Source organism: Mustela lutreola, chromosome 8 (assembly GCF_030435805.1).
Source record: "Mustela lutreola isolate mMusLut2 chromosome 8, mMusLut2.pri, whole genome shotgun sequence".
In the NCBI taxonomy this organism is placed as follows: Eukaryota; Metazoa; Chordata; class Mammalia; order Carnivora; family Mustelidae; genus Mustela; species Mustela lutreola.
The window spans coordinates 100,029,779-100,131,525 of NC_081297.1; the positions used below are offsets into that span (position 1 = coordinate 100,029,779).

Consider the following 101,747-nt stretch of genomic DNA (forward strand, 5'->3'; position numbering starts at 1 on the left):
ATGACATTGTAGGGAGAGAGGCCTGTTCCATTTCTGCCTAACCCCCATCTTCCTCCTCTCTTTACCAAAGGGAAATTCCCTCCCCCTTCACTATTCCCTTCCCAATACCATCCATGGGTGTTGGTGCTAAACCCCAGAGACACTGAGATTTAAGTTAAGTCTGACCAAGTAAATTTCTTTTTTCCTTTTTGTGAAATATACTCCAAAATCAAAACATTTTCCAAATCCAACCACTTCTCTTTCCCTCCACTGTTCCCACCCTGGTCTAAATAATGTCAACTCTTACTGAATTATTACAAGAACCTGATTTGTCTCCATGCTTCCACCCTTGCTCCACACCCAATACCCTACTCTCAGTATAACTTGTAGGACGTTGCCTCAAAAGTATGTGAGACACAGTCATTCCTCCACGGCTCACTGAGGCACTGGTCAAAGTCTTCACAGTCACCTAAAAGGCTGTACACATTCTGTCATATAATAAGCACTTGATAACTTTTTGCTAAGTGAATGAGTAAATTTAAAGAAATTTAGTTCTTCTTCTTTTTTTTTAGTTCTTCTTACTTTCAAATTAATACCCTAGTTCCTCAGACGCTCCTCTGAGAAAATGGCTTCCAGACTTCCATTCTAGTCATCATCCTCCTACATGAACTTTAGGTTTTGTTGTCCTTCTTAAAATGTGGCACCAAGATGCGAACATAGTGATTCCAGTTTGCTTAACCAGCGAAGTTTACTCCATACATCCTTCTATCCCTGTGGCTTAGAATCGCATTAACTTTTTTGGCAGCCATGTTGTAACATTGGATCACATTCTGTTTGCAGTGAATGAAAATTCCCACGTCTTCACCCAGAAACTGATGTTAATTCAAATCTACTCATCCTTGCACTTGTGCAGTTGGTATTTTGAAGCTATGTAAGGACTGCCCAAAATTATCTTCTTTCATAGAATTTGATTCTTTTTTGTTCAAAGAAATTTACATCAAAGCCTCTAATTGCTCAGTTTTGCTACTATGGCAACACTGTTAGATGTTACTATTTTTTTCAGCCATTACATTTCCCATCATCAGCTTGTCCCCCTTGTCTTCCAACTGGTGTACAACACAAAAGTGGTTTTTTTTTTTTCCTTTTCTAAGATTATTTTGCTAGATCATTTAAATATTTCTCCTGACATGACTAATTGTAGAAAGAAGAGTTACACAGACTTTGGAAGATCTGGGTACTGTCTTGTCTGCTACCTCTGTGATCTTAGAGGTGTGAATGAAGCTTAATTTCATCACCTATGTAAAATGAGAATGATGATAATAACATCTGCTACTTAATAGGATTATTTCAAAGGTCAGTGGGATCATGGGAGTGTGAAGGGAGTACTGATATAAAACAAGAAAAATGCCTAGAGACCCTAAATCAAGTTAGAATCAAATAATCTTCTCTTCTTTTGCTACTTTTTTCCCTTTAAAATATAGCTCTATAATATGGAGAGCTGGTCCGAAGTTAAGATACATTGGTTCTCACCCAAATTTCCACACTAACTAGTTTGGGTATCTCAGAAAAATAATAGAACCTGATAGGTTTTATTTTCCTAACCAAAAAACAAACAAACAAACAAACCCCATAAAAAGCAATAGGATTTGCCCACGTACTTTCTAAGATCTCTCTCACCTTTTGGATTTTTAAAAACCTATCGTGTTGGCCCACCCTGAAGAATAACACAAGTCTTATTTGTACATTTGTCTTCGTTAAGGTACATGTCTAGTGGTTTCTATAACAACTAAGATACATATGCTGCATTTCAAATAGACACAGAGATGTAGTGCCTGTAAGAGCTAAAGGCTTTCAAAGGAGTCCTGGAATACCAAGCTGAAACCAGCGAGGTTTATTTCAAGTAATTAAAGAACCACTTGAGCAAAACTAGAAAGAATTTTCCCTCTACTGAATGTGAGTTTCATAACAGAGACCCCACCCAAAACCCGTGGGTGCTGAGGACTTTAATAACTATAATGCATCTTGTTTAAATAAAAAACAGTTAATCTTTTCGTATGAAGTTTAAAAGATGCAGACATTAGCAATCAGTTATTTAGAAAACATGCACCACTCCTGTGCAAAAATATCAAACTGCTGAGAAGAGAAGCTAAGTTAATATGAGCATACAAGAGAGTGACAAGTGGAGACATTACTTCCAATTCTTTTCATGAAGCTTATTTTATTGAAAACATGATTAAAAATTTAAAATAATTCAATAACACTAATATTATATTATCCATGATCCTGCTACTGTAATTGAACTTTAAAAATTACTATTTTAAATTTATAGACATATATTTCAATTCCCTAAATTCATGGGAATAATCGGCCTTAGGCCTTCATGGGAAGAGTACTTAATCTGTAGGGAGAATCTATGAGGAGAATCTTCTGAAATTTGGCTTGGTAGCTTCCAAGACACCACTCTTTCTGTTCTCCAGTTTTCCACCACCAGCTTGTTTTCAGTTATCTTTGCCGGTTCCTCGTTATCTTCTCTTTCCCTAAATTTGAGTACTTCGGGGCTCAGTTCTTATATTTTTTCTCTTTTCTATCCTGCTAATTGCCATGGCTTTAAATTTCGCCTATCTGCTGCTGACATTCACGTTTATAAATTTAGCTCAGAGCTTTCTTTCCCCCTTGAACTCCAGACTTGTGTGTACATCTGCTTACAAGACTCATTTACTTGGAAGTCCCAAACATAACAAAACCAAATGAATCTCTTGAATGTATCCCAAAACTTACTGTATTTCCAGACTTCTACCACTCAGTAAATACCAACTTCTTTCTTCTGGATAGTCAAATCCCAAATCTTGGAGTCCTTCCTGACTTCTTTCTCTCATACCCAACATCCATTAATTTTACAGAGAGAGAGGCCATGTGTGAGCGGGGGGTGGGGGGGCGGACAGAAGGTGAGAGTGACAGAGAGAGTGAGAGAGAGAATCCCAAGTAGGCTCCACACTCAGTGAGGAGCCTGACACAGGGCTTGATCTCATGACCCTTACATCATGACCTGAGTTGAAATAAAGAGTCAGAGGCTCAACTGACTGAGCTACCCAGGCACCCCATTATGCTATCTTTTAAATATATTCAGAATCCAAGTGCTTCACACTTCTTCCCACTACCACCCAGTTGCAAACTGTAATCTTTTTCACCAGGATTTTGTAATAGCCTCCTAATTTGTCTCTTCCCTTTCCCCACTCTCCTTCTAAAAGCCATTCTGTGTAAGTGGTCTTAAAAGTAAATTAGATTAGAGGGCACTTGATGTAACGAGCACTGGGTGTTGTATGCAACTGATGAATCACTAAGTTCTACCCCTGAAACCAGTAATATAGCATATGTAAACTACACTGAATTTAAATAAAGAATTTTTTAAAAAGTAAATTAGATCATGTTGTTCCTTTCCCCGAACCCTACAGTGACTTCTCATCTCACTCAGAGTGAAATCCAAAAGCCTTACCATGGCCTAAAAGGCCCTACAAGATCTGCACTCCTCCTCCCCACGGATCTGATTTCATGTCCTACTGCTCACACCTCATCTGCCCACCTTACACCAGCTAATTCTGGCCTCCTTTCTTTTCCAAACATGATCCAACCTTGCACATTCCCACTCCAGGTTTTTGCCCTTGCCATTCTTTTCAGATGCCTCCTTGAATCACTTTCTCAGAAAGGTCTTCCTAACCACCCCTATAAAATAGTACCACCCACCTGTCATCTTTACTCTGTATCCCATTTTACCTTGCTTTGTTTTTCTTCTTCGCACCTATCACCACCTGACATATCACATGTTATTTGTTTAATGTCAGTCTTTTTTTTTTTTTTAAAGATTTTATTTATTTATTTGACAGAGAGAAATCACAAGTAGATGGAGAGGCAGGCAGAGAGAGAGAGAGAGGGAAGCAGGCTCCCTGCTGAGCAGAGAGCCCGATGCGGGACTCGATCCCAGGACCCTGAGATCATGACCTGAGCCGAAGGCAGTGGCTTAACCCACTGAGCCACCCAGGCGCCCTAATGTCAGTCTTTTAAAGTAAGGTCTATGATGTCACTTTTGTTAATCGTAGTATCTCCATCACCTAGAACAATGTTTAGCCCACAATAAGCACCCAATAAATATTTGTTGAACAAATGAATAAATAAGCCCTGTAGTTTTAATCAGAGACTGACAAAAGATACATGAGCAGGTAAAAAGTAAGCACACCATTAACTGATTTGATACAGTGAAAATGATTGAACTAGTTACATGTGTCTGAATCTCACAAATAAAGTGGGCAAAGATTTAAATTGCAGAAGAATATATATATATATACATAGACACACACATATATAAATGGCATCAAAAATAAAATGCTCAGATATACACATTTTATATAAATTGTGTGAGATACACACATATATGTGTATGTATATATATATGAACACATATACATGTATACATATATACATACACACACATACTATATATATATATATATATATGTACATACACACACACATATATATATGTGGGAGTGGGGAGAGGCAAAGAGAGAGAGAAAGGAAAGAGATGATGTCCAAGAATGAGAAATACCAAATTTAGAGGGTAAAATGGCAGATACCCAAAGGGGTAGTGTGGGCAGAGAAATTCATATTACTCTAACTTTTTGTATGCTGAAGTAAAAAAATCAGTAATGTAGATTTTAGAGAAAAATGTTTAGGGTCCCAAAAGAGAGACTCTTTGCATCTTATGGATAATTCAACTGAATAAAACTCCCGTTACACAATACTGCTATCCTTCAAAAACCTTCTGTGCTACCAAACATCAGTTCTTCACTTTTTTAAAAAAAAGAAAAAAACTTTTTATTTTGGAAGTTTCAAAGATGGGGAAAATGTAGAGAGTTTAGTATATTACATCCTCATGTATGGGATTTATTCTTTTCCTCAAAATGGAACAACAGGGATTATTAGATTTATCCTCTAGCATGAAACAACTGAAAATAGAAACAACAGTTCCAAGCCACCAGACATCGGGCAATGAAGGACAGAGATCACTGAGAAAAGGGGAACAAATGAGGTAAGCCTAAGATGGCCCCAGCTTTGCTTGGAGAGAAGTTTTAGGCTTTGTAGCAGGGAGGGAACCCAATGACATTGCTGCTTGTTGGGTACCTATGCTTCAGGGGCCAGAAGAATAATGAAAGAACACACACCACTCAGAAACGTTCCTCTTGTGTGGATGGACAGAAAACGTTCTCAATTAGAGGCAAGCAGCAGAGGTCAGGAGCGAGTCTTGGCCATGAGTGATGGAAGAGGAAGCTTTCTATCCCAGCAACAAACACTATAGTAGCACTCTCCCCCTTCTCTCCCCTCTGTCCATGCTTAACCTTCTGGAAAGAACAGATAAGAAACATCAAAGGACACATGAACCAAAGTCTGTTGAACAAACCTGATGATTCTCTATTCCTGTTTCATACAAAGTTATCTTTTAACAAATAAAACAACATTGAAGAAAGAGTTGTTTTTGAAAAGAATGGGTAACCATAAACTGGATATGTTCAGATCTCTTGGTTCTCTGTGTTCAGATCCATTACTCCTATGATGTGGGACAGGAAAAAAAATTGGTATTAAAGTGACTTTTGCTGCTTAAGGAAACCAAATCTAGAAGCCTGGCCCACGAGCCTCTTTGCAGGTATATTGCTTAGACTTCATACTGTTTCTTTCTTATTCTAAGTAATCCTACAGGAGTCCTATCCCTAATGTACTTCTTCTTTGTGTATTACCCTGAAATCTTCCTAATGCCATCTTGTGACATGTGGCATTACTTGACTATCTTTTGACACATTCAGGAACAAGCTAGGAGTTGGGAGGGTATACATTTCAATCAGACACAGATCCTTATCTCCAAGAACATAGAGGGGAAAATAAGGCAAGTATATAAATAACTCTATAAAAGGTACAAAAATATATATCCTATAAGAAAATGCTTTTAAGAAGTTTCGGGTTTGTAAGAGATCTTAATGGTCAAGCATTCTTATTTCCTCATTTTAGAGAGGAAGACACTAGAAGAGAAAAGGTTAAATGACTCATTCTGTGCAGTAGAATCTTCTATTAGTGAGGCACCATGGTGGGCTAGGAAGAACAGTGAACTTAGGGCCGGACAACCTCGGAGTGATTTTGGATTTCAGTCCTTATTAGCTTTCAGGAAGAAAAAATGATCAGACTTTCTTGAGCCTTAGTTTTCTCATTCACAGGACAAAGATAATAATGCTTGCTTATTATGGCTGATGTAAAGATCAAATGAGATAATGAAAAATTTCTGTGGACTATGAGGCAATATAAAAATGTAAACTCTTACTGCAGTTGATGAATTGCAGAACTGGGAATAAAACTCAAATCTCCTAACTGTGAGATGCTTGTCCATCATGTGTTAATGTGAAATGCTCTCCATGACTTCTAGTACAGGACTTAGAAATTCATCTTTTCGCATAGGATAGAATGTAATTACCAATCACACATATGTTGTTGACTCAGATTATATGCCCATTCTTTACCTGTTTGAGTTATATACAGAAAAATAAAATAGATGCTCTTGCTACATAATTTTCTTGGCTAATTCTCACAGTAACATAGGATAAGGACTTTGTCCAACATTTCTCAATACCATGTTGTATTTTCAGCCTGTTTATTCTGGCGTCCTTCTTAGAAGCAGTGTTAGTGTTGAATAAAAGTTAAGCAATTAAAAAGAAAAATAAACATCAGGAACTTTGTAGATCAAAACTTGTGAACACATCCTTGAGGCACTTTAAGAGAAGTTAAGTGATAACATCACTATAATATTGTGTTACTTCTTTGATCTGCTAAAAAGCTAAGTGATATAATCAGTTTTTTATTTCTGAGTTTTCTTTCTAGTTGCTGCATGTGGCAACAAAGCTAAAAAATAGGTTAATTATAAAAGCTTTTGTCCTCTTCCTCACCCCATTACAGACTTCCTCTTTAGAGCGAGTAAGAAAAGAGGCAATGAAGTTTATTTATATATATACTACTGTATGATTTAAAAAAGGTCTTCAAGAGGTGGCTTGTTGTAGTGGAAAGAACATGGAGTTTGGATTCTGAAGTTACCAGTTTCAATTTTCCATCTGACTCTTTGGGACTGGAACCAAGTAACTTTTTAAACCTGAATTTCTTTATCTGTAGAAGATAAAAACCAATAAAACCTACCCCCGGACTGTCAGAGGAGTTTATGGTATCCCCCAAATAATTAAAAGGCAGTTAACAATGAAGATCACATTAGGAAGAGAAAATAAAATTAAAATCATTTAAAAAATGAGGCACATAAATATAAAGTTAGGAAATGTAAATGCAGTCAGCAACAGAATTAATTGGTAAAATAGAGGCAATGGAGCCCCAAACAATTGCTATGACTGATCCACAGACCTGAGTCTGAATTTCCTTTCTTTTTTTTCCTAAAGAGAAAAACATGGCTAGTCACCAAACAAGAGTGTTCATCCACGAGGTGAAACGCAGATTAGTAGTTTTGTGGCTCCTCAGAAAATTAAACATTGAATTACCATCTGATCTGAAATTCCTAGGTATGTATCCAAAAAAAAAAAAAAAAAAGAAAACAAGAATTCAAACAGATACCCGTATACCAGTGCTCACAGCAGAATTGTTCACAAAAACCAAAAGGTGGAAACAACCAAAATGTCTATCAACAGATGGATAGATAAATAAAATGTGATATATCCACGCAATGAAATATTATTCAGCCATAAAAAGAAATGAGGTACTGATCCATGGTACATTCTGGAATGAAAACATTATGCTAAGTGCAAGGGATCAGACACAAAAGGTCACATGTCCTATGATTCTGTTTATATGAAACATCCAGAATAGTTAAATCCATAGAGACAGAAAGTAGATTAGTGGTTGCCAGGCCTGGAGAGAGGGAGAAATAGGAAATGCCTGCTTGATGGGTATAAGATTTTCTTTGGGAGTGATGGAAAAGTTTTAGACATTTGTAACACATTGTAAATGTACTAAGCACCACTAATTATATACTTTTAGTTTATTTTTTAAAAGTTTTTTTAAAAAGATTTTTTATTTACTTATTTGAGAGAGAGAGAGAAAGAGTGAGAGAGAGCGAGCAGGGGTGAGGAGCAGAGGGAGGGGAGAAGCAGACTCCACACTGAGCAGGGAGCCTGATGAGGGGCTTGATCCTAGACCTGAGCCAAAGGCAGATGCTTAACCAACTGAGCCACCTAAGCGCCCCTATTTATTTTTTTTTAAAAGATTTTATTTATTTATTTATTTATTGAGATTTTATTTGTTTATTTGACAGAGATCACAAGTGGGCAGAGAGGCAGGCAGAGAGAGAGAAGAGGAAGCAGGCTCCCTGCAGAGCAGAGAGCCCAATGTGGGGCTCAATCCCAGGACCCTGGGATCATGACCTGAGCCAAAGGCAGAGGCTTTAACCCACTGAACCACTCAGGTGCCCCATAGATTTTATTTTTAAGTAACCTCTGCACCCAACATGGGACTAGAATTTACAACTCTGAGATTAAGAGCTGTATGCTCTACAGACTGAGCCAGTCAGGTATCCCTAATTATATACCTTTAAATGGTTAATTTTATGTGAATTTTACCTCAATAAAAAATAAAACAAAGTCAAAGCAAAAATAAATGAGTTGCCAGAGCAAGAATAAATGAAAAAAGTGTAACTATTTCTAATAATAAGGCCACAAAGGACATTCTTTAAGGAAACAAACCCTCAGCAATATCTTTATTTGAATATAGGGTCAGATTTCACTTTCTTTAGAGGGTCTTCAAGATCAGTTGATGTCATGATTATGAAAGGGAACATGGTAAGGGCATTTTTACTGGAAGCAGGGGGAGTATAAGTGTTAGTAATCCAGCTCTTGCTACAATTGTCTCTGATGAGTGGCAGAGATAAAATTAAGATGGCATAAGTCAGAGATAAAATAAAAAACATCTAGAAGAAGAAATGGACCTGCTATCCTTCTGCAATCCATCATAAATATTTCCCTTAGTTAGATTTTTAGAAGTTATGGATCAAGAGTTAGTTTGAGGTTGCATTCCATGTAAAGTATGTGCATGCAGTTTGCCAATTTATAGTTTTGTGCTTTCAAAGTTAGTCAACCTGGAAGCAGGAGGAAGATCCCCTGGTAGAGGAGGAGATTTGGAAGTGAGTAGTGACAACGCTGAGGTAGTAAAAGTTGTCTTGAGAAAGTATGAATCTACTCAGATACCCAAACAAAGGGTAATCATTACCTCAAATAGCTTCATGCAAAAAAATCGTGTCCTCGGTATCTCCAGGGAGAACAGGTTTCTGGTAAACTACATGAAACCATGTATATGTGGAGTTGATACGAGACGTAGTTTTCATTGCTATGACTATCTGGCTTGTAATAGCTAAGGTGTAAACAACTTCACACAGAGTATTAATTCATCATTCTCAACCAATACTTGTTGAATGTTAATTGTGGGCCAATGAGGGCAGACAATACTAGCAACATTTTAGAAGAGTAAACTGAGGTTCTGAGAGCCTAAGATTTGCCCTAAGTCATAAAACTTAGACTTACAAAGTTTGGTTCCTAGTTCTTCCAAGTCTCGTTGCTGCCTCCAGGGGTTGAAATGACCAAAAACTATAGTTACCAAAGCCCTTCATCTTCACTAACTATTAAATGTGATTATTAGATGTCTTGGGCAAAGTTTTGCCATTTCTGTTTGTCTGTGCGGTGGCATTTTCTTTAATTAGTTACATGGTGTTCTCAGGAGCCACACTACCAAACGTGCACAATGCTTGGCTAACATTTACTCAGTACACATGGTATGCTTAGGTGTGGTGTTAAGCATTATGCAGACATATTCTCATTGAATCCTTAAAACAGCCTTCTGAAGAATGTCTATCATCCCTCTTTTGTTTATACAGCTATTAAGGCTCAGAAAATGTAAATAACTTGCCCAAAGTCACAGGTAGAAATATAAATATTCTGAAAATCCTAATAGGAGGATATTTAAAGGTTTATGAAAATCAGAGGCCAAACCAACAGGCTCCTATGATTCCTATCTGAAGAGCCAGTAGAGTATGGAACAAATATTGAACTAGGTATCAAAGCAAGAGACAGGGCTGGGTCCATATTCAGCTTTGTTTACCTCCAAAGCTCACCGATTAACTGCTCTGCTATACTGAGACCCAGGTCTGGAACATTTGTAATCCTTTGACTTCTCACCCAGACAATTATGGCAATAAATTCTGGGTCATTATTATCATAGTGAATAAAATTTACTGTGGCTAACACTCTTAAAAGTGCTTAACAATCATTTATGTTTTTAAATTTTAAAGTCTCCTTATGAAGGACAAGGAAGTGTCCCTCCATATAAATGTGTTTTTTTGAGGAGATAGTCAGATTTTGCTAAGAGAGGTAAAAAATTCAGGTTACTGAGGGTTACTCTGCTGTTGGAATCAAAATATTGAAGTTTGTATCTGTGCTTTTTTTTTTTTTTAAGATTTTATTTATTTACTTGACAGAGATCACAAGTAGGCAGAGAGGAAGAGAGAGAGGAGGAAGCAGGCTCCCTGCTGAGCAGAGAGCCTGATGTGGGGCTCCATCCCAGGACCATGGGATCATGACCTGAGCCGAAAGCAGAGGCTTTAACCCACTGAGCCACCCAGGTGCCCCTGTATCTGTGCTTTTGACTAACATATCTTTCCGTTCAGATGTGTACAATGCAATAAGGTAAAATAACTCATTCGATGAAAAATTACTGTAGTGTGCTAGGTGCTACCAGGTTAAGTGCTAGGGATTAAGTACTCTAGAAATGTCAGCTCTGCCAGCTTTTGAGGAAAAGAGAAGTGATCATTATCAAATTGGGCAAACTTCACCTCTCTGGTATTCATTACCTACTGGTTAAATGAGGTGGTGTACCCAGATCTTAATGTTTCTGGTTTTTTATTTTCTGTTCAGATTTCTTCTCCTCATTTGGCACTATTCCCATGTCAGAACAACCATCTCACACTATCCTAGCTTTGCAATTCATTAACTAGTTCAACGAATGTTTATCGAACTTCCAGTATGAAGAACCACAGGAATAAAGTTGCTAATATTAGAAGCAAGGTTTCTCTGCTCATGGAGCTTACAGTTGAAATAAGGTAAGAAATAATTAAATAACAAAAATTAAAAAATATTAATTAGTAACTACAGGTTGGAAAGGTACTAAGAGGGAAATGAGATGGAGTATTGTCTTTTTTTCAGTCACACAGTGACGCAAATGATAAATGCTTTCAGTTACAAAATGACCATCTATCAAGGTTATGAGATTTTTAAAGAACGAATAGCCATTACTCTGGAAGAAAATTATACTGGGACTGGTTTACTCTCTCCTTTCTTTGTAATAGAGGAGAGGCTCCTCAAAAAGAGCAGCGAGAGAAACTCGCTTTTTAATTTTTTTTTCTTTTGTAAGTCAAGCGGAAAGACGAAGCGAAAAGAAATCAGAACTCAAGGAAATTGCTAACCTAGTCTGGTCATGAGGATTTCTTTTAATCTTTCTAGGTTCGGGAACTGGATGGCAAGAAAACTAATGCCTTGAACTTCAAGGCAGATTTCCTTTCAATTATTACTGTCTGGTGGCAGGAACCTGAGAAGAGGTCAAGGTGTGGTTTAGGAAGAGGCAGCTCCAGGGAAAGGCACTTGGAAGGGCAGGACAGAGAACAGCGGGAGAGAGTGCGCTGACGCTCCTAAGGTGAGAGAGTAAAAAAACTCTCCGCCTGGGGAGCCGCGCGCCGCTCAGGTGGCCTTTTCCCGCTCAGGTGAGCTCCTCCCGCGCCTCCCATTGGCCGAGGCGCCCGTGGCGCTGGGAGGGCGACGCAGCCCGGTCTAGTTCAGGGTCTAGGGCGGCGCGTCACTTCCGGTAGCGCGGAGCTTGTAAAACACCCTGGAGAGAAAATGGCGGCGGCAGCGGCTTCGGCTCCTCAGCAGCTCTCGGATGAGGAGCTTTTCTCTCAGCTCCGCCGTTACGGCCTGTCTCCTGGCCCAGTGACGGAGAGCACCCGCCCGGTCTACCTCAAGAAGCTGAAGAAGCTTCGAGAGGAAGAGCAGCAGCAGCACCGGTCTGGGGGCCGCGGCAACAAGACGCGGAACAGTAATAACAATAACACCGCAGCCGCCGCGGTTGCGGCGGCGGGACCGGCGGCGGCCGCCCCAGGGCTGGGGGTCCGGCCAGTCTCGGGCGATCTCTCCTACTTGCGGACTCCTGGGGGCCTGGGCCGAATCTCGGCCTCGGGCCCGGAGAGCTCCTTGGGAGGGCCCGGGGGCACCTCGGCCGCCCCCACGGCTGGCAGCAAAGTGCTGCTGGGCTTCAGCTCGGACGAGTCGGACGTGGAGGCCAGTCCCCGGGACCAGGCCGGCGGCGGCGGTGGGAGGAAAGATCGGGCTTCGCTCCAGTACCGCGGGCTCAAACCGCTGTCGGCGCCCCTGGCCGCCAGCGAGGTGACTAACAGCAACTCGGCCGAACGCAGGAAGCCCCACTCGTGGTGGGGGGCCAGGCGGCCGGCGGCTGCGGAGCTGCAGACCCCGTCGGCGAGAGATGGAGCCGCGGAGGACGAGGAGGAGGAGGGGGAAGACGGAGAGGACAGGGACCCAGAGGCCGAGGAGCCGCTGTGGGCGAGCCGGACCGTGAACGGCAGCCGGCTTCTCTCCTACAGCTGCCGGGAGAACTATTCGGACTCGGAGGAAGAGGAGGACGACGACGTGGCCTCCAGCAGACAGGTATTAAAGGACGACTCCCTTTCCCGGCATCGGCCCAGGCGGAGCCACAGTAAGCCTCTCTCTTCGCTGACTGCTAAATCTGCCGGCGGCCGGCTGGAGACCTCAGTTCAGGGAGGGGGAGGAATCCAGATGAATGACAGGGCGGCGGCTGCGGGGAGTCTAGACAGGAGCCGAAACCTCGAAGAGTCGGCGGCGGCGGCGGCGGCGGAGCAGGGAGGAGGGTGTGATCCCCTGGACTCCAGCCCCATTCCTAGGTACCGTGTCAACGCTAAGAAGCTGGCCCCTCTCCTGTCCCCGCCACTGACTGACATGGACTCAACCTTGGATTCGTCCACAGGCTCCCTTCTTAAAACCAATAATCATATCGGCAGTGGGGCCTTCGGTGCGGACTCCCCCAGGATTTTTTCCAACAGCCTCCCTCCCGGTGCGTCGGTGGCTGCCTCTAGTTCACTCAGGATCAATCACTCCAATCATACGGGCGCCAATCATACCTATCTGAAAAACACATACAACAAACCGAAGCTTTCCGAACCCGAGGAGGAACTTCTCCAGCAATTTAAACGGGAGGAGGTGTCCCCTGCAGGGGGTTTCAGTGCCCACTACTTGTCGATGTTTCTCTTAACTGCTGCCTGCTTATTTTTCCTAATATTGGGACTGACTTACCTAGGAATGAGAGGGACAGGAGTATCCGAGGATGGAGGGCTCAGCAGTAAGTATTGAACCCTGTGGGGTAATGAAACAAAGGGGGTATTGCTAGGGGTTTGTTGTAACCACACTGGGCATTTTACACCAGGTGACTGTCTGCAAGAACATGTTTTAATAGCGACATGGCAGCAGATCGGGTGCACTTGTGTCGTCTTTAAGAAAGAACATTAGTACCATTATCAGAGCGATAATCCCATGCCTGGTTTTAAAAATTTTCTGTATGATCCATTGAGGAATTCAAAACATCATATAAAAGAGCAAAATATTACAAGTCTATTAGTAAAATGCATTTATGTGTGTGACTTAAATTTTCCTTTTAGCCTTAAATAACTGTGTGCAGATGGCGGTTACTTAACAGTATTGGAGTATTTTGATTGTTATGGGACATCATAGATGTTTTTTCAAATTGAGTTGTGATTCTAAAAGGCAATGTAAGAGCTCTTGATATTGCAGTTAAATATTTTGGAATATTAAGTTCTGTAGTTCTGTATTTTCTATAGTTTCTATATTTTCTTTAAACAAATATAGAACGTGGGAAGACACAGCTCAAAATTGATTGCCCAGGGGGCGCCTGGGTGGCTCACATGGTTCAGTGTCTGCCTTTAGCTTGGGTCCTTGATGGGTCCTGATCTCAGAGTTCTGGGCTCAAACCCTGGACTCGTTGGGTTCCTAGCTCAGCAGGGGTTATGCCTCTCCCTTCTTCTCTGTCTCCCCCTCCTTGTGCTCGGTCTTTCTCTTTCTCAAATGAATAAATAAAATATTTAAAAAAAAAAATACTGCCCAGGCCAAAGCATCTTGTCTCATACCCCTGAAAAAGTAGTGGTAGGTCAGCGCAGGGCAGAGCAGGGGTTTACCATTTACCTGATACCAGTTTTTAGGCCCTGGGATTTACTTGCTCTAAAACACTGTGGGCAGGTGTGGTGTGTTCATTCATTCATTAAGCTGGCATCATCATCTGTGCTGTAGGATAGAAGTAGGGTACAGCAGTGATGATAAATCAAGAGTATTTCTGTCCTACAACGCAAGGGTAGGTACAGATCATTTTGTGTTCTGTGAAGGAAATAAGGATGGAATAGTTGGTATATGCTGCTTGAGAGATAGTGAGAGTAGCTACTCTTTTTGAGGTAAGATCTGAAGCAGGAAGAGACAGCATTGTAGGGAGACAGGAGAGCACTCTGGGCAGAAATTGCAAGAAAGGTCTTGAGTCGAGCAAGAGCGTTCCTATAGGTTAGAGTGGTTAGAGTATCTTGAGCAAGGGGGAGTGAGCAAGAATTTGAGCCTGCCTTTCCTTATCAGTGAAATGATGCTGATATCGATTAGAATGATGCCTACACAGATTGAAAGAGAGAAAGTAGATGTAGTGTGTGATGGATTGCTGAAGATATAATTTCTTAGTGTTAGGGCCCTCTCTCCACTCCCCCCTGAAACGTCCTACCCTTTCACCCAGCATGAAGTCATTTTATTATGATTTGTGTTTATAAAATGAGCCTTACTTTTGTTTGTTTTGTTCCAAAATAGTGAATGTGCAGTTAGCAGATTTACATAAAGAGTAGGAATTAGAATGGGTATAGCCATTTCTAAGATCATCAAAGAATAGTTTATTACTCTGTTGCTTAATTAGAGGAGTAAGAAAATCCCTGAAACCCAGCACTCACTTTAACTTGCTCCCTGGGAGCAAGAGTGATACATTGTGTTCTGTCTCAGATAATTTGGGAGAACAAGAAATAAGGTCACACTAGAAGTTAAACTAGTAAACTTCATATAAATTAATGGCATTATTATTACTGATGGGCACAATTCTCGATTAAGGTGACTGTCACATCTTTCAACTCACTGTTAAGAGGAGTGCGTTTTAAGTACGAATATTTTGGTTGGAATAGAAAGGGATAGGACTGCTAGGGTTTTACTAGCCCCTTTACCAATGTGGAAGGAAAGAAATTGTGTTTTTTGTATTTTTTAATACATGGTAAAAGTAAAGTAGTTTGGGTGATGGAAACAACAGTGGCTAAGAGGTAGAGGATCTGGGTCCTAGGACTTGTCCAAATGACTTAGTTCCTTAACCTCTGAAACCTCATTCTTCTATGTTAAATAGGAGTAATAACTTCTGCTGTCTATGGGGCTGTTGTAAGGATCACTTGAGGTAGCTTATTAAATAACCATAAAGTGGTATTATTTAAAGTTTAGATAAAATTCGTTGTATTCCTGGTAAACTATGGTATCTATGTTAAGAGAAATAGTTAAGTCATTTCTGTAAATATTTAATAGTGGATTTCTTGTTTCATTTATTCTTCTTCTACCCGTTTAATAGTGGATTTCTTATTCAGCATTTAATTTTTATTAAATTCCATTAAAAATACAATGTAGACATTGATACAGAAATTTGAATCCAAGTGTAATGAATCCTTAACTGTATTGTATATTTGATTTACTGAATACTCTGGTGGAAAGACGTGCCTGCTAATTCAGTTAGTCTGCACACCTAACGGTGAATAACTTTCACTCCCTATATTTATGTATTCTGAATCCTTTGTCATAGTATAATGGTTAACCAGAGCTTAACCATAGGGTTCATTGGTCAAATACTGTGCTTAAAGAAATAGTTTTGCTTTGAGTAATAATTTTACCAGAAGATTGTAGGTTATTTATGAGAGTAAGCTTTAGTAAGCTTTTATTAGTTGTCATTTAAGTTATGTGTAATGTATAATAGATTTGCCTTTTAAATAGTTCTTAATCATTTGGTCTTTGAAAATTTTTTATCAATACCCTAGTTTTATTAATTAAATTGCTTTTATTAGTTAAATTTCTATGAGTCTCTACTTCCTAATCTGTATAACTAGGGGGTTGGAGTAGATGATCCCTAAGTTCTCTCTAGCTCCAAGGTTTAAGAGTCTAACTTTGTACTGTCCTACCAAAACAACTAAAGGATCAGCCTGCACTGAGATTAGGTCATGACAACCCAACAAGAGAAAATGGAGATGCAGAATAGATTGGCTATCTTGGGTTTATGTGGTCATTAAATAAAAATTGTTTTCCAATTAGGAAAGGCATGCTTTTTGTAGAAATTTTGGGTAGAGATCTATGAAGCAAAAAATGAATAAGTATTGTCTACCTCTACCTTCTAGTCTCCCATTCACCCCTGGTATAAATAAGTTCAGATAATACCTCTGAAAACTTTCTTAATGCTTTTCATGTAAATACATACAATAGAGTACCTACTCTGTGCCAAGCACCATTTTAAGTGTTCGGGTGGGGAGAGGGAAGGGGAGCTTGACAAGTAAACAAATAAGGATTTGAGAGAGCGATAGTTGCTAACACAATTAATGATAGTAACTTTGCCTGGGATAGAAGAAGATATGAACAAGATACTTCTCCAATGAAGACATACAAATGGCTATCAGACACATGAAAAAATGTTTATCATCACTAGCCATCAGGGAGATTCAAATTAAAACCCACATTGAGATACCACCTTACATCAGTTAGAATGGCCAAAATTAGCAAGACAGGAAACAGCATGTGTTGGAGGGGATGTGGAGAAAGGGGAACCCTCTTCCACTGTTAGTGGGAATGCAGGTTGGTGCAGCCACTTTGGAAAACAGTGTGGAGATTCCTCAAGAAATTAAAAATAGAACTTCCCTATGACCCTGCAATTGCACTCCTGGGTATTTACCCCAAAGATACAGATGTAGTGAAAAGAAGGGCCATCTGTACCCCAGTGTTTATAGCAGCAATGGCCACGGTCGCCAAACTATGGAAAGAACCAAGATGCCCTTCAGCGGACAAATGGATAAGGAAGATGTGGTCCATATACACTATGGAGTATTACGCCTCCATCAGAAAGGATGAATACCCAACTTTTGTAGCAACATGGACGGAACTGGAAGAGATTATGCTGAGTGAAATAAGTCAAGCAGGGAGAGTCAATTATCATAGGGTTTCACTTATTTGTGGAGTATAACAAATAGCATGGAGGACAAGGGGAGATGGAGAGGAGAAGGGAGTTGAGGGAAATTGGAAGGAAAGGTGAACTATGAGAGACTTTGGACTCTGAAAAACAACCTGAGGGTTTTGAAGGGGCGGGGGAGGTGGGAGGTTGGGGGAGCCAGGTGGTGGGTATTAGAGAGGGCACGAATTGCATGGAGCACTGGGTGTGGTACAAAAACAATGAATACTGTTATGCAGAAAAGAAATAAAAAAAAAAAAAAGAATATGGAATATTGCAGATGAGCAGGCCTCTCCAAGGAGGTGACGTTTGGACTGAAACTTGAATGTCTTGAAGGAACTAGCCATTGACAGGGAGAAAAGTAACAGCCAGTGCAAAACTCTAGGCAAGAACTGGCTTGGCAAGTTGGAGCATCAGAACAGAGTGGCCAATGTGGCTGGGATATAGTGAATGAGGGAGAACGGTATATGAAGTTAGAAGTAGGCAGGGGGCCAGTTCGTAAAGGACCTATAGGCCTTGAGAGCCACAGAAAGGAGTCAGAATTTTATTTCAAAGTGATGTTATACTATATCTATCCTGCGACTAATTTTTTCACTTAACCTTGTATGTTGAGTAATTTTCTATACACCAAGTTTAAGTACAAGGCATAAGTTAAAAATCTTACTCTCCCCGGTCCCTAGAAATGATGAGAACATTCTATAAAAATGTTAAAATCTCTGCCATCCTGAAAATGTTCTTCAACCCTGTGTTCTCCTCCAGCTGTTACTGTACTCTCAGCCAAGACTGGTATCTCTGCCTCTGCCATTCACTCAACCCATTTAGTTTACCTTTACCATGCATTCCTCTGTAACCTCTTCTTCAAGACACAAGTTACTCAATTGCCAAATGTAAGAGAGGCATTGAAGTTCTTAGCTGCGCCTCTTTGATCCATTCCATTCAGTGATTAACTCTCTTCTTCCAGGAACTCTCCAGACTTCTGTATCACTGCTCTCTCCCAGTTTTCTTTTACTCATGTCTGTTTGTGTTTTAAATATTGGTGGTCTCTAGGACTCTTCTTGTCTTTGGTTCTATCCTTTTGTATAGTTTCTGGCTAATACCTCCTGATTTTATATTTTTGCCTTAAATGTTCTCTTCTGAGTTCTAGACTTAGCTATTTGTTTATTGGACAGTTTCTTCTGGGTGTTCCAGAAGTACCCATCCTCTGTACTCATTGGCTTTCCTTTCGCCTTATTTCCCCAGCTCTGTTCCCTGTTTTAGTTAATAGCACTTCCATCTACCCAGGACTCAAGCTAGGAACTTTGAATTTACCTAGAGCCCTTCCATCCCTTCATGCTCCTACCAAATTTAAAACCTCAATCCAGTTGGTTACTAAGTCCTGTAGTTTTATCTCCATAGGTCTTTTGATTCTTTTTCTCTCCATCAGTATTGCTCTAAGTTAGTCTTTTGCCTGATCTGCTTTAGTAATCTTCTATCAGGTGTCCCTCCTTCTAGGCTGTAGCTCTTCAATCCGTTTTCAGTGCCAGAGCAATATTTCTAAAATAAAAATGCAGTAATACACTCTTTCTCTTACTCATTGGATAAAATCTAAATTCTTTGGCTAAACTGTTTATATTCTGACTATGCCTGCTTTTTCTAGCTTCATTTCCTAACAGTTCGTCTTACCACTTACTTTCTGGATAAATTGGAGTTTTCTGGTAACTGCTTGGTGTTCACTGAATATATCATAAAATTTCATGCCTTTATGCCTTTGCACATTATTCCCTTCTTTGGGAAGGTTGCCTCTCTGAACTGCTATTCATTCTTAAAAGTGTATCCATCTCTGGATATTTTCTCTGACTCCACATACTCTTTACCAGGAGTTTGGGTATATTCAAACTCTACTCAGGATCTTATACATCCTTCACAGCATTTATTACAAAGTATTATAATGGGGTCCGTCCATGGTGCCAGTTTGATTACAGTTCCTTGAAGAAATAGTTCCAGAGGAATTGAATACACTGGTAAGTGGCCCAGGCTTTACATTCATCTCTGAGTTTGAATCTCATTTCTCTCTTACACCCGTTCCATGACTTTACTAGAAGATACTCAGTTCCCTGATATTAAAAAAACGAGGATGGTAGTACCTGCCTCAGGATGGCTTTCAGTATTATGTGAGGTCATATATGTAAAGTTTTTTGTGTTGTTAGCCTGGCGTAGGGGAGTTGCTCAGTAGACCCAAGTCACATTAGTATCCCTGGTACAAGTTGATTCCTTCATAAATATTTGTTGAAAATGATCGCATATCAGATACTCACTTTGCATGCACTGATTAACTCATCATCAACTCAGTAATTGATTACCTACTCAGTACCTAACAATACTTAGTACTGGGAAGGATGCAAAAGAAATCTCATTCTTGCAGAAGCCTCCACTCCACTAATAATAGTCACAAAAATGGTTAAGAAGTATATCAGGTAATAGGTGATAAGTGCCACCCTTTTGTAAAAAAGGGCTAGTTCTGTGTGTACTGGATCAGCCTCAAATGATCAGAAGCTCTGTTTCCAAATTTGGACTTAATTCCGTAGGTTGAATAGTGGGAATCCATGGACGTTTTTAAGCAGAGGACTAGCATAATCAAGTTGATTTTTTTTTTTTTTAAGACTTTATTTATTTGAGAGAGAGGAACAGAGTTATTTGGGAGAGGCAGACTTCCCACTGAGCAGGGAGCCTGATGTGGGGCTTGATCCCAGGACTCTGGGATCATGACCTGAGCCGAAGGCAGATGCTTAACCAAATGAACCACCCAGGTGTCCCTATAGTTGCTTTTAAAAAAAATATATTCTTTTCCAAGTAATTAAACTAGAACAAGTTCTAGTCCAAAACTTGGTGTGTATAATGAAGTAGGCGTAAGGATTTCAAAAAATAGTTTCCCTCATTCTTGAGGAATGAAAGCTGAACATTATATTTAAAGTTTTTCGAAGTTGACTATTCTGTATATTCTTGGGAACACCAGAAGTTTGTATATCCCAGTTTGATGGTTTAAATAAAATACACTCTGTGGAAATGTCTTTCATTTGGAAATTATCTCTAGTATAATTTAAAATAAAAGTCATCAGAGCGAAAATATTCCCCATGATATATCCAGGGAGCCTAGTTTGAGGAAAATTGGCATAGATATTGGGACTTGGATTGAGGAGGCAGACCTGGGTTTGAATATTGGCCCTTGTTTTTCTATTAAAGTCAAGTTGCTGAACCACTGTGAACTTCACTATCCTCATCTGTAAAATAGACTAAGTGAGAATTAAATGGAATGATGCATGTAAAGTACTTGGCTCAATGCATGACACAAAGTAATAAGAGTAACAGCAGCTAACCCTAGATAGCATTATGTGCCAGGCACTGCGTTGGACAATTTTAATTGTTACTCAGCCTTCTTGAGGCATTTTGTACATGAGGATTGTGTATATGTTCTCTACCATAATTGTTATCCAGAAAATTATGAAAGATAAATGGGTGGGTGAAGCAGATTAATGCATGAAATCCTAGAAATACCAGGAATAATCTATGAAATCTAACAACTTTAGGACAACGAGGTACAAATTTATACTTAGGCAACAGTTAGGAATCCTGTAAGACTATCCTTACATAAGGTTTTAGATTAATTCATTAATTCACTGATACATGAGTGGGCCAATCTGCTCTAATATAATGCAAACTATAATAAATAATATGTAAAACTATAAAGCGTGACACTCTTTCTAATTTTTGGAAGAGAAGCCGTAAGAGATTCTTACTCTCATGAAACAAACTGAGGGTTGCTGAAGTGGAGGGGGTGGGAAGGAATGGGTAGGGCTGGGTGATGGACATTGGGGAGGGTATGTGTTGTGAGCATGTGAATTATGTGAGACTGATGAATCACAGACCGGTATCCCTGAAACAATATATTATATGTTAATAATAATAAATTAAATTTTAAAAAGTCTGAGAAAGACCCCCCAAAAAAGGAAAGATTTGCTGTCTAAAACTGGTAGTCTGATTTTACAATACCACTTTAAAACTTAAGTTTTTCCATTGTTCCATTTTTAAGATGTAAAGATCTTTTGTATGTTTGTTCTCCCATTTTTTGCTTCTTAAAAAAAAAAAAATTCATACATGTTTTTTTCTATGCTTATATTTCTTTCAGTGGAAATGATCCGTTCTGTAATTTCGGGGGTACTTTTAAAAAACCAGATATTTTCATGATTCCTCAGTAGAGTTGTAAAGTTTTAAAACTAGCCTCTTACTGCTCATTAATTATTTTATGTTAACTTTACCTCTGAAAAATATTTTACATAAGTAAAAGGAACCTTACTGCAAAGAGATTTGTAACATCAGTGCAGAGAGAGATTTAATCTAGTTTTTAAGTAGTTTAAAAATGAAGTATACCTTAAAGTATTGGAAATCTCCTTCTATAAGTGTGGTAAACAAGTAATAGTGATTTCTTTATGAAAATTATAATAATCTTTATTTTAATCTTACATTTACTTTGCACTAAAAATAGCTACCATTTAATTTGGGAATGCAGCCTCATACTAGTTGTGGAAATTGTTCATGACGATTATTGTTTGATAACTTTAGATTTTGACTTCCATATTCAGAATTTATTTTTGAAAGATTTTAAATTGAACCAGTAGCAGTGCGGTTGAACAATAACCTTGACTTTGATGTTTTAATAATGTATACTTTAACCTGAGCCTCATTTTAAAAAAAATCTTGATTTAGTTAATAATCTTTTATTAACAACACTGTCAAAATTATTAAGTGAGTTGACCAGGAAGAAAGTGTTTAGGTTTTAATACTTGTTTGATGTAGTTAAATTTTACATGTTTGACATCATTCCTCAGAAAATTTATTTCTAAAGAAATTAACTTTTTAAAGGGATTATAAAAATTTATAGTAATAGATACTAATGTCTGAAAATAAGATAACAGATCCATCATGTGGAAGCCATAATGTATTACTTTTATGATGTCTTAATTTTTTCTTTAGTTCTAAAGGTATAGATTTAAAATTACACTGTGGTGTTTTTTTTTTTTTTTTTTTTTTTTTCTTAATCTGGGTAGCAGATTTATTGCTTAGTGGCCAGAGCTTTTTGCTTAAAATGATATCAAGTGGCAAACTAACATTTAGAAACAAGTCTTGGGTGCAAAATTATTTGAGAGTTTAGTTCAGCTGTCCTGAACTGAGTGATGACTATGCACCAACAATTGGTTCCTGCCTTGAATGTGACATGAATAGGAAAAAAATGCTTTAGGAGCATTGAGCATTTTAACACATAGCAGAGCATTAATAATGTTTTGCAGTTAGGGACTCCTTTTATATGTATATGTACAAAAGGAATTTGCTGATTGTCTGTAATTCCTGAAAGCACTTTACACTTACAAGGGAAGTTTTATAGGAATTCACCTAGATACACTTTTTTAAACCTCCATATGGATAGCGTCATGGAAATTAATTAGGGGAACGGCGAATCTTAGAATAATGGTTTCTTCTAGTCCCTGGGCTATGGTTTAGACCCTTGGTCAACCTAATTAATGACTTTGTAGGTTTATAAGGGTACCTCCCCCATGATATCACAGACACTTTCTTGTTTGATTTAGTTACTTGAAGCACAATTTAGTTTATCCTCTTCATTCATCCATTCACCCACTTATAAATTACTTATTGAGCACCTACTGTGTGCCACATAACATCAGAAGTTGAGTATATACTTTCTAGAACTATAGGAGTGAAACGCTTTGCCAAGATACATAAACTGCCTCCCTTTCTCCCACATCATGGTGGCATTCTCTTCTTTCTCCAAAATACCTATGTATTAAATAGCCCCCAGAATTGAGATTTGGTTACAATATTGTGACTTAGAAAACATAATGTGAAAAATTAATTTCTGCATATTTGAGTATGCCCTATAATAAAGTTTACCACAATGTATAAACACAATGTGTTTACCACAGTGTGTACGCTGTACAAACGAAATAGTTCCATTTTTTGCAGATTTTTAGAAATATTTTAAAAAGTAAAAAAGGATGAGACATGAAGAATGAATTTGCCAAAAATGAAAATGTTATCAGTATGAAGTGTTTATGATTATAGTACAAGATGTTCTAGAAGTATTCTTATGCTTATGACAAAAAGTCTTGTTTTTAAAACATGTCGTCTCCAAATGTTCCATCTTTCAAATTCTAAAGCCTTAAAATGATAAAAGCATTTATTGAGAACTTTCTATGTATGGGCATTTTATCTTAGTTTTTATGAGGGGAGCTACCAATATTATCTGAGAAAACTGAAATGTAGGTGGAATATGGTTACAGGTGACTTGTCCAGTATCCCACAACTACTAAGTTTTGGAGCCAGCCATTTGAACCCATGATCTGACTTCAGGGTCCACAATCTTAACCACTAGGCGGCAGTAGATTTTTTTTATGCATCTTTTTTCACCTACTGACTTTACTTGGGCAGGTAAGTCACTTGGAACCTCTGGGCCTTGGCTTTTGCATCTGTCAAATTAGGGGATAATAAAATCAACTTCTAATCAATGACCTTTGTAGGAAACTAAGGTGATAATGTCTATGAAAGTGCTTTGGAGAAATTTGAAGTGATACATAGCTGTATTTTTAATACATTAATTTACAATTTCCCAGCTACAGTAGTCTACTTAAACAACACATGGTCAGCACTGTGTATGACATGTCCTGTCAGTGATGTTAATAAGTAATAAAAGAGTCCATTAAATTTATAATAATTGTCAGTATCTTTCAAGCTTACTCTCAAGCTGTCCAAGGAGGTAAAAGGAGTCCTCTTTTTATATTACCTAATTACTGCTTTATTTCTGGGTGCTGAAAAGGAATATTCTTATTTTTGCAGTTATTTTAATTTAATAGGCAATGAAGCACAATTTGAAATTAGATTTTACTCTTGTTGACCATTAGAAAGTTGATTTGCTGATAGAGTCAGAGATTGAAATACGTTGCTTTAATCCAAAATATAGTAGTGAATTTGAGACCGAAGAAATTTCTTGGGAATGTGGATAGGTCTTTAGAGTCAGCTTCTGTTAACATTATCTGAAGAACAGACAATGTTTGCAGCTGGTAGAGAAGGCTGGCCTTTCACATGTTGTTTTTCAGCGAGTTTGTCAGATGCCATGAACACTATTACTGCAGAAGTAGGAAGATAAGGTTTGTCCCTGTGAATAGGCAATAGACTGAATGGTGGTAATCGAGAGATTGCGGGGCATAAAATAATAAAATGGACTTGATAAGCAGGATGTTAAAATCAAGCTACTTAAGTTATAAGGAATTTAAAGTGCATTAGGATCTCAGTCTCCTATATTGTTGATATGAAGTACATAATGAAATTTTCCTCCCATTTCCTATTTGAAACTATATCAAAGATGTGATTTGTTTAGACCAGAGCTGTCTAATAGCAATACAGTACAAATATGGAGTATTTAAATCGTAAGTCACTACAGTGAATTAGAAATAACAGAACAGTGGCAGAACTAAATCTCTCACCTACCTGCCCTGGATAAGTGGCCATGTTTGATGGTATAAGGGTATAAAGTGGCATAAAGGACTTCTTAGTTTAAAGCAGAAGTGATGTCCCCTAAATTCTCACTCATTTCTTATTGGGAATATTCCTTTATATTCTTCTGACCATTTCCTGTTGTAAACTGCTTTGTATAGCTCTTCAGACTAGACATGTAGGAGAGAGGGAGGGTCTTTTGGTTCTGTTGCATGACTGTCCCAAGAGATAAGGGGAAAGTTAGCTCCGATTTAGAAAAATGAAAACAGAATGATTAATAAAGCTTTTGTTGGCCAATATGAAAAATTTTAAGGATTTCAGTATCTTGCCTTTTGAGAAAGATTTTGGGACGCTCTTATCCATCATGCTCTTTCAATTGTAAAAACTATCTCAGTTCTTTCACAAGGTGCTATTTTATGGTAGATTTGCACTTAACAATATCTCCTTAATGAATCTGAATAAATTCTTTGAACTACATTCTGATTACTAGAGAATGTTTGCTCACAAAGTCAAGCTGTTTACTTCCAAAGGGAAAAAATGGGCAGTCCTTAATTTTTGAATGGGTTGTCTTCCAGATCATGTGTAAAATAGTTGTTTGAACTTGGAAATGTTTACATACTGCTTTTTAAGCTAGCGCATAGAAGCCTATTTAAAATTTATGTCTTTTTTTAGTACTGATACAGTATTGGTTTAACTTTTGGGTCTTCAGCACTGTGGCTCATCTTCTGTGGGAGTTGGGCGAGGAAGCAAATTTATTTTTTGACTTTTTACGTTTCCTTACACTTTTTCATTTTTTAAAAAAATTTGAATTCAGTTAACATGTACCATATTATTAGTTTCAGAGGTAGAGTTCAGTGATTCATTAGTCTTATGTAATACATAAGACATTACATCATGTACCCTCCTGAATGTCCATCACCCAGTTATCCCATCTCCCCCCCCCCCTCCTGCAACCCTTAATTTGCAACTCCCTTAATTTGTTTTCTATGATTAAGAGTCTCCTATGGTTTGTCTCCCTCTCTGATTTTGTCTTGTTTTATTTTTCCCTCCCTTCCCCCATGATTCTGTTTTGTTTCTTAAATTCCATATATGAGTGAAATCATACAATTGTCTTTCTCTGGTTGACTTATTTCCCTTAGCATAATAGCCTCTAGTTCTCTCCACGTTGTTGCAAATGGCAAGATTTTGGGGGTTTTGATGACTGCATAATATTCCATTGTATATATATACCACATCTTTATCCATTCATCTGTCGATGGACATCTGGGCTCTTTCCCTAGTTTGGCTATTGTGGACATTGCTGCTATAAACATTGGGGTGCAGGTACCCCTTTAGATCACTACATATGTATTTTTAGGATAAATAATTAGTAGTGCAATTGCTGGATTGTAGGGTAACTCTCTTTTTACCTTCTTGAGGAAAGTCCATACTGTTTTCCCGAGTGTCTGCACCAGCTTGCATTCCCACCAACAGTGTAGGCGGGTTCCCCTTTCGCTGCATCCTCTCCACCATTTCTCATACTTTTTCATCTTTTAATTCTTCTTATACTGGCCTAGCTTCCTCTTGTTTTGCTATAGTCTTGGCCAAACATCCAAGTTCTCAATACTTCAAATCTTTTTTTTTTTAATTGAGAGATAATCGACATATAAATACAACATTATGTATTAGTTTTAGTTGTATAACATAATGATTTGATATGTATTTATCACAAAATGGTTACCACGGTAAATTTAGTTAACATCCATCACCTCACATAGTTTTTCTTCTTGTGATGAGAAGCTTTAGGATCTACTATTTTGACAGTTTTCAAATATACAGTACAGTGAAATTAACCATAGTCACCATGCTGTACATTTTATCCCCAGGACTTATGCTTCTTATAACTGGAAGTTTGTACCTTTTGACCACCTTTACCTATTTTTTCTTTATAAGAGAGGGAGGGGGAGGGGCAGAGGAAGGGGGGGAAAGAATCTTAAGCAAGCTGGCTCCACACCCAGCGCTCTGATCTCACAACCTGGAGCTGAGATCATGACCTGAGCTGAAATCAAGAGTGGGATGGTTAACCAGTTGAATCACTCAGGCACACTCCACCCCATCCCTGTCTCTGGCAACCATCAGTATATTCTCTATACCTATGAGTTTGTTTTTTTTAGTTCCACATATAAGTGAGATCATACAGTGTTTGTCTTTTGTGACTTACTTCACTCTGCATAAAAGAGTAGGTCCATTTACTGGGTGCTTGGCAAATGTAAACATTTATTCTTCTTAAGCATTTTTAATGTTTTATGAGTGAGGACTCTAATGGAGGATTAGGTTAATCACTTTGTCCAAGGTTGTATAGGTAAGAGAGAGGAGTTGTTGGTTGAACCCTACCAGTATGTTTTGAAAGCTCATCCTCTAACCATTGTACTCTACTGCATTCCCCTTTTGTATACCCTCTCCTTTATCAAATTTCAACTTCTTTAATTCCCTTAATTCAGCTACTTTAGCCAAATGTTAGGGAAAGCTATCTGATTAAATTTGCAATGTTGTAGAATTCTTATAATAAAAATCATACGATTTTTTGATAAAATTTGATAAATATGATTATCTTTAGTGAGGATTGAGGCAGTATAAAATCAGAGCTTGGCTCCACCTCTCTAAATCATCCTTCATCTTTATATGTATAGTAGTTAGGTTGCCTACATTTCTCATTTAGAATTTATGTCAGTAGTTCTTAACTTATGGGCTGAGAACATTTGGGAGCTGTACCTCTTACAGAGTGTTAGAGGACCTGACAGATGATTTGGTTTTCTCATATTGTGTATTGTTTGCAGCTGTATATCAATGTTGCTGTCGTTAGAATACAAAAAATTATTCATGGTAGCATTTTGTCATTTTTTTCTTCATAAGTGAATATTAAAAATACTATTGTGGGAATCTGAATGTCGATAAAAATGAAGAAGTCCTTTTTCTTCAGAGATGGAGAAACATTGCTTTTAAAGCATACTGTCAGGTAAATACACTGGTTATATTTTAGAATTTGTTTTTAAGTCATTCATAATAAATGTCAGGGGATCAGTTGTAATGTTCAAATGACGGACTGACTGGCTAACTTAACTGGTAAAAAGTCTTCTCAAGGTGATGGTGCTTTCAATATAAGATTTCATTAACTCAGATTCTATCCCTGATAAGTGCAAATTTTGGCAATTAGTAAAAAAAATTCAGGCATTATAAAAATTTTTGGCAGGGAGCTTTGCCTTCAGGGGTCTTCCATTTCGTCTCTTTGTAACTTACAGATTTTATAAGAATTCTGCCCTTTTTTCCCCACTAGTTCCAGGGCAGAAACAAATGAGGAACAGAGCAGTGGCATACTGTGATATTTTGTAAACTGAATACTGTTTATTTTTTATTTTATGTTAGGATTGAAAAAAGAAGAAAAAGCTAAGATGTATTAATCTCCCTCCCACTCCCTCAGTATCTGTATGCTTATTCACAAAACATCCCATTTTATATTAGGTTACTAGAATGCCCAAGATCACAAGTCATAAATGTTGGGACTAGCTAAATGTTCCTTGCTGCAGTGATTTTTTTTTTCCCCCTCATTTGACCCCACTGCCTTGCAGTGTGAAGAGATACTTTTTATTCATTTAAGAAGTTAAATGTTAGGTGAAAATTTGGTATGATCCAGTGTATGTTGTACTTTCTGTCCACTGTGTTCATGTGAAAGCATGAGTTTTATTTTTAATGTTCTTTATGTTATAACCAACAACACAAAAAGTCATATGCCTAGTTTACCACATTTTGTCGTAACAGCTTACATTTTCTTTCATGCGGGGGTTTTGGTTTTGACCTAATGATGACATACTTAAATACTCTATTTCTCCAGTGACTTTTCATTTCTGTTGTTTTTTTCCAAAGCTAGAAGTCAAGATGAGATTTTTAAGCACATTGATTATAAAGCCAATGATGAGGATTTCCTTTTAAGCTCCAAATTCAGTTTATATGTTTGTTTGTATCATACTTCAGTCTTTTTGCTTTGTTTATACATATAATGCCTTTTTCCCTTTTAACAGAGTTATACTTCTTGTCCCCCCTTAGAATGGACTGAGAACTCATATATATATATATATATATATATATATGTTTCACTTTATCGTTGCAGTGTAGCTTTTCCCAGTTTTTTTTTTTTTTTAAATCTGCCTATTTCCCTTGTGTGGTACAAAATTAACTATCTCTAGTCATTTACAATGTTAAACACAGTGCATTGTGATTGAGAGTGTTACTCTGTAGAAGAGAAGACTTGTGTTTAATTGTATGAGAAATGCCTCTTGCTTTATTGCATTGCACTGGAGGTAGGTTGTACAGGGTATCACAGATCTCCAGATTCTCCAGATTCTCATTTAGCAATATTCTTTCAGAACAGACCTTGTTATAATACAATTCCACTTTATTCTTGGCAGTGTAAACCTTGAGGAAGTGTCAGAGACAGTCTCTAGTGTGTAACAGTTAATGTTTAAAATCTCTTAATACAGTGAGCTGTCACCATGTTTAATAAATTACAGTATTGCATTAGCATAAATTCGTTTGGGTGCCAAGTTATCTGTTACACAGATGCTTGGTATTATTTATAGGTTTGTATCTAACCTTTGTGGGTTGACATGCTTTTATTTTTCTATTCACTTGTCACCATGCAGCAGCATAATTCTTTAATTGGCATATGTGCAAAATGGTTTTAAAGACGAGATCTGTGAAAGTACTGAAAAAGCAGATCACTCAGACTTTTGGACCTTGTGCAGTGTAGTAGGATGAAGCTCCTGTAATTTAAGTAGATACATTGCTTTGTGTCATTTGAATGTGTTATGGTACTTTCCTCCCAACATTGGTAAACTACAGGAGTGTCTTTAGTAAACAAAGTTAGATGGAGACAGCAGCCTAATTGCTTTCCCTCTGAAGTTTTGAGCCATTAAGACTTAGGGGTGTGTGTGTGTGTTTGGGTGGGGTAAGATTATTAACTTTCTCTTTTGTCCTAGAGTAAGTTTTGGAATTTTCTTGAACTGTAAAAGTCATCTCTTGGATTAAACTTTTTTTTTTTTTTAAAGATTTTATTTATTTGTCAGAGAGAGAGACAGCAAGCACAGGCAGACAGAATGGCAGGCAGAGTCAGAGGGAGAAGCAGGCTCCCTGCAGAGCAAGGAGCCTGACGTGGGACTTGATCCCAGGACGCTGGGATCATGACCTGAGCTGAAGGCAGCCGCTTAACCAACTGAGCCACCGAGGCATCCCTAAACTTTTTTTTTTTTTAATGGGAATTTTAATTTTAGTTATTATTATTAGATTCAGTAATTGGTAATTCTTTGAAATCTTGAGTTACAGATTCTCCATTAAGATATCAGAGTTCATTTTGTGAAGGGACAGACTAACATTGAAGTCTCTTAAATGTGAAGTATTTTGATATTTTCTTGATTTGCTAGTCATCTAGCTTTCAAATTTGGTAATAAATTTTTTTTTAGGTAAATAATGTGTCAGTCTTAAAATCACTTGTCAGTGAATTACCTCCAACCGAATAGTGAAGCATATTAGAAAATAATTTTGAATATTTATGAAGCATTTATTTTTACTAGACATCAGCTCCTATGGCTATTTTTCTGTGTGCCAAGTTTCTGACATCATTTTAGTAAAAAAAGATAACTTAAAATCTTATTTGTAAATGTGAATTATATGAATTTTGAAAAATAAGACTATATTAGCCAGGTCTCTTTGAAACAAAGCAAAACAAAACAAAACAAAAAAACCCTTTATGTTACAGTAACTTTTTTAGTTTTTTGCAAAGGAAGCGGAAATTTTCAAGTTTTTGATTTGTTAAGAATTTAGATTGAAGGGCGCCTGGGTGGCTCAGGTGGTTAAGCTGCTGCCTTCTGCTCGGGTCATGATCTCGGGGTCCTGGAATTGAGTCCCACATCGGGCTCTCTGCTTGGCGGGGGGCCTGCTTCCCTTCCTCTCTCTGTGATCTCTTCCCTTCCTCTCTCCTACTGTGATCTCTCTCTGTCAAATAAATAAAAAAAAAAAAAAAGAATTTAGATTGAATTGGAAGGAAGAAAATGTTTTTTCTAGTACATTATTTAAAGTTAGGGTTTTTACCGAATGTATTCTAGGTACTGAAGTGATCTTTTACCAGTTCTCCGTTAGGATGTTTGCAGCATCAGCAAATATTGTTTAAATACTTACCCTCCCCCAGCATTTTATAAAGAAAAGTTTGAAATAAGAAATTGAGAGAATTATGCTATGAGCACTCATATACCCACACCTAAACTCTACAGTTAATTTTTTTGTATTTGCTTTATTATGTATCTTATCTATCACTCTGTCCATTCTTTATTCTGTCTTTTTAAAAAATGTACTTCAGATTAAATTGAAAACATTAGGATACTTAACCTTTACATATGTCATGCATATTGGTAACTAGAGTGAGAGGTTTTTTTTTTTTTTTTGTAAAATTTATTTGCAGTCAGATGTTCCAATCTTTACTGTCCAATGAGTTTTGACAGATGCATCCAGCTGTGCAACTTAAATCCCTACGGATGTAACCTTCACCTCCAAAAGTTTCCTCATCCCATATCAATACTCTTATCACTGTTCTGATTTTTTAGCTGTAGATTAGTTTTGGTTCTAAAACTTCATGTAAGTGATTTGTAGAATACTCTTTTGTGAGGCTTTTTTCACTCAGCATATTTTTTGTGGTTCATCATTGTTGCATTTTCCAGTAGTTCATTCCATTTTATTACTCTTGGTCTGTTTTTAAGGCTTGAAAGTATTTTAAGCAGAAGTTACTTACCCCTTTCTAAATTCCTGAAGTGCTTGATACTAAACTCTAAGGTGGTATTGATTATGTTATATATCATAGCTACTCATTTATTTCCACTAGTCCTTAAGCACTGTGTTCTCATAACATAGTCTATAGAATATGCTCTATAAATACTTGTTGAACAGTCTATGGTTAGAAGTCTTTCATATGGCTTTTGTTATAGAAATCCCAAACTTGGGATACAATTATAATATGAAATTGGTGCTTGGATAAAGACAGAAATCTCAATTACAGTCTGTTATCCTCCCCATGGAGTCTTCATTTTCATGGTGAGCAAATGTGAGATTTTCAAGTGATGACAAGGTTGAAAGAGACCATAATTGTTCTTTATAATACAGAAATGTAGAATAAGAACCAAACAAATAAGGCGGCTATTGTCGACTTAATTATAGGTTTTGGTCTTTTATTTTCCTGGACACATTATTTCAGTTTTTATTTTATTCTTAGTACTATCAAATCCACATTTAAAGCCCCTTTGATTTTATAAAATCATGATGTATGTTCTGTTATTCGTTAACAATAGCTTTTTTGGAAGCAGCACACGTTGTTGCCTTTCTTAAAACAGGGCAAGTGAAAAGTTGAGATTCCTATAGGATCTGAGAAGTGGAGAAGCTTTTGAGGTTTTGCTCTCCTTCCTTCCTTCACTTGTTATCTCCATCTAGGTCTGTAAATCCAGAAAGATAGGTGGGTAAAAATGGAAAGGTTATTATGAGGAGAGCAAGGGTGGTGGTACAAGAGTTTACCTTAGGCAAGTTTCATAGTAGCCAGTTTTTGTCAAAACTTGTTTTGCTTACTGATATAATATGAATATTTAGAGTAATTTATTAAGTATACTTGACATAAACTGTTCCTGTATTTTAGAATGACTGTTTATTTAATAGAGCTATGAAACAATTGGAGAACTTTCAGAGAACAAATGGGCAATGGGCTATGTTGCAAAAGAATGTGCTGCCTTGTTCACCCTGTCCATTTTTAGATCAGTCTGGCTGATGGTGAAATGCAGAAGAGTTTGCTGCACACACAGGTGCAGTGTTCTGCAGCTGTTGGAAACATTTGTCCCCTACTCCCCATTTCTTCGCATATAATTATGCTCTGTTTAAGCCACTAAAGCTAGAATATGGGATTTGAGAACTTCAATGTCTGTTTACAAAAGGGTGCAACTCAGAGATAATTGGTCATTTAGGTAGTTGAATTTCACTGTGTCTAGATGACTTGGAAGTTTCCAAAGACTAAAACCAGCCTTAAGGTCATAGAGTTTAAAAATTATGAGAGACTGACTTTGAAAGTGCATGTCTACAGCTACTGCTCTCCAGCCCAGAGGACAGGGCTTACATATTTTTATTTTTAATCACCTGAAACTAACTAATCTCTGTCTGCCACATAATAGGCACTTGATGTATGTCTATGAATATCTTGTTGAAAGATGAAGCCAAATTGTTGTTTAGATGTAGTTCTAAGTCAGAAAATTATGACTTTTTTTTTTTTAACTGATGCCTTCTGATAAGTTTTATAGTAGTCTTATGAACCAAGTGCTGTGGCAGCACAGAGGAGAGTGACTAATGCTGCCCCTGTTGGCCGTGGGTCACTTTATACTTTGATAGATCATGGAAAATCTTTGCCTAGACTACAGTTAGAGAGCTTGGTTTTGAAGAATTTTGCATATCTAAGAGATAACAGTGTATTCTCCAACAGCAGTGTCTTCTCCTCATCCTCATTTTGGACATTTTTTCATGCATTACATCATAAGGAGATTGAAGTTTAATAATTCCATATCTAGAGAAAGTTCTAGAGGAGAATGCCTTCCTTAAACTAAATAGGACAAATATTTTCTTTTGTGTAGTTGTTTTTTATATAATGAAAAGAAAGTAGGCTTTGGAGTCAGATGTAGGTTTGGATCCCAGCTTTTAAAACTGTGTTTCCTGGGGCACCTGGGTGGCTCGCTCAGTGGATTAAGCCTCTGCCTTCAGCTCAGGTCATGATCTCGGCGTCCTGGGATCGAGCCCCACATCAGGCTCTCTGCTCAGCAGGGAGCCCGCTTCCTCCTCTCTTTCTCTCTGCGTGCCTCTCTGCCTACTTGTGATCTCTGTCTGTAAATAAATAAATGAAATCTTTAAAAAACAAACAAACAAACAAAAACAAACAAACAAACAAAAACCAACTGTGTTTCCTGCCAGGAAGCAACCTAACCTTATCATGCATCTATTTTTCTGTCCATAAAAGTGGAAGTAATACCTGCTTTAAAATAGTGGTAGAAGTTACCTCCTGAGTACATGGCATCAGTATTCCTGGAATCTACCAAAAGATTAATAAATATAATTTCCTTCTTATTCAAAGGAAAAGGTTGTAGAGTAATCAGGATTATGGTATCCCTCTGGCACAGTGCAGCTGTTATTCTAGGAGACTGCAGTGTGCCTTCAAGCTGCTGTTCATTCAGAATATATTTAGCATCAGATGTCTGTGAGGCATTGAGATAGGTAGAGATTTTGTAGTCTTGTTGTGGGAGGAAACAAACAGCAAATAGTTAAATTATAATAAAAGTTAGCAGAGATACTGACAGTAAATGCATTGGGGTTCTGAGAAGGGGAAGGTCACAGTGAGCTGCAGTAGTTAGGCATCCTTCACAGCTCTAGCAGAGCTGCACGCAGGACCTTGACGAATGAAGGAGGAGAAACAGGATTCAAGAAGACCAGAAGGATTGAAGGCTTGGTGTCTTTTTGGCAGAACATTTTTTCGGCTCTACTGAAATATAATTGGCACATAACAGTGTGTATGTTTAAGGTATACAGTGTGTTGATTTGATATATTTATGTATTGCAAAAATGATTGCTACCATAGCATTAGCTAACACCTCCATCCTGTCACATAGTTACCACTTTTGTGTGTGTGCTGAGAACATTTAAGATCTATTCTCTTAGCAACTTGCTGTATTATTAGCTATAGTCACCAAGCTATGCATTAGATCCCCAGAACTTGTTGATCTCATACCTGCAATGTATATCCTCAGTAGTCCCTGTTTGTCAAACTACCCAGCTGCTGCTAACCACCACTCTACTCTTTTCTGGGTTTGACTTTTTTGGATCCCACGTATAAATGATATCTTACAGTATTTGTCTTTCTCTGTCAGACTTGATTTCACTTAGCGTAGTGCCATGAAGATCCATCCATGTTACAAATGGAAGGATTTCCTTCTTTGTGGTGACCAAGGAATATTCCATTTTGCGAGAGTACACACACGCACACACAAACACACACACACAAACATGTGCACACACACACACATGTACTGCATCTTCATCTATTCATCTGTTGATGGACAGTTAGGTTGTTTCCATATCTTGGCTGTTGGGAAGAGTGCTGTAGTGGACATGGGTGGGCAGAGATCTCCTCAAGATCCTGTTTTCATTTACTTTGGTTATATATATCTGGTAGTGGGATTAGCTGGATTATATGTTGGTTCTATTTTTAATTTTGGGGGGAACCTTCGTACTGTTTTCCAAAGTGGCTGCATCAATTTATATCTCACCAGCTGTGCACAAAATTCCATTTTCTCCACATCGTCACAGATACTTGTTACCTCATCTTTTTGAAGGTGGCCATTCTAACAGGTGTGAGGTGATACCTCATGTGATTTTAATTTGCATTTCCCTGATGATTAGTGATATTGAGCATCATGTACTTGTTGGTTATTTGTATGTCTTTAGAAAAATGTTTAGTTCCTCCTGGCAGAATATTTTGTATACTGATTGATAATTGATGATAGTTTGAAATATTCAGAACAGAAGAATGTTGAGGCTGACTGAAGTTGGGAGTCAGTTTTCTGGAGCAAGGAAAACACCCTGTGTGTTCTGTTTCCTCGGTTTTCCTGAGTCTTGAACAGCAGATCATTTATTGTCTAAATGCTTAGGATTCTTAAACTTAACTGTAGAGACTAGTCCCAATCCTTATTACATGGTTTTTTTTTTTTTTTTTTAGCATAAGCTGAATAAAATGAATTCTGTGAGGTTTCCTGCTCAGAGTAATATAAATGAGTCACCAAGGTCCCTTACATTATCTGTACCTACTGACTCCTGTAAATAATCGTACTGGTTTGACTGCATTTTTTGCTGTTTGCCCTCCCCACTCTGTTACATTTCTGGGAATAATATGGCAAGCATGCTATCACTTCAAAGCCTGTATACTTGTTCTTTCGGTCTGTAAACATCTTTCAGGTTATCCATAAGGCTTGTCACCTGTGTTCCTTCAGGTTTCTCTTCAAGTGCAGTCTTCTTAGTATGGCCTTCTTTGACCATCTTATTTAATACTGCTTTCCTCCCTCGCACCAAGCTCCTTTCCTGTTGTTTTGCCTCCAAAGTGCTGAGAACCATTTGCCTTCCATATATTTTTAAAATGTATTTGTACATTGTCTCTTCTAACATAAGCTCCTTGAGGGTAGGGATTTTTAAAATTTATTGTCACATTTCCAATGCCTAGCACAAAGTACTCAATAAGTAATTATTAAATGAAAACGTTTTTCTTTTTGAATTGTGAACTTTGGGCACACACAGGCTTTTCTTTTTACTGCCATTGAGTGACCAAAATGGAGCCTTTCTCAGGAAAATAGCAATTTATTTGATCAACATTAGACATATATTTGTGAATACGTTTATAGGTTGATACACTTAATTTTTTCCTTTTTATCTGGGCATTTGTAATGGTTAATGAATTGGATCTCAGTGTAAGAAAATGAAAAAAGTTAACAAAGAATCAGTAAAACTATAACATTTTTTGAATTGATGTGAAAGAGAGGTTTGGAGAAGGAATGTCAGCAGTGTGTCTGAGTACATAGGAGAGTATCACAAAGTTAGAATTACTTTCTTGAAACAAAATCTGATGGGAAATCATTTGACGATTTTGAGGGATGTAGTAGTATAATTAAGGAAACATTTTTAGGAACTTGATTTTTATAGTCATTAGGGTAGTTTAAAGGGAGGAGAAGTCAAAATATTAAGGACATTTACAAAGAAAAGTTTGGCGTATTTGCGGTTTGAAATAATCTGAACAAAAAAATTGAAGGAGAAATGGTGAAACCAGAAGGATTTGAGGAAAAAAAAGAAACAGTTAAGAGAAGCTGTTGGCGGTGTAGGATATGAAGGAGGGACAGCACTAAGGCTGCAGTGGCTTCAAGGTTGTGCTGATTGGGGACAGAAGAGGAAAGTTTGTAGTATCAGTGTGGTGTTATCATTGCTTTAGGGTAAGGGATAAGAACTATAATTTACTCTTAGGTCCATGCCTAGAAAAGAAGCTTGTAAATGAGGTGGCACTTTTTTTGCTGCGGGATGCTTTTGGAATATGGTTTCTTCTCTATAAATGCCAACTTGGTGGTGGGGGTGGATTGGGGGGGTATATTTTCACTAGGGGTGGTTTTCATTAAATATTACAGGCAATTTGGACAAAATAAAAGTTACTAACATGTGGTGTTAGAAATACTGAAGTGATTTGGGGGAAGAAAAGTTAGATGTATAAAGATGCTGTTATTAAGGATGCATGGCTGGCTCAGTTGGTTGAGCACAAGACTCTTGATCTCAGGATCGTGAGTTTAAAGCCCCTTGCTGGGTGTAGAGATTACTTAAAAATAAGAAAAAATCTTAGGAAAAAGATGCTGGTTTTATAAATGAGGGCTTTTGTTTTTTTTAGACTTGCTATTTTTAGATGGAGTTTCCTTTATAAAACTTAATCTCAAGGCTACTTGTTAACTTAGTAGGTCTGTTAATTTAATAGGTGACAGTTGTGGTTCTAGGTAGTTTTGCTATAAGCATCTTTACAGCAAGCATTTTGATTACACGGTAATTTTGCCATAAAAGATAAATAACTGGTTGACAGTTTGGTTTGACAGTTTAGTTTGATTTCTCCATTGACCCAGTAGTCCCATTTTTATGTTTCTAAATCTTAGTTATCCCTCATCATGGTCTATACAGTGGTGCAGAGTTTTGAACCCGTATTTCCCATAAATTTTGGAATGTCTATCAGCAGATATGTCACAGTATGCCAAGAACAAACAACACCATAAAAGTCTGTCACAACATAATATGAAGCTTATTTACAAATATACATCCTAGTATTTATGAACTGTTATCTCTCTTAAGGAAGATATTTTAGTGTAAAAAGAAAAAGTGCAGTGCTCAGTGAGGAAACTAATCAAGGAAAAAACTGTAATACTATGAACAAAAGACTTTGAAGACAAGTGCTTAGGTACATTCCCCACAATGAAATTAGTTATTTTCCCAGTATTGCCATGAATCTACACTGTGCATTTTGATGTATTCAAATATTTTGTAATTCGTGATAAAGTCCTTTTAATTTTGCTATTCATCATACATGTTTCATTATGTCCTTTTTAATGAGTGCCCTTTTATTTTTTGTGATTTTTATAGCTGGTTATGCTGTGAAATACTGGTGGTTGTCATAGGAAATTGGGGAAAAATTTTTTTGACATAAGGTGTGTACTGGTTTTTAAGATACACTATCAGGTATCTCATCCCGTTAGACAAGAGGCAGACATCTAGCAGGATATAAAGGGCAGAGCAATTCTTTCAGCAGAATATTTGTTCTTCTCTATAGCTTTCTTTGTTATCCTGTCCCCTTCACCCCCCACCGCAAGTTGCTTGGAGCTTACCTTTCGCAGCCTTCTGCAGTATTAATATGCAAGGTAGAATAAAGCAGTGGGATTTAACCTAGATAGCACAGCCAGAAGAACTTTTTGAGCACTAATTCTATGTATAGTGCTGTGCTTGGCTTCCAGCACACAAATATGCATGACACATGGTCCCTGTAGTGAGAAATTCACAGTGGGACATTCTAGTGGGAGAACATCCACAATCGATGGTAATACTTTCATAGAGATACTTGAAGAGTTAGTTTTCCATTTAATATTCTTGACAAAAAATGATTTTGTATACGGTCAAAAAAATAAGGCTATTGTGGCCTTTCTTCATAAACATTAAAACCTGTTTTTTAGAATTGCATGTTTTAATATTTTTTGGAGTTACTCTTATAAAAGGCAAATAAAATCCTTGTTGTTCTGGTATTGTATGACCAGTTTATTTTAAATAGATTATCAAGCCATTTTCTGTAATATATTATACTTAATATAGCTTTATTTTAAATTGTTCAATTTTACATTAATAAAAATTAATGTTATTAAAAAGTATCTTTTTAGTATAAGCCTATTATGATTCATAACATTTTATTTAATCTTTAAACTATATTTTTTCTTCTTCCTAGTCCCCTACTGAGTACTTTTGATCTTCTATCATTCAAAAATTTTTCTTTTCCAGCATTAAAACCCTGTTACTCTAGAAAAATGCCTAAAAATCCATTAGCAAAATCCCTTTAGATGATCTCAGGATACATTTTTCCTTGCTCTTTTTTGTACCTTGTTAAACTGGTTTCTCAAATGAAACTTTCTTAGAATCAGGCAGTTCCTGGTTCCTATGGGACTTCCTGTTTTCTCAATAAAAATAGAAAAGAACCTCAGAAAAGAAACCTGGTCAGCGTGAACTACTTTGTAGGCTCAGTTAGTCTTAGTTGTGACCTGGATTGTAGATATCCAGGTATCTGAAAGGTCTGAATATTTTTGCATTAATTTTCAAATAGCTGATAAGGAGGAGATTCTAAATAATAACCATGAGAGATACTACACGTTTAGCTGTAAACTTGTTTGTATCTTTTTTTTTTTTTTTAAGATTTTATTTATTTATTTGATAGAGAGAGAGAGATCACAACTAGGCAGGGAGGCAGGCAGAGAGAAAGAAGGAAGCAGGCGCTCGGCAGAGCAGAGAGCCCGATGTGGGGCTTGATCCCAGGACCCTGGGATCATGACCTGAGCAGAAGGCAGAGACTTTAACCTCAGCCACCCAGGCGCCCCTTGTTTGTATCTTTTTTAGAGGAGTTGGGTACAGGGGAGTTAGATGGAACGTGTTAAATCCTTTTTATAATATATAGTGGCAATACAAAATTATTTAATCCCGAGACAGTTCTTAGCTACTTTGATCTATATTTATTTCTTATTTCTTGCCAATTTTCCAGATGTTAGCAGTGAGTAGGAAGTTTTTTTTAAATCATTAGAAGTATTTTGAAAGAATTTAGTTTTAAAAAGCATCTTGTAGATTTCCTTAAGTAGTAACTGCTTTCAGTCTGTATTTTGAGAAAACGAGTTTGGTAGAAGCAATGTGGTCAGTAACGGTAATAGGTAACATGTATTAAGTGCTTGACACTAAGGCAAGTATTTTATATGGTTTATCTCATTTAATCGTTACAACAGCTCTATGAGGTAGGTATCATTGTTACGTCCTTTCTTTATAGGAGAAGGAACTACAACTTAGGGTAGCTTAGTAGTAGATGTTAGTTCATGGTCATGTTGCTTACTAGTGAGTGATGGACCTGGGACTTGAACCCAGATATTCATACACACCAGAGCACTGCTCTCAGTTATTATAGAGAAAATCACATGTTCAAAGTAAGAATGGGTGAATACAGTAAGTCTCAAAAATTACTTCCCTGACTTTTATTATCATCAGTTTGTTTACATTTTGTTTGTGTGTTAAATTCAGTTTTAGCAGAGTACGTGCTGGCATTTCAGAGGGCTTGTTTAGGGGGATTCTCATTCTCTTTCTCAAATGATGCTAATAGTTCTCTTTTTTTCTTTCCTTGATAGTAAAGAACCCATTTGATGGAACATTTGGAAAAATACAAGTAAGTAGAAGATCATAATACTGATATTTTATCTCATGTTTTATATGATAAAAGTATTAGGATGACTGTCAACTAAAAAATGCTAATTTAAGAGTTCTCTTAAACTGAGTATTCTTTAATGATAATATAATTAAATCTGAAATGGATTTTCTCCTAAGAGCTGAATTATTTATCACCTTAAGGTAAAAGTCAACTGCCAAGTGAAATGGTATTGGTATGTTATCTGGGGATCAGGTCTTAACCTTTAGAGGTATGCCTGTTTAAGTTGCTGGATATTCTTGACAATTTTTGTTCTCTTTGCCCCACCTTGTCTCTCTGGATCTTTTGTTCATAGGCATGCCTATTCAACCATCAGGAAGGCAGAGGATTTAGAAAGAAACATGATTCTTGGGCTACCTCTTTATAATTCCTTTTCTTTTAATTTAAAGGATCTGTAATACTAATTTTAACCTAAGTTTTACTCACCTGAAAATATTTTTCACTTACCATCATTAAAGGCACTTCAAAGGTTAGGGTATTTGAGCTTATATTATAGTGCACAATTAGTTATTAATTTACTGTAGGAATTGACAGTAGTATAGACCTGTATATAAAACATTATTTGTTGTGCTTAAAGGATATGTAATAATGTGTAATCAAATCCATAGAATATTACTTTAGATTGTTAGAGTGGAATTTTGTATTGACTATGTTTATGTTTAGTAATATTCTATTGTGATGATACTTGTTTTAAAAAAGGTTGATTTTATCAGTTTGATATTAAATATAAAGTTACAGTTGGCATCATCATTTAAATCCATACATTATACTCATTGTATATTGGAAATACAAGACCTTATTTTCTTTTATATAATTTTCCCCATGGGAGAAACTGAAGGTCTGAACCTCTAAATAATAGTAATAATTGTAATGTAGATAATGATGCTTCACTTATATTAAGTGCTTGTTCTGTGCCAGGCACCATGCTAAGTGTTGAAAATCCATTATTATCATTTAATGAGAGACTTAATACAAACAGTTGAAAATTTCCTTGAGAAAATTGGCTGAGAATAGGAGGAACTATTTTTTTTTTTTTTAAAGATTTTTATTTATTTATTTGACAGATAGAGATCATAAGTAGGCAGAGAGGCAGGCAGAGAGAGAGAGGAGGAAGCAGGCTCTCCGCGGAGCAGACAGCCCGATGCGGGGCTCGATCCCAGGGTCCTGGGATCATGACCTGAGCCGAAGGCAGAGGCCTTAACCCACTGAGCCACCCAGGCGCCCCTAGGAGGAACTATTTAAAGGTGACAACATATGAGAGAATTTGGGAAAATTGCCCTATAGTTTGATTTTTATCCACCCAAGAATGAGAACTTTGCTTCAGAGAATGGTATGGCTTATTAAAAAGAAGATCTGGACCTTACCAAAATAATAGCTGAAAGGTAGCTATTTCAAATTACAGTATAAAATCATTTTTGTTTAATAAAGCGTTACTTGAAAGCTTACTTTAAGTATGGATTTATTTGTAGATCTTTAAACTGGTTTTCAGGGTGATTATGAAGGCCAGCATGAGATACCTTTTAAGCTGAATTTTAGGACACAATTGGAAAAGCAGTCAGAATAGAAAATGACTGTAATGAAACTATAAGCCAATATAAGTTTTCTATAAGGATGTAACTTTTAAATTTAACTTACATGTTTTTCAGATTTATTTCTAGTTTAACATATTGGTGCTAAAGGTAACTGAACCAAAGCTTTTCTTTTTCTTCCTCAAAATTGATCACATTAATAACATACTACATAAAAACTATTTAGATCATAATTTAGTTGATCATGCACTTGGGACCCTTGTAATATAAAGATGGTCATTTTGAATCACTTGCCGTTAGAAAAATAATTTTTGAAAAATTATAGTTTAGCTTTTTGGGTGCTTAAATTCTCTATGTGAGAATTTAACAATATGTTTATTGTCTTATGGGATTCAATTACATTTGATTAGATTTTGTTATTTTTTTCTACTTATCTAGTCCAGTGTTAATATCTGTGAATCAAAAGATAAAGTTTATTTCCAGGCCTCTGGTGTTCATTAGAGATGTAATTACAGAGCACAGGTGTCAAAATTTTTGGATTTAGTTTTGTTTTTGAAAGGGGAGGAGTGAGAATGTGTGTGATCAGGACATATGAAAGAAAAGGAAATTGGCCCCTTTTCCAGATAAGGGAGGAAATAAACTTCAAAACTCTTGGCTACTTTAATTCCAAAGCTTAATCAGATTTATCTTGGTTTTATATATCGAGTCCACAAGCTGTACTATCATTAGAACTCTTTCTCATCTTATTATATTGAACATCTTTATTAACAATGATTTGTGGTTTCATATATCACAAATGCATAGCTTTCAGAATCCTGACTTTCAGCCCAAGCAGTTACTTTTTGATGTCTGATGCTTAACAATTGGGATTTTTAAACTTAGAAGAAGATAAGGTTTGGCTTAATTCAGAATCTGCTTGAAAGAGTTGAGGGAGAAAAAACGCTGAGTGTCTCATTGCCTTCCGCTACTTGGCGGGCGCTTAGACATTGCAATGGTCTCCTCTCTGGTTTTCTTTCATATGTTCAGAGTACTATTCCTGATGCACAAGTTTGTTTTATTTTCCTCCTCCAGAGTTTTTAGAATGAAGTCAAACTCTTTGTCTTGTTTGTAGCAGTCGATCCCAAACTATTTTCCAGTAGCGTGCTGAATCAAAATAGGCGGCTGGTTATGTAAGAAACATAACCAGTTCCTTTATGCCTTTGCTCATCATACTGTTTCTTCTGCCTAGAATGCTAGTCAATTCTGTTCTCTCTGTGAAGCCCAACTCAAATATTCTCTCTTCCATAAATGGATCTTCCCTTCCCTCTCTCTTCTGTATTTATATTATGCTTTGTTTGCAGCTTTAGCACTTAAGTATGTTTTTTGCCCTTGAGAGCAGGAACCATCTTTTTACTGGGCCTCTTGCTTTGCTGAGAAGAGTTCTTAACTCCTATTACTAGATACTCATTAAATGTTTACTTTGCTTTAGTGGTTCGTAAATTTATACAGGACCACTTTTGGGGAGCTAGGAGAGGTTGATGATCAAAGTGTCAATACGGATTCCCTTACTGTGTGGCTGAATCAGATTAAGGCAAAACATGAAGGGCAGCCTTGAAATCTCATAAGAACAATATATATAAGTTTGTATCATATAAAGGAGGATTGGGAGCTTTGCTTTGGTGTTTGGGGGAGTTTGTTGTACATAGACCTTTTTTAGCATTAACCTTATGCCAATTTCTCTGTCAGTCCTCAAGAAAATAAAGTGTTTAGAGTGATGATTTAGATTCCAATGTTTTTTATTTTTTTAATACCCTTTTTTTTTTTTAAGATTTTATTTATTTATTTGACAGACAGAGATCACAAGTAGGCAGAGAGGCAGGCAGAGAGAGAGGAGGAAACAGGTTCCCTGCTGAGCAGAAAGCCAATGAGGGGCTTGATCCCAGGACCCTGGGATCATGCCCTGAGCCAAAAGCAGAGGCTTTAACCCACTGAGCCACCCAGGCGCCCTGGTTTTTTTTTTGTTTTTTTTTTAAATATGGTAGCCATTCTTTAAATGTGAATTTGTCTTTGGATTATGTAGCTTCTATGATTATAAATTATTTACTGTTTTTTTAAAATAAAATAATTTGGTACATGTTTTTGAATTATGTATTTTATAATTCCTTTTACTTTTAGGAAAGTAAGAAAAATCTTCTGATGAACACTTTATATAAGCTTCATGATCGATTGGCACAGCTTGCAGGTAATTGTTTTAATATTTATAATGTCTAAAAGTGTTTTGAAAATTAATTTATATATATAGCATGCTATATCAGTAGAAATAGTTTTCCCAAGTCTTGTGTTATCTTTGTGGATTTTCTCTTTAGATGTTTTTGTTACTTATATGGAGTAGTTTTTATTTTATAGATATATTTAATTAAGGCCTTTTTCCTGCCTGCCCATATGTATTAGATGAAATATATATTATATAATTCTAAAGTCAATCAAATTTCTTTATTGCATTAATAGTAATAACAAATTTTGAAAGCTTACATATCAGTTAAATTGGATAAGCAGTAAATTACCTGAAACCCTAGATTAAATGTAAAAGTGCAGATTTTCCTTTGCTGATTGATAAGGTATCATTTCCTGGGATAAAATAAATATATTCTAGAATTTTTTTCTACAGATTCTTTGCATTTTCTTCATATTCTGCTCTTAGTAAGTCTTTTAACATCTATAAGCTGTAGTAGCAGCTTACCTGCTTATTACCTTAGCTTTTTTTAGTTATTCTTATTTCACATATAATCTAAAAGAAGAGATTTGTATTATCTTTTTGTTAAAGAAGCTACAGAAAAAAAAGTATGGTTTTCTAAACTTTCGTATGTAGCAGATCCTTTTGTAGAAATAAGATCACTGGTAGAAGGTAGATATGGAAGTTTTTTAGTCGAATGGATGCATTTGAGATCCTTTTAGTTCCCCATCCTCATATCAGCCTTTGTGTTTTTTTTTTTTTTTTTTTTTTTGAGGGGGGCATGGATCCTTAACTCTGGTCAGTTTTTTTATGCTCATAATTCTTTGTATATCACTAAAAGCCTTTTTTACATTAACTGATTTATTATCGTATTCATTTACTGCAAGCTCATGACATTTATTTGTTGTGCTGTGGTATGCAGAAATAGGTTAAGTATATGCTCTGGCTGGGAATACCAAATGTTGGCTATCACAGGCTTCTACAGCTGTCTCTATGGCGTGTTTTTTTGTTTGTTTGTTTTTTAAGATTTTATTTATTTATTTGACAGAGACCAGAAGTAGGCAGAGAGGCAGGCAGAGAGAGAGAGGAGGAAGCAGGCTCCCTGCTGAGCAGAGAGCACGATGAGGTCTTGATCCCAGGACCCTGGGATCATGACCTGAGCCAAAGGCAGAGCCTTAACCCACTGAGCCACCCAGGCGCCTCTATGGCATTGTTTTATGTAGTGTACTTGATTGGCATACTCTGGGGTACTTTTAAAGGTACACACTTCTTCCTCTAGGGCAGGGGTCAGCAAACTTTTTTCTGTGAAGGGGCCAGATATTAAGTTTTTTGGGCTTTCTGTTCAGAGTTGTTTCTGTAAGAGTTACTGAATTCTGCCATGATAGCATGAAAGCAGCCATAGATAATAGGTAAATGAATGAGTATGGCTGTGTTCCAATAAAACCCCATTTATAAAAAAAACAGCAGTAGGGCAGATTTGGCTATAGGCCATGGTTTGCCAACCCCTGTGGTAGATCTGTGGAAACTGAATCTTGGAGGATGCATCATAAAGTTTGAAGACTTTTACTTGTTTATTTAATAGGTATTTCTTCCTTTTTTATGACTATGACCATTAAAATCTGACTGCACAAGGCTGATAATAGGAATATGGCTACTTTTATAGTAGGAAAATTTATCAAGGACTTTACTTGAACTATCATACTTTCATGTTAAAAAAATTTAAAAAAAAAAACCATTTGAAGAGAAACAGGGCAGAAGGAACTTATAATTGAAGTTCGGTATAAGGAAATTGATTTCTAATAACCACAGATCAACCTGAAAGAAAAGGCTTTGGAGTCTTTTATAAATAGTTGTGAGAAGGGGAAAATGTGGTTTTGTATGTACTGCATTTCTTTGTAGAAACCAGATCATAGGAAGAAGTTTCTATCTTATTTCCCTGTTGATCTGTGTTATAATAATTTTTAAGGCATGCACATACCTTGCTAAAGATAGGCATAGTGCTATCTTTATACACAGAATGTACATTTTAATTCAAACGTATTTGAATCCTTGAACTATTAGCTTTCGTAATAGATGTATAAGTTACCAAGATGAATTTCCTCTCTTGAAAAACAGTAAATCTCTGGGGAACCTTCTGTGTGCCAAGATCTGTGGAAAGGCATCAGTGTGACATGATTCCTATTCTGGCCAATGATTTAGTTGAAAATAGAAGAAGACGTGTTCCTACCTGGACTGGTTAGAAGTGCATTTAAAGATTGTGGTTTATGTAAAGATAATTGTTTGTTTATATTACCTACTGGATTTTTTTTTATAGGAAATTAAATAGTATTTATCTTCTTTCTTTATTGATGATAAAATATGACCTTTAATTTTGTAATTTGAAAATATTTTGATTAATCATGTTTGTTTTCTTCTCTTTCACATGGTACTGTTTCAAAATTAATAATATGCTAATCTTTCCAGGAGATCATGAATGTGGCAGTTCTAGTCAGAGAACACTTTCTGTCCAAGAGGCAGCTGCATATTTAAAAGTAAGCAGTACAATTGGAATTTTAATAGCTATATTCTTTAAGTTTATATAAATTATTACAACTTGTACAAAAGTACCATTTGATTTCTTTAATTGTACTGTTACAAACTTGGGCGTGTTGTTTGGTGTAATGTGAACAGAAAGAGAAAGCAGAATTACTGAACGTGTTTTGTTTTAGTTTGTTTTAGAATATTCTCTCATAAAATTAATTTGGACAGGGTACAAACAGGTACATACAAACAACTGTTTGTTTGAAATTGAGATTGGTAAGTAGCATGTTAGAAAGAAAGTAAGCATCTAACCATTGTCATTTATTTTAAATCTTCTGCTCCAGATTAATGTCATCTCAGGGTACTAAGAGAATTCGCAGATGAATTTTCTAAACTACTGTATGTAATCTTTTAGGAATTACTATATAAAAGGAAGGGTACATAGTTTTAAGGTGGACGAGTGTTAAGTGTTAAGATGCGCAGGAATTTTTTTTTATGGCTGAGTAATATTACACGCGCGTGCGCGTGCACACACACCCCTCCCCACACCCCCACATTTTCTTTACCCATTGATCTATAGAGAGAGGTTTTTGTTGTTTCCACTTCTTGATCATGAATAATGCTGCAGTGAACATGGAGTGCAGGTGTCCTTTAGATCACGTTTTCAGTTCTTTTGGGTAAATACCTAGAAGTGGAATTGCATATGATAGTTTCATTTTAATTTTTTGAGGAACTTCCATGCTGGTTTTCGTAGTGGTTATACTGTTTTACATTCCCACTGACAGTTTCCAAAGGTCCCTTTTTCTCCACGTCCTCAAAAACACCTGTTTTTTTTGTTTTGTTTTTTAATGATGGCCATCCTCACCAGTATAAGGAATATGTCACTGCGGTTTCGTTTGCACTTCCCTGGTGATTAGTGATGTTGAGCATTTTTTCTAATGCCTATCAGACATTTGTTTGTCTTTGGGGAAATGTTTATTCAGATACTTTACCTATTTTTTAATCAGGTTATTTGATTTTGTTATTGAGTTGTAGAAGTCCCTTCTTTATTTTGGATGTGGCTTGCAAATATTTTCTTTCATTCCCTAGGTTGTCGTTTCACTCTGTTGATTCTTTGTTTGTAGAAGCTGTTTAGTTTGATGTCATTTGTCTTGTCTGTTGTTGGTGGTGTTGCCTGTGCTTTGTGTTGTAACCCAAAAATCATTGCCAAGACCAATGTTATAAAGCTTTTCTTCAAGGAGTTTTATCTTTTAATGTCTTTAGTTTAAGTCTTTAATTTGTTGAGTTGATTTTTGTAGTGTAAGATAAGGGTCCCGTTTCATTCATTTGCATTAGGAAATCCAGTTGTCTCAGCACCATTTTTCAAAGAGATAGTCCTTTTCCCATTTGTGTTCTTAGCACCCTTGCTGAAGATCAATCAACTACACTATGTGTGAGTTAATTTCTTTATTTTCTATCATTGGTCTGTATGTCTGTCAATGGCAGTACCATACTGTTCTGATTACTGTAGCTTTGTAATATGCTTTGAAGTCAGGAAATGTGAGGCCTCCATCTTTGTTTTTGCCCGAAATTGTTTTGGCTATTTGGCTAATCCTGTGTGACTCTATATAAATTTTAGGATTGATTTTTCTATTTCTGAGAAAATGCAGTTGGAATTTTGATGAGGATTGCATTGAATCTGTAGAGCACTTTGGGTAGCATGGACTTTTTAACAATATTAAGTCTTTAAATCCATAAGCATGGGATGTCTTTCCATTTATTTGTGTCTTGAATTTCTTTTAGCAGTGTGTTGTGGTTTTCTGTGTACAAGTCTTTACCTCCTTAGTAAATTCATTTATAAATATTCTTTTGATGTTGTTATAAATGGGATTTTCTTAATTTCTGTTCCTGATTGTTCATTTTTAGTGTATAAATGCGCAACTCTTTTTGTATGCTTATTTATTTATCCAGGAAACTTTGCTCAGTTTGCTTATTCTAACAGTTTTGTGTGTGAGAGAGAGAGTGAGCAAGAGTATGTGTCTCTGTGTGTATGTGTAATCTGTAGTATATAATATGTAATCTCTAAACAGATAATTTTTCTGTTTTCTTTCCAATTTGATTACCTTTTATTTCCTTACCTTACCTAATTGCTGTAGCTGGGATTTCCAGTATTATGTATTAAATAGAAATGACAACAGTGGATTTCCTTATCCTGGCCTTGTTCCTATTCTTCAAGGAAAAACTTCCAGTTTTTCATTGTTGAAATGATATTAGCTGTGAGCTTTTCATATCTGGTCTTTATTATATTGAGGTAATTTGCTTCTATTCCTACTTTGTTTAGTGTTTTTAATCATAAAGAGGTATTGATTTTGTCAGATGCTTTTTCTGCATCTTTTGAGATGAGCGTGTGATTTTTATCCTCATTCAGTTAATGCGTGGTCTTTTTTTTTTTTTTTTAAAGATTTTATTTATTTATTTGACAGAGATCACAAGCAGGCAGAGAGGCAGGCAGAGAGAGAGGAGGAAGCAGGCTCCCTGCTGAGCAGAGAGCCCGATGCGGGGCTCGATCCCAGGACCCTGGGATCATGACCTGAGCCAAAGGCAGCGGCTTAACCCACTGAGCCACCCAGGCGCCCCAATGCGTGGTCTTCTACTGGTTTTTTGTATGTTGGACCATCCTTGAATTCCAGGAGTAAATCCCACTTAGTCATGGTATATGATCCTCTTAATGTGCTTTTGAATTCAGTTTGCTAGCATTTTGTTGAGGATTTTTAGCACCTGATTCATTAAGGACATTGATTTGGATTTCATTTCTTACAGTGTTTTTGTTTGGCTTTGGCATCAGAATAATATTGACCTCATAAAGTGAGTGTGAAAATGTTCCCTTCTCTTAATTTTTTGGAAGAAGTTGAGAAGGATTAGTGATGTTTGGTAGAATTCTTCAGTGAAGCCATTAAGTCCTGGGTTCTTGTTGGAAAGGTTTTGATTACTGATTGAATCTCCTAACCAGTTATAGGTCTGTTGAGAGTTTGTTTCTTTGTGATTCAGTCTTGGTAGGTTATATGTTTCCAGGAATTTATCTATTTTTTTCTCTAGGTTATTCATTTTGTTGGCAATTGATTGTTCATAGTTGTCTCTTATGATCCTTTGTATTTCTGTGACATAGACTCAATATCTTCTCTTTTCTTTCTGATTTTGAATTTTCTTTTTTTCTTTCCAGGCTTTTCAGTTTTGCTGATCTCAAAAAACCCACTCTTATTTTTTTCTATTCTCTCTTTTATTTATTTTTACTCTAATATTTCCTTCTGCTAACTTTGGACTTTGTTTATTCTTTTTCTAGTTCTTTGAGGTTGTTTGAGATCTTTTTTTTCCTTAATGTAGCTGTTTATCACTGTGAACTTCTCTCTTAATACTACTTTTGTTATATCCCATAAAAAAAATTCTTGGGCTTTTTGGGGCACCTGGGTGACTCAGTGGGTTAAGCCTCTGCTTTTGTCTCAGGTCAGGATCCCAGGGTCCTGGGATCGAGCCTTGCATCTGGCTCTCTGTTCAGCAGGGAGCCACCTTCCCCCCGCCTCTCTCCCTGCCTCTCTGCCTACTTGTGATCTCTCTCTCTGTGTTAAATAAATCTTAAAAAAAAAAAAAAAAAAGTCTTGGGCTTCTTTAATCTGAATGTCCATTTCTTTCCCCAGATTTGGAAAGTTTTCTGCTTTTTTCTGCTCCTCTCTCTCTCTTCCTTTTGGGACTTTCATAATGCATAGATTGGTCTAAGCTTCCTATACTCTTCTTCATTGTTTTTTCTTTTTGTTCCTTTGACTGGATAGTTTCAAATGACTTCTCTTTGAGTGCCTTGATTCTTTCTACTGCTTGATTAAGTCTGCCATGAACCCACCTAGTGAATTTTTCAGTTCAGTTATTCTTCAGCTCTAGAATTTGTTTAGTTGTTTTTAGTTTTTCTCTCTTTTTTGATATTCTCATTTCATTCATGTGTTGTTTTCCTGGGCTTATTGAACATCTTTATGACATTTTTGAAATTTTTGTCAGGTAGTTCATATATCTTAGTACCTTTAGGGTCAATTTTTGGAGATTTATTTTGTTCCTTTAGTTGGGCCCAGTGGTATTGTTTCCTTCATGTGCCTTATTACTTTGTCAGGACCTGCGCATTGGAAGACACAGCCATATCTCCAGCCTTTAGAGACTGCCTTTGTGCAGGGGAAGACCTTCACCGATGAGTTCAGATAGAGATTCTGAGGTCCTCTCAAACCTTTTCTCTGCATGCATCCATCTTCTCTAGTTTCGTGGGTGCAAATTCCCAACTAAAAAAGTTTTGCAGGTTTCTTTTTTCAGGAGCTTGTAATCTCTTGCTCCCTCTGGTGTCTGTCTGTTGTACTGTGGGTCCTCTGGAGCAGCAGCAAGCTGTCCTGCTCTTTTCTATTCTCAGCAAACCCCAGGCCTTTAGACTGAGTCAGGTCTCCTCAGTGCTCTGAAACAGGTGATACAGAAACCAGTCCCTTTGGTGGCTCCCTGAGAACTTGGGACATTGGACACATACTTCAACACTATCTTTCCTCAGGGAGAAGCCAGACTTTGGGGTTTTCTTGTACTCATTCTTCATAGAGCTGTGGAGAAGGGCAATGGCGAATGAATAGGTACTAGTTCAAACCACTGCCTTTGTTCTCTACCCCCAGGCTGGTCCACTTACCTGTCAGTTCTTAGATTCAGGCAAGACAGAAACCAGTCCTTCTGGTAACCCCTCAGAAAATCTGAACATTAGACTTCTGTTTCAGTCTTCCCCTCTTCAAGGATAAGCTAGGAGTTGGGAATTTTCTTCCGGTGCACCTCATTGTGCTTCTGGATGGGGCTTCGGTGAACGAAGGCTACCAATTTTCCTTCTGGCTTCCATGCTGCTATTTTCACACTTGCTTGGGTTGCAGGAGCCTTTTAACTGGTTTCTGGATTTCTTACAAAGCAAATTGGTCTGTGTGTTGCTGAGTTTTTGTCTCCATGGGGAAAGGATGGTCTGGGGCTATCTGTTCTGTCTTGCTGATTTCACTGCCTCCCTCTTTCTTTCTTTTTTTTTAAATCTAGAATCTGGTATAGTTCTAAGGCTTTCAGCAAAGTTGTGATGAGTTTCCCATGAAGTGCTTGTTAAAAAAGAGAAATGTGGACTGTTTTTAACTTAATTCAGATTAGCTTAATCTACTTAATGTAGATATCCAAAAGACTAAGTTAAAACAGTATAACTGAGATTAGATGTGGATTCACATTCTGGCACTGATGTTTAAAAGCTTTGTGTCTTGGTAAAGTTCTTTCACTTTCCGTACCTGTTTCTTAGCATGAAAGTGGGACTGTTATTAATTCTTGTTGGAGTGGTCGGGAAACTGAACTGCTCAGTGTCTGATTGTTATAGTAACTTCCCCATAAATTTTGGTTCTTTTTCTGTGCTCCTTAATTAAATCTGGGTCATTCTGGAAAGAGGTTTCTAATAACATGCTACAGGATTTGTCTTCTCAACCTATCTTGTTCTCTTCTTCATTTTCAGTTTTGACCTAGATGAGAACACTGATAACAGACAAATTTGTGCAGAGTGTAATAGCTGATAGATTCGATAGCTAAAGAATCAGAATCCAAAAAGATCTTAAATTAGGTAGAGAGAGTTCTGATTATGGGGCTCTGTTTTAGGGATGGAAGAATTGCCAAGTGGATTGTGGGGGTGGGAGCAAAGAATGGATTGGATTAAGTAGTATATAGAGGACGTAGAATAAAATATTCCATAAGGAGGACATAACATGTGGGAATCCAAAGCAAGTAAGTAGTCCTTACGAGTAGTTAAAAGTGTTTGTACTTCCAGCAGTAGGAAAAACCGATCCTAAGCAGTACTTCCTTCTTGCTTTCTCTTCTCTTTCTTTTTTTAATCAGTTAAATATCTTAGAGAGGTAATTGCACAGATATGTGTTAACGGTTGGTCATAAGTTCCTGGAACAGTATTAATTTACATTTCGGTAGAACCTGAGACTCTTAAGAGCTGCTGAATACTTTATTTAAAGCACTAAAGGCAAGGGATAGAGCTTAGAGTGGGATAGGGATTGATTCGTAGTTGGGTTAGAGCTGAGGAAGAGGCAAGGTTTCCAGTGGAAGGATGATTAAGCACCACCACCCCCTCCCCCATTTGGTTGAAGCTGTGGGTCAGCAATAAGATAAGGTAAAAAGAAGGGACACAGAGGCAGGGTTGGGATGAGTCAGAATCTGTGTCAGGCAGCAGAAGGGTATGAGAGATTTTATTCCTGCTGAAAATTGCCAGCAGAGGAGTTACTGGACGTAGCCATGCATGAGATGAGTACGAAACTGTCTTGAGTTAAAAAAATTGAGATTGGGCGCCTGGGTGGCTCAGTGGGTTAAGCCACTGCCTTCGGCTCAGGTCATGATCTCAGAGTCCTGGGATCGAGTCCCGCATCGGGCTCTCTGCTCAGCAGGGAGCCTGCTTCCTTCTCTCTCTCTCTCTCTCTGCCTGCCTCTCAGTGTACTTGTGATTTCTCTCTGTCAAATAAATAAATAAAATCTTTAAAAAAAAAAAAAAAAAAAAATTGAGATTAATGAACTCTAGTCTTAAAAGGTTTTCATATTTTTTCCTTGGAATTATTTTATGTTTTAGATGGGGTTTTACTTTTTTTTTTTCTTAAATTCAATAGAATATCTAATGTAAGTTTTTACAAAGGATTTTGGATTAGTTTCAGTCTTAATTAGTTAAGTGAATTTACTTTGTATTTTCAAATGCTGTGAAACCTGGTATGGCTTGTTACAACCAATGATGTATTTTGGGCTGCCACTTCAAAAAAAGAGCATTAAACAGGAATCTTACCCCATAAATAAAATTTTAAGGTCTAGATAAAACTTTTAAATACTATTTTTAATAGTGTTTATTTTTCTCAATGTAACATTAACTCATGCTCATGATTTAACTAATGGGAAAAAAAGGAGAAAAGCATTTCAAATTCACCACCTGAAGTTAACCACTCATTTTTGGTTAATTTTTCTCTAGTCTTTTCTTATGTTTTCATCCCTGCAATTAGTATCACTATTAATTCTAAATATTTCTTACTACAAACGTTATATATTATTTCCTTAAAATTATCACAAGCATTTTGTCATGTCATTGTTCAGGTTTTTGAACTTCTTTTTATCATTGGGTAATATTTCTTTACATGATTGTATTGCATTTATTGGTTTGTGGTTTGTCAGTATTATGAAAGCACTCTAATCTTTGCATATTGTATTTGATTTTTTCTTTTTTTTTTTTTAAGATTTTATTTATTTATTCGACAGAGATCACAAGTAGGCAGAGAGGCAGGCAGAGAGAGAGAGAGGAAGGGAAGCAGGCTCCCTGCTGAGCCAAAAGCAGAGGCTTTAACCCACTGAGCCACTCAGGCACCCCTGTATTTCTGATTTTCTGATTGTTTACTTAGGAAAGTAGTTCTAGAAAGAAAACTACTTGTTAAGGAGCATGAGCTTTTGTAAATACTTTGGATATGTGTTGCCGACCTACTTTCTGATTTGGAATGACCATGTTAGCACAGTCTAGACAAAATTGGTGTTTTTATTTTATTTTATCCGAGTTCTAGCATGAATATGGAAGGACCTCACTGCAAAGCTGATGTCAAAAACTATGATCATAATACATATATTGTATGCTCTCCACTTCTGGAGAGAGATCTGTCACACATTTCATGTATTTGTATTATGGTTTCTCCAGCAGCACAATTAAGTTCTTGGATTCAGGAGTAAATCGGCCAAAGGGAGCACAGAACTCATAGGAGTGTAAGCTAATTGTTCCCCAACTTCAAGTGCATTTTAAGCACAATATGAGTAAATGTTTGGTGGAGTAAAATGAATGAATAAGTAAACCTCAATAAAATTTTTCTTTATTTTCTTGAATTTGATACTTCACATTCCATTTTTATTTTATTTCTCCTACTTTCTCTTTCAAAGGAAATTTAAATAAACATAACAATTAATTTAAATAATTTAAACACTCTTTTTCTGAACTCCCAGTGTTTTTCTTGTACTTTTTTCATTTTTTTCACTCAGAATTTTTGAGAATGAAAGCCTGTTTTGATTTGTGAAAAGTTAAGAGGTCCCTCTGGTGGAACATTTAAGAAATACATAGCATTAAATTTTCATGAAAAGACATAGACTTGTTTTTAAGTTAAAACAGTGGAAGCTTTGTATGGTAACTTTCCAACTAAATGATGTAATGAATGGTGGTTCATTTTCAAACCTTTTTAAACTTCAACACAATGAGTACGTTTACGATATGTGAAGAAAACACTAGGAAAGAAGATAGCTGCAAGTGTGCCAAATTATGGGGGCTGGATAGACTTTTATGGCCCAGGTTGGCATGCTAATCACTGTTAATAATGTGTCTTTGTGGGAAAATAAATGTTCTGAGAAATGGAATGATGGATAAGTTTCTTAATAATTACTATTTATTGGAGCCCCTGGGTAGCTTAGTCTGTTGAATAGCCGATTCTTGGTTTCAACTCAGGTCTTGATGGCAGGATTGTGAGATCAAGCTTGGAGTACAGCTCTGTGCTTAGTGCAGTCAGCTTGTCCTCTCCCTCCACCTCTGCTCCTCTCCCTCTACTCTCTCTTTCTCAAATAAATTAAATCTTTAAGAAAATAATAATAATTTATCAAGTATAATTTATCTTAGGATTTTCTTAGTGTCTCTGACGTCACAATGACCCAGGAAGGTAGGTGGTATCAAACTCAAGTTAAAAAGAAACTTAAGCTCAGAGGGATTTAATGATCACATCATCCAGCTAGAAAGTGGTGAGGCTGGGAATAGAATTAAAGTGCTTTTTCTTCTCACTATACTGTTCTGCCTCTTAAATGGAAGGACTGGGTTCATAACCACCAGCTCTGTCTTTTGAGTGAGCAAGAGATTGACCCTGAAGAAGTGATCAAAGTAGATAATATCTGTATAGATGACATACTTTTTCGCTCCACTTGAGGTTATACATAATAGCTAGGCAGTAGTGCAGTCATGATCTGATCCCAGGCCTGCTTATTTAAGGAGCATGTTATCACTGAATCATCAAGAATTAAATCATATTTATTATTGTATTGATTTTCATGTATCTTATTTTAATTAATTTCAAAGGTAACATGTATAGCATATGTCATGTCACAGTTAAACAGAATATTCCCGTACTGGAAAGCCACAGAGTTATTATTACCAAAATATTACCCATTCTGTGAGCTAGCTGTTCAATAGGTTTTTAATTCTTACTTGACTTCTCCCTGTATCAGCATTTCTTTCCCTTTTTACTAAGGGTTTATAGCGTTATTTAATGAGCTGACTCTTTTACATGAAACAGTTATTGTTTTTATGCTGTGAAACTGTAATCTTAAGTTCAAAGTACCTCATGTGAGTTTTAATAAAAATAAATGTTTTGCCAATTATTTTACAAATAAGGTAAATTTGGAACTGGGAATCTTCAGTGTGTGTGTGTGTGTGTGTGTGTGTGTGTGTGTGTTCACACATAGTATGTTAAAATAGATTTGTGAAAGATTTGGGGAAATATGCTTTGAATTTAGAAAGATTTAAATGAAGCAGTCAGCAAATATGTTGACTGGGCTATTGCCTGTAAGTAAGTAGTAATAATTGTAATCGACTTGCTTTAAAAATTAGTGTCATCATCATCAGTGATTAGAAAATGAGCATTGTATGATGCAAGTATGCCTTACTCAGAGGTTGGCAAACTACAGCCCTTGGGCCTGTTTTTGCATGGCCTTCTAGCTGTGGTTTCACAACACTTTTAAAGTTAGCTTAGAATATACGTGGCAGAGACCTGAAATGTATATGGGTACAAAGCCTAAAGTATTTTACTCTTTGATTCTTTACAGAAAAGGTTGGCCTACCCCTACCTTACAGCTTTTGAGGTAGCTACAAAAAAATGAATAATAAAATACTTTCCCACTCTTAAAATCAGGAAGCTGCTATGCATGCTGTAATGTTAGCATGAGTTATTTAATTAGCATAGCCAGAAAAAAAAATTCTGCTTTTACTTCTTCAAAAATTCTGTTTTATAATACTGTAGAACTCTGTATACCATGTAGAACATTTGTGGAAGTAATGGTCTGTCTCAGACCTTAGTACTCTATAAATTTTTTTAATGAGGTTTTAAATAAATTACCAGTTGTTTTTTGTATTTTGTATATTGATGTTCCATGGTTCTGTTGTATTCCAGATAGTAAGTGGATATTAGCTGGTATTAACGTGGGGAAGGAAAACAAAATGAGAAAATAACAACAGACACTCTTTTCTTACCCTTATTATTTTATAACTAAAAGTTTTAAGCTCAATGTTCCTCCACATACTTATCTTATTAGAGTAGGTGTCCTTTTTAGTATGAACCATTATGTACATTTTTAAGGATAATTAATGAAGACAGTAAGACTCCTTATAATACCTTCAGCCTTCTAAAATTTTTGTATTTAAAATACACAACTAATAAATTTGGAAATTTGTTTTTACATTATTTGAAACTTAAAGGTATAGTCTAGCCTTCAGAGTTCTGTGTAATAATACAAAAATGTCATTATATTTTGCATATTGTTGTAATAGCTGAAGAGCATATATGTAAACACAGGTAGATACAATATGTATGTTTCATTGGTTTTTTAAAAATATCCATGTCTTAATGATTTCACTTATATGTGGAATCTAAAAAACCAGTGAACAAACATGCAGAAACAGACCCATAAATATAGAGAACAGTTTTGAAATGAATAAGTCATAAGAATGAGGAGTACAGCCTAGGGAATAAAGTCGGTGGTATTGCAGTGGTATTGTATGGTGACAGATGGTAGCTGCACTTGTAGTGAGCATAGCATAAACTATTGGGACTACATAAAAAAAAAAAGCTTCTGCACAGTGAAGGAAACAATCAATGAAACTAAAGGCAGCCTACAGAATGGGAGAAGATATTCGCAAACGACATAACTGATACAGGGTTAGTATCGAAAGTATATAAAGAACTTAAGAGACTCAAAACTCCAAAACCAAATAATCCAATTAAAAAATGGGCAGAATCCACAGACCTGTACCCCTGGGGTATATGTTTATAAAAAATAAAAAATTAAAAAAAAAAGACATGAAAAGAATAATAATAAAATTCAGCTCTATGAAAAGAATAGTGGTTAACTACATCCCATTAAAAAAGGAAATTTTGTATGTTAAAAAAAAAAAATGGGCAGAAGACATGAACAGACTTTTCTCCAAAGAAGACATCCAGATGGCCAACAGACACATGAAATAATGTTTAACATCACTCATGATCAGAGAAATACAAAACTACAATGAGATATCACCTCACACCTGTCAGAATGGCTAAAATAAAAAAACATAAGAAACAACAAATGTTGGTGAGGATGTGGAGAAAAAGGAACCCTTGTGCACTGTAGGTGGAATGCAAACTGGTACAGACAGTGGGGAGAAGAGTGTGGAGTTTTCTCAGAAAAGTTAAAAATAGAACTACTCTATAATCCAGCTATCTCACTACTGCGTATTTACCCGGAGAATATAGACACACTAATTCATAGGGGTACAAACACCCCTATGTTTAGAGCAACATAATTTGTAATAACCAAGATTCGGAAGCAGCCCAAGTGTCCATCAGTTGATGAATGGATAAAGAAGATATGGCATATATATAATAGCATACAATGGAATATTACTCAGCATTAAAAAAGAATGAAATCTTGCTACTTGCAAGGACCCAATGGATCTATAGAGTATAGTGCTAAACAAGATAACACAAATACCGCACGAGTTCATTCATGTGGAATTAAGAAACAGAACAAGTAAACAGGGGGAAAAAGAGGCAAACCAAAAAAATGGATTCTTAACTACAGAGAACAAACTGGAGGTTACCAGAGGGCATGTAGGTGGGGGGATGGGTGAAATAGGTGATGGAGATCACTTGTGATGAGCACTGGGTGATGTAGGGAATAGTTGAATCACTATACTGTACACCTGAAACTAGTATTACACTGTATGCTAACTAACTGGAATTAAAATAAAAACTTAAAAAAAAAAAACCCATACATGACGAAGAAGAGTGCAATGTTTCCAGCTCCATGGATAACTCATATTAATCTTGCTTTGTGGATTTTCAAAGCCCTCTATCGCTTGTGCTTTATCTAATCCTAATCCTTGCAATGTAACCAGAAGTAAGTTCTCTTGACTTTGGAAGCAAATGAATTTTAGAGCAGATGAATATGTGTTCTGTTTTTGTTATGCACAAAGTGAATTCTGGTAGCATTTTTATAACAAAACCATAATTGCCTGAAATTATTTTTGTATAATTTTATTGCATAACATTTTAAAGCAATGTTAAAGCTTAAACAAAAAATCAATTTTTTTTAGTCATGGAGTGCCCTGTGTTGGGTTCCCTGCTCAGTAGAGGGGGGTCTTCTCCCTCTCCCTCTATGCTCTTTCTCTTGCTTACTCTCTCTCTCTCTCAAATAAGTAAAATCATAAAAAAAAAATTTTAGTTACTATTCGTAAGTACAGATTTTTATAGTTACATATAAATGGCATATTGCTTTACCTTTTAAAAAGATTTTATTTATTTGAGAGAGAATGAGAGAAAGAGAGAGCATGAGAAAGGGGAAGGGTCAGAGGGAGAAGCATACTCCCTGCTGAGCAGGGAGCCTGATGCAGGTCTCAATTCCAGGACTCCAGGATCATGACCTGAGCTGAAGGCAGTCCCTTAACCAACTGAGCCACCCAGGCACCCTGTTTTACTTTTCTAAGCATATAGCTGTTTAGCTCTCGTTCGTTCGTTCTTTCTTTCTTTCTTTCTTTCTTTCTTTCTTTCTTTCTTTCTTTTTCAGTTAAAGATTTTATTTATTTATCAGAGAGAGAGAGTGAGTGCAAGGTGGGGCAGGCAGAGGAAGAAGCAGGCTCCTTGCTCAATAAGGAACTGATGGGGGACTGGATCCCAGGCCCCTGGGATCATGACCTGAACCAAAAGTAGGCGTCCCTCTCATGATCATTTCTAAATGCATAGTATTTCCTTGAAGTAATCTCATGTATAAACCGTTTGTCAATTATTAAATGCTTATTATTGGTGATGAGTTTTTTTGATTTTCATAAATAATGATGAAAGACCACATTTTATTTTTTTCTCTTTTTAAGATAACAGGTCACCTGTAGTTCTCTTTACCATCTAAACATCCTGGTTGGTAGTTACACATAAGTAATGATGCCTAGCAATAGTAGTTTTGCTTCATAAAACTTTCTACATTTTCGAATTTGATGTAGTAAAAACCAACTTGCCAGTTCCATATTAGGAAGTAAATCATTCTGATCAAATGAAAACCTTTAATCTGTTGATAAAATATAATAGCTAGTACAAAATTATTATTTTTTTTTAAGGAGTGGGGCTTTTTTGTTTTTGTTTTTTAGGGTGGGTGGGGGGCAGAGGGAGAGAGAATCTTAATCAGGCTCCACTCCCAGTGCAGAGCCCAAAATGGGGCTTGATCTCACAACCCTGAGATCATGACCCTAGCTGAAATCAAGATTTGGCCACTTAATTGACTGAGCCACTCAGACTCCCTTTAAAGGAGTTTTTAAAAATGATGTCTTAACTGCTACTTTTAGAAATTCATTCTTTGTGCTTAAAGTGCATAAGGATATAATACTGAATAGAAGATAAGCTCTGTGAACACATGGAATTTTGACTGTTTTGGTTAGTGCTACATCTCTGGGTCCTAGAACAGTACCTGGCACATATTGGACCCTCAATAAGTATTTGTTGAATGGAAAGATTTTTAAGGGTATTTATTACAGTATTATTTGATATATTGAAATAATTGGTAATACTCTAAGCATTCATTAGTAAGGGGTTGATTAAAGTATAAAATAACCAGCCATAAACTAGAAACGCAGTTTCCTGGAAAAAAGTAGGTTGTTCCATGTTTATTGACATTGACACAGTACTTCATTTTGTGATAGAAACAAGTGGAATAAACAACATATATAAAATGGGATTCCACTTTTATTTTTAGTATTTTTGATTAAAAAATACATCATCTACCTATATATAGTAGTTCTTAAACTTTATGGTTTCAAGACCCTTTAGCAGTCCTGAGGACTGTGAATGGCCTTTGTTTGTGGGAGATAGATAAATAAATTTAGATATATATTTATCTTACTAGAAATTTAATAAAATTTTAAATTTACTTATTTGTTTAAAGTAAGAATAATGAACTTATTACATGTTAACATAAACAATGTATTTTTTGAAAAATAACTTTTCCAAAATACATTTAATGAGAAATGGCATTGTTTTGCATTTGTGCATATCTTTTTAAATCTTTAATATGTAGGCTAATAAAAAACAACTGGATTTTCATATCTACTTCTGTATTCAATCTTTTGTGATGTTTTGGTTGAAGTACATCAAGAAAATCTAGCCTTATACAGATATGTCGTCAAAACAGAATAAAGTATTTTAATAATCTTCAGATAATTGTAGGTATTCTTCATCGATACTGTACCAGAACCCCGAGAGGTAGTTTCTTCAAGATTGGTTACAGTGTACAATTGGAAACCGTATCAGTGATTTTTGTACATTCTGTCTCTGAAGTCCTTTGTTGATTTTACATGTAGAATAGGTCTTTTACCTAGGCAAGATTTTAACAACTCATGCATGTTCATTTGGAAAATACTGGTTTGCTATTTATGCAGATCTTCCCAATATTGACATATTTCAAGATTGATGTCTTTAATTCTTTAATATCACACCTGTCTTATTGCAAAGGTTTTCAAGTATTGTGAAGTTGTCAAGTCATAGTAATGGATGCAGCTTTTTCCAAATTTTACTTTTCACTTGAAAGCTTGAATGTTATGATTGGTAACAAAGTCAGCTATTTTTCTTGAGGTGACATGTTTGCTTCAATTCACTTGTTGAGAAAATGTCAGTGAAACAGCCAAGTCTGAATAGTTTGCCATTTGTTCATTTAAAAATAGGGTTCCATAAAAAATTTTAAAAAAGAGCTAATTCACTTTTACCACAGTGATGCTTGAAAGACAAATTATATTTAAAAAAATCCTCCAAATCTGTAAAAGTAAAGGAACCAAAAAGAAAACATAACAAAGTAGTAACTGTGCTTATCTTAGAAAGATGGGGAAATTGTGACTTTTTTCCTCCTTTTGTTTTTCTATAATGATTAATATGTTTTTGTTATGTAATAGTTTCAAGAGTTATATAAAGATAAAAGTATAGTATTTATAGTATAACTTACAGATAGAGTCAAATGAATGTGAATTAAGAATAGTTAGTTCTTTTCTCCATTTTTCTTATTAGGATTTAGGCCCTGAATATGAAGATATATTTAATATTTCCTTGAAGTGGATTTTAGAAAATGGAAAAGATGTTGGAATAAGGTAAAGGATTTAATTTCCACTTTGACCATTTTATAATATAAGAAGTGATTTTGACTCTAAAGTCTCCTTAATTATTTTTTAACTAGGTGTGTTGGTTATGGCCCTGAGGAACAACTGACAAATATAACCCATGTGCAGTTTTTACAGTCCACAAGACCACAGATGTCTTTCTGGTGTCGTTTTCGACGTGCTTTTATTACTGTCACCCACAGGTTATTGTTGTTATGCTTGGGTAAGTTGTTGAAATGAGAAAGAAGACACATGATAGTCTGGAATTTTCGTATCTTTTTTTACCAAATACCAGGGTTGAGAATTTACTTCTGTGATAGCTGCCATTATAAATCACATCCAGAAATCTTCCCTAAGGTAGAATAATATTGAAGTTGTCTTTTTTTTTTAAATAATGTCATTATTAATCTAAGGGCTTAGAAAACAGTAGTATAAAGGAAAATGGAATAAAACTTTGTCATACTGATGCCTTTGGAAATAGAACAGGGAAATAGAAAAATCAAGCTTATTGTTTTAATAATAAAATATAAATTAAGTTCATTAAAATTATTTTTAATTTAAAAAATACCATTTACCTGCATTAAAATTTTCATTTGGATTCCTGGATTTTATGTGACTTTTGACTATAGGAATATAGGAGATTATCATTTTTTTTCTTTGTTCCAGTCCTTTAAAAATAATTTTCCTAAAGTGTAATATGTTTACAGTCTTAGGAAACTTACCTTTCTTATGGTTTAATGTGACAAAGCAAAATGTTTGTGAAACAGTTATATTGTTTTTAAAAAAATAATCGAATTTAAATGTTCAGTTGTCCACATCATGAAATGGTTTTTTTAAAGCGATTAAGTGAAACTCTGGAAAATGTTTAATACTAAATATTTAATACTAAATTTAAAATACTTAATGTTTAATACTAAAGCCATTAAATACTAAATGTAGTTGTGATTATGTAGGTAATTCAGCCCACTGTTTTGAAGTCTTACTCCATTATCCCTTATGGCAGTTAAAATAATCACTGTGCAAACTGTCATAAGTTCTCCTTTTTTGCTTTGTTTTGTTAATATCAGATTTAACAAGTATAGTAATAACTTTAGATTGCAATGAATATTAATGATTGTCACTGAGCACAATTTTTAAAACACAAAATATATAAATATTGCAGGTGTAGTGATGGTTTGTGTCGTTCTGCGTTATATGAAATACCGCTGGACAAAAGAAGAAGAGGAAACAAGGCAGATGTATGATATGGTGGTGAAGATTATAGGTATAAGTATTTATAAAAATCCAAACCATTTCTTGAATTGTAGTTATGTGATAAATTACAGTATGATGTCCAGTGATTGATTCATTTGTAAATGTGTTATTTTTCAGATGTTTTACGAAGTCACAATGAAGCTTGCCAGGAAAATAAAGACTTACAACCTTACATGCCTATTCCACATGTACAAGATTCCTTAATACAACCTCACGACAAGTACGTTCAGAGTATCGTGAGTTGAAGTAGATCAGAATTTGGCATCTTCTGAAGTTATAAAGATTATATTGAGAGTTGTGGCCCTTCTCAAGTAGACCTGTTTTATTGTACAAGCTTTACTTTTTGTACTTTAAACTCTCCTTTCTTTCTAAATTCCCTTCTGTTCTCCTCCTGATTTTGAGTGGCATAATAAACAACTGGATTCCTAAATCATGATCATTTTTATATATTTTTTATTCTTACCAATGTTCACCTTATTTCCTTTAATTTCATCTTAATAAAGAAACAGAGACAGACAATAGCCAGTGATGTTTTACAAATAATGCCTTAAATATTTTGTTGTTAAGAAGATTTTTAATTAAAAGGACTAAATAATAACTTCTTGAAAATGTAAGATGATTCCATATCCTACCACAGCATTCTTCACCATAGCAACACCCCAGAATCAGTGGTGAAGTTTGGGGGGGAAGATTACTGATGCTTGTGCCCCACCTCTAGAGAATGAAATCTGAAGTGAGCTTTAGGCATCTAAATCTTTTTTGAAAAAAACCTCATATGCAGTGACGAGGAGAACCAGAATTAATAATAGTCATTGCCTTCACTTACTAATACTTGAAAAAGATAACAAGCCAAGATGATAGTAAATTTGTCATTTTGTCACATGCTAGGAAAAAAATGAAGAAAGTCTGGGATAGAGCTGTTGACTTCCTTGCTGCTAATGAATCTAGAGTTCGCACAGAGACACGAAGAATAGGTGGTACAGATTTTCTAGTTTGGCGGTGGATCCAGCCTTCTGCCTCCTGTGACAAAATATTAGTAATACCTTCTAAAGTATGGCAAGGTCAAGGTATGTATTTTTAAACAATAACAACAAAAATAAACATGGTGTTTTTCTAATTTTTTTCAACTGTGAAAGTCTTACATGTTTAATGTAAAATAGTGCTGTTGAAACATATGAAGACAAAGCTCCCTTTTTGCATTTCCATTTCATAGAAGGAATTAATGTTAGTTTCTTACATATCCTTCCACTTTTCTCCTTGCAAATATGAACATAATGGTTTGTCTTTACCATAACAGAACACTGTATACACATTACTTTTTTTTCCTTTTTCACTTAAAGCAACTTAGTATTGTAGATCTAGCTGCATTCTATCCCCCTAATTTTTAGGCAGATAACATGTAATTTATGTTTTACATATATATGAAACATATAAAAGTGGAACATAACTTTTTAACTGCTCTTTTTTTCCAATTTTTGCTTGCCTGCCTCTTTTCATTAAGACCGACCACCTTCGTATTCCTTGTTCCAAGTAGCTTAAATGACTGTCCATATTTTTCTCAGTGCTTGGATGGTTGTTAAAACAGGTATATGTAAGTATATAGAAGGGCTTGGTGATTGGTTGCTTTAGGTTCCCAAACCTCTACTAGTAGTAACTGTTACCTCACTTGAATCTCTTGGACGGTTAGTTGCAAAATTAAATCTTGGAGTTAGTTTAATGTGCATTTCAGAACTAGTAGTCGGTTGAGTTTCTTTAAATCTTATTGGATAAAAGTATATTTCTCAATGTTTGCTAAGCACAGTATTTATGAGAAAATTAAATTGTTTTGAAATTGCAAAAAAGTAAAATCCACTCCCTTTCTTCTCTGATTTTTACTTTCAAAGAGCTTGAATAATAATAGTCTTCAGTAATCATGGCATAAAAGTGATGCTTTGATGATGCCAAGGGTGACACTAAACATTAAACTTCTTGTTTTAAAAGGTGTCTGCAGAAGGGTCCTTTGAAATGAAAAAAGAATGCAAAGCCAATGAGATCTGATTACTTAGTTGCCTGATTGTAATGGTTGTGTATTCTCAGCCTAATTTCTTCATATAGCTAAGAGTTAGTGCTCATATATGCCTGTGAAGTTCTAGAAAAGGTCATTATTTTGTTCATATAAATTTTTTTAAATCATTGTAGTTGTGTTATTTTTAAAGTGTGAGGTTTTCAAGATGAATGTAAAGACAACTTCTTGACCTAGGTAATCCAAGTTCTTATAAATTAGTAGGGGGGGGGATCGCTTCTCAGCCTTTTGGCTAAGTAAGATCAAGTGTAAATTAGTAGAGGGGATGACAGACTCTTCAGTGTGTGAAATTGAATGTTCTGTATCTAGAATTTAAAACCTCAGATTATTATATTCATTTTATCATTCTCTCTAGATGGAAAAAGACTGTGTAAGTATGATACAAAGGCAATTTTAGGTCAGTTATAATAGTTCTAAAACTCAACATAAATTGATAGCTCTGAAATGTCCTGCTACTTTGTTTCATCAAAGTTCCAGTATAGTAAATGTTTACAAACTATATGCTAAGTACTGAGCTATCTTAATTTGAATACTTCTAAATGCACAATGTGAAGAATTTTAAAATCAATCTCCCTTTTCTTGACAGTCTTTGGTTTTAAAAATGTTGCAGTGAATTAGTTACTGAATCTAGAAGGGAATTGAGGGTAAAAGAAGATGCCTGTTTTTAGTAAATTGAAAAAAAATATAGTGGCTGAGATTATGTTATCCTGAAAGCCGAAAATCCAGAGTTAGAACCTAGTAGCCATTTGCTTGAAAGATACCAATTCAAGTTTTTAGAGCGTTAGAATGGTAAAAGTCTGTAGACTCCTAGCAAAAGGGATTTGAGTTCTCCTAAGAATTTGATCATAAAAGAATTTGTTACAGGAGCTGAAAAAAGAGAAGTTGGTGGAATTTTTCTTGATGATAATTGTCTAAATTGCCTCATGTAAGAATACATAGCTCTAATCTATTACTTATATTTTATGCCATTAAATGTATAGTCTACCTAAATATAATTAATTGGCTTTCTTGTAAAAAATATTAATACATAAATTAGTTTTTCTTTCATTTAAATGTATCTGGACACAAATATTGTGCTGAAAATAGGACTGTAGTGGAGGGGTAGGGCGGTTGTTTATGTAAAAAGATAGTTTAACTTATTAAGAGGCTTAAAGTTTATCCTCTTATAAATAGTGCTTTAATTAAAAGATACATGGCTGGAGGATTGGTAATTATAGTAGTCTTTTGAATTCACTCCCACTACAAGCTGTTGTCATTTAATAGTATTTTTTCCAAATAATTATTAAATAACCTGAGTGAATTTTAAGTTCATTTTCTAAAGGGTAGTTAAGTCTAAATTGCATTCTTGCATAGCTTTAGTATCTCTAATGGCATTTTAAAGCACCAGTTAAAAATCAAACCATACCTGCTGGGGAGAATTATTTATGTTTCTGACACGTGTAGTCTTCAGAATAAACAGCATTCATTTGAAAGATCTAAACATACTTCCTGAGGTATTTGAAATCACTGTCTCTTTGCTTGTACCAGGAGGTGATTGCAGTTTAGTTGGGGAGACAAAAATTGGTTTGATCTTCACAACTATGTTGTGATTAGAACTGGCCAGGAATAACTTCTCCTAGGTCCTTGGGTTTGGGCTGGGATAACATGGTATTAGTGGTTCCATTTTCACTGGTTCATTTTCTGCTGGCCCTGAGCAATATTGGAATTTTAAGGAACTCAGATTGTCTACAACTAAAAGGTTATCCAAGAACACGAGCTGTACACTGCCAGGGACGTCTGGGTGGTGCTAGAGGCTCACAGGCTTCTTTTTATTTATTATTAAAAAATTTTAAAAAAATTTTATTTATTTGACAGAGACAGAGATCACAAGTTTGCAGAGAGGCAGGTGGTGGTGGTGGGGGGAAGCAGACTCCCTGCTGAGCAGAGAGCCTGATGTGGGGCTCCATCCCAGCACCCTGAGATTATGACCTGATCCGAAGGCAGAGGCTTTAATCCACTGAGCCACCCAGGCGCCCCCCATAAAGTTCATAGACTTCTTGATCTAGGGTTTGGCAAAGATTTTTCATGTCTAGAGGCCATTGCCCCACCCCATATCAGGCACTGTTAGGACACTCACACCCCAGACATTTTTTTTCACTAGATACTTCTGAAATCTTTAATTGATACATTCAAGTCTTTTTCTTTTCTTCCTCTTTCAAGTCTTTATTTAAATTCTAGTTAACATATGGTGTAATATTACTTTTAGGTATAGTAGTGATTCATCACTTTCATACAATACCTGGTGCTCATCACAAGCGCCCGCCTTAATCCCTGTCACCTGTTTAACCCATTAGTATACTCTGAGCCATAAACTCCTCTTTCAGACTTTCCTGCTTTGTGTGTGTGTGTGTGTGTATACACATATGTATATGTATATGTGTGTATGTGTGTGTGTGTGTGTGTGTGTGTATATATATATTTATTTATTTAATTAGGAATTCCCAGACTCTCCAATTCTTTGATGTACCTACTTTTTCCAGTTTTTCAGTCTTCCTCCTATCTTTATTTCTTTTCCTGTCCATTTTAGTTTCATGACCCATTCCTCTCTCCAGTCCTTTTCTTGCTGCTACCCTTAAGTCATTAACTGCCCTTCATCTTAGCCTGGCAAATTCCAACCAAGGATGAAAGGATTTTGTCTATGTGCAAGGAGCTGAGCATAGCAGTAGAAAATCATATAGTCTGCAGACTGGTACGTCATAAGTAATCAACCTCAGTTAGGCCCTCAGTACTACCTGACTTTCATGTTCTTATCATATTTTACCAGTCATTTCACTTTCCTACTCAGTAATAATTTTAGATTTCTTTCCATCCTTTCAGACCTTTGCCCTTCTGTCTCCTAAATTCTCAGTTGATGACCTGAATAGAAGCAATCAGATTTACCTGCCTCAGATTTCCACCACCAAGTAAATCCATGGCTAGAATCCATACTCACCCTCACCTCCTGTTGCATTTGAGGGTTTTTCTCACTTAACAAAGACCTGAGCCCTATTCTCCATAGGGAATGGTATTGAAGTCCTTTGGATCCCATCGGCTCTTCTCAAGTCTCTTCTCTTCCTGTATACTTACTGTATAAATTCTTCTCTTACTGTATAAATCCCTGCCTCTATTGGATCTTTTCATTAGCACCTAAACATGCCATACAGTCTTTCTCATCTTTAAGAACACACATTGTTAGAGGGGCACCTGGGTGGCTCAGTTAAGTGTCCACCTTCAGCTCAGGTCATGGTCCTAGGGTCCTGGGATGGAGCCACGCGTTGGGCTCCCTGCTCCATGGGGAGTCTGCTTCTTCCTCTCCCGCTACCCCTGCTGCTTGTGCTCTCTCTCAAATAAATAAAACCTTTAAAAAAAAAAAAAGACACATTGTTGGAGTATACATTGTTATTTAGCTATCACTCTGTCTCTCTCTACCTATTTATAGCCAGATAGCATTAAACGTTTACTCATTGTTTTTACTTTTAGCTCCCATTTTATTCTTCAGCTGACTCCAATCTATTTTGCACCGACCCCTCCCCAATTCGGAGGAAATAGCTCTCAGACATCCATATTGCTAAGCCAAGTGGACATGTTCCCTTTCTGTCCTCATTTTACGTAGCAGTGTTAACAGTTGCACCTGCTTTAAAATTTGCTTCTTGTGGCTTTGGGGATGCCACTTTCTTCTTGTTTTCCTGCTACCTTGACCATTTCTCCAATCTTCTTTTCTGGACTGTCTTCTTTTCCTGGACCTCTAAGTGTTGGGAGTTTCTCAAGGTCACCCTCTTTTCTCATTCTATCTGTCTTCCTTCTACTTATAGATGATCTCATGCTGTGACTTCATTTACCACAGATATGTTGATAACTCCCAAAGTGCTATCTTGAATTAATTCTTCTGGTTTTCAGATTTTTATACCCACCTGTACAATTGTCTGCTGAGATATGTGCACCACAAATTCAGCATGTGCATGAATTTAGTATCCTCTCTCACCAAACAGACCTCCCCCACCATTCTTGTTTAATTAATGATACCCTTTCTCAGTTAGTTCCACTATAAACCTGGGAGTTATCCTTAATTTTTTCCTTACCTGCCATGTTTAAACATACATGACATGACATGTTTAAACAAGTCATAACAGATCTCCATATGTCCTCAATTGTATCCACTTCCTTCCATCAGCATTTCTGGCCTATGTTATCCACATTAGTATCATCTCTCTCTTAGACAACTATAATAACCTTCTAGCTGGTCTCCTTGCATTCACTTTTTTCTCTGTTTAATCAGTTCTTTATTTAACAGTCTTTTAAAAAATATATATAATTTAAAAGACAGATCTCATCAAATTATTACTCTCCTTAAAGCTTGGGGTGGCTTTCTGTTGCTCTTAGGGTAATGTCTAAACACTTTAATGCAATCTGCATGGTCCTCAGTAATCTGACTTCTCTCTCTTAAGGTTTATCTTTCTGTTCTCACTTTAGCCACAGTGGCTATCTTAGTTGACTTTAGTTGACCACACTTGATTACAGTGAGCTCTTTCTTGTCTCAGGGGCTGTATGTAAGTTAACATATTTGCTTGAAATGTCCTTTATAGGTCTTTTTACTCTGCCTACTTTAATTTATTCTTTATTCTTTAGGTCCCAGCATAAATTTCACTTCCTCACTGAAGTGTTATCTGATATTTCCAGACTACCTTAAGTTACTTTCACAGCTTCTTGTATTATTCTTTCTTAAGATTTACCATAATTACAGGGTTGGTTTTTTTGTTTTTGTTTTTTTGTTTTGTTTTGTTTCTGACACGGTTTCTCAACTCTCTCACCCACTAAACTGCAGCCTCTGTGAGAGCGATGATTGTATCTCTGATGTACCTTAACTTCCAGGGGTCTGGCTCCCAGTAAAAGCATGCAATGAATATTTTTTGAAAAGAATGAATGACTGAATACCTTTCAACAAAATGGAACAGTGACAAATAGTAAAACTAATTTGTCTTTTGTAGCATTTCATTTAGATAGAAGAAATTCACCGCCAAATAGCTTGACACCATGTCTAAAGATTCGAAATATGTTTGACCCAGTTATGTAAGTATTATGATCAGAGGTATATGTAATTTTTATCTGGAATATTTGGAATATTCTTATAATGCTATGTCTGTAATTGAACAGTCTCTTTTACTTTTGAATCTCTACAGAAATGTTGTGTTTTCCTTTTCTTCATCTTTGTTAAATTTCAGGCAAAGATTTGGCCAAAAGACCCAGATATAGAGTAATTTGTTAAACTTATACAAATCTTTGTAGGTACTATGAATCTCCACAGCAGATAAATGCTGGAGTCAAATTAATGATACATGTGGTGATAAACAGTACCCTTTATTAAGTGTTTTAAGTCTTTTCTGCCAACATTCTTTGCCTCAGACAATATACATAAACATACCTGCTATCTTTAAACTTCCAATCTCTAATTATAAAAAATTCTCTGCAAAGATGTACATACACACTTTCCTTCTCTAAGTCTTATTTGTCCATGCAGTATTTGAGAGACTTTTCTGTTCATTCAATATTTGAGAAACTTTTCTTTCTATATAATTATAGCAGCACATGCACCCAGAAATTAGCACTGGCAAAAGTTATTGCCTTAGAATCTTTAATATTTCATATATAAGCTGTAATAATTTTTAGAATTTGCTTCCTAGAGATGAGTGCTTATTTGTCCAATGATATGACAGGTCAGATTCTGTTTTGTAAAAAAAAAACCAAAACAAAAAACCTGATTTATATGTATTACATATAAAATATCCATAAATCTCAACTGATAACTCATTTATTTCAAGAAATAATTGATATGAGATTCCAAATGAGTGACAACAAAATTGGAAATGTGGGGAGGCACTGTAGTAACAGCCCTCTCATACTTCGGGGATTAGGAAATTAGTGCCGGGTTAGTATTTTGTTACCTGAGATGAAGATTTATGATTTCAAGTGTAGCCGCTTTTCCTTCGTCCCACCATCTGTATCATGAAAAGACAAATACGTACAATTGTAGTAGGAAATCTTAAGGCTGTCATAATAGTAAGTGACTCTTGGTGCAGAATGTTTGTCCTGTATTATTCTTCCATTATTTTGAAGAAGAGAAGCTCAGAATACACCATTTACTAGGAATTTTCCTAAAGTTTAGGAATTTGAAAATATTAAAAAAAAGAAGTAATATGTGGGGTGGCTGGGTGGCTCAGTCGGTTAAGTGTCTGTTTTGGGCTCAGCTCATGATGCGAAAGTCCTGGGATCGAGCCCCGAATCAGACTCCCTGCTCAGTGGGGAGTCTCCTTCTCCTTCTGCTCATGCGTGCTCTCACTCTTTTTCTCAAAATAAATAAATAAATAAACAAAGAAACAAATAAATAAATAAATAGAAAAGGCTTTATTTGGGAGAAAGAGTAGGGGAGGGGCCCATGCGTACACATGCAGGGGGTGAGGGAGAGGGAGAAGCAGGGTCCCCTCTGAGTAAGGCTCCTGATGTGGGGGCTGGATCCCAGGACACTGAAATCATGACCTGAGCTAAGGCAGATGCTTAACTGACTGAGCCACCCAGGTGCCCCAACAATACTCAACTTTTATGAGTTCACTACAACTCATTAAAGTATTAACACTTGCTAAGAAGAAAAGAAATGATAATAGGTACATAAGATTTCAGACATAAAAATGACAGCATAGTTATTCTGCTACGATGGGCCAATCCTTCACTGCCTCAGTTCTGTGCTTTCTTACATTGGAAAGTGAGAGAAGGTCTGGGACTGTGAATACTAATTTTTTTTTTTTTTAAATCTATCTACTGTTAATAACAAGCATTTACTTAACTACTTACTAGTTTTAACAATATGTGATTTTGAAACTATTCCCATTCTGGTAGGATATATATGTTATGAGACAAGACTTTATTGAGTTAGGAGTATGGTTGTTGATTTTTGTTTTCATTAATTTTTTAGGGAAATAGGGGATCAGTGGCATTTGGCAATTCAAGAAGCAATTTTAGAAAAATGCAGTGATAATGATGGCATTGTTCATATTGCAGTAGACAAAAATTCACGTGAGGTAAAGTAACTTTTACTGTTGAATTCTACATTTTGGATTTGTTGCTATTAAACTAAAACTTTCTCTTTTCTTTTTTTCTTTTTTTTTTTTTTTAATATCACAGGGTTGTGTATATGTTAAATGTCTGTCTCCAGAATATGCTGGAAAAGCTTTTAAGGCATTGCATGGCTCTTGGTTTGATGGTAAGAAGTTTGAGTATTACGAACATTTTGAAAAGATAGATTATGGCTTACTGTTAAACTATACCAGATTTTAAATTAAAAGAAAATTAGGTCAGCATTTTTAGAGTAATTATTTAAGATTACTTTATTTGCATATTGTGTTCATACGTCTTTTACCACAGTTTGTTTTCTATAAATATTAAGCACATTTTTACAGATCTAAAATATTATTTTTATCTTACAACAGGGAAATTGGTTACAGTAAAATATTTACGACTAGATAGATATCACCATCGCTTTCCCCAAGCTCTTACTTGCAATACTCCCTTGAAGCCATCAAATAAACATATGAACTCTATGTCTCATCTTCGTCTTCGGACTGGCCTAGCCAATTCTCAAGGAGGTTCCTGAAAAGACTTTCTTCCACTCCTAGGACTGGTATTTACAATAGGAAAATTCCTGTTTGGCTTCCTGTCTTCCTTTTAAATGCTTTTTGTATGTAATATTTTTATTGAATACAGCTCTGTTTGAATGTTCCAGAAATCTTAAGGTTCCAAAGGGACTTAGCAGTGAGGCAGCAGTGCTGAGTGGTCAGAACAATTGTTTCATTCAGTTTTTGGAGCTCAGTTAAGCCAATGCATTTAAGTTTTGCATGAGGAACATGGACTTTATTAAGCATTTTCAGATGTGGTGATTGTGTTTTTGCACCACAGAGTGTTTGGATAACCACGCAAAAGCATGGTGAAGAGGCTTCTTGTATTTCCATAATCTCCTGTGAACTAATGTTGTGAATTTTTGTATACAGTCACCTGCATAGTTCCTTACCAGGCTAATGTGGTAAAACTGTTAATTTCCCAGTTTAACCTTAGGTTTCTATTGCTTGTAAGAGATTCATTTGTTACAGCTGGAATACAGGAAAACTAATTTGGGTTTAGCGGTTACATATAAGCATAGGTGGGTGTACATGTACTTAACCTGGCTTTTGTATATATGTATAAATGCTGATGGTGGCGAAAGTAGTCTTGTTTTGTGAGGATGTCTGCATTAAAGCAGTAAAATAAGCTTCCTATTTTATTCATAATCTAATGTGTATATATGTATGTGTATATATGTGTGTATGTGTATATATATGTATGTGTATATGTGTATATATACACACACATATATACCTATGGCTGTACTATCACATAGATCAAACAGCCAAACACTTGGAAGTATTAGATACAAGTTTAAAATATCTTTTATAAGTTTTATATAAAAATGTCTGAGTATGATTTTGTGTGAAAGTTCCGATCTCAGTTGTAATGGATTCAAATTTATGTGAGCAATAAAGATGCAATTGGCAGATATTGGAAAAGTATTTTGTGAAAAGCTGTATTTATTATAAATACTAGGACTATGACATAGTACTATTGGGATTAACTCACTTTCCCAATTTATTTATAATTTAATGAAATGTCAGCTCCCCTGTTGTATGTCAAGTTTAAAGCAGGGCATATTGCTGCAGCAAAATGTGTATTTGAAAAATTATATTTGAAATTTTGGGTCATGACAGCTTGCAATATAGTAAATGCACGAGTGACCGTCGCTTTGTGCCTCGGTATTTACTTTGTTTCAGTAAAGTTGCTTTATTACTGTTTATGATTTCAGATTAAAATAGATGCTGAGCAGAGTTTACTTGTAATGTAACAATTGGCTTTTTTTTTTTTTTTAAATAACCTGTTGATATATCCTTGTCAGTCCAAATGAATATGTGAAACAGCTGGAATTGTACCAATTTTGATTTTGTTTAAAGCTCAGTTTCCTCTTTGTTTAATTGTATATGTGTTGGGTTTGCAGCATGAACTTGCACAGATAATGCACGTTTTCTGGTTAAGTAAACATGATGCACACTGTTCTGTAACAGAAAACCCTATTGTGCCTTACCTGTGTGCTTTTGTGGGCACCATGTTTATGAAGAATAAAAAATGATTTGTTATCTGAAGAGAATAAATTTTAAATTCTCAGTTTATGTTTCAGATGCTAAAGTGTGAAAATATAAATATATATATAATATATAATATAACCAATCTTTCTGTATTTTATGTGCATCATAGTGATTTATCTGAGCTTAGTGACCCCCATCTTGTGACCTGTTGCAAGAGTGAATGTAAAAAATAGTTGTGGCATTTTAAAAGGTCGCCTTTTGATGCAGATGCATCTTTTTTTTTCTTTGCTTCTAAAACATTTTATGTAAACATTGTACATTTATTATTGTAATATATACTATTATGCAGCTTATTTTACCTGAATCTGTTAAGCCGACCAAGATCCCTCCCTGCAAGACAGATGGGAATGTGTATAATAACTAGATATTTGAGAAGTTCTGAAGTTTGATGTAATCTGTTACTTGTCCTGTTGAAAAAAAGGAAAAATTCTAATTAAAAATTTATTAGGTTTTTTTTTTTAATGTGTCTTGGCTTTTAAAAAAAAAAACTTTTTAAGTGCCCTGTGTCTTTATTTTTTTAACCAGTGAATAGATGCCTTTATTTTAAATCTTCTTGGGGATGTATAAATATATATATATGCTCATAAAGATGGATGAAGACCCTAAAGTTAATTTTAACCATCCATTCTTCAGCATCTTACTTTTCTTTATGAAAATGTCTTTTTCTAACTCTCAAGTGTATGGATCAAAGTGAGGCAAGACTATAAATCAGCTGTTATCACTAAAGCAGCACTGTTTAGTTTAGACATTTTTTCATAGCAAGACTTTCTCAAAAAAGGAAGCCATTCTTTTATACATTCTGTTTAAAACTCCTTATCTCATTATAAACCAACAGTTTATGGGCTAGCCTCTTTGAATAGCATTGCTTTAGAATTTTTGATGGTTTAATCAAGTAAAAAGAAGACTTGATTAGTCAGTCAGTTGGTAGACTCTTATTTAAAATCGCTAACGAAGGTTAGGCACTGTTACATGTTAGAGATGCAAGGATGAAAAGGACAAGGCCAAAACCTCAGGATGGTCCCATCTAGAGGAAGAACATAAAACAGATAAGTTAAAAGATAGTGTGGAAAATATAGTGAGAGAAAAAAGCAGAAGAAAATCTAGGAGTATGGAGAGGCACCTTATACTTTTTTTTTTTTTTTTTAAAGATTTTATTTATTTGTTAGGCAGAGGGAGGCTCCTTGCTGAGCGTAAGGAGCCTGATGTGGGACTTGAACCCAGGACCCTGGGATCATGACCTGAGCCAAAGGCAGACACTTAACAAACTGAGCCATCCAGGCCTCCCACCTTATTCGTCTTAATAGAGGGAGAAGACATTAGGCAGATGCGATAATAGTTGAGCCATATTTTAGTTCAGTTTCACATGTATTAAACGTGTCTTAATTAGTATAGGTATAATAGTAAGTTTCCTCTCCTTTGAGCTCTTAGGGGAGCTCATAAAAATTGATGTTTGGAACCCAAGTTTTTATAAAATCCATTTTCATATTCATTGGTCTGTTGAATACCTTGTGAATGCTGAAGCCTGATACTCAACTTCATTACATTTTCCTTGTACAGTCTTAACTGTTTGGATGACAAGCTGTGAGCTCTGAGTGAAAAATGATTTATTGTATCATATACCCAGAATATTTCCTTTAATAATATTGACCTGACAGTTCTCACTGCTCCTAGTATTATCACATTACTATAGGTCATCTACATGGCTTCTTCGCCCTTTTTTCCTAGACTTATCTCGGCAAGTCACTTCTTCCAGATGACTCAACAGAGGATGCTAAATCAAGCAAAATTTGGGCAGCTGCTCTTTTGGAAAGGATGCTGAGGAACAGGTACTTAAGAACTGAAAATAATTAGAAACCAAAAGTTTGTGGTTTAAAGAAACTGAATGTCCAGGATGCTCATTCTCTTGGTTCAGTAAGCATGAGTAGCTACTGCCTCTAAGCCTCATAGGAAAATCTTTATGACCAGAAATATCTCCTGATGGTGGATTTTAACACCTGAGAACCTCTGCTAGGGGCAACAGGATAGAGTCATTTTGTTGATTCTTAGATTTTAAAACTCATAGAACCTGTGTCCTTAGATTTCCTTTTTCTTCCATGGGTGGACATTGGAGGCTGGCACATGCTCCTGAAATTGAAAAGGTTATCTAGGCATAGAGAGCAAATAAAAAAAGATTGATGAGATACAACCTACTGCATGTACAGAGTACCAGCAGTGTCTTACAGTTCAATTACTGAATATAAAAGTGGGCAGTGATCAGATGGCTTTGTAGGTCCCATTATGAAGTTTGGATGTTGGTTGTTTTTTGTTTTTAAAGATTTTATTTATTTATTTGTCAGAGAGAGAGGGAGAAAGAGTGAGTGAGCACGGCAGACAGAGTGGCAGGCAGAGGCATAGGGAGAAGCAGGCTCCCCGCCGAGCAAGGAGCCTGATGTGGGACTCTATCCCAAGACGCTGGGATCATGACCTGAGCTGAAGGCACCGCTTAACCAACTGAGCCACCCAGGTGTCCCTGGATGTTGGTTGTTAAAGGGAGTTCAAGTGATGATTTGTTTTGATGAAAAATGGAGAAAGGATTTGACAAATAAAATAAAATGGGAAGGACTTAATTGGATATTGGGAGATAAGTTGATGTCCAGTTTTCTAGTGTGGGAATTCTAATTGCAACATTTAGATGGAAAAGATAAGATAATTGAATTTTTGGACATTTTGAGGTTGGGATGCTTATGGAAATATTCAGGTGGATGTTCCTAGCAAATGATTGGATTTCTAATTCTGTGGAGAAAGATCTGAGCTAGATACAATTTGGGTGTTAAAACCAGGAAAGTAAATTGGATGACTCAGAAAACGAACGAGAGAATCCATACAGAGGCAGAAATTTAGTTCACTACCAATTCTGCCATACTTAACTGTATGGTTGGGGATGGCATGAAGTATTCAGGAAAATTTGAAACAAATTAGAAGGTGGAATTTGAAAAGTTCCTTGGTGTGAAGTTGAAGTGGAAGTTGTATGATTTGGGCAACTGGTTAGATGGTGGTGATATTTCCTAAATTACGGGTTACTGGAGTGGGGATGAAGAGGTCAATCAGGGTGCTAGGTAAGATTTCTCGGAATTGTAGCAGTTAATTAAAAATAATCTTCTGACTTTTCTAATGTAGAACATTTTTGGAGGAAGGGCAAGATGGAGCTGTTTAAGAATTCTCCTTTCCAAAAACCAGAACTGTTAACTTACATAATATTCCAGCATTACCTATGATTCTCTGATATTGATTAGAAATTTTCCTGGTTTGTAGGAAAATGAGATGTTGAGTAGATCTACAAACCTAGGATTGTCAAAAGAAAGAACAAATACAAAAGTTGGTTTTAAACATAACTGTTCATAAGTGGTTTGCCATATACCCAAGACTAGAAGCTTGCTTGAAGCTATGTATTATACAGCCTTCATAAACTAGTCAGGTCTTCCAGGCCTGGAACCATTTCTAGGTGACTTCATTTCTGCTTTGATCTGCTGTATTAATTTAAAAATTTAACTCCTAATGGGCAGTGTTACTTTTGTATTTCCAAAAAGTTGCAACCTCCAAAATCCCCCTACTACTGTGAAGATTTTAGTGGCTTTTAATTTCTTACTGAATAATAGCCAAGTTTGAGTTGGTATTCAGGGGCTGCTTTTATTTAGACCAGTGCTTGTCCAGTACAAATATAATGCCATGTGTCATTAAAATTTTATGATGGTCACATTAAAAAGTAAAAAACAGGTGAAGTTAACTTTAATACATTTTATTTAACCTTATATATTCAGGATATTATCTCAGCATGTAATTAAAAATTTTATTAATGAGTTAATTTATATGCTTTAAAATCTAAATATATATTACACTTACAGCTTGTGTGACTTACAGTGCTAAAAGTTACATAGTTGGTCACCTTATTAACAGGCCGTCTCAATTCAGATCCTACATGCACTGAAAATACTTGATCTATGTTTCAATTTTGTAACCTCTACTGTTGGAAAAATTAGATTCACATATTCAAGTTCTTCCAAACATACATAGAAGTTTTCCTATAGCTGAATCAGGTATCAATTTTTAAGTTTACATTAATTCACTTTAAAACTTTAATTCTTCAGTTATAGCAGCCATATTTTAAATGCTCAGAATCCAAGTGTAGCCAGTGTCAGCCGCGGTGACAGTGCAGGTCTAGACCAGTACCTTTCCAGCTGAATCCCACTTACTTTGCCTCTGTGCTCCAGCTGAACTGCACTGCTTGACTTTCACGGACATACCTAATTCTTGCTTCATTATGCTTTTAATGGCACTATTCATATTGTTCCTTGAAACATCTTCCATTTCCTGTTTCTATATACCCAAGTCTTGCCCGTCTTCTAAATGTTACTCCTGTGTCGCCTCCAGGAAGTGTTGTTGATTATTTCTGGCTGAAAGTAATTTCTTCCATGTGCATTTCTGAAATATTTGATTTGCACTTCTCTTACTGTTTTTCTAGTTTATGTCTTGTATTACAGTGTTTTCAGTCTGCTCTAGTTTGGTTTCTGTACTCATCATTCCTCTGAAATTACTCCTCTGCAGCACCACAAAACTTCCTTTGGCCAAATTCAAGAGTCATTCCTATAGCTTCATCTTTCTCAAGCTCTAGCACTCTCAGACATTGCTGATTATTTCATCTTTTTTTACTTAGGTGTTTTTTGTTGTCATGAAATAACACACATAGAAGAATATGTTGAAATATCTTACTTATAGTTTGAAGTGTACCATCATCTTAAGGTACAGAATATTGACTTTGGAGCACTTCTCTGCCTTTACCTGATGGTTTCTCTCTCATTCCCTACTCCCAGATAACCATTATTCTGAATTGTGTGTTAATAGTTCTTTATTTTGCATTACAGTTTTACCACATATGTATGTGTCTCTAAATATTATATTGTTTGTTATTGCTTTTGACCTCTCTGAGTGAGTAGAATCAAATGTATACTTTAGTGACCTTTTTTGTTCAGCATTGTTATTGAGATTCATCTGTAGAGATGCAGGTCGCTTCCATTCATTGTCATGGCTATATAGTATTCTTCATAAAATATACCACAATTTATCTATTCAAGTATCTATGAACATTGAGATCATTCTTAAGTTTTTTACTGTTATAAATAAGGTAGCTATGAACATTCATTCTTGAACATGTTTCCTGCTGTACACATTCAAGTTTCTCTAGGTCATTAATACTCAAAACATGTGGTTCTCTAGTCAGCAGCATCAGTATCAAATGGTAACTCATTACTCCAAACAAATTATTGGACCCCACCCAGACTTACTCTATCAGGGACTTTGGAGTTGGGGGCCTACTAATCTGTTTTCACAAATTCTCCAGGTGATCCTAATACACATTCAAGTTTGAGAACCATTGGTATAAAGGTACCCTGTGTAAGATTAATTTGGATCTCCTGATTACAATTTTTGGCTTCCGTATTCTTGAGATATTTTCTTTCTCTTTTATTTTCTGTGATACTTGAGAAATTCTGATGAGGAATGGTTTGCATCTGGCCTAACATTGTAGACTCTAAAAAATACACAAAGAAAGCCTGTTGCATATATTCGATGGCTAAACTCTCAAGGCTTTGGCAAATCCTTAACCTGAAACTATTTTCTTTGATGATCAGTTAGCCTGCTTAAGGACATTCTGCTCAGCCTTTTTGCTGGGTGCCATCTAATCAATTTACCAAAAAGCTATATAAACAAGACATAACTGTTGCTAGATTATACTTTGTTTTCTCAGTTTTCTCACCTCTTTCCTATGGTGGTGGTGGGTACCCCCCCCCGCCTTTCTTTTAAGATTTTACTTATTTATTTGACAAGAGAAAGCACAAGCAGGGGGAGTGGCAGGCAGAGGGAGAAGCAGACTCCATGCTGAGCAGAGAGCCTGATGTGGGACTTGATACCAGGACCCTGAGATCAAAACCTGAGCTGAAGGCAAACACTCAACTGACTGAGCCAACCAGGCGCCCCTGCTTTTTTTTGTTTTTGGTCTTTTTTCTTTGATAGTTTTTTCATTGTCTACCTCATGTGACTAAATTTCCATGTAAGTAACTAAATATCTTTAGTTTTCTTTAACACACCACAATCCCATCTTTCCTCCTGCATGATTTGTTACTCCTTTTCAGTGTCTTCTGCCAGGTCTTCCTCCTTTGCTCACTCTTAATATTGGAGTTCCCTGGGCCTTAGTCTGAGCTCCTCTGCTATCCTCTGTCTAGATGTTTTCTCTGGGTGATCTTACCCAGGCCTGATGAATGACTCTCAAATTTCTGTCTCAAGCTTGACTCCTACCCTAGGTCCAGATGTGTATGTTCACCTTGCTATTTGAGATCTCCATTTGGATGACTAAAAGATTTTCAAATTTTGTATACCAAAACAAAGCTCTGATTTTCATGCTGCTTTGACTCCAAACCCATTCTTTTTCTAGTCTTTTCTGAGTAAATTGTACAACAAATATTAGTTGCTGAAGCCAAAAATCTAGAAGTTATTCTTACTCTCTTTTCAATTCCTATGTTCAGTTAGTTAATAAGTCCTTTCAGCTCTTCCACATCCCTATCTGTCTATCTATCTGTCTATCTGATATCCAATCTATCCATTGTCTTGACACCATCATTATGTCTTGCCTTAATTGCTGCAAAAGCCTAAGCTGGTCTCCTTGTTCCGTGCCCAGTTGTAATTCATTTTCCCTACAGGAATCAAAGTTGTCTTCAAAAACATGTATCAGGGGTGCCTGGGTGGCTCAGTGGGTTAAAGCCTCTGCCTTCGGCTCAGGTCATGATCCCAGGGTCCTGGGATCGAGCCCCACATCGGGCTCTCTGCTCAGCGGGGAGCCTGCTTCCCCCTCTCTCTCTGCCTGCCTCTCTGCCTACTTGTGATCTCTGTCTGTCAAATAAATAAATAAAATCTTAAAACAACAACAACAAAAAACATGTATCAGACAGGACATACATATCCGTCCCTAAAATATAATCCTCCAGTGTTTCCCACTGCATTTAGAGGAATGTCCAAATTTCTTGTAATAGCCTTCAAGGCTCTATATGAACTGGCCTATGCTCTTTTCTCCACATATTTCTCCTATCATGCTTCTTCTACTCTGGTGTACTTTCTATTCCCTATCCACTTTCCACCTAGGGCCTTCATACTGTTCTTACTAGAATGCTGTTTCCCTGGATTTAGGTCTTCCCATGTGATGCCATCCAATTTATTTTTTATTCTGTTGCTCATGTTTTGGTGTCTAAAAGGATTGCCTAATCCAAGTTGACTTCCTTGTGTGTTTTATTCTAAGAAGTATATATTTTTTGCTGTTAGATTTATTTATTTATTTATTTTTATTTTTTTTAAAGATTTTATTTATTTATTCATGAGAGACAGACAGAGGGGAGAAGCAGGGAGCCTGATGCAGGACTCTATCCTAGGACCCTGGGATCATGGCAGGAGCCGAAACAGACAGTTAACCAACTGAGCAACCCAGGAACCCTGCTCTTATATTTAGACTGTGGTCTCTTTTGAGTTAAATTCTATATATTATGAGAGATAGGGGTCCAGCTTTATTGTATTACACATGGATATCCATTTGTGATGTCCCAACACCATGTATTGAAAAGACTATTCTTTTACTCATTGAATTATCTTGTCACTCTTGCCGAAAATCAGTTGACAGTAAAAGTGAGGGCTTATTTCTGGACGCTAAGCTCTATTCCATTGATTTATTTGTCTATCCTTATGCCAGTACCACACTGTCTTGATTACTATAGCTTTGTAGTAAGTTTTGAAATAAAAACTTTTTTTTTCCCTTTTTCAAGACTGGTAGCTATTCTGGGGACACCTGGGTGGCTCAGTGGGTTAAGCCTCTGCCTTTGGCTCAGGTCATGATCTCAGGGTCCTGGAATCAAGCCCCACAACGGGCTCTCTGCTCAGCAGGGAGCGTGCTTTCCTCTCTCTCTCTCTCTCTGCCTGCGTCTCTGCCTACTTGTGATCTCTGTGTGACAAATGAATAAATTAAAAAAGAAATCTTAAAAAAAAAAAAGACTAGTAGCTATTCTGGATCCCTTGAATTTCCTTCCTGTGGATTATTTAGGATCAGCTTCAGTTACTGCAAAGAAGCTGGCCGAATTTTGATGGGGATTACGTTGAATTTGTACATTAATGTACATCACTGGGATTACTGCCATCTTAACAATATTGAGTGTTCCAATACATGAAAATGGGATGTCTTTCCATTTATTTGTCTAAATTTTTTCCACAAAAGTATAGTTGAAAAAAATAGTTTTCAAAATACAAGTTTTATAGTTCTTTTAAATTTGCTGCTAGGCATTTTTTCTTATGAATGCTGTTATCTGTGGAACTTTAAAAATTTTTCACTTTTAGATTGTCCATTGCAAGTGCATAAAATACAATTGTTTTTTGTATATTGTTCTTGGGTCCTGACACCTTATTGAACTTTTTTGTTAGTTCTAATAGATTTTAGTGAATTCTGTAGAATTTCCTGTTTATAAGATCATGTCATTTGCATATATAGTTTTATTTATTCCTAGTGCCCCCCATTTAAAAATCTTAGATGTCCTTAGATGCCCCCCTTTTCTCTAGTTGCCCTGACTAGAATCTCTAATACAGTGTTGAATAGAAATGGCAAGGGCAGATGTCTTGTTCCTGATCTTAACGGAAGAGAATTTAGTCTTTCACCCTTAAGTGTGATGTTAGCTGTGGGTATGTTGTATTTTCATTTACATTAATCTCAAAATATTTTCTTGGGGTGCCTGGGTGGCTCAGTCAGTTAAGCATCTGTCTTTGGCTCAGGTCATGATCCCAGGGCCAGGATGATGGGATGGAGCTCCGCATTGGGCTCCCTGCTCAGGGGGGAGCCTGCTTCTCCTCTCCTTTTGCCTCTCCCCCTGCTTGTGCTCTCTCACACTCTCTCTCTCTCTGTCAAATAAATAAATAAAATCTTTTTAAAAATTTTCTTTATCATATTGAGAGAAGTTTCCTTCTATTTCTTGTTTGTTGTTTGTTTTTATCATGAAGGGCTATTGGATTTTGCCAAGTGCTTATTCTATGTCTATTGCAATAATCATGTTGATTTTTGTCCTTTATTCTGTCGATAATGGGAACTGACTTCTAAATGCTAAACCAACCTTGCACTCAAGTCTTAGATCATGATCATGGTATATAATCCTTTTTATAGGTTGCTGGCTTGGTTTGCTAGTATCTTCTTGAGAATTTTTGTGTCTGTATTTTTTTCTTTTCAGTGTAACAGTATTCATTGTTTTTGCACCACACCCAGTGCTCCATGCAATCCGTTGGTTCCCCCAAGCTCCCATCCCCCACCCCTTCAAAACCCTCAGATTGTTTTTCAGAGTCCATAGTCTCTCATGGTTCACCTCCCCCTCCAATTTCCCTCAACTCCCTTCTCCTCTCCATCTCCCCTTGTCCTCCATGCTATTTGTTATGCTCCACAAATAAATTGTGTCTGTATCCTTAAGAGATGTTTGGTCTCCAGTTTTCTTTTTTTGTGAAGTCTTTGTCTGGTTTGGCATCACAGTTTTCTGATTTCAGAATGAGTTGGGAAGTAGTCCTTCCTATTTTTTTGGAAGCATTAGTGGAAAACCAGTAATTAATTATACTTTATTTTTTATTTTTTAAGTTTTCATTTAGATTCCAGTTAGTTAACATACAGTTATAATATTAGTTTCAGGTGTACATATAATGATTCAACAGTTCCACGCATCTCCTGGTATTCATCACAACAAGAGCCCTCCTTAATCTCCATCATCTATTTAACCCATCCCCCCATCCACCTCCCCTCTGGTAATCATCAGTTTGTTCTCTATAGTTAAGAGTCTGTTTCTTAGCACCCCTCTTCTTTCCCCCCCGCTTTGTTTGTTTGTTTTGTTTCTTAATTCCACAGTGGAGTGAAATCATACAGAATTTGCCTTTCTCTGACTGACTTCTTTGACTTAGCATTATATTCTCTGGCTCCATCCATGTCATTGCAAATAGAAAGATTTCATTATATTTTAAATGTTTGGTAGAATTCACCATTTATGTCATCAGGCCTGGGCCTCATAGGTCATTTTTTGATCACTAAATCAATGTTTTCACTTGTTATAGGTCTGTTCAAATTTTCCTTTTCTTCTGAGGTCAGTTTTGGTAGTTTGTGTCCTTCCAGGAATTTTCACCTTTCGTTTATTACTTAATTTCTTAGTGTATATGTAGTTTATAGCATTCCCTTATAATCATCTTTATTTCTGTAATGTTAGTTGCAACACCTGTTCTTTACTGATTTTAATCATTTGAGTCTTCTCTCCTTTTTTCTTGGTCAGTCTAGCTACAAGTTTGCCAGTTTTGTTGCTACTTTCAAAGAGTCAACTTTTTTGTTGATGTCTATTTGATTTTCCTATTCTTCATGTCATTAATTTCTACCTTGGTCTATTATTTCCTTCCTTCTACTTATTTTGGGTTTATTTTGTTTTTCTTTTTCCAGTGTAGTTTAGGTGGAAGTCCAGGTTATTGATTTGAGAGTTTTGTTGTTGTTGTATGTTTTGTTTTTTAGTATGGGCATTTACAGGCATAAATTTTCTCCTAAGCACTGCTTTAGTTGCATCCCATAAGTTTTGGTATGTTGGGTCTTTATTTTCATTCATCTCAAAGTATTTTAATTTCCTTTTGGTTTCTTTTCTGATGCTTGGTTATTTACAAATTCATTGTTTTACTTCCATGTATTTGTGAATGTCCCTTATTTCTTTCTGTTACTGATTTCTAATTTCATTCCATGTGATTGGATAACATATTTCGCTTGATTTCAGTCCTCTTGAATTTTTTTTTTAAAGATTTATGTATTTTATAGAGACTATGTGAGTGTGAGTAGGGGGAGGAGCAGAGGGAGAGAATCCTCAAGCAGGTTCCCCACTGGGTATAAATAAAGCCCAATGTGGGCCTCAATCCCAGGACCCTGAGATCATGACCTGAGCCAAAATCAAAAGTTGGATGCTTAACCAACTGAGACATCCAGGTGCCACCCCCTGCCTTAAACTTCTTGAAGCTTATTTTATGGCCCAGTATTTGGTCTATCCTGAAGAATGTTCCATGTGAATTTGAGAAGAATATATATTCTGCTGCTAAAAACTAGGTCACCAGGCATCAACAGGTTAATATTTCTAATGGACTACCTAATTCTTCCTAAATTGGTAAAGAGGTTTAATGAATTCCAATAAAGATTTCAATAGATTTAAATTAATTTCTAGGGATTTTAAATGAATTTCTGTGATATCAGCTGGATGGATGAATAAGAAAGTAAATTTTTAAAATATGATTGAAAAGGAGAGACTGGCCCTATCAGATATTAAAAAAGTTATTGAATGAAACAAGATGGGATTGGGAGGGAGACAAACCATAAGTGACTCTTAATCTCACAAAACAAACTGAGGGTTGCCGGGGGGAGGGGGTTTGGGAGAAGGGGGTGGGATTATGGACATTGGGGAGGGTATGTGATTTGGTGAGTGCTGTGAAGTGTGTAAACCTGGTGATTCACAGACCTGTACCCCTGGGGATAAAAATATATGTTTATAAAAAATAAAAAATTAAAAAAAAAAAAAACAGAAAAAAAAAAAATAAATGAGGGGCGCCTGGGTGGCTCAGTGGTTTAAGCCTCTGCCTTCAGCTCAGGTCATGATCTCAGGGTCCTGGGATTGAGCCCCACACCAGGCTCTCTGCTCAGCAGGGAGCCTGCTTCCCCCTCTCTCTCTGCCTGCCTCTCTATCAAATAAATAAATAAAAATCTTTTAAAAAAAATAAAATAAATGAAAAATTAAAAAAAAAAAAAAGTTATTGAGTGTAACCAATACCGGAAGGTCACTTAAATTAAATCCACTTAAATCAGAGACCGAATTTTCATAAATAGTTTTACTAAAACTTTGACTTGAAATTTTTTACTAAAATTATAAAAATAAAAAAAGTTAACTTAAATATTTTAACTCTTAGAAATAATTTTTTGGTCTTTTTTCCTGATAAATTTATTAGAATCATGAAATGATAATTTTCATTTCATATTTGATTTCAATTGATTCATTTTACAAAAATATCCTAGACTTCATTTTTGTAAGGGTTTCTAATTAGATCATTCTTTAATAAAACTTCTTGTGTCATTGCCCTTTTGGCCTTAGCTTCTGCCCTTTAATAGCCAGCTAACTGGACTGACATGTTCTATAGCTATGTTCACGATTTAAATAGTTTTCCATCACATTTATCAACCTTATGAAAGCCCTACGTATTTTGTGAGATTTGCTAGTTCACTTTGTAATGGATTTTCATTGCACAGCCTACAAGACATTGGGAAACACAGGCGTGAACATAGATGATACTGTGAAGCAGAGAAAGATATTAGAGGAGGCCCAGACTTTTTCTAAGAGTATTTTATTATGTTATGATTCAACACCAAAAACAGATTACATGGCCAATAAATACTTGAATTATGAGGGCACTTTGGTATATAAGAATTCAGTGTAGGATAAAGGTGGCTTTTTTTTTTTTTTTTAACTTTTAAGGTGACTTTAAATATGAGCAGGGAAAGTGGATCATTCTCTAAAAGTTAAAAAAAAAATTAAGAGAAAAAGTTAGAGCCATAATGTAACTAATGCCAGGGCCTTTGGCTTCTGCAACTCTTTGTCTCCTTTGAAGAGGCACAGACCCTTGGCTTGTAGTCACTTAGAAGATCTTAATGACCAGATACTTCCACATCATGAGAATCACTCAGTTTCCTTAGACTAACTTGGCTGAGAGAGGATGTCTTTCACAAAAATTTTATATGTTCCAATAACACAACAAGTGTTGGGTTGTTTTCTTGAAGTTTAGTATCCGCTCCTTATCTTGCCAAGGTCCAGGACAAAAGGGCAGGAGGATGGTTTCCTGATGCTTATTTTGTTTAGCCGTAGTTGGGCTTCTCTAACATCATTACCAGCATCTGTTTTCTAGAACCCTAGCAACGTTGTCAGTGGAGAAGGGCATTTTATCAGAGGAACATAAGTAGCAGAGCTGTTCTGAAACAGACCTTCTCAAGTGGTATGCCACAAATTGGTTCCAGATGTGCTAATGTGCCCTTCCAGTGGTGGAGCTCAGGGCCTCCTTGACTCTGGCAATTGTTACATAGTCTCTCCTTTTTAACTGTGTACCGTATAGTGATTTTCCTTTTCTTTCTGTGCCATGAATACAAGTTGGGGACCACTGTCCTCAACAATTAGCTGCAAACAATGGGAACATGAATAATATCATTATTCAAAGAGTCCTTTGGTTTAGGGAAGAAAATTGCAGATTGTAGCAGAGAATGGATGAGGGGGCAGGTTAGACTTTTCCCTGAATTTCTGAATTCGCTCCAGTTCTATTTTCACATTAGACTGTATCACTAATTTACATTAGTATCAGCCTTTTGCAGTTTTAACCTGTTCCTAGTCCTTTACACATGCCCAAATAAATACCAGGAGGAATAAAGAGTTGAGAAGTAGTCATAAAAAGGAAGAGGAAAATCAGAGGAAAACATTTGATACAGGGGTTAGAACGGACAGAAAGAAATCAGAAAATAATGCTCCCTGTATTGTATTTAAACAAAAATGAGTATATCTAAAAATGAGTATATCTAAAAAATCTAAGAACAAATTTAAAAACAAGCAAATGGGAAGATATTAGTAGTAACAGTATATATGATTTTCAATAACATTCTACAAATAAAAATCATTTTAACCTAGAAGACAAACATCTCAATAGAAAATAGCCAAATGACATCAGGAGATGATTGACAAATGAAGAGCTGCAAATGACCGATAAATATATGAAACATTCAGCTGCAGATATAAATGCAGATTAACAACTGAGAAAGTTACATAAGAAATTTGACAGATTTTATTTTAGTTTAGGGGAAACAGGACACTTATATAAATGCTGGTATTTGTGTAAAGTGATGAGCATTTTTATAGGTCAGTTTAAATGTTTTAAAACATTTAAAAAATGTTTTAACCTTCATACGTTTTGACCTTACATTTTAATTTAGGAGTTTATTCTGAAGAAATCAGAAGTGATACAAAGAGATATGAAAATGATATTCATTACAGCTCTATACTGTGATACAAACGAGAAGCAATTGAATTCTACAAAAGTGAGAGTAATGGATTTTGGATTAATGTCTTTGGAGAATAAGGTATGGAAAATATTGTCTGTGTGCTGCTTAAATTGGATGTACATTATTTAAATATACTATATGCCATCTAAGATACTCTTAATTGGAAGAGGGCTCATTTTCTCTGGCACTAAGGAAGAAAACAACAACAAAGATCTGAATTCAGACAGAAGATCCTGGCGTAAAACTAGGCAGAGTCAGGATCAATGAGAACTAGACTTGTCTCTGGAAAGGTACAGCAAAGAAGCCAGTTGGTCTTCTTTCAGAGTGTGGTTCCAATTCCTACAATCAACCACCATGGGCCCAGAAAGCTTCAAGCAAAGAGAAAACGTAGTGTTCACAGTTGGTAGTTGCTCAGGTAGAAGCAAACATAAGTCCCCTGGCAGAAATTGGACTTCATGCAGATAGGCACAATTGTTTTTCTTTGGAACTTGGTCAGTGATTTTTTTTTTTTTTTTAAAGATCCCATTGATGGTAAAATGAATTTTGATATTAGAGTTGTTAGAAATGAAAAATTTTGTCTGGAGTGAAAGGAATATACTATATACATGCAGTTGGTGGGAACTATTCTGCAATTTAGCAGTGAAGTCTAATCTGTTGAATTACGTATGTATTATACAAAACTTCCATTAACATTTATTACATATATATATTTTTTATTAAGCAGGCTGCGTGTTGAGCAGAGAGCCTGATGTGGGGCTCAGTCCCAGGACTCTGAGATCATGACCTCAGCCGAGGCAGAGGCTTAACCCACTGAGCCACCCAGGTGCCCCTATTACATATATTTAAATGTTTACCTTAGGATTCCCATAATTATTTTTAGTCTATTTTCTTAATTTGATCTCCTCTGTTAGTATATTTTGAATCATTACCAACCTTTGGCAGTGAAGCTCAGGCATTTTAGAGTTTTTATAATTTCAACATTTTGGAAAAAGAGCTGTATTTATTTTAGCTACAGATTTGTGGGTTTTTACTGTTAGCAGGTGTATGAAAAGTCTTCCAAAACACTGGATCCCTGCACTGAGAGAGGAAAAAAGGAAGCGTGTTTAAGAGCACAGTCCCTGGAGTGAGAGCCATGCTCAAATTTCAGCGTTGACACATACTAGTTGTATGACCTTAGGCAAGTTATTTAAGTAGTCTAAGACTCAGTTTCCTCATTTTTAAAACAATGGTAATTGTATGGTTGAGAGAATGGAATGAAATAATGTAAAATTCCCATCATATAATATCCTGGTTACCATTTCTAAATCAAGATCTGTGAAACAAACTGCTTGAAAATGAGATTTATTTTTTTTTAACATCCCTTTGCTTTTCTTCATTGTAGTCACTCTTAACAATGATCATGCATAAGACACACCTTTGAAAATGTATAATCTCTTCCGTGCTTTCCTTTTTAAATGATATATTCCCTATCCCAGCAAGTAGAAAAACGAGGTGCACTCCTGATTAGCATAACTTTGATGCAGAAAACAGAAAAGGAAAATTTATAGGCCAGTCTCATTGAACAAAGATGCAAAAGTCCCAAACAAACTAAAGTGTCCAGCAAACCAAATCCTGCAAAACACAACTAAGACTTATACACCATGACCATATTGGATGTATTCCAAGGAATGCAGGACTGGTTTAACATTAGAAAATCAATATAATTTGTCCCATTAACAGAATAAATGAAATAAATATGATCACCTCATTTAGATGCAGTAAACCATTTAACAAAATTCAACATCCATATTCCTTTTCATAAAAAAAAGTAATTCTTAGCAAACTAGAAGGGAACTTCTTAAATCTCATAAAAAAGTATTTACCAAAAACCTAAAATAAACATATTAATAGTAAATTCTCTGGTATGTCCCTGTCGGGTACAGTTTTGAAACCTAAGTTTTGACTTCTTTTATTTCTGAAACAGAAATGAAAGAAAAAGCTTTTTTGTTCTTCACTATTAACAATTTTTGTTCTTTTAAAACTAATGTATTCTCCCATTTTATCTTACTTTGAAATGATATAGTCTTTCGTGTCTCCTAAATTATTCATTTTATTGTTAGTTTTCCCCAACTATTGTGTCCCAGAATTCTTCCTTTGAATGCTCAGTGCTTCTGCTTTAAAAAGGCAGAAAATCTAAATGTAAATGTGTTTTTCTCAGTGTGAAAACATTGAGATTCAGATCTCAGCTATGACTGTTCTAGAATTATCATCATCAGAACTATGGTAGTGTTGGTCACTAGAGTTGTGTCAGCTCCTGACTGGAATGGATCAGTTGTATTTCACCAATGATTGTCTACAGTCAGTCCTGTATTATTAAAATGTTCCTTGCTGTGACACTAAACTGGTATAAGGCTGATATAATCTTTTAATTATAGGAGTCTTAGAAGTTAATTTTATGCAGTATACATATGGTAACAGATTGGTGTACATCCTTGGAAGATCCCAGGAGCAACCAAGATGAGTGAAGAGCAGACAGTGACTGAGCAGGAGAGACTGCTTCTGTGAGCAGTCCTGTGGGTTGATTCCTCTCCTTACATTTGAAGAACTAGCCACGAGCCTTGTATGTACACTCATTCTTTTATTCATCATTGTAAATAATATATAGTTCCACATTTAAATAAAGCCACATTTTCAAAATTACAATGTGTCATATCTCAATAATAGTCTAATTATATACAAAAGTACCATTTTCATTTTCCATTATGCTTTGATAACATGGAAAAAGTCAAAATCACTTTTCTTGGTTTTCCTTAAGGGCAGCTGAATATACCTAAAATGCTATTTCATTATAAAACAGAGCCTTATCATAATTGGAGATTGGTGGGATAAATATTGCCCATGTAACTGATAGGTTTAGAGAAATATGCTATTTTCATTATGTTCAGGAAAAAAAATAAGTACTTCTAATACAGTAGTTCATATTCTAGTATTAGATTAGTACAAAAATTCCTGTTTGGCTGGAGTAATTTTTAAAGCTAGGTCTTAATGAATTTAGTTACTTCAATTACCTAGGATTTATAATCTGATTTTAAAATAACCAGTTTTCAAAGAATACAATAAAATATTCATAGTGCTAAAACTCTGGGGAGCTTAATTTAATCACTGATGACTCAGGAGGAAAGTCAGAATCTTGCAGTGCCTCATTTCATAATGAACCTCATCTAATGTAGGGTAAAGTGAAAATTCTAGTTATTTGAATTTCCTATTGAATTATGTGTAAACATACATATTTTGTAAAGGTCATGAAAGCTTTGTTATATATGCTTGCATGTATTTTCCTATAATCCTGTTTACCTCTGTTATGGGCATTACAGAAAAGAGAGTTTGAAACTTACTCTCCTTGATTAGAAAGCAGACATGAAAAATTACTCTGGTCACTCTAGACCTGAATTTCTTAAAGAAGGACATGTGGACCACCTCTTCTAGAATCATCTGGGGTACTTGTTAGAAATGCAGATTCCTGACTTCTTCACCAAGCCTGCTGAATCACTGTATCTGGAGAAGATCCCAGGATAGTAACAGGCTCTCCAGGTAACTCTGACAAAAGTTTGAGACTCGTTGCCAGATGGCTTATGGATCGGAGCTCTCAACCTCGGGTAGGCAGCACCAAAATCATTCCTCCTGTGGATGTTGATACAGGAAAAAAGTGACAAAGATTGAAATGGGTGTGTTACTTCCCACAGAGTATGAGAACAGGAAATAATATGTTCTGCCGTCGTCAGACCAAAGGAATTTTAGAGGCAAAGCTGGAAATAGTTCAGAGCTGTTTCATTCATATTTATAACATCATTGCTTACTTAAGGTTTAGATTTCCTGATGTGTTTTTCTTTATTGATATGAAGTAACCTAAAGTTACCTAAAGCTGAGCACCATTTGATTCATTTGGAAGGTGTTTTTATTATTTTAATGTTTTGCTTTTACCCCAAGCACTATAGCAAATGTCTCTTTGGGGTTTCTTTCCCCTGAATATTTTGAGTTTTCAGAGCTTTGGTTGTGATATAATATGTATTTTCATTAATGTAAGCCAATTTTACTTGTAGTTCTAGTTGTTATTGTTACTACTGGGAGCAGAATATAGAAGAAACTTTTCTTTAGAGGGAATATTTTCTTTTTTTTTCATTTTGTGCCACTGTGGGAAGATAAATGGATGATAGTTTTATTTGGTCCATTTGTTTTTCCTATGAGAGTTGAAACATGCACAGATTCACCACCTCCCTCCCTACCCCTTCAACAATATGCTTTCCATCCTCCCACCCCCATCTGAAGGGTCAGTCAACAGTGATTATTAAGCACTCATTACACTATAGGAAGTTGCAAAAGAAGACTCTACTCTCCTTTCCTGTATTCTGTTACTGCTGAGAATTCAGTCTGTATCCAAGTCTTGCTCCATAGCTCAATATCCACTTTTGCCCAGTGGCAGCTTTCACTAAGCCACAGGTCAATCATGAAGACCGGCCTTAGATTTCATCCACCTGTCTTCTCCAAAATGCTCCTCAGCCACGTGTACTGCAGGCCTTCTGGTTTTACTGTGGGCTGTTTTAAAAAAAATTTTTTTAAGATTTTATTTACTTATTTGATATATAGAGAGTGAGAGCACAAACGGGGAGTGGCAGGGGGAGAGCGGCAGGCAGGGAGAGGGAGAAACAATGTGGGTCTGGATCCCAGGAGCCGGGGACCACGACCTGAGTTAAAGGCAGACGCTTAACCAACTGAGCCAACCAGGCGCCCCAAGGTCTGATCATCAGTTCTGAATCCTAGTCTGTCCCTCTGTTTACAAGAGGAATGGGTTGAAACCATACTACTTTCTCTTTGCTATCTTGACCTTTTAGCCTCCACAAATAAGACACCAGCACCTGGAGAAGATAATTTCAGACAGAATCACAAAAGTAGGAAAGATACGGGTTAAAGCTTTCCAACACTACTTTGGGTTTTTAGTTGCATCACCCAGGGGATAAGACCTTAAGGGCTGGAAGCTTTTAGACCGAGAAAGCACCTTCCTGAATGCTCCTGCCTGTTCTGCTTTCCGGTTTGTATTACCACCTCAGAAAGATTTCCTTCTTTGAATCTCTCAAGTGCCTCTAATCCTTCACTGAAAGGGACGTTCTTGTCTGAGCCCACCTTCCTTCCTGCTGATACCATACACTGTGCAGCCAAGGAAGGCCACGGATTTGGGCTGTGTAGAGAAGAAACTACCTGCCTAGTTTCACATGTGTCTGTGTATGTGTGTGCACATATGTAGGAGGGGGTGATGGACAAGCTGACTATGGGTCCTCCAACTCATGTTTTGTTTTCTTATTTTTTAAGATTTTATTTTTTGAGAGGAGAGAGAGAGTGAGAGAGCACAAGCGTGAGCAGGAGGGAGGGGCAGGCAGAGGGAGAAGCAGGATCCTCCTGAGCAGGGAGCCTGATGTGGGACTCAATCCCAGCTACACACGCTTTCATGTAGATCAGACGGGACCATATAAAACCCATATATTGAGAATAGGATATAGCCACAATATTAGTAAGGTTTATGCCCTGGCGGGAAAATAAATAGGTCTGTAAAGAACTATTTGAAGTCTTTATGGGTCTCTTCAGGAGCCACCAAAGAACTGGACTAGATCTAAATGACTTTTTCTCCCATTCACAGTGGTCATGTTGCACACATTTGTTTCAGAATCTGCCTCAGAGAAATAAGAGGTTGAAGGGAGGAATAAGTTCACCAGTTTTTCTCTAGGATTGCCAGATTTAGCACATAAAAGTATAGAATGTCCAGTTACACTGAGTTTCAGATAAATTATGAATAACGCTCCATGAAATATTTAGGACATACTAAAAATTATTTGGTGTTCAGATTTATCTGCATATCCTGAGTTTTATCTGGCAACTCCTATCTTACTGCCACTACTTAGAGTAGGGACTCTACCTCGAATTTGGTTATCTGCACCTGCCTGGGTGGCCTTCCCAACGCTACTCTTCTGATTTACCCCCACTGCCTACCACACACTAAGTTTTTTTAAAAGAATTTCATTAAGTTTCTCTTCCACACAAGAAATTATGCTCCAAAGGGATTTTCATTGTGCAACTGTATATTAAATTTGTGTGTATGTCTGTCATACATTTTCCTTGGGGACCTTTTTCTTTTATCAGAATCTCAAAGAGGCATCTTGAAGATGCCTAAAGAACTGTAGCTTATACAAAGAAACAAAAGTGGGTGAATTTAGAAAAATGCACCTTGCCTCAATCCTGACTTTTCCTTTAGACATCAGTAGTTTGAAAGCCCCTCATATCATTTGACTCCCACCAACATCTTACAAAATAGACAGGGCAGATTGTTTCTTAAAAATTACTGCTTACATTTCAAAGGTAGGGTCACTAAATCCCAGACATGTGAATTAGAAAGTCATACACAACTATTACTTGGCACAGGCAGAGTTGAATAGAAATCTGTCAAGTGCAAGTTTATTTCTCTCTACTTATATAGACCACCAACTTAATAAAATCAATTTTGGCACAATACTTTAAGCTACAGCTTCAAAACTGTATATATTTGAACCTCAGAAAGGTTTGTATCTCTGAAGAGATTGTTCTTATGCCCTTCCATCTGGTGGACCTTGTCACTTAGCTGTCAGTTACAAACCACAACTGTTGGATGTTTGGCCATTTGACCTATAGGGATGGCTTTTCAATGTGGTCACGTGCCGGAATACACCCATATTCCATTGCTGCTATTCTCAAATATTTAGACTATTAAGGTGTTTCACTGTCAGTGTATAAATCCTTATAGTAATAAAAATCATTTAATATTTTATGCTTACTCATTTGAAAGCATAAAAGGAATAATAGTGTGGCTATTCATCTATTTTGTTTGGTTCTAAATTTTGTCTTTTTCCACAAATCAAGTGTGTTCTAAAAAATAGAGCTTCATTTGCCTCTCGGGCTTCCATATTTTTCCTCCAACCTCTTTAGTCTCACTGTCTTTTTTTTTTTTTTCCTTTTTAAAAATCATTTTATCTTATTTTTTTCATCATGATAAGTGCATTCTTTAATCCCCATCCCTTATGTCCCCTATTTCACCCTCCCTCTGTTAACCATCAGTTTGTTCTCTGTTATTTAAATGTTTCTTCGTCTTTTTTTCCTTTGCTCATTTTTTTTTTTGTGTCTTAAATTCTACATATGAGTGAAATCTTATCATATTTGCCTTTCTCTGGCATATTTCACTTGGCATAATACACTCTAGCCCCATCCGTGTCATTGCAAACAGCAAGACAGCCATATAATACTCTATTCTATACACGTACCATCATCTTTGTGCATCAATGGATACCCGGGCTGCTTCTATAGTTTGGCTATTGTAAATAATGCTGCAATAAGCGGGTGCATGTATCCCTTCAAATTAATGTTTTTGTATTTTGGGGGTAAATACTCAGTAGCGTGGTTCCTGGGTTATAGGATAGTTCTGTTTTTATTTTTTTGAGGGAACTGCATACTGTTTTACACAGTGGTTGCACCAGTTTGCATTCCCACCAACCGTGCCCTTGCTGACCATTTTTTTTTTAAATCAACCTATGGATGTCTTGTGATTTATATACATTTCTATGCTATCTGTAACCCAGTCGTTCCCTCTATATGTGTGACTTTCATATTTAATTGTCTAGATGAACACAATCTTATGTGTCTAAAAGCCATTTCAAACTTAATGTGGAAAACTGAGCTGCTAATAAACTATCCCACCACCCACTTTCACGTCATCCCTATCTTTCTCATGAAGTGGCCATTCTGTAATGCTCAAGGAGGAGGGAAAAGGAAAAGGAAAAAAGTATAGAGATGTTCTTAACTTTCTTTCAAACCCTACAACTGGTATGTCAGCAAATCTTGGGGGCCCTTCTTTCCAAATACATCTTCGGATTGATCCCTTTTCGCCATCTCCACTGCTTCCCTACCCCAAGTCACAGTTACTTCTCACCTGGATTACTTCATGAACCTCCTGATTGGTCTCCCCTTCTGTCTCTGCACTCCTTAAAAGAACAGCCAAAGAAAGTTCTCTGTGAAGATATAAATCAGATCATGTTGCTTCTGTGTAAAGCCTATTATAGCCTCCCATCTCACTACAAAGAAAGCCAAAACCCTTATAAATGACCCGTAAGACCCTACATGATTGCCTCTTGGGCCACAACCTTTCATGCTCCCTCCACAGCCCCTTTTCTCCCTCTTCTCCCCATGGCAGCCTCCTGGATGGTCCTCCTGCAGGGCAGTTCTACCTCTGCTTTGGGTGTTTCCTCTTTGCTTGCTGTTCCTCTTCTCTCAGACACCAGCAAGGCTTCCTTCTTTTTTGTATGTCTTTAATGTTACTTTCCCAACGCTTTTAGCAACCTTCCCTGCCTTATTTCTCTTGTTAGCAGTTATCACTTTAATATACTAAGTATCTTGCCAGTTTACCTTATTGTCTCTCCAGCTCATAATAAGCATTAAGTAAATATTTGTAAAATGAATGAATGCAAAGATGATTTTCCTGTGTTGAAGATATTTTAAAAATTTCATCACATATTTTGATGGCAAATCTAAAAGTGGTTTTCACAAAGTAGTTTGACTAATGATAAGTGTAGCCTGCTAATGTGATTCCTTTGAGGAAGTGAAGACTTAAAAACATATTTGAAAACATTTACTATTACTAACCCTGGGTATAAATATAAAACAGTTTTTGAAGAAAACATGTGTTGGAAGAATTAACTAAATCTCAACAGACTTCCTTAAGAGGTAATTATGAATACAAATGTAGGACTCTGAGCTGTGAAGAGAAACCATGAGTCATTTCAGACAGGAAGTCATATTAGGTAAAGCTTAAAGGCAAAGAGTGACTCTGGTGATTGAAAGTTGGTAAGTGATGATAAAAGTTAATAATATTAGTATTATATTAATATTTATTAAGGACTTATACCATTAGCTATCGTGTGACTAAGTGCTAAGCATCATGAGTGGTAGATATCTTTATTTTTTCATTCTACGAAGAGGAAAGAATATCAAAGCTTGGAGTAGTTAAGTAACTTGCCTATTGTCCCATTAGCTTTAATGATGGAAGCCATCCTTGAATTTAGATCTGAGGCCAAAGCCCAGGTCCCTGACCAGTGAGTGGAACTGTTTGATTTAGAGATTAACGGCAGTTCACAGGGTGAAATTTAGGCGGAAGTAAAACTCCTACAGAAAATCCTCTAGGGAGGCACAATTTTGGAGAGTAACATGGTATTTCCCAGAAGGCCCAACACAGCCAGGGTTTCCTGTACCTCTGGATCACATTGAAGCTGCTTTGGCTGAACAACACATAAAGGATGAAGTTTGTGGTTAGGAACAAATTATGTGAAAAATACATACCTTTAAATACTGCATGCACACACTGTGGGACTAAATGTTCTCCATATAAGAAGCACTGAGAGATGGAGTGAAAGAGTAGAATCAAGTTCACTATCAGAATTTTCCTTACAACTTAATATGTTCCTTTTTTTTTTTTTTTTTTTTTTTAGATTTATTTATGTTAGGGGGAATGCGCACATGCATGGGGGCAGGAAGAGAGGGAGAAAATCTTCAAGCAGACCCCCATGCTGAGCAGGGATGGGGACATGGGGCTCCATCCCATGACCCATGAGATCATGACCTGAGCTGAAACCAAGAGTCAGATGCTTAACTGTCTGAACCACCCACACGTGCCCCAAAACGTTCCATCTTACCCCTTCCCCTTCTCTTTTATTTTGTGTATATAGTTGATGTTGCCTGTGCTGCTTTATGTGACACAATCTTGCTAAGAGTCAAGCAGCTTTGCTGGTCTGGGGAGGATTATTTAATTCTCTAAAATACTGAAAATCTTATTAAATATGTGTTGCTTGTTGTAGCATATCTATATATCCAAAGCTGGTAGAATCAGGCAGCACATCAATCATGGAAATACATCAGATCTCTCTCTAGAACTAATCAACAAAAGGGATGGCTTCAACTATGTAAAATAATGCCATTTGAGATGAAACAAAATTATTTTACCATGAAAAGATGGAAAATGCTCATTTTAATTCAGTCTTCATCTTTGTTTAGGGGTCCCACTTCATGACCTGGTATAGAGTCCTTGTCCTTTCAGTACGTCTGATGACTGGGGACTGGAAGGGTATCATGAAAGTGGAAATTCTTTTTCAGAATCCGGGAGAAAATTTCAGGTGTCTCCCTTAGTCAGCATTGACTCTGTGTCCCTCATGTTGTTGAGAATAGTTCTCCTCAACCTTACTCCCACCCCAGCACACCAAGGCAAGTGGCATGCTTCCACCAGTATAAAAGTGTTCTCAGCACGGGTGGGTCACACCATTCTATTTCCTGGGAGAGAAAAGCAAAATCTGGGGAGTCTGGATTGAGTATAGTTTGAAAAGCTTTTTCCTGGAGAGTCTATTATATCCTCCTATGAGGTAATTCCCTTACTCTCTGATCAATCATTATTGGTTTAAAACAATGGCGCCTGATAAATACTTACTGAATTTAAGTACTAACTTAGGGTTTCTCACTCTGACTGGAGGATTTTGAGTACTGTCTTCTCCTAACCTGTCCACTCCCCTGTTTGCTGTTGTTGGCGTCCACCCAAGATGTTCCTTGGGGTATGTGGAATGGAAACTGGCTCAAAGCTTTGTGTAGTGGCTGATCTTATTGAAGAGTGAGCACAGTATGTTGGAGAGATTACTGCTTGAAAGCCTGTCCTGCTTACAGACTCCTTTCAAAAAAGAGGTTGCCCCAACCACAACCCCCTAAGAAGTAGCAATGCAGGCTGTTTCTTCAGCAGTGGTGCTGTGTGGCGCAGCATGTTAGCTTTCCATCTGAGTTACAGTTGGAGTAGGAGAGGACACCTGAATCAGAGGTAGCCAATCGGTCGGCTGCCCAGTGGCTTCTGAGATTGCTTCAAGTAAGAACTTTCCCCCAAAACGACAATGGTGATAGAATCAGACTCTCCCCTCTGGGGCATTTGATTATGAACTATAGACACAGAACTGGCAGCAAGAGGAAAGAGTTATAGTTGTGCAACTTGAATTATGGCTGTGTTCTGAAGACGTTTTACGAAGAGTTGGGGCAGTGGTATGCTGGGGCTGGCTTTCTCAGGCCCAACAGCTGGTTCCATACATCTCTGCCCCACTCTGCCTCAGGCTGGCAGGAGTACTGACACCACATCACCTGGTTTTTGTTATAATTGAGGTCTCTCTCCTCCTGATCTGGTTTTCAAAAATTTACGAGCACACCACTGGCTAAGGGAAGGGATGGTATCTGGGGAGCAGGCAAGCAGTTACCTCTTCTGGGTCCTTTGTCTTAAAAACAAACAATGTTTAAGGTAATATGTTAACATGATTGGTTTTAAGATTATATTAAAAAAGATGTTAGAGAAAATGTTGTGAAATATATGATTTAAATATCAGTGGTTAAATTACAAAGCTCACAGGAATGTGGTCAGAGGGGAGTACCTTTCCTGTTCCTGGTGCTTATCAAAGGCAAAGCCTCCACCTCCCAGGCTCACAAAGGATGACCCGACAAGCCGGTTAAGTCTCTGGTCTTATTTCCACACGTATTCTTTACCCCTTATTACCTGAGGTAACTTGAGTGCACACCAGTTACTTAAAACCACAAGAGCCCAGTGAATCCTGGGCATTTGGAAAATGGGAAAAATTCATACAGCAAAAAGAGTATATAGAATTTTGGAATGAGCTTTGAATTCAAATGCTCCTTCACCCCTTCCTGGTAACATAATTTATCTATGCCACATTCTCCTTAGTTGTAAAATACGGATAAAGGATAATAAGCTCAGAGATATTTGTAAGGATTAAATGAAGTACCCTGGGTAAAACATCTAGCTCAGTGTCTGGCACTTGTTACACACTCAAGTACCTTCAACTCTTTGCTCCTCTCTTTAACATACTTATTGGAGCCTTGAAGACAGTTGAGGGAATGGGGCACCTGGGTGGCTAGGTCGGTTGAAGGGCCCACTCTTGGTTTCAGCTGTGGTTGTGATCTCAGGCTCATGGGATCGATGGGGAATGCCCTTGGGCTCCATGCTCAGTGCAGAGTCCACTTGTTCCTCTCCCTCTGCTCCTCTCCTGCCTGCCCCTCTCAAATAAATAGATAGAATCTTAAAAATCAAAAATAAAAGCAAAACCAGCTGCTAGTTTTGCTGTCAAGTCAGTAGAATTGGTATAATCACTTAACTCTCCACTTATATTAATATGAATTAGGTTGTAAGATAATGCCTTGTTTAAAATTTTATGTTTTTGCATATAAGGTCAACTTATATGCAACTTAGAAGAATTTTAAATATTACTATAATTATTACAATCCTTTGAAACAAGCTTTTCTCTGCACTTAGCTCAGAGCAGCTGTATAGCAGTCCACAAATTACTGTGTTCATTTCCTTTTTTTTTTTTTTTTTAAGATTTTATATATTTATTTGACAGAGAAAGAGATCACAAGTAGGTAGGGAGACAGGCAGAGAGAGAGGGGGAAGCAGGATACCTGCTGAGCACAGAGCCCGATGTGGGGCTCAATCCCAGGACCCCGACATCATGACCTGAGCTGAAGGCAGAGGCTCAACCCACTGAGCCACCCAGGCAGCCCTCCTTTTATTTTTAAACAACCTGTTAAACTGTTGACTGTGGGCAAAGAACAACATTAGTTGTAAGGGAATTAAGGAAAACAGATGCTTGGGTCCCTGGGTGGCTCCGTCAGTTGAGCGTCCAGCTCTTGGTTTCACC

At 36.5% G+C, this 101,747-nt stretch overlaps 1 protein-coding gene across 2 annotated transcripts; it reads left to right on the plus strand.

Annotated features, from left to right (window-relative positions):
* The first annotated feature begins 11,900 nt into the window (after positions 1-11,900).
* Positions 11,901-93,530, plus strand: LEMD3 (LEM domain containing 3). Of its 2 annotated transcripts, XR_009356797.1 has the most exons (15): positions 11,901-13,479; positions 40,494-40,531; positions 44,254-44,320; positions 46,775-46,842; positions 62,188-62,267; positions 62,354-62,499; positions 63,439-63,540; positions 63,648-63,750; positions 64,419-64,597; positions 70,596-70,677; positions 72,575-72,680; positions 72,784-72,862; positions 76,554-76,654; positions 88,900-89,046; positions 91,383-93,530. XR_009356797.1 is itself a non-coding variant. In XM_059186237.1 (13 exons), exons 1-13 carry the CDS (start codon positions 11,949-11,951, stop codon positions 73,250-73,252), a joined length of 2,745 nt encoding a protein of 914 aa, XP_059042220.1. In that variant the 5' UTR covers positions 11,901-11,948; the 3' UTR covers positions 73,253-75,290. The 2 variants fall into 2 exon arrangements, 1 of the variants encoding a protein (XP_059042220.1); XM_059186237.1 differs by lacking the exons at positions 76,554-76,654; positions 88,900-89,046; positions 91,383-93,530 and adding an exon at positions 73,089-75,290.
* The last annotated feature ends 8,217 nt before the right edge of the window (positions 93,531-101,747 follow it).

Coding starts and splice junctions, on each gene's coding strand:
- LEMD3 (XM_059186237.1), top strand. CDS start 11,949: ATGGCGGCGGCAGCGGCTTCGGCTCCTCAGCAGCTCTCGGATGAGGAG. Junction 46,843..62,187: donor AGGCAGCTGCATATTTAAAA/GTAAGCAGTACA, acceptor TTTTCTTATTAG/GATTTAGGCCCTGAATATGA. Junction 72,681..72,783: donor TAGACAAAAATTCACGTGAG/GTAAAGTAACTT, acceptor TTAATATCACAG/GGTTGTGTATATGTTAAATG.